Here is a 144,179-nt window from a genome sequence, read left to right on the forward strand (position 1 = left end):
ACTTGCCTTATTCTCCTTCCATCTCCCCAAGAGACCCTGCTCTCTCCCCAGTTCTCCTGACTTGGACTTCCCTCTGTCGACCAACCTCTGACTTTCCACCTGCCCACATTGGATCTTCCCTTGGCACTTCCACATAGTCCCCCTCCTTCCCCTCAAGAGCCTTCAACATCCCTTTCCCTTGCAGCCGTTGCCTCCACATCCCAATCCTTCTCCCACCCACACTCATTCTGGTCACCCTTATCAACAGATGCTCATTGTACCCAATTCCCTCTTTGTGAGGTGATTGGAGCAGAGGGCATTGTTCAGGTCCACATTCCCTTCTCCATGCCAGATCTTTCTCACATAGAATCTAAGCTTGGCTCTTTCCCAACTGATCTCTTTAGGTTCACTAAAGAATTTGAAGATGTCACTCTTTCCTATGATTTATCATGGAACACCTATATCTTATTCTCTTCACCTGTACCACCCCAGAAGAAAAGACCAGAATTCTGTCCAAGGCTATTGAATATGCTGATGATTAGAACTACAAATAGTCTACACAATATTCCCCTGGCAATGAGGCAGTTTCCTTAGCTGAACCCACTTGAAATTACCAAAACTTCTCTGGAGACAAGGTCAAATATGACCACATGGTCACCTGTCTTATAAAACGCAGCTTCTAAACAGGCCAGTTATGAAAGGTTAAAGGAAATCACCTAGAGATCGGATTAAAACCCTGCCCTTTTCCTCACTCACATCTCTGAGGCTCTTCAAAAATTCACGAACCTTGATCCTCACTCTTACGAAGCAAAATTGATCCTGGCTATGCATTTCAGCTCCTAGTCAGCCCCTGACTAGAAAGAAAGTTCAAAACCTGGATAAAGTTTCTCAAACCCCTCAGTCTGAGCTATTGGACCTGGCCTTCAAGGCCTTTAACAACAGAGAAGAGGAAATCAAAGAGGAAAGGAGACTAAGAGATCAAAAATGATCTCAGGCTTATCAGCTCTTGGCTATTGCCCTTACTGGAGTTGTTCTAGAGAAGTCTTACCCTGCTGGCTCGACCCATACATTCTACAAACCCCCTCCAGGAGCTTGTTACCCTTTCAGTAAGCCTGACCAATGGTCTAAACAATGTCCCAATAAAAATCTGCCACCCAAAACCCCATGTAAGGAGGCTGGCCCCTAGAAAAATGACTGCTCCACCCTCAAAGTAGAGGGGGCCCTCAACTCCCAAAACCTGCCTTTGGAGCCCAAACAGGGGGTATCAGACATATCGCCAATGGAAGATCTCTTGGGACATCTTCAGGACACAGACTGACACACCCCAGGATTGGCAAAGGCTCCTGTCCATGTCATCTCTATGGCTGAACCCGGGGTAACTCTCTCCATTGAAGGTAAAAATATATCATTTCTTATAGACACAGGAGCTACCTACAATGTTCTCCTCAAATTTTTAGGACCCTCTTTTCCCTCCCCCATCTCTGTTTTCAGGGTTGATGGTGTTGTTTCTCACCCTTCTGCTACCCTGCTCTTGTGATGTGTTTTGGGAGATAAAATGTTTAGCCATTCCTTTCTTGTTCTGCCACACTGTCCTGTCCCTCTCCTAGGATGAGACATTATGACCAAACTAGGGATTCACCTCCCTCTGGACCCCATACTTCCCTTAATCCAAGTTCTTGGGAATCTTTACTTAACCTACATACCCTGCTTCCACTTCACTCTTTCCAGTAATGACTTGGGTTTCCTCATCTGTATAGGACATCTCCAAACCAGTTAAGGCTACTCACTTCACCCCCATTACCAGATGCCTCAAGGATCCTACATTTTTCCTTTCCAAACCCCAATATCCTCTCAAACCTGAGGAGTTGCAAGACTTACAAACCTTAATTTTGAAATTCCTTTCCTCAAGTATATTAAAACCTACTAACTCTCCTTACAATACTCCAATTTTTTCTAGTCAGAAAGCCAGATGGTTCTTATAGACTAGTTCAAGATCTCAGAATTATCAATGCCCCAATTTACCAAAGAAACTTTCCCCCAGCTCTTCCTCAGGGCTTTAAGTGGTTATTTCATGTCTTAATCATAATCTTTTGCTCCAGGCATCTGTGGATTATTAGCCTTCAGTATTTTTGAGCAATGCCCATAACTTCTCCAGGCTGAGTGAATTCTGGGTTTGGTGACACTGAGATGAATACCTTGTGTACATCCTTCAAGTAGTTCGTAGGTAAGTTAGAACAGATATGTAATAATTTGCTAATAAGATCTGCTCTACTTTTCCAGAACCAGAGACCAAGTCCTACATACACTGGGAATGTGGGTGCCATGTCTTCTCTCCACGATTCTACCCCACTCACACACACACACACACACAATGTATTTTCCTTTCTTAGATCTTAAGGATGTGTTTTTCACTCTTCCCATCTTCCTCAAATCCCAAGAGCTTTTCACCTTCACCTGAACTGACCCCAACACCAGACACCCCTAACAGTTTTCTTGGACAGTTCTCCCACAGGGTTTTAGGGATAGCTCCAACCTCTTTGGATGAGACATCATATCTCTCTAATCTATTCTTTACAAATAGTGCCCTTCTGCAACATGTAGATGACCTTCTCCTCCATAGCCCTTCTTTGTCCACTTCTATTTCTGATACCATCACTCTCCTCACTTGCCTAAATAACAAAGGTTATAGACTCTCCCCCTCTGAAGCCCAACTTAATCAGCAATCTGTCACATACCTAGGAGTTTTTCTTATCTCAGAAAAACTGATCACCCTGCATATAACCCAACTGTCACACCTATTTTCTCTGCGGAATACTGGCCTTTCTCTGCTTATCCTCCACCTAGAAATGATACTGCACCCTCATATACCTAATTACTGACCTACACTTTCCCAACTCACTAGTCCTCATACCCCTAATGCAGACTGTAACAGGCACTCAAGGAAAACTCAGTCTTTTTTTTATCCCACCCCCAGAGAACTCATCTTCCTCAGCATCCTTACAGAAATTGGGTTAAGCACAGGAAGAACAGCTTATTCCATCCATACATGGGAACTCTGTTTCCTTGAGTCAACAAGTAGTTGACTTGCTTTCCACACTCCAAACAGTATAGAGAGAGATTGATTCCCTGGAGGGAGTAGTTCTTCAAAATCATCAGGCTTTAGACCTGTTGACTGCTAATGGGGTGGGGGAAGACTTATGCTTTACTAAAGGAAGAATGTTGCTTCTACGTAAATGAGTCTGGCCAGGTCATAAGCTTGATAAAATCATCAAAACAGAAACAATCTGGAACAATGTAAAAACTAGGGAGCTGATTGGTTTTCCTGGAAACTAGATATCTGGTCTTGGTTGTCATGGCTCACTCCTTTCCTAGAACCTTTGACAATTATTGGACTAGCCCTTATTTTGGGGCCCAGTATCTTAAAATATTTAAATCTCTTTCATCTAGGACCAAATCTCAGCTCTTGGTAGTTCTCTAAGGTCTCAGCAAGGTCATAACTCAAGCCTTTCCTTTCAGGGCAGTTCCTTACCAGCATCTCCCTCCACTCTCATCTTTCTTGCAGCTGGATAGGGCAGCTCTACATCCCTACTCATCAGGAAGTAGTTACAGAAAAATGACCTTCGCCTATTTTCCCAATTAAGAATAATTTCAAATAAAGAGACAAGGGAATGAAAGGGTTCTATCAAAGCCCTCTCCCAGGCAAGCTAAAGACAACACTGCAGGTGTCTTTACTTGGCCTTAACTCTTTGTTTTTCTAGGTCATGCTGTCCCTTGTTCTCAGAAAATATATCCCAACTACAAAACATATTCTTCTCTAGCCAGACTACAAACCACATCCCAGACAAGCTCTTGACAGAGCCCCTTGAGAAAGCTGCCACCTCCTGCTCTACCTGGCCAAGAGTCAACCCTGTACCATGGGCACAGCTGCGACCTTCTCACACTCTTAAGAGGGAAAAAACCCAGAAAAACCCCACAGAAACTCAGGGTGCACATTTCTCGTGATGTCTGGTCTTTCTCCTTCCTGGGAGAGTGAATCAACTCTGTCTTGCTTTTTGCTCTACTCTTGGTGCAATTCTTTGCTGTCTGCATCACCAGCCACCCTAACACTACCTAAATGTGAACTTTGATCTTGGGGCATTGGTCAGTATCCATCTTGAACTTCTAAAACACTCTCTTCTGACAATATTTAGAATTTTATTCCATGTCCAATTACACTCTTCTAATTTTGCCAGTTATTTTACCTCTGTCATACTTGAAATGTAGTTGGAAGAATTAGGCAAGAAATAAAATGCACATTTGTGTGTCTGAGAGACAGAATAGAGATGGGGAAAAGAGGGAGAATTGGGGAGAAAGGAAACTAAGTGGCAGCATAAGCTGAGCTGGCCAGTATTAGCTATTCCTTTTATACTCAAGGTGTGCATATTTGTATTTTGGTCAATATTTTTGCACTTATGCATTATGTAATTCAACAATTATTTATTAAGAGCATGTTATATGTTAGGAATTGTATTAGGCACCCCCTACAATGAACATATGTAGTAATAGGGACCAACTTCATCCATGTGAAAAAGAAGTTTCTGACGAGCTATCAAGCCATGAAAAAACATGAAAGAAACTGAAATGCATATTACTAAGTGAAAGACATCAATCTGAAAAGTCTTAACACCTCATGATTCCAACTATATGACATTTTGATAAAGTCAAAACTGTGGAAACAATGAAAAGACCAGTGGTTGCCTGGAGCTGAGGGAGAGGGATGAGTAGGCAGAACACAGAGGATCTTTAGGGCAGTGAAGCTACCTTGTATGATATTATAAGGATGGACACATGCCATTATACAATTGTCTAAACCCATCGATTGTACAACACTGAAAGTGAACAGTAATGTAAACTATGGATTTTAGGTAATTACTATATGTATGTAGGTTCATAAAGTGTAACAAAGGTACCATTATGGTGGAGGATGATGGTAGTGGGGGAGGGCATGGATATGTGGGGATCAGGGGATATACGGGGAATCTCTTACATTTTAATTACTTTTGCTGTGAACCTAAAAATTCTGTAAAAATAAAATTCTTCATAATAATAACAAAAATTTCTTCAGGAATTTTTTAAAACCTTTATATTTATATATCACACAATTTACCATTTTAACCATTTTCAGTGTAAAATTCAAAAGCCCTAACTACATTCACAATATATGTATCTATCACCAATATATATTTCCAAATTTTTCATCACCTCAGACAAAAGTGTCATATACATTAAGCAATTTCCTTTTTTTCCTTTTTTTTAAAGATTTTATTTTTAAGTTAACCCCACACCCAATGTGGGCTTTGAACCCACAATACTCAAGAGTTACATGCTCCACCAACCAAGCCAGCAAGAAACCCCCACATTAACTAATTTATATTTTTTTTAATAATAATATATTTTCTTCACCTGACTTCCCATAACTCTTTGTCCATGTTTTCCATTAGCTCTTTCAATATATTTAAGATAGCTGATTAACTTGTGTCCCTATGAATCAGCACTCCTGTACAATTTGGATAAATCCCTAGTAGTGCTATTGCTGGGTTGTAGGGTAATTCTATTTTTAAGTTTTTGAGGAAACTCCACACTATTTTCCAGAGTGGCCACACCAGTTTACATTCCCACCACCAGTGCAAGAGCATTCCTGTTTCTCCACATCCTCACCAACAATGTTTATAGCAGCACTTTCAACAATAGTCAAATTATGGAAAGAGTCCAAATGTCCACCAACTGATGAATGGATAAAAAAGATGTGATTTATATATACAATGGAATACTACTTGGCAATGAGAAAGAATGAAATCCTGCCATTTGCAACAATGTGGATGGAACTGGAGCGTATTATGCTAAGTGAACTAAGTCAGTCAGAGAAAGACAGATTTCATGTTTTCACTCATATATGGAACTTGAGAAATTTAACAGAAAACCACAGGGAGAAGGAAGGGGAAAAATAGTTTCAAATAGAGAGGGAGGCAAACCATAAGAGACTCTTAAATACAGAGAACAATCTGAAGGTTGATGGGGTTGGTAGGGGAGAGGGGAAAATGGGTGATGGGCATTGAAGACGGCATTTGTTGGGATGAGCAGTGGGTGTTGTATGTAAGCGATGAATCACAGGAATCTATCCCTGAAGTCAAGAGCATACTGTATATACTGTATGTTAGCTAGCTTGACAATAAATTATATTTAAAAAGTATAGCTGGTTAAAAAAACTTCTCTAAGTCTGATATCTGGGCTTCCTCAGAGGCAGTTTATGTCAATTTACTGAAACACTACATTGGCACAATTTGATTTGTCCCTTTGAATGGTTCATACTTTCTTGTTTCTTTGTCTTCCTTGTGATCTTTTTATTAAAAATTGGACTTTGGAACATTATAACGTGCTAACTCTGTAAATCAGAATTCCTCCTTCCTTTGGTATTGCTGTATTTTTTATTCTTGACAACTGTAGTGGCCCCTTTGTTTAGTGACTTTTCCAAACTGTTTTTGCAAAGACTGTGTTCCTTGTCATGTGTGCTATCTGAAGTCTCTGTTTTTTAGCTTGTGTTCAGCTAGTGATTTGACAAAGACTTCCTTAAACACCAGGAGGTTGAGGCAGAGGGAGGGAGTGAAGGAGAGAAATAGAGAGAGAGAGAGAGAGAGAGAGAGAGAGAACAAACTACTAAAAAAGTGCCTACACAAGAAAATAATAATAATAATAATAATAATAAAACAAATATCTCCCAATCTTTTCAGAGTCTGTTCTGGAATGTTTCTTCAATTACTTAGTAGTTTTGCAGCTCGGTTGTGCTCTCATGAATTGTGAGACTGAGCCTTGCATCAGGCTCTGTGCAGACAATATGGACCCTGCTTGGGTTTCTCTCTCTCTCTCTCTCTCTCTCTCTCTCTTTCTCTCTGCTCCTCCTCCCTACCCTTCTCTTTCTCAAAAAGAAAAAAGAAAAGAAAAAAATTACACTAAACTGTCTTATCATTTTAAGTTGTCATTTTCATGGTTGTTGCAAACCACTGACTAGTTTCTAGAGTTCTGAAAAAAGTTGGTTCTGAAAATTTCTTTCCATTTCTTCCTTCCTTCCTTCTTTTTCTTTCTTCTTTCTTCTTTCTTCTTTCTTCTTTCTTTCTTTCTTTCTTTCTTTCTTTTCTTCTTTTTCTTTCTTCTTTCTTTCTTCTTTCTTTCTCTTTCTTTCTTTCTTTCTTTCTTTCTTTCTTTCTTTCTTCTGAATATACAATTTAGTTAGACACATTGGTAACACACTCCATAATATTTTATTTAACTGTTATGACATTTTAAGAGATAAGTATTATTGCTTACATGGCGCAAATGAAGAAACAAAAATACTTGCAAAAAATTGACAATATATTTAATGAAAGTGCTTTATATAATAATTTATTTTTTAAATTTACATCCAAGTTAGTTAGCATATAGTGCAACAATGATTTCAGAAATAGATTCCTTAATGCCCATTACACATTTAGCCCATCTGCCCTCCCACAACCCCTCCAGCAACCCTCTGTTTGCTCTCTATATTTAACGGTCTCTTACATTTTGTCCCTCTCCTTGTTTTTATATCATTTTTGCTTCCCTTCCCTTATGTTCATCTGTAAATTATCTTAAATTTCTCATATGAGTGAAGTCATATGGTATTTGTCTTTCTCTGACAGACTAATTTCGCTTAGCACAATACCATCTAGTTCCATCCACACAATTGCAAATTGCAAGATTTCATTCTTTTGGATTGCTGACTGATACTCCATTGTGTGTGTGTGTGTGTGTGTGTGTGTGTGTGTATATATACATATATATCTGTTCATCAACATTTGGGTTCTTTACATACTTTGCCTATTGTCAATAACACTTCTATAAATATTGGGATGCATGTGCCCCTTCGAAACAGCACACCTATATCCCTTGGATAAATACCTAGTAGTGCAATTGCTGGGTCGTAGGGTAGTTCTATTTTGAATTTTTTGAGGAAACTTCCTACTGTTTTCCAGAGTGGCTGAACCAGTTTGCATTCCCACCAGCAGTGCAAAAGAGATCTTCTTTCTGTGCATCCTCACCAACATCTGATGTTGTCTGAGTTGTTAATGTTAGCTATGCTGACAGGTGTGAGATATGGTATCTCATTGTGGTTTTGATTTGTATTTCCCTGATGATGAGTGATGTTGATCATTTTTTCATGTGTCACTTGGGCATCTGGATGTCTTCTTTGGAGAAGTGTTTATTCATGTCTTTTGCCCATTTCTTCACTGGATTGTTTGCTTTTTGGGCGTTGAGTTTGATAAGTTCTTTATAGATTTTGGATACTAACCCTTTATCTGATATGTCGTTTGCAGATATCTTTTCCCATTCTCTTGGTTACCTTTCAGTTTTGCTGATTGTTTCCTTCGCTGTGCAGAAGGTTTTTATTTTGATGAGGTCCCAATAGTTCATTTTGGCTTTGTTTCCCTTGCCTCCAGAGACTTGTTGAGTAAGATGTTGCTGTGGCCAACATCAAAGAAGTTTTTGCCTGCTTTCTCCTCAAGGATTTTGATGGCTTCCTGTCTTACGTTTAGGTCTTTCACCTACTTTGAGTTTATTTTTGTGTATGGTGTTAAGAAAGTTATGTATGGTGTTAAGAAAGTGTTCCATTTTTCTGCATGTTGCTGTCCAGTTTTCCCAGTACCACTTGCTGAAGAGACTGTCTTTATTCCATTGGATATTCTTTCCTGCTTTGTCAAAGATTAGTTGGCCATACATTTGTGGGTCCATTTCTGGGTACTCTACTCTGTTACATTGATCTGATTGTCTGTTTTTGTGCCAGTACCATACGGTCTTAATGATTGCAGCTTTGTAATACAGCTTGAAGTCCAGGACTGTGATGCCTCCAGCTTTGGTTTTCTTTTTCAACATTGCTTTGGCTATTCAGGATCTTTTCTGGTTCCACAAAAATTTTAGGTTTGTTGTAGCTCTGTGAACAATGCTGCTGTTATTTTAATAGGGATTGCATTGAATATGTAGATTGCTTTGGGTGGTATCTACATTTTAACAATATTTGTTCTTCCTATCCAGGAGCATGGAATACTTTTCCATTTTTGTGTCTTCTTCAATTTCTTTCATAAGCTTTCTATAATTTTCAGTGTATACATTTTTCACCTCTTTGGTTAGATTTACTGTTAAGTATTTTATGGTTTTTGGTGCAATTGTAATTGGGATTGATTCCTTGATTTCTCTTTCTGTTGCTTCATTTTTGTGTATAGGATTGCAACAGATTTCTGTGCATTGATTTATATCCTGCCATTTTGCTGAATTAATGGATCAGTTCTAGCAGTTTTTGGTGGAATCTTTTGGGTTTTCCATATAGAGTATCATGTCATCTATGAAGGGTTAAAGTTTGACCTCCTCCTGGCCGACTTGGATACCTTTTATTTCTTTATGTTGTCTGATTGCTGAGGCCAAAACTTCCAACGTTATGTTGAATAACAGTGGCGAGACTAGACAGCCCTGTGTTGTTCCTGACCTTAGGGGGAAAGGTCTCAGTTTTTCCCCATTGGGGATGATATTAGCTGTGGGTCTTTAATATATGGCTTTTATGATCTTGAGGTATGATCCTTCTATCCTTACTTTCTTGAGGGTTTTTATCCAGAAAGGATGCTGTATTTTGTCAAATGCTTTTTCTGCATCTTTTGAGAGGATCATGTGGTTCTTGTCCTTTCTGTTATTGATGTGATGTACCACATCGATTATTTTGTGGATTTTGAACCAGTCCTGCATCCCAGGTATAACTCCCACTTGGTTGTGGTGAATAATTTTTTTATGTACTGTTGGATCCAGTTGGCTAGTGTCTTGTTGAGGATTTTGCCATCCATGTTCATCAGGGATATTGGTCTATAGTTCTCCTTTTTATAGGTGTCTCTGTCGGGTTTTGGAATCAAGGTAATGCTGGCTTCATAGAAAGAGTTTGGAAGTTTGCCTTCCATTTCTATTTTTTGGAACAGTTTCAAGAGAATAAGGGTTAACTCTTTTTTAAATGTTTGGTAGAATTACCCTGAAAAGCCATTCGGCCCTGGACTCTTGTTTTTTGGAACATTTTTTATTACTAATTAAATTTCTTTACTGGTTATGGGTGTGTTCAAATTTTCTATTTCTTCCTGTTTCAATTTTGGTAGTGTATATGTTTCTAGTAATTTGTTTATCTCTTCCCAATTGCCCATTTTATGGGTGTATAATTGCTTGTAATATTCTCTTATTATTATTTGCATTTCTGTTTTGTTGGTTGTGATCTATCCTCTTTCATCTTGATTTTATTTATTTGCATCATTTCCTTTTTTTCTTTTTGATCAAACTGCCTAGGGGTTTTATCAATTTTTTTTTTAGTTCTTTCAAAGAACCAGCTTCTGGTTTCATTGATCTGTTCTACTGGTTTTTTGTTTTTTGGGTTTTTTTGGTTTCGATAACATTGACTTCTTCTCTAATTTTTATTATTTCCTGTCTTCTGCTGGTTTTGGGTCTTATTTGCTGTTCTTTTTCCAGCTCTTTAAGGTGTAAGGTTATGTTGTATATCTGATATCTGTCTTCCTTCTTTAGGAAGGCATGGATTGCTATATACTTCCCTCCTATGACTGCCTTTGCTGTCTGTCAGAGGTTTTGGGCTGTGGTGTTATAATTTTCATTGGTGTCCATGTACTTTTTAATTTCCTCTTTAACTTCATGGTTAGACCATTCATTCTTTAGTAGGATGGTCTTTAGTGTCCTAGTACTTGTTATCTTTCCACATTTTTTCTTGTGGTTAATTTTGAGTTTCATAGCATTGTGGTCTGAAAATATACACGTTGTGTTCTCGATATTTTTTGTACTTGTTGAGGGCTGATTTGTGTCCCACTGTGTAATCTATTCTGGAGAACGTGCCATGTGCATTGGAGAAGAATGTCTATTCTGCTGTTTTAAGGTGAAATGTCCTGAATATATCTGTTAAGTCCATCTGGTCCAGTGTGTCATTCAAAGTCATTGTTTCCCTGTTGATTTTCCGTTTAGATGATCTGTCCATTATTATAAGTGGGGTGTTGAAGCCCCCTACTATTATGGTGTTATTATCAATGAGTTTCTTTATGTTTGTGGTTAATTGACTTGTATATTTGGGTGCTCTCACGTTTGGAGCATAAATGTTTACATTTGTTAGGTCTTCTTGGTGGACAGACTCCTTAATTATGATATAATGCCATTCTTCATCTCTTGTTGCAGTCTTTATTTTAAAGTGTAGATTGTCTGATATAAGTATGGTTTCTCCAGCTTTCTTTTGGCAACCATTAGCATGATAGATGGTTCTCCATCCCCTTTTAATCTGAAGGTGTCTTTAGGTCTAAGGTGGGTCTCATAAATAGCTTACAGATGAACCTTGTTTTCTTATCAATTCTGTTACCCTATGGCTTTTGACTGGAGCTTTTAGTCTAGTGATGTTTAGCATGAGTACTAAAAGATATGAATTTATTGCCATTATGTTGCCTGCAGAGTTGGAGTTTCTGGTGGAATTCTCTGGTCCTATTTAGTAGATTTGTTGCTTTTTTCCCCCTTGTCTTTACTCCCCTTAGAGTCCCCCTTAAAATTTCTTGCAGGGCTGGTTTCGTGGTCATGAACTCCTTTAATTTTTGTTTGGGAAACTTTTTATTTCTCCCTTTATTTTGAATGATAGCCTTGCTGGATATAGAATATTGAATCATATCTTGCCACTCCTTTCTGGTTTGCCAAGTTTCTATGGATAGGTCTGCTGTGAACCTGATTTGTCTTCCCTTGTAGGTTAAGCACTGTTTTTCTCTTGTTGCTTTCATGATTCTTTCCTTGCCTGAATATTTTGTGAATTTGACCATGATATGCCTTGTTGATGGTTGGTTTTTGTTGAATCTTATGGGATTTCTCCTCTGTGCTTCCTAGATTTTTATGTCTGTGTCTTACTCCAGGTAAGGAAAGTTTTCCACTATGATTTGCTCACATAGACCTTCTACCCCTTTTTCTCTCTCTTCATCTCTAGGACCCTTATGATTCTGATGTTGTTCCTTTTTAATAAGTTACCGAGTTCTCTAAGTCTTAAATCGTGGTCTTTTGCCTTAGTTTTCCTCTTTTTTTTTTCTGCTTCATTGTTCTTCATAAATTTGTCCTCTTTATTGCTGATACGCTGTTCTATTTCATCCATTCTTGCCACTGTGGCATCCATTCGAGATTGCAGCTCAGTTATAGCATTTTTTATTTCATCCTCACTAGCTTGTACTTCTTTGATCTCTGTAGAAAGGGAGTCTAATCTATTTTCAACTCCAGCTAGTATTCTTATTATCGTGATTCTAAATTCTGGTTCAGACATCTTAATCATATCCGTGTTGATTAAGTTCCTGGCTGTTACTTCTTTCTGTTCTCTCTTTTGGGGTGAATTCGTTTTGTTATTTTGAAGGAAGAAAAGGGATTAATAAGGTAAAAAAAATAAAATTTAAAAATTAAAGACAAGACATAAAAAATCAAATAAAGGATGCTGGATATTAGGTGTGTTTTGGTCTTTAGGTGTGTTTAGGTTTGTTGAAAAAAGCTTGATAGATTAGAGAATAAAGGGAAAGGTAATAAAAGAAAAAAAAGATAAAAGAAAAAAAGGAACATGTTTGAGAATTTGAAAAAATGAACACAATAAAATAGAATAAAATTAAATTATTTAAGTAAAAAGAATTTAAAGACTTTACCAAAAAATATAGCAGAAAATAAATAAAGAAAAATATTTTTAGTAAAAATGGAAAATAAAAAAAAATATTTCTCTTCCTGTATTCAAGAATAAGAATTCAAGAATAAGAAAAGGAAAAAAAAAGATGGAGCAGTGATCAGACTGAAATATGATTGAAATTACATCAGTTTCTCCTAGAAATCAAACTATGAAGCACTTTATAGTCCATAGTCTAAGCAGGTGGACAGACTTGTATTCCTGAAAAGCAAGGTTGGCCCAGTTGGGCAGGGCTTAGTGTAACGACTCTATTCTCCACTAGATGGCACTGCTTAGTTTACTTTGGTGGATTGCTGTGGCATGTCTAGGCATGTATGCCCAGGCATGGGAGGGATGAAAATGGCATCACCCAGCTACCCAGTCTCTAGTTTTAGAACTCTGCTCTCCTGGACAGGCAGTCGAGCACTCCTCCCTTGTCTCTGGCTTCTCTCCACTCCCCACTTTTACACTGTCTGTGACCAAGCCATCAGGCTTCCAGGTGGCACCTCCCTCCTGAGTTTTATCTTGGTTTGGCTGTGTTTCCCAACCCCTCACTTGTGAGGAACTGTGGTTTTGACCTGTCCTGACTCTCTTGGGGAGAGTCTCATTGAACAATGTCCAGTGGCTGGCCTGACCCCAGGAATGTTTGCAAGACCATGCTGCTGCCAATCGATGCCCAGAAGCTTCAGGTGGGTGCCAGCCCACCCCAAAGTTCATGCAATTGTGTAGCAGCAGTATTTCAGGGATTATGGTAAATCACAACACACATCTGGCATCAGGCTTCTCTCTTAACATCCTTGTTCCAGCACCAGCAAGTGTGGTTGTTCTCCAGTGTCCACTGGGATCTTTGCCTGTGGGCTGGTTGCACAGAGTCTACAAATGTCATCCCAGCAGGGGAACTGCCTCTCCCTTTGTAGCCGTCAAACCACTTGGACCTTGCTCTCTGCTCCTGGGGATTCACCCTTCCCACCAGAGGTCCACCAGATATCGAGCTGTGGAAGTTCAGACTCTGCACTCCCCCTGTTTATAGACTCTTAATGGAATTTATACTCTCTCCTTTCTTCTTTCTCCCTTTTTTATTCATTTCCTTGCATACTCTTTCCTTTCTCTCCAGCTGTTTTGGGTTGGGGGTATGTTTTCCCATACTCTCCTCCCATCTCTGTTCTCTCTCCAGGAGCAAAAACAGCTTCTTGCCCTCTGTGGCTTCTCTCTTCCCCCGTTCACTCTCCATGCCATGTACCTGCTTAGTACTGTGGTTCAGGTTGTGCAGAGTGTTGTGTCAATCCTCAAATTAGTTTTCTAGGTGTGCAAGATGTTTAGTGTTGATCTGGATGCATTCCAGGGATGAGAGATGCAAAAACACCTTTCATGTTGTTCCGCCATCTTGGCCCCTCCTTTTTCTTTCTTTATTTCTTTCTTTTTCTTTTCTTTTCTTTTCTTTTCTTTTTTTCTTTCTTTCTCTCATGTTTTGTGGAGGCAGGAGCTTGGAGCTACCTACTTGGTCAATTTGCTGACATCACCTCTCCATATTTTGGATTACATGCAGTCTCCATATTAATGGAATCCATTGATGTTTGCAGGATAAGTTTGCCATGGAAAGATGGTTTATTAAGAATATGTTTTATGATTATAAAAAGAATGTATTTTTGATTATAAAATCTTCAGAGGAATTTTTATATGTGAGATGTCAAGTAAATAAAAATAAACTGTAATGGGATGAAACCCAAGAGAGCAGCCCTGTGTTATTCTGTTTATCCTGGTTATGTAGTAGAGAAAGCAGCAGAAAAAACTGGAATACCTCCTAGAACTGCAATGTCTCATGAAGGAATGCAGGTAACTATATGGCAAACACAAAAAAATCCTGTATCACTCATTATAGCCACCATCATCATATTCTTAAAATGTGCCATCACCTCTCCTGTAGAGCCCTGTGTTAGGCACTGGTAAATACAGAGCTTAAGAAGACAAATTCTTACTCTTGAGTCACTTCAGTGTATGTTGGAAAACACTATTTCAGGAGTTCCCAATATTCATTATACATTAGATTAATTGGGCTTGTATTTTTAAACAATACTAAAATACAGACACCATCCCTAGAAAATTATATTATGTTGATTTGATTGTTAAGGTGGGCAAAAGTGTTGTGACAAACTTTGGGGCAAAAGCCCCCCAAGTTTTCTGGTTTAATTAAAGCAAGTATTTGTAATTCATGAAAGAGACCAAAATTCTATCTCATTTGCCAGGTCTCTCTATATGGAGATTCATGTTGTTTTGTTTTTTTTCTAAAGAACCGTGACTAATATAGATTTTGTTAATAATTATTCTAAAAGTAAAGAATCTTAAAGATGAGTTCTCTGAATTGGTTCCAGTGTTTCTGGAACTGGTTCCTTAATCTGATTACATTCGCTGATATTAATGATTTTATTTTCAGTAGTAAAGAGAATACTGATAGTCCATGGAATGATGTGGCAGTAGAGATATACAAGCTATCACCATGGGGTACTCTTAATCAGATATTTACAAGAAACAAGGTTCTGAGTGACCAAGAATTTGATACCCTAGATGATTTTTATCAAGCTAACAAGCATAATGAGATTGACTAGTTACTCCTGATTTAACTGAAGAAAATGGGAAACTAAAGGGATGAGCTCAGGGATTTAAATACCCAGCCCCAAAGTATAAATGATTTGAAAGTTTCTATGTCTCCTGGAAAGGAATCTCTATATCCTGTCACCACAGAGCTGAAATCAGACATAGAATTTTATCCTACAAGTGACTGACTTGCAACAAAATGAATTCCACAACTTGTCAGGGTATCTACTACTAAAGTGAGAGCATTGTTTGGGATGAAATAGAATCATGATAATGGGAATGAGGATACATGGGAAGATCCTGATGACACTGAGGAATCTGTTAAATTCTGCTGAATCATTTTTGCCAGTAGAAATAGTCCTCCATTCCTGTTTGAGTAGGTTAAGGCTGCTTTGCATGAGGAATATGCAATGGTCTCGCTTGAGGTAGTTTCCTTGTAAGACACTGCTGATTCTCCTCAGGACCCACCTCTACCATCCTTCTTTGCTTCTAGACCTATAACTGGGCTGAAGTCCCAAAAGGCTCTGAAAGGTGAGGTATAAAGTGTGACCCATGAAGAGATGCACCACACTCCCTAAAGAACTATCTTATTTTTCCCATTTATATAGACAGATAGCCAAAGAACAGGAGTGAGAATGGATAGTAAGATTGTGGTCTAATGGTGGAAGAAACACAAAGTTAGATAAGGACTACTAAGCAAAGATTCTAGATTTAATATTGCAGCTTAGAGGGCTAGAAAGGGCTCTAAGGTTCGTTTGTTTAGTTGGCCAAAATATGGACCAAAAGGTATTCTATACTAAATTAAGTTGAAATAAAAAACCTGCCTTAATATGTTATAGCAGAATATAGCCAAAGTCTTAGGGAGGCTGAATTTTTAAAGAGAATTTACCATGTGAAAATCATTCACTTGCCCTGAGAGAATCCAGAAGACACACCTTTCACTAAAACCATGAAAAATACATTGTGAAGTGGACTCTGCATCCTTACAGAGCTCTGTGACTCTTCTCTGATTCCACTGGTTCTGTTTTTCTGGAGATTCTTGACTAATACAACATGTGATTAAATTTGGTTTAGTTGCAAGAAATCAGAAACAGAAAATTAGAAGACAAAGATTGGATTTGGATCCCAGCTTTGCCATTTATTGCGTGACCCTCTGTCAGTATTCCTCACTAAGCCTCAGTGTTCTCATCTGCTTATTGGGGATGAAAATACCTGACTAGTGACATTGTGTGGATATGATGTTAAGGTTAAGTTATGTAACCTGAGAAATGCTCTTAATGAGTGCAGTTATATGCAAAAAATTATCTGTTTTACTTTACTCGAGTACTGATATCTAATTCTCATATTGTGATGTTTATTTGGGGCCATTCCAATAAGTTTTTGAGGCACTTCATGAATTCATAATTTAACAAGACCAAGAATTGTAAGTTGTGAATTATTTAAATGAAGAGAGCATGGTCCATGCCAAGTGTCCAACAGAAATATAATGTGACCCATATTAGAAGCAAAGCAGGTAAAATTAATTTAATAATATATTTTATTTGACCCAATATATCTAAAATATAATTTCAAAAGTAATAATAAAAACAAATTAATGAGATATTTTTTATTTTGTTTTCCATACAATATCTGCAAAATCCAGTGTGAATTTTATATTTACAGCAGATCCCAACTTGGACTGGTCACATTTCAGGTGTCCCACAGTCACATGTAGCTAATAGCTATTGCATTAGCACAAGTCTAGGCTATTCCATAAAGCAAATCTCATTGTTCTTTACTCTGCACAAAGCACTATACCCATCTAAATTTATGCAGAACAGACATAACTTGTTCCAAATTCCATGTAAAATCACTAGTTGTCTTACCATGAGAGGCAACAGGGGACTAGGGGAATCATACTCAAATAGTACTGTTGCTTTTGTCACTTCTGAGTTCGAAGGGAAGAGAGAGACATTTTTCTCCCTCTCTTTCTTCCCCTACATTACATATTGGATTTATCAATCCTCCATATCACTTTTTTCTCTAAATTTTCATGTCATTCCTTTTTAAAAATGCTGTAATTACTATAAAATAGTCAATTAAACTCTAATTTGATTTTGGGTTTTAACATGAAGCATAGAATATAATTCTTGTGTAATGGCCCCTTTTCTGGTCATATGCTTTCATTTATAAAGAACAGCTATGCAATATCTGTGTCATCACACATAAGTGACTATAATCAACATTGATAGGTGTGCTGAAGTTAATCGAATTGAAAAGCAATTTTTGCATGTCCCAATTTAGCAAGGAACTGTTTCTTGGTAATGATGCAATATTAAAACAATGCAGAAAATCTCAATAAAGTGAAGTTCCCCAAATCTTAATAAGTGAAGGTACGTAGCTCTAAATGTCCTCACTCTTGTTTTTGAGCTTTCTTAAAAAGCTCAAGACCATATTCAAAGAAATTCTAAGTATAGCATTACTTAACCTTATTGATATTACTTGGGACCAAGGTAGCCAAAGTAGTAAACACAATCCTAAGATTTAGCTAGAAAGAGGCAAAAGGGGAAACCAGTCATTTTTTAATTCACTGGTTTAGTTAATAAGTGTTTCAATAAACATTTCCTACATGTAAGCCAACATTCTACAGTCAGTGGAAGTTAGAAGAATATTATATAATTTTCCACAGAACTTGAGATCACATAAGAGAAGAAAAGAAATCAACACAAATAACTGTAGTGCAAAGCAGTATGAGAAATGTGTCAATAAGAACTAGGTTGTTCAGAAGGAGGAGAACACATTCTTTGCTTAATCAGGGGAGATTTCAAGAAAGAGAGCATGAGAAGTGGGTTATTTCAGATGGGTGAGAATTGGAAAATATAATTTCACTTCGTTGGATTATAGGGTTTAACTAGAAAGGTAGGTTTATAACAAACTAAAAGGACAGGATGGGATGGTTGCATACTAGACAAGGAAAGTTGAGCCTTATTTGGCAGACTAAGGGAAACTAAGGCTAAAAGCAGTTAGGTTGCTCTGGAAGGTTTGTTTTGTGCCATGACTGACATGGTGATTTAGGAGCATTTTTTTTTTCTAGTAGTGGCATCCACAATGAAGAAGGCGGTAAACTCTTTGACATTGGTCTGAGCAATATATTTTTTCTTTGGATCTGTCTCCTCAGGCAAGGTAAAGAAAAGCAAAAATAAATAAGTGAGACAACATTAAACCAAAAGCTTTTGCACAGCAAGGGAAAACATCAACAAAATGAAAAGGGAATCTACAGAATGACAGAAAATTTTTGCAAATCATATATTTTATGGGGCACCTGGTTTGCTTGGTCAGTTAAGCATCTGACTCTTGATCTTGGCTCAGGTCATATTCTCATGGGTTGTGAAATCAAGCCCCACATCAGGCTCTGTTCTGACAGTGCAGAGCCTGCTTGGGATTCTCTCTCTCTCTCTGCTCCTCTACCCCCAAATAAATAAATAAACTTTAAAAAAAGAATGAAAAAAATCATATATCTGATATAGGGTTAATATCCAAAATATAGAAAGAACTCATACAACTCAATGACAAAAAAAAAAAACAACAACAAATAACCTAATTTTAAAATGGGCAAAGCATATCAATAGGCATTTCTCTAAAGAACACAGAAGGTCAATAGGCAAATGAAAGGTTTCTCAACATTACCAATCACCAAGGAAGTGCAAATCAGAACTACAATGAGGTATCACCTGTCAGAATAGCTAATACTAAAAAGAAAAAAAAAAAGTAAGTGTTGGTGAGGATATTGAGAAAAGTAAACCCATGCATAGCGTTGGTGGGATGTAGATTGTTGCAGCAAGTATGGAAAACAGTATGGAGTTTCCTCAAAAAATTAGGAATAAAACTACCATAAAATCCAACAATTCCATTTCTGGGTGTTTATCCAAAGAAAACATAAGCACTAATTTGAAAGATACATGCACCCCCATGTTCACTGCAGCATTATTTACAGTAGTGACAATTTGGAAGCAACCTAAGTGTCCATTGATAGAGAAATGGATAAAGATGTGGCATATAGGGGCACCTGGGTGGCTCAGTCGGTTGGGTGTCCGACTTCAGCTCAGGTCACGATCTTGCGGGTCCGTGAGTTTGAGCCCCACGTTGGGCTCTGGGCTGATGGCTCAGAGCCTGGAGCCTGCTTCCGATTCTGTGTCTCCCTCTCTCTCTGTCCCTCCCCCATTCATGCTCTGTCTCTCTCTGTCTCAAAAATAAATAAATGTTAAAAAAAATTTTAAAAAAAAGATGTGGCATATATATATATATTTCATTCTTTTTTCATGGCTCTGTAATATTGTAATATTACAGAATATTGGAATAGTGGAATATTACAGAGCCATGAAAAAGAATGAAATTTTTTGTCATATGTAACATGGATGGATCTAGAAGATATTAAGCTAAGTAAAATGAGTCAGGTCTAGAAAGACAAATACTGTATGATTTACTTATATGTGGAATCTAGAAAAATAAAAAAACAAAGCAAAATAGGAATAAATACAGAGGACAAACTGATGGTTGTCTGAAGGAAGGGTGGAACAGGGATGGGTGAAATAAATGTGGGGGATTAAGACACACAGACTTCAATTTATAAAAACAAATATGTTATAAGAAAGTAAAATACTGCTTACAGAATATAGTCAATATTATTGAAATAATATTGCATGGTGGCAGATGGTAACTAAACTTATGATGATGAACAGAATAATACATATGAAACTGATATAATATTATACATCAACTATATTTCATTTTTAAAAAAAGAAAAGATATCCACATACTAATTCCTAGAACCTATAAATATTACCTGGTATGGTAAAAAATAAAAAAAAAGTTATTTATGGATGTTTGTTAAGTTAAAAATACTGAGATGGGGAGGATGATCGAGATGGGCTTTTATGTGTCCTTATAAGACAGAGGCAGGAGAAGGAGCACACACAGGAAAGAAGGTAGTGAGACCAGCTTAACAGAGAGATTTAAACATGTTTTCTGTGGACCATGAAGATGGAAGAAGGGGCCATGAGCTCAAATCTGGGTCCCTAGATACAAGACATGCAGCTCTAGATGCTGGGAAAGACAAGATGGTGGATTTTTCCATACCAGACTTCTGGCCTCCAAAACTGTAACAAAATAAATTTGCATTTTTAAGCCACTTAGTTTATGGTGCCTTAGAAGACACTCTCAGAATGTTGGAAAGGCAGTCCTGGATCACAGAGGAAAGACTAGGGTCTAGGAAACAAGCAAAGGTCTGGGGAGTTAATGGTATGTGTGCAGGAATGAAAGAGAGGAGAAGGGGAAAGAAGCAAGCTTTAGGAGGTGTCCACATGAGGGCTCAGTGGGAGGAGAAGGGGGCTAGCAAGGGACACTAGAAGTAGATGTTGAAGACTGATGAAGAAAGCCAATGTGGGTGAGAGTTTCATGAAGGATCAGATTACCAAGGTTTAAAAACAAGAAAAACCAAAACAAAGAGGAAAGATCTTTAAAAATTTTTGGAAGATGTAGCTGCGTGGAAAGCTGATGGGCATTCCTAGAGAGAATTCACACAATATCCATTCAAAGTAGCTGAAGCTAAGGAGAACATCTGCTGTTGGAACATAAGAACTAGGACAGAATTGCTGCGGCCTCTGGTATTTCAGAGGGATCTTCCAAGTGATAGCACATAGTTGGTTCTTTTTATCCATAAAAAAAGCAGGATATTTGATACAGCAAAACAAGAGGCATTTTTAAAATTCAAATGGAATCTTTAAGTAAAATCCATGCTTTTCAGGAATAATATTTTAGTGGATTTGAGCCCACTTTGAGGTTTTGAAAATCAGGTTTGGCAAGTAAAACAGGTTAAAGAAGGCTAAACGTTTTCCCTCATTTCTTTTCTATTTCAGATTATTTCTATTTCACCCTATTTATTTTAGAACGTGTGATAGCCAACATTACATCCAGCTGGAGGTGATACCAAAACAAAAACATCATTTATATGCCATTTGGCTTGAGCTAAGAATTCATCTTTTTCTACAGAAATCTTACTATGAATAATTGTTGGGGTACCCAGGCCAGCACCCTCAAATCTTAGCACACATATAGTAAGATGAAAGTGAGAATATGTAGTATAGCCCAGAGCTGGGGGTCCCTGGGAGCTCTGAACACCCTTGAGCTCCTCTTGATCCTTGATGGAAATTCCACAGTCTGAGCACGAAGCTCTGTCCACCTAAATACTAGAAGACAAAGGAGTTGATTCAGGGCCATACAGAACTCCCACTGCAACAAAGTAGAGTTCTAAGATGAAATCTTATAAAAAAGCAGATATATCCTATACCAGGGGGGCTTATCAGGACTCTGGCTGCAGTAATTCTATCACTTAACCAGGAGCCAGCAGCTGCTGGGAGCAAGGGGGTGGTCACCATCAGAGATGTTGTTCATAGTCCAGAGTGCATATCCAGTGCCCTCTGTATTTTCCTTCAGAAGAATTCCTGTGCTGTTCATTTTCAAGATCAGTTGGAGCTCTGGGCCCAGGTATAGTCTAGGAAGAGCAATAAAAGAGAAAACAGTAACAACAAGGGATTCTACTACACAGAATAACATTGGTCATTACTGAAGAAACCATTTCTGGCCAAGTAGAAATATTACTGTGAGAAGGGAAACGTTTGTGTGAAAAATTCTGTTTGTTTGCACCTCCACTCATTCCTTACTCCACTGTCCCTGCTCTGTGCCCTGGGAGGCTGACCTCTGCCCGCTGTGTTACCCAGGCTGTCTTGCCAGTTGGCTACTGAGAAGCATGGGCAGAGCAGTGAGCAGCGGAAGAAGTTGAGGCTCTTTCCTCCACACTGTTGTGTGTATGGATTCTGGGTGCCTACCAGTGGCTAGGTCTTTTCTTGATTATAGCTCCTGCTGGGCAGTCCCCACTCCAACCACCCCTGCTCTCCAGTCAAACTATTTCCTCCCATTGTGCTACTGCATAAGGAATGGTAACTGCTGGTCACTGGATGTCTCATCCATTATTTTTTCCTTGAACCTACTCACAATTCCGTATCTAGTGTCTAGTCATTTCATTAGCATCTCTTCATTTGAACCATTTAGGTTAACATATGTTTCCTGCTGGGGCCACTCATAATCTAATGGTTAAAGGGCCAGTGTTCACAGACTTCATCCTCCATCCTCTACCAACCCATCAAAGAGAACCCTGAAATGTTCCTTCTTCCCCACCTCCTAAATTGAAGATATCCTTTCATGCCTAAGAAAGGTTACTCTGAGCCAGGTAGCTAAAGAAAAGAGAGGGAGAGAGGAGAAATGTTTTCCTGGATTTTAATTTGTAGGACAAAATAGTAATGTGGTAGGAGGGGGTGGGAAAGGAAAGGACATTTTGGGGGACTTGTTATAGACTCTGAAGCTAGATACCCTCCACAGATTCTTAGAATACCATACTAAATCTCTACGTATCTTGGTTGTTGATCTGTTTCTTTGTCTAAAACTCTGATCCCTGAGTAAATCAAACAGATTTGGAGGTGTTTATGGAATTGCATCTTTCTCTCTCTCTCAAAAGTGAAGCTTTTTCCTCAACAAAGTTAGGTTTCTTAAATCCCTCCCCCCATTCCATTCTTTATCTCCCTGATCCCAAGAAAAGAGCATACTTTGATTGCTATTACAGAAACTTACACTTCCTCATAGTAACCCTTTCTGAATTAATGGGGTGGTGCCACAGCAGGCCTGTTTTCCAGAGCAGTCCATGGGCTCCAAATGCCATGCTTGCACTACCTATTTAGCAATGATGCCCTGACATTTAGCTGACACAAACTGAAGAAATTCACATCATTATTCATCTCCTCCAGCATCACCTTTGGTTTAATTTCACGCTCGTCCGTCACTCAGTGCTTTTTTTCATTGCTTGATTTTTGACGTCCATCAGGAAGGATCTTATTCATTCACTCCCTCAGGCAGTTATTTCCTAAGCTCTCACCATTACTGCCTTCTTATTCTAGGACTCCAGATGGCATCCTATCATTATCAACATTTGGTGACAAAGTAATTTTTGCTATCCTTTAATGCCTTTTTGGCGCCCTTTTATTTTTGCAGGCATGCATTTCTCTTATTGTCATTCAATTTGTTTTTCTTTTTATGTTACAAGTACAACTGTAGAGTTGAAAACATCATTAAAGCTCATCAACTGACCCATCCATTTACTCCCCTGAATTAATATCAGAAAAACTGAGTCTCACATTAGTTGAATGATTTTCCCAATGTAAGACAGTTAATCATTGAAAAATACAAAACTGGAACCTACTCTAGAGAAGGTTTTCTCCAAGAGAAAAACACCTTTCGAATGTAGGATTTTTTCATTTCTTTCAGAGTTTGATTTATTGTACCTGCATATATTCCTTTAACAATACAAACAACAACAACACAAAATCTGGGTATTAAATCTCTGGGAATTTGTTTTGTATTCAGAACATTTACTCTGATCTTTTCATTTCCTATGAACTGTATTTAGAGTAAAAATAAAAAGGTTTCTACACTTTGTCTCACCCATCTCAAATAGAAGTCAGAGATCAAGTAAGTGATGGATTTGGGAACCAGAATAGGCAGGATACGTTAAATGTGTACTGAGAGTTTCAGTAAACGAGTCAATCTGTAGAAATTTATTGTGCGGCTATGAGACAGTAGCTCAGTGCAGAAAGTACAGAACTGCTAGATATGATGCATTTTCTATGGTTTTGTCTTCCATGAGCTTAAAGTCCAAAAATAGCCCAAGTGTTAATTACATCAATTTGATATCCAAAAGGACAAAAAAGCACATGCATATACAGGCTTAAAAATGTAATGGATGTGACTAAATATGTGTGAGGTGTGATAACTTATTTCTTAACGAAACCAAGCTCTTCCATTTAAATTACATAAGGAAATATTAAAGAAACACAATGACAAAATATTTAATATATCTAAGGTATACATATTATAGATGTGTAAGTAAACATTTACATATAGACCTGTCATCACTGACATCCTTTTGACCCTGTTTTGACCTAGACCTGGGCCCTAATCACTCTGCATTTCACCCTGTCTTGTCAGGGGGCACCTGGGTGGCTCAGTCGGTTAAGCGTCTGACTTCGGCTCAGGTCGTGATCTTGCAGTTTGTGAGTTCAAGCCCTGCATTGGGCTCTGTGCTGGAAGCTTGGAGCTCAGAGCCTGGAGCCTGCTTCGGATTCTGTGTCTCCCTCTCTTTTTGCCACTCCCCCGCTCACATTGTGTCTGTCTGTCTGTCTCTCTCTAAAAAATAAATAAACATTAAAAATTTTTTAAAAAATAAAAGAACATAATCAGTCATGTTCTGACCCCTGCGTTTTGTTCTTGGCTGGAGACAGCACCAAGCTAACTTCCAAATGCCTATCTGGATTTTTTCGATAGGGTCTTACTAAATAATAGAGCAATTGAACAAGTGTTTGTCGATACAGAGATTTATTATTACACTATTATCTGAGAATAACTCTACCCCAAACACAGGTAATGGCAGGAACTCCAAAGGACTGAGACCAGATATTAATCTCACACATCTTTTTCACTTCTTGCTCAATCAAAAACTGTCCATTTGTAAGGTTGCCTGTAGGTTCTACTAGTGAAATCACATTTTTTAGCCTCTCCATATCCACCCTCCAGACTTCTAGCCCTCCATTTTTCTCTGGAAGCCTCACTGGATGGATACATCACTGGGATCCCTTGTCTTCCAGTTTCTGGTCTACTCAAACAATGGACAGTCAGCCGATCAGAGAAAAAAAGAGAGTGAGGCTAGGATACATATTCCCCTAGGCTCATTCCTGTAGGGTTGCTTTGGGTTGTTGAATCCTTTGGTGAACATCACTGCCCAATTCTGCTCCCACTATTGTAAATAGTGCCTCGAATTATCCTAATCTGAGTACATCATGTTTCTCACTATGGACACGGCTAACACACCTCTCTTAAACTATTGTAGCCCACACCCAAAAAGTCATTGTTTCTCTTATCTTTCAGTTTTCATGAATTCCCGGAACGTTTTGAGAAAATCTTTATGCTGGATGGCTTTAGGTAAGAACTTGTGATTTTTTTTTCTGTTCTCTAGTTCTCTTGGTGGAGAAATAACTCCATAGAAATAACTCCACTATGGAGACACCACTATAGCCCACTGATACTCTAGACATTTGAGGGTAAGACAGTGGTGATTCAATATTTAGAAACTACTAAATCGTGTGCTGGAAAAGGTGAGGTGAGTAGATACAGGTAAATGAACATTAAGAATATGATTCAATTTTCCTCAAGTCTTTGGCTACTTCATAAATCTAAAGACAAGTTTTTAGAAATTACTCCATTAATAGCCAATAGGAGTATCTGGTTGGCAAATATGGAGTGACATCTTGAATAATTAGAAACCTATAAAAGCCAACTGGCCCATCTCTTCTGTCAATGTGATGAAGGGAGTTCTGAGAGGTCTGCATGATCTTTTCATTTTGGTTGTTTTCTTGAAAACATTGGGGCAGAATGGTGATGAGACTTAGTCACAGGTTCCTTAGAATGAGCTACAGTAGATAAAGGTCCACTGTACGGAATAATGAAGCCTAGTGAGTCTTTTATTTTAATTAACTCCTACAAAACTATGACTTTGCCACAGAACTTCAAGATGGACTTGGTAACTCTTTGAGGAGATGTCTATTCAAGTGGGAGGTGAGGAGCCAGGCATCATCAATTGAGGGATGAATAGCCTACCCCACCTGAGTGCCTGGGCAAGGTGACATGAGAGATAGAGGAAAAATACACTTAAACAGTACTTAAATGGTACTTAAACAGTAACCCTTGGCAGTGTTTTTCCTAGACTGAACAAGACTTGAGACATATTGAAAATTAGCTTGTGTGACACCCTCATCCTGATCCCTCCCCACTTCCTTCTGAAAGTAGAAAGTAGAGATCTTGCAATGGAATCATAAATATTCTGGAATGTCCATTTAGACTACCCTAATTAACTTCAATAGATTTTGTGTGGTTTGGTAGAAATCAGAATAAATTCTGACTAATTATATGTACAACTTCATATAGGCTTCACTTTTGTATTTTTAAAAGATGCATCTCATTTAATAAACATGTTTGTGTTTATCGAAAAGGAAAAAGAAAAAAAATTCCCCTTAAAGAATGCTGAAAAAATCAATATGGAATCTTAGTTAAGTTTTCTTAATTATTTATCATGAAAGAAATGACAACAGATTATACCAGTTAACTGGGTATATAGTACAATTTTGGATATGATTTTCAATTCTAGAATTAATTTTCAATTGAAAAAATTAGTTTTTATTATTTAGAGAATTCATGGAAATAATTCTAGGATGGACCAATATACAAAATACAAAATTTGCATGATAAACACTTTCTGAAATAACAATATTTTGAAAATGAAATAAGACATTGTCTGTGGATGGATACTGTTGACTTCTGAATGGTTTGAATGTCAGGCACCTCTTCCACAAACAATGCAAAATATGCAAGTGTGAAAATATATATATGAAAATTCACACAACTTAATTTGATTATCTGAAGAAGCGAATCAAGAGGTTGTTCTAAATTAAAATGTCCAGTGTAGAATTAGCAGAGGCAAATAGCACCATGAATAAGCATTTTGTATTTCTTCTCTAGATTCACAGGGAGGTTTTGATTTTGCCACTGAACACAAGAGTCCAGCTGTATCCATAGGTCAATAGAATTAAAGTTATAGACTTATTCAAATAAAGGAAATCTTCAAATCATGTGAGGACCAAGGATGATTACATCAAGAAAATAGATGTGATTGTGAAAACATTCAGCTCTTTTATTAAAAGAAGATAATTTGTAGGGTGCGAGTTTTTGGAGCCATACATATCTGTGTTCGAAAGGTTTTCCTTACATACTAGCTGTGTGACTTGAAAAATTTGCTTTGCATTCCTGATTTTCTGACATCCCAACTATACATAAAGATAATTAGAGTTTCAGTGTTAGGTAGAATAACATCAGTGGACTTGTCAGAATAAAAGAAATACCATGAATTTACCACGTAAGTATTGGATCCAAAAGTGAAATTTAGAAACTTTAGTGCTGATGGGTAGAAAATGTAATATGCTATAAACTGGTGCAAATGTGATCAAAAGAGGTCTCTGAGGACAGTGGGATCTGGATTCAAGTAACTATAAGATGGAGGGCAGGTTACCTTATAGTCTGCTCCCTTCATCTCTTCCTGTCTCTGCTTCTTTCCTTCTTTTTTATCCTCTCCTCATCCAGTATTCAGAATATCCATTGGAGGATAGGAGAATTTCATCCCCTTTATGGAAGTCAAACCAACCCCTCCCTTCCCCCCATATCTCTGTTTTATTTATTTTCTTTAATGTTGCAATTGTCTCCAGAAACTCTATCTAGATCATTCTCCTTCTCCTCCCTTCTACTTCATCCTCCTCTTTTTCCTCTTCCTATCCTTCTTCTTCTTCTCCTCTTCTGCCTCCTCCTTCTTCTTTTTTAAAGTAGACCCCCCCCCCTCATTATTTTCTATCTGGAAACAAATGTCATAATTTGCACCATCAGAGAAAGGGAGAAAAATCCTGTCTCAGTACTATTACACAAAGGATTTGGACCTTGAGGACACCCCGAAATAGTTTTTGGGATCCTTCAAGAAGACCATGGACCACTCTTTGAGAACTACTGGCCTAAGACCATTACTCCTATCTCCTTAGTAAAGTTCCTTTTCTTTGGAACTGTATTGGCATTTCTCCAACATTTTATGGAACCATTACTTTCAAAACAAATTTTGCCTGTATTCATTTTTTTCTACACCTCTTGCATTCACTTTCTTTATACTTACTCAAAATTACTGTCATCTCCTTATTTTGCATTAATATACATAAAACTTCTTTCATTGTTCTTGACATTAAATCACTTCAACCGGATATTTAAGTGACTGGAAATTTTCTGCTATTACATATTTAAATAATTTTTTTGTTTTATGTGTTGGCTTCCCTTCAGGAAAATTACCACATACAAGTTGGGTCATCTTTACTGTCTGTTTGTATTATCTTCTCTCTAATTGCAGTAATTGTTGTCTTTTTCCCACTGCATCTACCATGATTATCTCAAGACTTTCACCTATATCAGAAATTCAATTTTTCAGATGTCTTTTCTGTTTCTTGTTATTTCTCATGTATGTGTTAGCTCAATATTTATGTCACTTGCATCCTCAGTTTGAACCCTTATCTCTGAAATCTTTCTTTTTGGGGGGATGGTTTTATCATTTTTGTCTTTGAGATCACATTTTACTGAATTATATTCTAAGTTATTTTCTGTGGTAATTTACTCATGGTAAATTTTATGTGTATTCTTCATCACATTTTCTCTTCCAGAGGTTCTTTACCTGTGTCTTTTGTGTCTTCTGTTCTGTTCTTTCTTCTTTTTTCCTTTCTTCTCCCCTCCCTTCCTTCCTCCCTCCCTCTGTTCCCACCCTCTCTCCTTCCTTCCTTCCTCTCTCCCTTCCTTCCTTCCTCTATAGTGCTTTTGCATAGTTGGTATGTGTTTCCTTTGGTTCTTTAGCTCATACTTTTAGACAATAATGTTCTTTCAGACAATATTTACTTTGATACATACAGGATTGGCGACTTCTCTTCACACTCTGTCCAAGCTTGTTTTCCTTCCACTCCACATTGTAACTTGGAGATTGTTTCCTTGGGCTCTATTTGCTCCTCTATAACGTGATAGGGTAGGAGCCCAGGAGAGCTCAACTGGGCTGTATGCACCTTTCTTCTTGGATGTTCTTGCTCTTCTTTCCCTGAGACGGGATAATGTTTTTCTGACAGGATTGAGATTACAGAGATGTCTATTTTCAAGGGTTTCACTGATAATTTACCTGTAATTCTACTTACCAGTTTAGTCCATTTTTTTTCCTGGATTGAGGGATATTAATGCAGTTTCCCAGTGTGTTTTTGTCATATCAGTTTCTTTCCTTATTCTGCTTCTGGGAGGTTTTGGGAGGGAAGGGGAGAATCTCCAGTCTTCCCAGAGTCATTCTGGAATCTTCTTTCTTTGATTACAACTTTTTATTTAATACTTTTTTAATCATGTTTCTTTATTTTTGAGTGGCAGAGAGAGAGAGAGAGAGAGAGAGAGAATGAGTGGGGGAGGGGCAGAGAGAGAGGGAGACACAGAATCCGAAGCAGGCTCCAGGCTCTGAGCTGTCAGCCCAGAGCCTGACACAGGGCTTGAACCCAGGAACTGTGAGATCATGACCTGAGCTGAAGTCGGACACTCAACCAACTGAGCCACCCAGGCACCCCCTTTGGTTACAACTTTTAAAAATGATAGTATGGGGTTATATCTAACTTCCTTTCTTGTTGCTGCTAATGAGTTTTTTGCTTTTGTTAATACTTTTACTGTTTTGCTTTCTTCTTGTTTTTTACTGATCACCCCATTGGATATTAAGGACAGATAATTTGTCAATCTATGTTTACTCCATCATATTATGTGCCTATTAGTCTTTAGTAGGATTGACACACTTAACTAAATCTTTAAGGCATATGCAACAGTTCTAGGGCAGTGTACTTGATGGGATGTTGAGGAATATTTACCTTGTTTTAAGTTATAGCAGTTGGTTACTTTTTAGGCTTTGAGTGACACATTTCAACACCGATTTACATATAACATTGCACTGTCTTCCTTTTAAAAAGTGTCTCTCATTTGGAAAATACCTTGCAAATGTCTTCATAACTTCTTTATGTTGGATTGACCAACTGAGATAAATATTTAGGGCTATGATTATGAGTACTATAAACCATCTCTTCTCCTGTCAGGCTTTAGAGTCCCTGTATGCTGTAAAAGTTAAGGCTTCCATATGAAAGTCTTATGTGCAAAATCGATCTCATGGAGGGTCGTGAATGGTCTGATAATCCTGAAAACTGCAGACTCAAGCTTTACATAAGGTCTCAGCAGAGATGGATCAAGGTTTTGCAAGGCCTGAATAAGTCCCTTATTTAGGGACTTTTTATGAAAAAAATTATACATTAAACAATATGTATAGGGCCTTGGAAGTAGCTCATGCAATTGAAGCTTAAATTTTATTGACTTCTTTATAAACTCACCTCTAGAGCTCATGGAAAGATTCTCCCAAGCAAACTCAGTCCCAAGTTGATTTCCTGATATTACTTGCAAAGGGTGACAGTGTTTGAGAAAAGTTGGACCAATGTGTATGTGGGCTCTGAACCTGATTGTTTTACCTTCTTGTTGCATTCTGATGTGTCTATGCAGCAAGCTTCAGTCTTCTGATGGCCCTATTCTTTTGCTGTTACTTGACTTCTCTTCTGGTTTTCTGATTAAACTCTTATCTATCTCTAGATTTGGAACCTTTTTTGACTCAATTGGCTAAGATCTAGACATTGTACTTGGCTTTTGCCTCTACAGTTCTTGTATAAACTGGATTCTTTTTCCTGTCATTTTATATGGGAGACACTAGCCTGACATGACACTGACATTGAACATGACCACTTTATAGAAGCTCTTCCTAAAGTCTCCTGCTGTTGTATACCAGATCTTAATCCTCTGGGTATGGGTGCTGGTTCTGTTTAAGAGTTTAGGTTCTCTTTGCCTTCTTTGTACAGTGTCATAGGAACTTCTGGCTTGAAGCAAGTCCTACTGTTAAAATTGTATTTCTAGGTAACAGTCTATCTTATCCATACTGTTTATTCTTGTCTACTAGTCCAATATGGTGGCAATTGCCTTGAGATAAAGCACATAGATCAATAACTAGAAGATCCATCTTCACATCACAGCCATTAGTGAATTTCTATATAAATAATATTTTGGCATACCTTATCCTGGGACTTTTGAATATGATAACAAGTCCTGGGATTCCCTGCCATGTATAGTCAAGAATACCTAATGCCAGATGATAAGAAAAGCCATGACATTTATGAATCATTTTGTGTTGAATTTAAGATTGGCATATTTTTCTCAAGTTATCCTTTATTTTATAGACTTTGAAGAGCAGAGAATTGGTGACCCTCCAAAGCAGAGTAAGGATTGACTTGCTTAAATTAATCTGTAAATATAGATAAGGCACACATTTCTAGGCTGGCAAAAACTCTTTATCTATCTATTATAGAAGGTAGTTGTATTAAAATCCATTTCTTTCATTTTTATAAAGTATAATGATGCAAGTGCAAAGTTTTACATTAGAAATGATGATTCCAAGGACAGAGGCAACATGTTGAACTTCTCAGTTAGGCAAACTTTACATCTCCATGGTGAAGCATTAAAGAAATAGGTGACAATGTACCCATTTTACTTTTAGGAATAATGTATCCTATGCATACGCCATAATGGACCATTTAAAAAGTCAAGAAGTACCCAACAAAACTCAAAGGGAATACACACAAGTGTTGGAGCCTATTCTTTAGGAGGGCTCTCTAGCTAAGTAAAGGAATTTGGCTTTGCAAATATTCAAGGATATTTTGGTGATGCAATGAAAATTACCTCATGAATCTTTGTCTTCCCATCTGTAAATTAACATATACACACCACGATATTATTTGAATAATGTCTACCAATAATTTGCTGTATGGCAGCTCTGTTTCACATTCCTTTAAAGGAGGCTGGCAAAAATACAAATCAGTAATGAGAAAGTATAAAAACAAAAGTAACTCATCCAGAACTAACAGTAAATCACTTAAGGGAACATTAAATCCTAATTGTAGAAATAACACATATTAATCACTTCTCTGGTGCCATCAGGGGATGGGTTTGTCAGTGGGCATTCTATGGCCTGGCACAAGGAAAAATGTGTACACATGCAACCCAAACATCTGAGTTTCTAATGTGAAGTTGTGCATTTGGAGCCTGGGTGGGCATATGGTTACGTCATTTTTAAATGTATAGTGGAGAGAAAATCCCAGCAACACAATATTAGAGTTGCAAATGTAGGTGCACATAGAGGAGAAAATTCACCTTGAAAAGCTTTCTTCTGGCATCAGTTCAAAGGCATTAAACATATGGCAAAGTTCAACTGGGAATTGTTAAATGTTTACAATTACCTTCAGGTTAGGAGGCAAGAAGCTTCAAGTCGTTGCAATCACCAACTTTTCAGTAGAGTAGAATTGGCCAGTTATGACCACTGGATCTTATTGTAAAAGACACTTCAACTTTCAAAACAAAACAAAACAAAACAAAACTGAAAAACGTGAGCAATGAGAACTCATGAAATGTCCAATATCAGAGGTGTCCTTGATTAGTTTTCCAGAAAAAGCTGAGCCCAACATGACAATTTCCATGCTGGTGCTTTGTTTCCATGCTTGAACTTGATCCAGAAAGCACAAGAATGGGGTACTGGGATGTGAAACAGGAGAAGAGAGAAAGTTGCTGCAAGTACACATTGTGGAACTGATCACTGTGGTCTGTCAGCAATGGGGGTTTTATTTCTCTGGGGTCTTTCTGGAGAGCTATGAATACTGCATCTGTCAGAAAACAACAGGGATAGAAGAGGGGAGCACTCATGTACTAGCTTCCATCTTCCTTCGGTGAAGGGTAAGTGCATGGGTTGTTAGCACCCTGGGCCTTCCAGTTTGAACTTTGTCATTACAACCGAGGGGGTTCTTGGAGGAAATGCACATAAAGGCAGAAAAGTCTGTGGGCAAAAAGCAGGAGAGGCACAGTACCCCAAGGGGAGATGCTGTAGGGTTACACCTGTGTGGTTCAATGACAAGAAGATAGACAGACAGACAGAGATGTTGTTCGTGGGGCAAGAAAGGAATCTGAGATACACTGTGGGAGGATCCTCAGGACATGTTATTTTATACATTTTGTTATTTTAAAAACATGTCTTAGTAGTAGGATGGAAAGGAGAGATTTCTCACACTACCTATCATGGACTGGACCAGATAGAAGCATTTCATCATGTTTTTTTTTTCATGTTTTCTCTGTAAGATAGAGGCTCACCCTGTATATTTGTATATTCTTTCAGCAAAGAAGGTGTGAGGGATCTAGTTTTTCCTCATTTGGTGACCTGTGGAGCATCTCAGTGATTGGTGTTATCTTGCCTCTATGTACGTGGATAAAGACAGAAGGAGAATGGAGATGGATATTGAACCAGATGGGTTGATGCCATATTCTAGTGAAAAGACACCTGGAGTCTGCAGACTTCTCTCCACAGAGGTAAGATTGTTGACATTTACTGACTTCAAAGGTTCAATAAAGACTTGGAGAATTTGGGTGGCTCAGATTGTTAAGAGTCTGACTCTTGATTTTGGCTCAGGTCATGATCTCCCCATTCGTGAGATTGAACCCTGCATCAGGTACTGTGCTGACAGCAGCGAACCTTCTTAGGATTCTCTCTCTCCATCTCTCTCTGCCCCTCCTCTGCTCATGCTCTCTCTCTCTGTGTCTCAAAATAAATAAATATTAAAAAAAGACTGTACATATATACAGATGCACACACATGCACACATATGCACATTCTCTCTGTGTCCTTCCATCAGATATCAAAGTTCTTTTAACTCTTTGTACGGACTTTTATGGTGGAATTTGGAGACACTAAATGATAAATCTGTGCTTATCTTTGAGATGTTTACCTTAATGTAAAAGAAAAATCTGAAAGTCTTCTTAGGTGGAGGATGAAGTGTCAGGATGCTACATTTTGTTTTCTTCCTTCCAAAAAGAGAGGGCACTATTTTGCTCTCGCAACCACCTGTGCTAAAACCTGGTTATGAGATCAGTTGTTAGATGATTTGCATTACTTCTCCCCAAATTGTTTGCACATGTCTGTCATTGTAGAAAGAAGGGCTTTCTTCCTTGTTATAATGAATCAGTTCTGCAAAGATAAGGAGGGATAAGATAAGGTTTGTACCCCTGAAATTCTACTTTGTAGGAAATAACCAATTTTGATATGCCACAGGACATATTTAAAAATCGCTTGTTAACTTGGTATGCTGAAATTACCTAACGTGAAGGTGATTACATATTAATTTTGGGAAGCTCAACATAGGTTGGAACAGATTTAATCCTGTATTTGCTGTATTCATTAGTTATCTTGTCTTAGTTGTACAATAAGTTTATTTCTACTTCCTCTAAAACAGGCTATATTATGTGTGGAGTGGGCATGACAGGTTTAGAGTCAGACAGACCTGTGTTTCCATACTGTTTCTGCTGCATACTAGGTAGGCAGCTTATGTATTCATTAGCCTCCATGTCCTCATCTGTAAAATGGAAACATTAATATCCACTAGGCAGGGTTGTTATAAGGATTTCTGGAAATGTATATAGGTATTCTAATATAATATATGGCACTAGAAAAAAATCAGTGACAGTGATGGGTTAGCCTGTTAAGGATAATCTACTGTTGGTCTATGGGGGAAGAGAGGCTGGGGCCTGAAGGCAAATATTTTCCAATCAAATCTAATTCATTGGTATTCTCCTAAGCATTTTTGTAGGGCCCATCTATCCCTTGACAATTTTCTTATGTACGAGTTCTCAGAAGCAAGGAGATAAATGCAAAGTGAAATGTGGACCTCCAAGTGAATTAAAGCATCTGTCAGTGTGATCAGCTCCAAATCGAAAAGTAAACTTAATTAAAAAGAAAAGAAAACTCTTGTTGCTGCCATAATGAAATTCAGGGTTTCAAGGCTGACAAAGAGAAAGCTGTACTTAAAGGCTCATAATTAAATGATAGTATAAAATTATCACAGGATGTTTACTCTGCATCTTTGCTCATATTTATTTATTTTTTTGCCTTCTAAAAATAGAAGCTGTAAAATTGAGTACACAATTAAATTATACCTGTTGTGCCCCCAATTAACCAAATCCTGGCACATTTCAATTTGTGTGTTCCAGCTGTGTGCATCAAAAAGGAGCTAGGAAATGTCTCCTATAAGCTTGTTTTCTGGCACAAGATTTAAAGACCTGGCTGGTTAATAGCTCTCTGAACTCCTTCTGGCCTGTCTTGCTGGCTTTGAAGGTCAAGCAAGAGGCTGCAATGTGAATTTGCAAATGAAATATGAAATATGCACCTTGAAGTTTGGTGAAGACAGGGATGGTGGCTGGGGCTGAGAGGAAATCATGAGATTGCAAAGGGTTAGCAATGATTAAAATTCAGATAGCAGCATTGGTTTCTAATGAGCAAATGTTTTAAACATGATGGCAATAATAGATACTCAGTTACCCACCACTCATTGAACGTATGCTAACATTATGGCATTTTTTGTTTAGTATTTTTAAAGAAATGCAATTAAAAAATTCTAGCTTAAGCTTCCACCTTATATCTGTCCTTTATCACTTTCTTTCTACTCAAAGTGCTATTAAGAAATAAATATATGAGATTAGCATGCATGTTTGAAATATATATGTATGCAATCATACACATTATGTAGTGTACATATGTAGTTCTTGTGTGTACATTCACTTATATAAATGAAATGCTCCTATGTGGGTGCACAGAGACATAGAGAAGATGTTCATCACAGCCTTGCTGTAATAGCTACAAATTGAAAATAACCAGTATACTCACCTATAAAGCATTGGTAACTTAAACTGTAGTGTATTCATACCATGAAATGTTTTCTAATAGTTTACATGAATGAACCAGATGTGTGTACTAATAGAAATATATTTCAAAAATATAATTTTGAGTGAAAAAAGTTGAATTTTAGTTTTTAAGTAAATAACATCAGGAAAGGAAGACTGGATGGGAAACCCCTTGCATCTGTGTGTGAGAGAGAGACAGGTAGAAGCTCACCAACCAGGGCATTTAGATGGCCCTTTCAGTTTTTCTTACAGGTAGGTATATCCATGAGTTCTGCTCAGTGTTATACTGGAGAGGTCTCCTTTACCATTTTCTAACTTGATTCATTCAAACCTCTTTTGGGACCCTCCACACATTCTCTTCCACTCCTAGACAGATGCAGAGGATCCAGTAGAAGATTCTGCAGCCCTAGGATATGTGGTGGAGGGGAGCCCACCTGTAACATGCACCTGTAACATGCACACTGTTGTGTGAGATGGGCAAGAAGCAAACCTTTATTGTGTGAAGCCACTGATATTTTATGATTATTGATTCTTCTGGCATGTTCGGTGTGTTTATTATAAAACTGTTTCTAAGTCACTTCTCAAGGAGCCACCATGAATGTTCAGGGCATTGATGAACAATTTGGAGAAAGGGTGGGCACAAAGGAGGACAGATAAGCCCTGATTCTTCTCTCTGGGAAGAATGTTCCACATAGTTTTTGGCTCTGCCTTTGATTTTGTTTTCTATCACCTTCTTTGGCTACATCTGAAGTGGGTCTATGGTTTCCTTGGGTCTTGCATAGCATTATCGGCCCCTCTGTTAGTTCACATAGATTTCTGTAACCTGTAATAATAGGCTTTTTTTAGTTCAGACTTATGCTTTCTCTGGCAACACATTTCCCTAAAAAATGTAGAAGGTGTACAGTGTAATTGCATCCTGTCAGTTCTTTTAAAAATTTTTTTTTACATTTATTTATTTTTGAGAAGCAGAGAGAAACACAGCGTGAGTGGGGGAGGGGCAGAAGAGAGAGAGAGAAGGAGACACAGAATGCAAAGCAAGCTCCAGGCTCTAAGCAAGCTGTCAGCACAGAATCCGACATGGGGCTCAAACCCATGAACCATGAGATCATGACCTGAGCCAAAGTCAGACGCTTAACCGACTGAGCCACCCAGGAGCCCCTACATCCTGTCAGTTCTATATGTCAACAATCACATCTTTATATTTATATTTATAATATAATTTCTATTCATTTTATATTATATATTTAAATATATAATTACTTGTGTGTTTCCCCCTACCTTACTTTAAATTATAAATTAAATTATTTAAATTATTTATTAAATCCTTTAAGAATAGGGCTTGAATGGGAAGGCCACAAACTTAATCTAATACTTGCCCTGGGTTATTTTATCTAGCTGGGATTGTTTAATGTGCCATTTTCATTTAAATTATTTGTTTTTATTTTTATTTTTTAAATTTATTTTAATGTTTATTTAGTTTGAGAGACAGAGACAGAGAATGAGGAGTGGAGGGGCAGAGAAAGAGGGAGACGCAGAATTCAAAGCAAGCTCCAGGCTCTGAGCTGTCAGCACAGAGCCTATCGTGGGACTCGGGGTCACAAACATGCTCTCACAAGCGAGATCATGACCTAAGCCAAAGTTGGATGCTTAACTGGCTGAGCCACTCAGCTGCCCCTCAAATTATTTGTTTTTAATGTACTCCTTTAAAATAATAATTTTAGACTTGCAGAAATAGTGGAGAATTTCCATATAATTTTCCTCCAGCTTCCCCTAATGTCTTGGATAACCATAGCACAAATATGGAAACTAGGAAGGAATTAACACTGATACTACTAAGTAATCTACAGAACCTCATAAGTTACTAGTTGTTCCAGTAGTGTCCTTTTTTCTGGGCTAGAACCCAATTGAGGATGATTTCACATTGTATATAATTGCCACAATTCCTTGATATCCAAAAATCTGTGTTTGTTTTCATGTTTTTCTTTTATGATAATCTACTTTTGTAGTGTACTGATAAGCTATTTTGTAGAATGTCACTCAATTTGACTATGTCTGATGTTTTCTCATGATTAGGTTCAAGTTATACATTTTTAGCAAGAATATATCAGAAAAGATGTTCTCTTCTCAGCGCATCATCAAGGGGGCAGGATGTAGATATGTGCCTTTACTGATGATATTAATTTTCATCACTTGGTTAAGGTAATATTTTCAGGGTTTCTCCACTATAAAGTTACCATCTTTCCCTTTTCAATGAATCAATACTCTGGAGGTAACACTCTGAGGCTAGTCAAATACTCTTTTTCTCATATATTTACCTACTTATGTTAGTATTCATTGATGACTTTTGCCTACAGTAGTTATTACTGTGTACTGGTGTAATGGTAGTTTTCCTGTTTTTTTTTTAATCCTTTTACATTTATGTATTATCATTCTACTGTTAGGCAGAGCTCTCCTTCTTCCTTAAGTATGTATTTGAATGTTGACTTATATCAGTAATACAGTCAAGGATATTTATTCTATCTATAGATATAACACAATACAATCACTATTTATTTTGTGGCTCAGATTATTCCAGATTTTGCCGATGAGAATTTCTTCAAGTTGTTTCTGTATCCTTTCAATATGCTCTGATCTTTGTTGAGCATTTCCTTACTTTAAAGTACACATAATGTTTGGGCTCATTTTGTATTTTACTTTTCCCAGTTCCAGACCCAGTCATTTCTACAAGGAGCTCTGGTTTCTTTGATCAGAGAATCATAGTTAGAAACTAAGACTTGAGTGATAGATATATTTTTTTGCTGTATTAGAATATCATTGCATCTAGGCCTTCCCAGTAGAAATAACTAGGAAATGTATGTAGTTTTTCTAACACAAACACATATACATACATCTCTATTTCTGTTTGGATATATATGCATATATATTAAAACCATAAATTCATATTGCTAACTCTGATTCTATTCCAACACCACAGTTTCATTACAGCTTTCCTCCTTTCAGTATTTGAAACTTTTTTACAATTCAGTATTTCAGTATTGTGACGTCTTTCTGCAACAGTGAGATACCTGTTTTTTATTACCCATAATGTATTTGCACATTTTTTTCAATACTTAGAATAAATGTAAAACTAACGCTTTGAGAAAGATTAATTAGATTAAAATATTTGTGTACAGTTCTTTTTGTCATAAGCTTTAGAGTACACGATTGAACTACTTTTTTTTTCATAGTTATTTAAGGTAAGTTCTTTTCCTTCCCACCCCCTTTCATTGTGATTATGTAATTATGTAATTTATTTGTAAAACAGATTCATTTGTTACATCTGGTATTCAATTTGGGTTCCATCCACATCCTGGTTAAATTCACCTTATCATTTTGATTGTATGTAAAACATTACCATCATTCTAAAAGCCAAAGCTATTAGAAAAAGATGTACGGAGAGAAATGTCACTAACCCCCTATTCTGTTCCCTCTCTGCAGGTAACCAATCTCATTAATTTCTGATCCATACTTCCAGCAGTTCTTTTACACAAAATGAAGAGACATATGTAAGTTTTCATATATCCCCTCCTTTCTTACATGAAAAGGAACTACAATACCGGTACTCTTTCAGAGTTCTCTGTTTTCATTTACTAGTACATCAAAGAAATCATAGAGGTCTTCCACATCTTTTTGTTTTTGTTTTTGTTTTTTACAGTTGCAGAGTACTCCATTTTGTAGCTGCATCATTATCGATTGAACTGTTCTTCAATGTATGAATATTAATTGAGTATTCAATACATTCATACATTCATACAATATTCATACATTTGCGGGTAAAATCACTGCCACAATGAATAGCTTTGTAAATGTATATTTTCACACTTTTGAAGGTGTATCTTTAGTGTAAATTGCCTGAAGTCATATCAAAACTTAAATGTAATGGATCAAAACATAAATGCACTTATAGTTTTGTTACGTATTGGCAAATTCTTCTCCACAATGGTTCTTCTTGCTTACATTTCTATCAGCAATATACAGAAGGTCCTAATTCTTAACAGCCACATAAATAGGCTATATTGTCATCCTTTTTCATTTCCCCCAATCATCATTTCAAGGTGTCAGTGTTGTTTTATTTTGCATTTATCTATCTGTAACTTTGAATATTTTTGGAATGCTAAGAGCCATTTTTATATCTCTGTATACATGCATGTGTGTGAATTATCTGTTCACGTGTTTTCTCACTTGTTTTTCTGTCAAGACTTTGATAATTTATCCCTCAATTTTTTTTTCCTCAAATTTTTTATGCAAACAAAAATGATGGTATAATGTAGAGGTTCATTTGACAAATTCTTTCTAGCAGCTACATTCCCAGCAGTGTACTGGTATTATAGCATAAAGGAAGACAGAGTCTGTTATGCCCAGAATTCGTGATCCCCAAATACCGCCAGGGAGTCGAGTCCGATGTAAAAGCAAAAGAGCCTTTATTCGAGCTAGCTCGAGCTTAATCCCCTACCTGCACCGACGCAGCGGTGACATACAGGGGAAAGAGAGCAAGTTTCAAAAGGACAAATGTTTTATTGGGGCCTAGGGGCAGTTGGTGAGATAATGGCTGTGGCCTTAGCCGATTGGCTGGGGAAGGGTCCGAGTCCTGTTAGGCAGGTGAGGGGGGTGGTTACTCAAGGGAAGGAGGCGTGGTCAAGGAGAAGGACACAGAACAAGATGGAGTTGGCCGGCGTAGGCCTGCCCTTTCAAGTCCTTCATAGAACATTGGTTTGGTGGAAGAGACAAAGGTTGAGCACTTTATTTTTTTAACTAAATTTGTATTTTGAGATAACTGTAGATTCACATGCAGTAATAAGATATAGAGAGATCCTGGGTAACCTTTACCCAGTTTTCCACGATGGCATATCCTTCAAAACTGTAGTAAAATACCAGAGTATTGACATTAAGAGTCAAGACACAGAACATCACTGCCAGATTTTATCTTGTGCTTTTATAGCCACATCCATTTTCATTTTGTCTTCATTTTTTTAAGTTAATTTATTTACTGTTGAAGGGGGAGGGGCAGAGGGAGAGAGTCCCAAGCAGGCTATTAGCACAGCATGCAACATGGAGCTAGATCTCACCAACTGTGGGGTCATGATCTGAGCTGAAATCAAGAGTCTGACACTTAGCCAGTTGAGCCACTCAGGCACCCCGTCTTCACTTCTGTCTTCATCCCTAAATTAAGCATGACTCTATTCTCCATTTTATCATGTTGCCATTTCAATAACATTATACAAATGGGATTATGTAGTCAGCACCATTTTGGGGTTGGATTTTCCATTTAGAATAATGCTCCAGAAGCTAATTCAGGTACTTGCATGTATCAATACTTTATATCTTTTGATCTACAGTTAAATGCTCTACAACTGACCATATCCTTTGCTCTAATACTTCACTTCTTTTGATTGCTAAGTAGGATTGTATGATAAGTACATTTAGCCATTAACACTTTATCTAGCCATTCATCCAGTGAAAGACAACAGAATTGTTCCTAGTTTTGGGCTACTATGAATAAAGCTGCTATGAATATTCACGGTCCAGTTTTTGTGTGAACTTGTCTTCATTTCTCTGAGGTAAATGCCCAGGAATGAAATTCTGAGTCATATGGTAGTTGCATAATTATTTTTTGAAGACATTCCCAAGCTGCCTTCCAAGGTGATTCTTCCATTTTATACTCCCACCAGCAGTATACGAGTGACAGTTTCTCCATATTTTTGCCAGCATTTGGTGTCCTATTGCTTATTTTCACCATTCTGTAATAGAACATCTCATTGTATTTATCTAATGGCTAGTGATGTTAAACATCTTATGTACTTATTTGCCATTTGTAGATTCTTTTCAGTGGAATGTCACTTTATGGCTAGTGTCCCTGTTCTAAGGGAATTGTTTGTTTACTAAGTGTTCAGTTTTGAGATATCCATATCTCTACATGTCTATGTCTAATCTATATCATCGGTCTATAGCTATAGATAGAAATATTATAGGGGAGCCAGGGTAACTTAGGTAAGCATCGAAATCTTGACTTTTGCTGAGGTCATGATATCATGGTTTGTGGGATCTAGCCACTGACAACAAGGAGCCTGCCTGGGATTTTTTCTTTCCCTCTCTCTCTGCCCCTCCCCCACTTGAGTGATCTCTCTGTCTCTCTCTCTCTCTCTCAAAATAAATAAATAAACATTTAAAAAAGAAATATTATAGATATTAGTCCTTTGATATGTAGCTTGCAAAATTTTCTCCTACTCTATATTTTGTTTCTTCATTCTCTTAATGGTATCTTTCACAGAGCAAAATTTTGCATTTTGATAAGGCCCATTTTATCACTTTGTCTTTTGATTGATGATACTTTTGGTGTCAAATCTAAGAATTCATCTGCTCTTAGATTCCAAAGAGTTTCTTCTATGTTGTTCTCCAAAGGTTTTATAGTTTATGTTTCACATGTAACTCCATGATTCATTTATCCATTTGGGGTTAGTTATTTTATAAAGTGTGAATCATAGGTCCAGGTTCTTCTTGGGTTTGTTTTTGTTGTGTTTTGTTTTGTCCATGGATTTCCAGTTGCTCCAGCATTTGTTTAATAGTATATTTTTCCACTGAATGGCTTTTGCACCTCGTTGAAAATCATTTCAACTGTTTATGTGGACTTATTTCAGGATTCTCTGTTCTATTTCATTGATCTCTGTGTCCTTACCTCTGCCAATTCCACAGTGATTACTATAGCCATGTAATAAGTCTTAAAACCAATTAGACTAATTACTTTCATTTTGTTATTTTTTAAAAATTTGTTGCTATAGTTACTTTGCCTTTCCACATAAATTTTAGAATATTCTTGTCTATACCTAGAAAAATATCTTTCCAGGATTTTGATAGAAATTGTGTTAAACTTGTGTATCAATTTGGGGAGAATTGACTTCTTTACCATACTGAATTTTCCAACTTTTGAACTTGACATGTCCTTTAATTTATTTATTTATTTATTTATTTATTTATTTATTTATTTATTATTTTTTAAACATGAAATTTATTGTCAAATCGGTTTCTATACAACACCCAGTGCTCATCCCAACAGGTGTCTTCCTCAATACCCATCACCCACCCTCTCCCCCCACCCCCCATCAACCTTCAGTTTGTTCTCAGTTTTTAAGAGTCTCTTATGTTTAAGAGTCTCTTATGCTCCCTCCCTCTCTAACCTTTTTTTTTCCTTCCCCCCCACCATGGTCTTCTGTTAAGTTTCTCAGGATCCATGTAAGAGTGAAAACATATGGTATCTGTCTTTCTCTGTATAACTTATTTCACTTAGCATAACACTCTCCAGTTCCATCCATGTTGCTACAAAAGGCCATATTTCATTATTTCTCATTGCCATGTAGGTGGTGTCTGGGTGGCTCAGTTGGTTAAGCATCTGACTTTAGCTCAGGTCATGATCTCACGGTCCTTCAATTTATTTACTTCTTCTTTGATTTCTTTGATCAATGTTTATAGTTTTCAGCATATAAGTTCTGTGTATGTTTGTTAGATTATAATTGGTTAGGTTATATATATATATATAATTGATTAGGTTATATTTATAGGTTGTAAATATTTCATTTATTTTGAGTGGTTATAAATAGCATTTTTAAAACTTCAGTGCCCACATGCTTATTGCATATATATGTGTGTATTTAAATTTATATACACACAAAATTGATTTTTTAAATGTTTATCTTGTGCCCTGTGGACATGCTAAACTCACTTATTGGTTATGAAAGGGTTTTTGTTTTTGGAATTTTGGAAAATTCTTTGGAATTTACTATGTAGACAGTCATGTCATCACCAAATAGACAGTTTTATTTTTACTTTTCTGATCTGTATGCCTTTTATTTCCTCATCTTATCTTATTGCACTGGCTACAACCTCCAGCACAATGATCAATCAAAGTGGTCTTCTATTTTCTGGAAGGCATTATATAGATTTCCTGTTAATTTTTTATACCTTATGTAGACTTCTGTAGTGAAACCATCTAGGCTTGAAAGTTTTTTGGAAGGGAGAATATTTAAATTATAAATTCAATTTTCTTAATATTTATAGGGCTATTCAAATTATGTATTTTATATTCAATGAATTGTGGTTTTTAGTTTCCTGGCTTAAAGGGGCCCAGTAACCTTTCCTTCAAGAGGCAGTAAAGGATTGCTAGAGCATGACTTCTTGAAGGGGAGGTAACTGGAGTGAGGACCACCTTGAGCCAGGAACATCTAAAGGAGGAAAGGAAACCAGAGAAAATCATGGAAGAAAATAGTCTCCCAAGTGAACACTTTTTATCTTTTCAGAATGAACACAACTTTCTGTAGTAATACCTCCCCTAACATACTACTTGCTTTGAACTCTCCATATTGCTTCTGTTCTAATTCCGGCTCTGCTAGTTGTGAGTGGTGGGACTTTTGGCAGTTATTTAACCCCTCTGTGCCTCAGTTTCTTCTCTCTAAAAATGGAAATAGTAGTAGTATTTTCTTCATGTGATTGTGTGAGAATTCAAATGAGTTCATAAATATGAAGTGTTTTAAAAGGTGCTAATGAGCATCTTGCTTTTCCAACATCATTAATTGAAAATGATTTATTTTTTCTCCTTGAATTGCTTTGGCACCTTTTTTTTTTCTTCGTAGAATAACCTGTGACATATGTGTGGGTTTATTTCTAGACTCTTCTCACTTCTGCTGATCTATTTGTATATACTTTTGCAAATAGCACATGATCTTTATTACTCTTGCTTTAGAATAAGCTTGAAATCACAGAGTGTAAGTCCTCTAATATTATTTATCTTCTTCATTATTGTCTTGCTATTTGAGGTCATTTCCATTTTCATATAATTTTTGAAAAATGGCTTTCCAATTTCTATTGTTAAAATTGAATTTTGAATTGAATTTATGTATCAATTTGGAAGATAATTGACATTTTAACTAAATATAGAGTTTTTCAATCACAAACATGGTTCAAATCTCTAATGTGTTCTAGATGTCTTACATATCTTTTGTTAAATGTATCCTAGGGTTTTTTTCTAACGTTACTAATAAGTAAGATGTTTTAAACATCATTTTTTAGTTGTTTATTTGTAGTGGAAACAGAATCAGTATTTTGTACTTTAATCTTTTAACCTGTGATCTTGCTAAATTAATCTATTGGTTCGTGTGTTTGTAACCTATAAAATCATGAAGAAAGCTTTACTTTTTAGTTCCCAATTTTTATACCTACTTAAGTCTTTTTCTCTTTCCTCCTTATTTATTGTCTCCCTCCTTATCTCTTTTTCTCTTCCTTTCTCCCTCCCCCCACCTTATTGCTTTGTAGGGCCTATGAATGCATTTTGAATAGAAGTGCTATGAGTAGACATTCTTGTGCTATCCCTAACTTTAAAGGATGAGGTTCAATATTTAACCTTTAAGAATATTGTTAAAAATATGAAGAATAATGAGAATAATCATGTTAACTGCAGGTTTTCAAAGACACCTTTTACCTTTGTATGTTTTCAAACTATATCCTTAAACTTGCTTTATTCTCTTGATATTTTATTTGTGAGGTTCATTCATGGTAGGTAGGTAGGTATAAATCTGTGCCTTTTTTCTCACTGCTATATAGGTCACTCTACAAAATTGTCACAAATTATTTATTCCCCTCTTAATTGATATTTATGAGATATCTACTGTTTTAAAAATACATGCAATGATCCTTTTATAATTCCTCTGAATCCTCTGTACACTTATTTTTGGCATAGTCCAAGAGTTGGAATTGCTAAGTAAAAGGTGTGTTCACTGTTGACTTTAATATTTTTAGACAAAATTCTTCTGCAAAATGATTGTCCAGTGTATACTACACAAACTGTAAGAGTTCCATTGCTTCATAGCCTTACCAAACCTTGGTATTCTCAGACAATTTAAGTTAATTTTTACCCATCTGATGAGTATGACATTGTATCTCTTTGGACTTTAGATTCACATCCCTGGTTACTTTAGGGATCAAAAAAATTTTTTAAGTTTTAAAATGATTTAAATTTTAATTGATTTTCTGTTAATTCTGGCCAGTTGCCCACAGGGTTATTTGTATTTCTCTTAATGTTCATAGATTTTAAAAATATACACAAGATATAGATTCTTTCCCAACTATGTGTGATACCCCAATTATTGCAATCTATATTTTCTCTGAGTCCCTTCTCTGTCTCTCTCTTTTACACACACACACACACACACACACACACACACACACACAATTTCATGCTGCATTTTGATAAACAGAAGGTTTTATTCTTAAACGACCAAATTTGTCAATCTTCTTTCATGGATTTGTATTTGTTTTAAAAAATCCACTCTTGAGATTACAATGATGTTCCTTTATTTTGTTTTTAAATTTGTCAGGTTTGATTCTTCACATGAAATTCATGTTAGTTTATTTTGCAAATGAAGGATCCCGTTTCTTGTTTGGCCGTATTTATAAACAGTCTCCCCATCTCCTTGTATTGAATCTTCCATCTCTCCATGGTAGGTAGCCAGCTCTGCCACATGACAAGGGTTATAAAAGTCTTGTGTGTTTCTAGTCAGTCAGCCCTTGTGTTCTGTCTGTCCATTTGGCTGCAGTCCTTTTCTGTCTTGCTTACTATTTTTATTATCTTCCCTTCTACATAAATTTTAGAATTCATATGTTGATTTCGGAAAGTTTGAGAAAAATAGTGTTGGAATTTTAATTGGGTTTACACTGAATTTTTTACATTAATTTGAGGAAAGTTGACAACTTTAGGACATCTTTCCATCTCTAGACATGGCATTTTGTTCTATTTATTTAGGCCTACTTTAATTTATTTCAGTAAAACCCTGACATTTTATCCATCAAGTTTATATGCTTCTTTTGATAATTCATTCTTTATTATGTATAAAACATATCTTACATATATGATATATATAGTTATTTTAAATGGTATCTTCTAAAATTACATTTCTTTTTGTTGATGGGGTATAGAAATGCCATTGATTTTTAACATATACATCATATCTAGCAAATTTGCTGAATCCCCTAATTATTTCTATGTTTTCCTTGTTAATTATCTTAGCTATTTTCTGAGAAAACAGAATGTTTGAATAATGGCAGTCTTTTCTTTTTCTTCCAATCCTTATACATTTAGGATTTTGTTTCCTATTAAAAAAAAACTTTCTTTGATGGTTATGACATATAGAGCAATGAATTTGGGTAAGATGATCTGTGATTTTTTGATAAGTGTGGGACTTGCATTATGGTGAGTGCATAGCCATCTTGTATACTGTTCCTCCTATGTGCTTGATTAAAGTGGGTTCTCACTCATTACTTGTGTGTCTTTATTAGACTGCCAGTACTAATTGCTCTTTTCAGAATTTCTGTATCCTCACAAACTTTTTTTTTATTTTGCTTGAAAGATACATTCCATTAGGTAGTGAATTTATCAGTTTCCTCTAAATTTCTGTAATTTTGTATTGTACACATTTTATTTTGTTTATATAGAAACTATGCTACAAGGAATCTATTCATCTTCTTGAGATCTTATACCTCTGTATAGTCAACAGGGGCTGCCAGGACAAAACACCATAGACTGGTGGATTAAATAGCAGAAATTCATTTTTCACAGTTCTAGAGGACAACATGGTTGGGTTCTGATGAAGACCCTCTTTCTGCCTTGTGGATGGCCACTCTTTCCATGTCCTCACATGGCAGAGTGAGCAAGCATTCTGGGGTCTCTTTTTACAAAGGCACTAACTCTGTTATGAGGGCCCCACCCTCATGACATCACCTGAACCTCATCATTTCCCAAAGGCCCTAACTCCTAACTCTTAACACTATCACCTTAGAGGCTAGGGTTCCAACATATGATTTGGGGAACACACAGTTCAGTCCATGGCAACCTCTTATCCGTAATGATCCTCTTTCTTTCTTCCTAATAATTTTTTCCTTTCTAAAATACATGCTTCATCTGAAGGTCCCTGTGGTATTTATGTCTTGGTGGTAGTATAGTATAATAATATAGTACATAGCTAAAAATTTTAAAAATAAAATTGACCTTCTTTTAAGTTTATTTTGAGAGACACAGGGAGAGAGAGACAGGGAACCCCAAGCAGGCTCCATACCATTAGCATGGAGCACAATGCAGGGCCCGAACCCACAAACCACGAAATCATGACCTGAGCTACAATCAAGTTGGTTGTTCAACTGACTGAGCCACAGAGATGCCCTAATAAGATTGAGTTTTTAATGAGAGTTTATTCATTTACATTTATTGTAATTACTCATATATTTGAAATGATTTTAATTTTTTTTTCTTTTCATTTGATTATTTTGCTCTTAATTAAATTTTCTCCTTTTTGGTGGGGGTGGTACTTCATTGAGGTTTCATTGTTGTGCTGTATTTTCCACTCCTGGTTGGGAATGTATACAAGCTATTTCTGTTATTTCAATCATCAATCTTTTAGTTTTAAGTTGTAGAACCAGTGGAGTATGCAGTTGACTAAAAGCTTTCCCATCATCATGAATCATGCAAATACCTTCAACTAGTCAGTGTCTTTCTGACTTGCATGCTATTGTTAATCAGTATTTTGAGTATTTTGCCAATTTGGCAATACTATTTTGTATGAGATAGTATTTATAAAGATCTACCCACATGCTAAAAATTTCTTGCTCACTGTTCCTTTGTGCATTTCAGCTACTTTTTTTCCTGGATTTCTTTCTTCCTTCTGCTATCTTTTTTACTTTGTTTAATAAGGGACAGTTGTTAGTAAACTTCAGATTTTTGTTTGAAAATAGAATTAACTGTCATTTTTTAATAACTGCCTTACTGTTTATGTACTTTGGGCTGATAATTATTTTCTTTTCACATAGTGAATGTTGTATTCCACCATCTGCTGACTTCCTTTGATCTATTAAGAAGTCAGTCTCAATCCAGATAAAAAAGATTTTAAAAAATATCTTTTTTATTTTATTTTTAAAAATAATCTCTATACTCAACATGGGCTCAAACTCATGACCCCGAGATCAAGATTCGCATGCTCTTCCAACTGAGGCAGCCAGGTGTTCCCACTATTTATCTTTAACAGTTAATAAGTCTTAAGTCATGGGCAACTTGAGCTCCTCTCTTATACTTTGTTGTTGTGCAGTTTTGTTCTCCTATATGTAATATTTTCCTTTTACTTGTTCTCCTAAGACTGTAGTTCTTATTAAATCTAAGATTGCTTGACTTGCTTCAAATGTGGAAATGTCTCGCCAGTACATCCTTAGATATTTTATCTTCCGCATTCGATTTCTTCTCCTTATTCTGAAACTTACATTCAGTCTTCTCTGTCTATCCAACCTGTCTCTCCACCTCTCTGTCCTATTTTTCACTTCTCTCTCTGATACATTCTTTGTATCTTTAAAGACACCCACTGCTTCTACTTTCAGCAGCACCTAGTCCTTTAACCTATCCACAGAGTTTTTAATTTTATTTATTAGATGTTTTTCATCTCTAGAGTTTATGTATAGATAGTCTTCAAACCTGCCTGTCCTTCGTGGATAACATCTTACTTTTGGGTCATATTATCAATTCTCTGGTTTATTCCTTTAAGAAGCTTATTCGCGTTTATTTTTAATTTGTATGCAAGAATCCTAATATATCATGTCTCCAGGGGGCTATCTTTGCTCCTTATTCCTTTGGTCATTTATTGTTCTTGTTTCATAATTTCAGATCTGGAGCTTATACTTGTCTAAACTCCATAATTTGTGTTTTCGTTTGCTGATCAGGGTATCTTGGTATATCTGCTGGCCACTTACTGTAATTTTGCAACTTTGTGTTTCCCAGACTGAATAGAAAGTATAAATTCAAACATCAAGTTCACCAGTGCAGGGCTGTGGTCTTGGATCCAGAGATAGACAAGGATCTTTTTCATACAGTTAGTTGAATTTTTGTTTTATAAACAAAATCTCATGTAGGCTTTAGCTCTTCAAGGGTCCCAATTACATGTAGGTATTTCAGTCCTCAATCTTCCATTCTCTTGGGCCCAAGCCCCTGTCTCTTATCCTTCTTGCAATTGGTAAAAATCCAATACTTAAATTTACTAAAATTGACAAATAGCTTTGGGAGCACTTGTAGCTTTAGTGCACTCTTAAACAAATTCTGATTGCCTACCTTTTCTTTGTTTTAGACTCCTGGAGATTTATCTTAAATCCTTGTTTCAGCTCAGGGTTTAAATGTTTGCTTTGTATTTGCTTTTACATTTTTCAGCACTTCCATGCGTTCTGTAAACATAATTTTTCGAGATATCACATTTTCCATATTGCCAGAAGTGAAATTTACTATGATATATGTTTATTCAACAACTGTGGTATATAAGACCATGTTACAGTGTCTATAGTGAGGTAAGATGCAGGGAAATGCTCCAGTACTGGAAGTGAAATAGGTATTGTTAGGATCATTTATCAGAATTTCAACAAACCTCACCCTATTGATGGGCTACTGAGACTTTTAGCTAGTGGACCAATTACTGGTAACCCAATCTGTGGTAATTTCCCTAGCCATTTGTTCCCCCATGTGAAGGATAGAGATATAGAGATTAGATAGATAGACAGATAGATAGAGACTGAGGGCTAACTGCCCAGATTTGAATCATGGCTCTTTCCATTACTATTTATATGGTCCCAGGAAAGCTACTTAAACCTTCTGTGTTTCAGTTTCTTCACTTGTAAAATTGAGACAATAATTCTGCCTGTTTCATGGGGCTATTATACAGAATAGGTAAATCAGTACATGTAACTTGTTTAGAATGGTGTCTGGCACAAAATTTTTAGCATATCTTAGCTATTCTTATTTTAACTATTATCTAAGGCTCAGTACTATGCAAAATACTGTAGCTACAAAAATGAATGAGAGTCCCTGCTCTCCGAGGGTTCAGTCAGCTCACCTTTTTGGGAGAGGCTAATATGTAATCCGTACTGTGTATTGTTTACATGTAAAAGGTGGTAATTAAGGCATCAGTGCAATAAACAAGGTGCAGAAGTAGTTCAGAGGATGGGTTGATTAATTCTTTCTCTTAGAGTGAAATGAAGTAGAAAAGAGGAGGATCACATGTAGGAAGAAAACAATAAATTTCCTTTGTTGTCATGATCTATTTAATAGCCTTTTGGAGATGACCATCAGGCAGTTAGGAAGGAAGGTCTTAAGTTATTAAAGACAGCTTGAGTTCTTTGTGAACTCCAGGTTTCTGATTCAAATGCTTTCAGTTTTGAATTTTTTGACACTTCTCTTATTATGCAGAATTAATCACAAGGTGTTTGAGAAGACTGATTAATGCTAGACTGAACATAATGCTTGCTTCAAGATCCCCACAGATTGCCTTGAAAGGGCAGTCCTCACTTCTCTTACTTTCCCTCTATTTTCTGCACACCCCCAACCCCAATTAGGATGAAAAATGACTAATGTGTTATTGTCCTTCTGTTGGATACAAAGGACATGAGAATCCCTGTGAACATTAACTTTCTACTTCATAGAGCTGAGCTTTGTGCTCACGATGCGCTCAGGCTTGTCCTTTTAATGAAACACTTGGTCCAAACACTTTTATCATTAAAAAAGTAATAATGAATCCATTATGAGGCCACTGAAGGAGGGTGGAAGGTTAATACATGTTAGAGAACAAAAAACAATTCAGCCACCACAGCCAATGAATACAAATTTCCTTTATTCTCCTTGAAGTCATCCACTACATTTTTTTAACGCCTTTCTCTTCTCTTCTTGACAACCATATCTGAGGCCTAAGTGAGAGGAGTAAAAACTGACCCTTCAACTGGAAATCTCTATTAATTGCACAGCTATGGCAATGATGATGAATGCTTCTAGCACTGGCCTGAAAGTTCTGAGGTCTTGCTGAATCATCAAAGATTAAATTCCACTGAAAAGCATGTCTTTTAACCAGTTCTCTTTTGAAATCTAAAAATCCATGTATAGTTGCAAGTATAAAGAAAAAAGGCAAATTCTACCAACCATGCATATAAACCCATTTCATCACTGTATGGTCACGTCTCACCTATTATTGCTCTCCATTAATTAGAATAGTTGATCGATTAAAATAATTCCATTATTTTATATAGGAGTATTATGATTTGGGTGTCCTCATTAGAACCCTCAATTACTTAATCTAAATAGAACCATGAAACCAGAAGTGTGTCCAGCTTGTCATGTAAGAGGTAGAGAGGTGCCACCCTGTCAGTGTTTGGGGACAGGAGACTCTGGAAAATATTGGGAAGTTGTGGGATTCTTCTAAGAGACAGGTGCTGTAGAGCTACTCCTGGAAGACATCTGATTTATTTCACCTACAGACACTTTAGTGCATTAGTAATTCATAGAATGCAGTTATTTTCCAGATCCCTCACCCATCCATATGCTCACAATACTTAGCATAAAATTTCATGGAAATTATTTGAACTCCTGAAGTTCATATAAAGACCTCACATTGTCATGAGATGTTCTCACCTTAGTGCATTCTACATGCTAGAATCGATGAGGATACAAAATTACATAGCAAATGGTTTTAGCCTTCAAGGAGCTTATAGTCAACTGGAAGAGACCATAAACAGACAATTATAACACAGAAGGAATTGGGAGACAATAAAATATTGTCTCCTGGCAATAGGAATTCACCAGGATACTTGGAATTTTCTTGAGATGGGGTTGAGATAGACGTCTCAAAGGAAGAATACCTCACAACAGGTACTTAAAGAATGAGAAGAAATTAGCCAAGAAAAACTGGTGAAGAATGTGTTCTCACTAGATGGAAAAAAAAGTACAGTGGACTATTTGAGGCAAGATAACACAGAGCAGTGTTCAGGGAAATAAAGCCATCTAATACAAGTAAAATGTGCTCTCAGTAGATGGAAAAAAAAGTGCAGTGGACTATTTGAGGCAAGATAACACAGAGAGGTGTTCAGAGAAATAAAGACGTCTAATACAAGTAAAATATGCTGTAGGTAGTCAAGGGAATAGGTTAGAAGCCTGAGCTAGAATCATAACTTTTGTGTCATACTAAGGAATTTGGAATTTTACCCTGATAGCAAGAGAAAATGATTATAATAGTCTAGCCTTAGTGTGAAAAAAAATATAACAAGGGCAAAGAAAGGTATTTAAGAAGATGGAGTCTGATGCCATGTTGGCTGGACTTAAGTCCTGGCTTCACTAATTATGAAAAATTATTTAACTCCTCTGTGCTTCAGTTTCCTCATCTGGAAAATGGAGAAAACTTCACATTTATCTAGCAGAGTCATTGTCAAGATAGAATGAATTGGTAGGTGGAAATCATGTGGGATGTTCCTTGGCACGTGTGTTGTGGACATTTTGCTTAATATCTACACCATCATCATGATCGGTAGCACTCTTCAAGGTGAAGGTGTCACATTTGGTAAAGTGTGTGGCAAAGGAAATGGAGGGAAGTGCATGACTGGGCAGATGCAATAAGTAATATATGGTGATTGACTACATGTGAGGGGAAGGAAGCAGATCTGGGTGATTTCCCAGATTTCTGTGTCAAACAGTTAGATGAGGACTGAGAAGTAGCAAGATGAATTCTTTCTGTGCTTGCAGGTTTTGACATCTATTGTGTGAATAAAAACAAAATACAGTTGGCTATAATTACAATCCAGGGTCAGAGGCATTGACACCTACCCATGGATTCCTAACTGAGGCTGTCAACTCTACACGCTTTTCATTCTAAAGAGGTCTTAGATCCTCTAAGTGTACTCATTTGATCTTTGATTCCGTAGGTTAGATGAATCAGGTGGCATTATGTCTATTCTGTAGTGAGAAACTCAAAGGATAAGGGCATGATTTTCTCCCGTGAGCATCTAGCTAATTGGTGACAGAATTGGCAGGAAAAATAGCCCATTTCTATTTACTCAGACTTGTATTCAAACACCGCTTCCCTCATATACCTAAGGCATAACTAAGCATCAAGGAAGGTACTCCATGCTCTTATTTTTTTTAAGTTTATTTATATTTTGGGAGAGAGAGTGAGCACACGTGCATGCAAGAAGGAGAGGAGCAGAGAGAATTCCCAGCAGGCTCAGAGCTACTAGCACAGAGTTGGATGCTGGACTTGATCTCACCAACCACAAGATCATGGCCTGAGCTGAAATCAAGAATGCTACCCAGTTACGCAGATGCCCTCCATGCTTTTAGATTCAGTGAAATTGGCTCAACTCCCATACTACGTGTAACAGGAAGCTTCAGTCATTCTAAAGATTTTAGGGTGAGTGATACAGTTTATGGATTTCCTGAATACTATGATGTTTTTCTTCTGAGTCAATTTCCCTTTAAAAATGCTGTGTTTCTGGACCGATATTCCTAACATGCTGGCATTCTCTCCTTCCCTCTTTTGTGATTATATCCTCCCTGAAAGTCTAGTTATTTTCTGATTTGGAGTAGTTTTACTCTATTTTTATCCTTGTTTCCTGTTAACCATACTCTCAGGTGTCAAATTACTGAGTAGCTTACTAAGGCATTCCGGCAGCTGTTAAGATTTGTTATTTTTCTACAAATTATGCACTCTATTGATAGTGAAATCTTTCTGAAACTAATACTTTTCTTTAGCTTTTTGAATAAGTTACAAGCTGGACACTAAGCTCCTAGTATTCTCTAGATATCATCACACTGTAAGAAAAGACACTCATTATTTCCTCCCACCCACCAGGTCCTCCTGACAACATCAAGCATGACCAAGACATTTGTTATTAAAAAGACAAATATTTTCTTTTCTGTTAACATGTGTTTTATGCTATGTTTCCTCTTTTCTTTCATTATCATCTTTCTCATTCTTTTGACTGACTAACTGGCATTCCAAAGAAGAGAAAAATATTTGGTGCAGATCCAATTAGACCCCAAATGAAAGACCAAAAAGGTGTGAGGACAAGTAATTCCAAACAAACAATAACAAAGAAGAATATAAATTTGTGTCTGTGTGCCTCATAAATTATGTATATGATTTCCTTCTTTTTATGTGTTTCATCCTATCTTTTGAAGATAAAAGTAGAACACATGAAATATCCCAAAGTATCAGGGTGTATCAGGGAAGCTTAATTATTACCTCGGACAAATATTCACCATAGAGAATAAGAAAACAGATTTCATAAAATGTGATCTTATATTTGTAAAGATTCAAAATCTACACATATATCTGTATTACTGTAAGGAAAAGAAATCCTGGAAGATAGACCTGCATATCAAAATATTAACAATAGCTGTGTATTTAGAGAAGCATAACAAAGGATAATTATTTTTAATTTATTTATCCTCATTTTCAAGTTTTATAATAAAGATTGTATCTGTAGATGAAGGAGTTTTCCAGTACATAATTTTTATTCCATTCAATATTTAGACATTATATTATTTCATCTTATAATAATATATTTATAACAATATATGTATTGTTATCTACCAGACATCCCCTTAACCAAGTGATCAAATTAACACTGCAAGCAATAGTAAAAACTGATATCAGATGCCTTTGTTGTGTTACATTGAGAAAAATACTACATTACTTTTGAAGTATTTCTGCCCCAAATCCATAACTTTAATCAAATCTTGAAGACAAAATCAGACAAACTTAAATTTTCTGAAATTTATAACTTCAATGTGATTATAGAAGAAAACATTCTTGCTTTGGGAGATGCAAGCTAAGGTTTGGGGAGCAAAGGATCAGGTTCTCTGAAGGTCACTCTTAAATGACTAAGGAGACAGAAAGAAGGAAGGGAACACAGGTGGGAGGGAGGGAGGGAAGGAAGAATGGAAGCAGGAAGATTGAGCTCTTTGAGATTACTGAGATCAAAAATTAATTTTAATCTAAATTTGTAACATACTGTCTTACAATAATTGAAGTTTATCCCCCAAAATGGTAGAATCAGTGAATAGGTATTTTAAAAGCAGACCTATGTAATCTTGTAACCCTTGAGAAAGTGAAAGAGAAGTTTGTCCATGAATGACATTTATAATATACAGAGTGGTTCTATTCATAGTAGCCCCAAACTGAAAACAATCCAAATGTCCATCAGCAGTAACATAGATACATTGTGGTATACTCATGTAATAGAAAACTACACTGGAATAGAAAAGAAAAAAAACCACTATTAAGCATCACAGCATAAATACATTTCATAGATTATACAATGTCAAGTAGAAGAAGCCAGCCACAAAAGAGTATGGATAATTCCATGTATAAGAAGCTCAAGAACAAGCAAAATATATTTATGGTGATAGAAATAAAAGTAAAGGTTCACCTGGGGGAGGATATGGATGCTGACTGGGAAGGGTCATGAGGATGCTTTCTAGAGTGCTGAAAGTGGATATGTTGATTTCAGTGATAATTACACAGGAATAAACATGTAAAAATTCACCATTTCATATCTTTTTTTAATGTTTATTTATTTGAGGGGGAGAGAGTGCACACATGCATGGGTGGGGGTAGAGTGGAGAGAGGGAGAGAGAGAATATCAAGCAGGCTCCATGCTATCAGTGCAGAGCCTAACATGGGGCTTGATCTCACAAATGATGAGATCATGACCTGAGCTGAAATCAAGAGTAGGACAATTAACTGAGCCACCCAGATGCCCTTCATCTTGCTGTATTCTTAATATTAGTACATGTTTTCCAAATAAATATTATATCAGGCTTAAACCCATTCTGTGCTCACCACTAATGAATCTCATCTTTACACGTTTGGCCTAGAGACTTGCATATGGTAAATATTCAAAATATATTTTTGGACTGAATAAAAATTGTACCTACCTGTGCCTTATTTTTTTGGGGCTCTGCTGAGTATAATAGCAGATGCTGATACATATTTTATTTCTTTGTTATATCTTTTAGAATATATCCGAGAATATTGCATTAATCCAAGGAACAGCCCTGATGACCAAAAATTTGAGACAAACTCAGTAGTCTGACAAGAAATGGGGAGAGTGGGGTCAATATTTAAAAAGAATTTGTCTTCAAAAAATCCCATATATTGTGTCATTTCAGTATGATAACTTACATGAACCCAGGTGTGCAACAGATTGAGTGGTTCCTTATGGGAGGTATGAAGAAGTCAATGCAATACAGCACAGACCCTATTCAGAGACTAGAGCTAACAGGAGACTTTTCTGGATTGGGTGGATATCAGTGTCTAACAGGGTGGGGGAAGAGCTTGGTGGTTCAAGTTTCCAGGCAGTCATGTTTTATGTGGGAACAGGCAGTGAGGAGAAATCAGATGCATTGTAGGATTATGAGATTCAGGAATTCCAGAAGCAAGGACCAACCTTCAGGACGAAGATGCTGGCAGAGACCAAGCAAGGAATTCTGGGGTTCAGTTGGCTAGACGTCTGTTTCAAGCAGAATTACAGCCCCAAGTCAGGCCCTGGGACAAAGGCCAGGGACCAGGAACCCAGACCTTTGAGGAGAGCTTTGGGACTGTCTGGCCAGCAAGGTACACTGTAGCTCCATGCACCTCCAGTATCCTGGGCTTTCTTTGACCCCTCTCCACTCTTCCAGGGATGGAGGGAGTTCCAAACACCAATGTCTGGTTTTATTCATCAAGGCCTTGATGAAGTTAAAACCCTAAGTGTGTCTGTGTTGTTTAAGGGTGAGTTATAAAAGGCAGGGACAGAAAATAGATAACTGTGGTTCTCACCTGCACATTAAGTCAAATCTGTTAATGGGCATCCCATAATACACCACACCTTTTTAGTTAGCTCCAGAATATTAACTTTCTGGAGACATCTGAGTTATAGTTGAGAGTAAATGGTTCTTTTAAATTGTGAGCGTGTATACTATAATGCTTATTCTAGAAAAGTAATAAGCTGGCCAATTTTTTTTGTAGCCTATGCCTTTAAAGGGATCTTTGGCATAATTTTTCTAATATTTAAAAACACTAAGATATTTGCTTAATTAATTCCCATCTTGATGAATTTCTTTTTAAAAAAATAATTACCAGAGATAATTGTCCCTTTTCTTATAATAATGAAGGTATTAGGGCAGAGTAAATATTGAGACAAATCAAATATTCTAGCTAGGAAAACTGGAAAGGAGAAAATGAATACTTTTTCAGAGTTTGGAATACTTACAATGTGAGTAAATTTCCAATATGTAATGGGACCAGGGAATTTAAATGCAAAATACTTTTTAGTTACTTAGAAATACATTTTTTTTTTAGTTTTAATTTAATTTAATTTTTTTTTAATTAATTTTATTTTTTTTTAAATTTATGAAATTTATTGACAAATTGGTTTCCATACAACACCCAGTGCTCATCCCAAAAGGTGCCCTCCTCAATACCCATCACCCACCCTCTCCTCCCTCCCACCCCCCATCAACCCTCAGTTTGTTCTCAGTTTTTAACAGTCTCTTATGCTTGGGCTCTCTCCCATTTTAACCTCTTTTTTTTTTTCTTTTCCTTCCCCTCCCCCATGGGTTCCTGTTAAGTTTCTCAGGATCCACATAAGAGTGAAACCATATGGTATCTGTCTTTCTCTGTATGGCTTATTTCACTTAACATCACACTCTCCAGTTCCATCCACGTTGCTACAAAAGGCCATATTTCATTTTTTATCATTGCCACGTAATATTCCATTGTGTATATAAACCACAATTTCTTTATCCATTCATCAGTTGATGGACATTTAGGCTCTTTCCATAATTTGGCTATTGTTGAGAGTGCTGCTATGAACATTGGGGTACAAGTGGCCCTATGCATCAGTACTCCTGTATCCCTTGGATAAATTCCTAGCAGTGCTATTGCTGGGTCATAGGGTAGGTCTATTTTTAATTTTCTGAGGAACCTCCACACTGCTTTCCAGAGCGGCTGCACCAATTTGCATTCCCACCAACAGTGCAAGAGGGTTCCCGTTTCTCCACATCCTCTCCAGCATCTATAGTCTCCTGATTTGTTCATTTTGGCCACTCTGACTGGCGTGAGGTGATACCTGAGTGTGGTTTTGATTTGTATTTCCCTGATAAGGAGCGACGCTGAACATCTTTTCATGTGCCTGTTGGCCATCTGGATGTCTTCTTTAGAGAAGTGTCTATTCATGTTTTCTGCCCATTTCTTCACTGGGTTATTTGTTTTTCGGGTGTGGAGTTTGGTGAGCTCTTTATAGATTTTGGATACTAGCCCTTTGTCCGATATGTCATTTGCAAATATCTTTTCCCATTCCGTTGGTTGCCTTTTAGTTTTGTTGGTTGTTTCCTTTGCTGTGCAGAAGCTTTTTATCTTCATAAGATCCCAGTAATTCACTTTTGCTTTTAATTCCCTCGCCTTTGGGGATGTGTGGAGTAAGAGATTGCTACGGCTGAGGTCAGAGAGGTCTTTTCCTGCTTTCTCCTCTAAGGTTTTGATGGTTTCCTGTCTCACATTCAGGTCCTTTATCCATTTTGAGTTTATTTTTGTGAATGGTGTGAGAAAGTGGTCTAGTTTCAACCTTCTGCATGTTGCTGTCCAGTTCTCCCAGCACCATTTGTTAAAGAGGCTGTCTTTTTTCCATTGGATGTTCTTTCCTGCTTTGTCAAAGATGAGTTGGCCATACGTTTGTGGGTCTAGTTCTGGGGTTTCTATTCTATTCCACTGGTCTATGTGTCTGTTTTTGTGCCAATACCATGCTGTCTTGATGATGACAGCTTTGTAGTAGAGGCTAAAGTCTGGGATTGAGATGCCTCCTGCTTTGGTCTTCTTCTTCAAAATTCCTTTGGCTATTCGGGGCCTTTTTTGGTTCCATATGAATTTTAGGATTGCTTGTTCTAGTTTCAAGAAGAATGCTGGTGCAATTTTGATTGGGATTGCATTGAATGTGTAGATAGCTTTGGGTAGTATTGACATTTTGACAATATTTATTTTTCCAATCCATGAGCAGGGAATGTCTTTCCATTTCTTTAAATCTTCTTCAATTTCCTTCATAAGCTTTCTATAGTTTTCAGCATACAGATCCTTTACATCTTTGGTTAGATTTATTCCTAGGTATTTTATGCTTCTTGGTGCAATTGTGAATGGGATCAGTTTCTTTATTTGTCTTTCTGTTGCTTCATTGTTAGTGTATAAGAATGCAACTGATTTCTGTACATTGATTTTGTATCCTGCAACTTTGCTGAATTCATGTATCAGTTCTAGCAGACTTTTGGTGGAGTCTATCGGATTTTCCATGTATAATAGCATGTCATCTGCAAAAAGCGAAAGCTTGACTTCATCTTTGCCAATTTTGATGCCTTTGATTTCCTTTTGTTGTCTGATTGCTGATGCTAGAACTTTCAGCACTATGTTAAACAGCAGTGGTGAGAGTGGGCATCCTTGTCGTGTTCCTGATCTCAGAGAAAAAGCTCTCAGTTTTTCCCCGTTGAGGATGATGTTAGCTGTGGGCTTTTCATAAATGGCTTTTATGATGTTTAAGTATGTTCCTTCTATCCCGACTTTCTCAAGGGTTTTTATTAAGAAAGGGTGCTGGATTTTGTCGAAGGCCTTTTCTGCATCGATTGACAGGATCATATGGTTCTTCTCTCTTTTTTTGTTAATGTGATGTATCACCTTGATTGATTTGCGAATGTTGAACCAGCCCTGCATCCCAGGAATGAATCCCACTTGATCATGGTGAATAATTCTTTTTATATGCCGTTGAATTCGATTTGCTAGTATCTTATTGAGAATTTTTGCATCCATATTCATCAGGGATATTGGCCTGTAGTTCTCTTTTTTTACTGGGTCTCTGTCTGGTTTAGGAATCAAAGTAATACTGGCTTCATAGAATGAGTCTGGAAGTTTTCCTTCCCTTTCTATTTCTTGGAATAGCTTGAGAAGGATAGGTATTATCTCTGCTTTAAACGTCTGGTAGAACTCCCCTGGGAAGCCATCTGGTCCTGGACTCTTATTTGTTGGGAGATTTTTGATAACCGATTCAATTTCTTCGCTGGTTATGGGTCTGTTCAAGCTTTCTATTTCCTCCTGATTGAGTTTTGGAAGAGTGTGGGTGTTCAGGAATTTGTCCATTTCTTCCAGGTTGTCCAATTTGTTGGCATATAATTTTTCATAGTATTCCCTGAGAATTGTTTGTATCTCTGAGGGATTGGTTGTAATAATTCCATTTTCATTCATGATTTTATCTATTTGGGTCATCTCCCTTTTCTTTTTGAGAAGCCTGGCTAGAGGTTTGTCAATTTTGTTTATTTTTTCAAAAAACCAACTCTTGGTTTCGTTGATCTGGTCTACAGTTTTTTTAGATTCTATATTGTTTATTTCTGCTCTGATCTTTATTATTTCTCTTCTTCTGCTGGGTTTAGGCTGCCTTTGCTGTTCTGCTTCTAGTTCCTTTAGGTGTGCTGTTAGATTTTGTATTTGGGATTTTTCTTGTTTCTTGAGATAGGCCTGGATGGCAATGTATTTTCCTCTCAGGACTGCCTTTGCTGCGTCCCAAAGCGTTTGGATTGTTGTATTTTCATTTTCGTTTGTTTCCATATATTTTTTAATTTCTTCTCTAATTGCCTGGTTGACCCACTCATTCGTTAGTAGGGTGTTCTTTAACCTCCATGCTTTTGGAGGTTTTCCAGACTTTTTCCTGTGGTTGATTTCAAGCTTCATAGCATTGTGGTCTGAAAGTAAGCATGGTATAATTTCAATTCTTGTAAACTTATGAAGGGCTGTTTTGTGACCCAGTATATGATCTATCTTGGAGAATGTTCCATGTGCACTCGAGAAGAAAGTATATTCTGTTGCTTTGGGATGCAGAGTTCTAAATATATCTGTCAGGTCCATCTGATCCAATGTCTCATTCAGGGCCCTTGTTTCTTTATTGACCGTGTGTCTAGATGATCTATCCATTTCTGTAAGTGGGGTGTTAAAGTCCCCTGCAATTACCACACTCTTCTCAATAAGGTTGCTTATGTTTATGAGTAATTGTTTTATATATTTGGGGGCTCCGGTAGTCGGCGCATAGACATTTATAATTGTTAGCTCTTCCTGATGGATAGACCCTGTAACTATTATATAATGTCCTTCTTCATCTCTTGTTACAGCCTTTAATTTAAAGTCTAGTTTGTCTGATATAAGTATGGCTACTCCAGCTTTCTTTGGCTTCCAGTCGCATGATAAATAGTTCTCCATCCCCTCACTCTCAATCTATAGGTGTCCTCAGGTCTAAAATGAGTCTCTTGTAGACAGCAAATAGATGGGTCTTGTTTTTTTATCCATTCTGATACCCTATGTCTTTTGGTTGGCGCATTTAATCCATTTACATTCAGTGTTATTATAGAAAGATACGGGTTTAGAGTCATTGTGATGTCTGTATGTTTTATGCTTGTAGTGATGTCTCTGGGACTTTGTCTCACAGGGACCCCCTTAGGATCTCTTGTAGGGCTGGTTTAGTGGTGACAAATTCCTTCAGTTTTTGTTTGTTTGGGAAGACCTTTATCTCTCCTTCTATTCTAAATGACAGACTTGCTGGATAAAGGATTCTTGGCTGCATATTTTTTCTGTCTAGCACCCTGAAAATCTCGTGCCAATTCTTTCTGGCCTGCCAAGTTTCAAAAGAGACATCAGTCACGAGTCTTATAGGTCTCCCTTTATATGTGAGGGCACGTTTACCCCTTGCTGCTTTCAGAATTTTCTCTTTATCCTTGTATTTTGCCAGTTTCACTATGATATGTCGTGCAGAAGATCGATTCAAGTTACATCTGAAGGGAGTTCTCTGTGCCTCTTGGATTTCAATGCCTTTTTCCTTCCCCAGTTCAGGGAAGTTCTCAGCTATTATTTCTTCCAGTACCCCTTCAGCACCTTTCCCTCTCTCTTCCTCCTCTGGGATACCAATTATGCGTATATTATTTCTTTTTAGTGTATCACTTAGTTCTCTAATTTTCCCCTCATACTCCTGGATTTTTTTATCTCTCTTTTTCTCAGCTTCCTCTTTTTCCATCACTTTATCTTCTAGTTCACCTATTCTCTCCTCTGCCTCTTCAAGCCGAGCTGTGGTGGTTTCCATTTTGTTATGCATTTCGTTTAAAGCGTTTTTCAGCTCCTCGTGACTGTTCCTTAGTCCCTTGATCTCTGTAGCAAGAGATTCTCTGCTGTCCTGTATACTGTTTTCAAGCCCAGCGATTAATTTTATGACTATTATTCTAAATTCACTTTCTGTTATATTATTTAAATCCTTTTTGATCAGCTCATTAGCTGTTGTTATATCCTGGAGATTCTTCTGAGGGGAATTCTTCCGCTTGGTCATTTTGGATAGTCCCTGGCGTGGTGAGGACCTGCAGGGCACTTCCCCTGTGCTGTGGTGTATAACTGGAGTTGGTGGGCGGGGCCGCAGTCCGACCTGATGTCTGCCCCCAGCCCACCGCTGGGGCCACAGTCAGACTGGTGTGTGCCTTCTCTTCCCCTCTCCTAGGGGTGGGATTCACTGTGGGGTGGTGTGGCTCATCTGGGCTACTTGCACCCTGCCAGGCTTGTGATGCTGGGGATCTGGCGTATTAGCTGGGGTGGGTAGGCAAGGTGCACGGGGGGCAGGAGGGGCAGGCTTAGATCGCTTCTCCTTAGGTGATCCACTTCAGGAGGGGCCCTGTGGCAGCGGGAGGGAGTCAGATCAGCTGCCGGAGGTTTGGCTCCGCTGAAGCGCAGAGTTGGGTGTTTGCGCCGAGCGAGCAAGTTCCCTGGCAGGAACCGGTTCTCTTTGGGATTTTGGCTGGGGGATGGGCGGGGGAGATGGCGCTGGCGAGCGCCTTTGTTCCCCACCAAACTGAGCTCTGTTGTCAGGGGGCTCAGCAGCTCTCCCTCCCTTTGTCCTCCAGCCTTCCCGCTTTCTGAGCAGAGCTGTTAACTTATGACCTCCCAGACGCTAAGTCGCGCTTGTTGTGGGAACACAGTCCGTCAGGCCCCTCCGCTTTTGCCAGCCAGACTCGGGGGCTCTGCTTGGCCGGCGAGCAGCCCGTCCGCCCCGGCTCCCTCCCGCCAGTCCGTGGAGCGCGCACCGCCTGGCCGCCCTTCCTACCCTCTTCCGTGGGCCTCTCATCTGCGTTTGGCTCCGGCGACTCCGTTCTGCTAATCCTCTGGCAGTTTTCTGGGTTATTTAGGCAGGTGTAGATGGAATCTAAGTGATCAGCAGGACGTGCGGTGAGCCCAGTGTCCTCCTAAGCCGCCATCTTGCCGGGACTAGAAATACATTTTTAAGTTCATTCCTTATAATCAATTATAAAGATGACTTTGTCAAAATTAACCAAACTCATATCAGATGTTTCATTAATATAAGTATATTTACAGAGAAATCTATAAATTATAAAAATTTGAATTGTGTGGTTTTCAGAGTACCTTTAAATTTGCCACTTGAGGGGCATTGCTAATAGGGTCACCTCACTTTGTTTTGAAAGCAGGCATCTTTTGTGAAAATATCCTCTTGTGAAAATAAACAAATTGTTAGGCATTTTGCCTTTGTGTGTTTATATAAACGTAAGAAGAAAAGCATATAAATTGAAGGTATTATTGTTTTGTGATTGACTATGACCCTGGCAGGGTATGTCAGCCGGGCCCTGTTGCCTCAGTGTTTCGGTATGCCCCTCCTCTCCTCTACGTATGCTACAAAATGTTATGGTATCCCACTGTCACTTTATTCAATGCCCATTGCTAGGCTTTTATCACTCAGTTTAAAAATACTTATATTTCCTTATTTGAAGATTTTTAATTTTTCTTTCATTTGACATTTTCTTCTATTTCCTATTGTTATCTTTTTTTGAATTAAAAAAATTGGGCTTTTCATATTCCTCTTTTTACCCTGGGAGAAAGCCCGACCTTTGTGCTAGTGCAACTAATGTCAGAATTGCGTACTGTTGGTAGCTGCATCATTTGCCATTAAACTACTATCTCTGTTAGTGATTCTTTGCATGGAGTTATTATGTTATTATAGTCAGGAAGCCTCATTATTTAGTAGGGAGGAAAGGGCCTGCTCAGTCAGTTCTACAGGAAGACTACCCTCCCCTGAAGCAAAGTAATGAGGTTTCTGGCTGTTCCTGACCTATTCACATTAAGGTCAACAACTGGCCAGAACTAAGATACTAGACATCAAAGGAGGGTAAAGACCAACAGAAATAAGCTCCTAAAAATTTCCCTTTAGTCTTTTACTGTGATTGAAGGAAGAATGATGTCCATCATAAGCTAACTCTTGAGTTTACTCTGAAGTGAATAACACAGTATCATGCACACATGCACATGTGTGTGCACCTTCATACACCACAACCACGCACATAAACCTTCATATACACACGTACATGCACAAGCACTCACGTGTGCATGCACCTTTATACACACACACACACACACACACACACACACACACAGCTTCTGGCCCAAGAAAAGGCATGTAATTTTACTGGACCTCAGAAATGCAATGAAAATATTTTCCAACTGGATGTCTAAATTCTATGCTATAATTACATTACTTGGAAAAAAACATCTATCACAAGACAATATTTTAAAGATGAGTTGCAAACATGTACTCCATATAAAATATTATATATATATATGTATATATATATATACATATATATATATATATATCACTTTAAAAATACCTCTATGAAACATACTTTCCAAAGGAAGCCATTGGATTACTTATTTCACATCCTTTTTGGTAATAATGGTACTAAGGGTATGTTCAGAGGCTATACTAATATGTCAATTCCATTATCCAACATGTTCTCTCTAAATGGGAAACTGGGAGTTCTTTCCCTGTGTTCAAATCTAATTTGTTACATTCTGCCATTTAGGAGAGTTTTAAATTTTTCTTTCATTTTTTTTGATGTATTCTGTTTATGCCTGGGTATTGTAATCTTGATATATATTTCTGAGTACTTAATATTTTCTATTATGGCATCTTCTTATCTATGTTTATGTATCTTATTATATCTTATTACATCTTCTTATCTATCACAGTACAGTTTTAATTATTTTTGTAAGGATTTCTTAATGTATTTTCATTTTAGTTAGAGGTCAGTTACTGCACAATGATGAAAACTAAAATGCATTTAGACTTGCTTCATGGTATAGTATAATCAATATTCATAAATATTCCATTTTTAAATCTGAATGGATATTAATTTTCCCATTATTGGATGTAGAACTTTATGTATTTCTTTCAGATGCTAAGACATGGTTGCTAATGGTGTAGTCCAAATCTCCTTTTCCACACTAAATTTTTGTCTAATAAAACCTTCAGGTACTTATACTAATGCATAAACATCTTCTATTCAAATGGTGGTTATCTTGTAGCTCTGTCCACACTTATGTATATATCATTATTTCATCCTAGCCATTTGAAAATTTTATCAGCATATATATTCTTATAGTCTATTTTATCTGATATTAATATAGACACAACCGCTTTCATTTGATTAATTTTTATATGATTTGGATATTTTTATCTGTTTATTATGCTGGAATTTAAAAATTCGTGTCCAACCATCTTTATATTATAATGGAAGCATTTTGTCAAAGAATATTTAATGTGATTTCTAAAATACATAAATTGTATTTCTATAGTTCACGTTTTTTCCCCCTCTTCTTATATGATTTTCATGAGTTCTCATCTTTTAAGATTGCTTCTCTTCATTCACATTTCTTTTTCCTTTGTTACTTTGGAAGCTGTATTCTCTGTTTCTGTTCTTTGGGGAGTTACTTTATAAATTTTAATAATTTTAGCAGTGCTTTTGCCTTGCTGAAAAATATCTCAGGACCTCAGGATCATTAACTACTGCTTTCTGCCCAAACTAGATGCTATCATTATCTGGTATTCTATTTAAGCTTTGTTTTTAACTTTATTCTTTGAAAACAGTTATTGTTTTATAGTTGATACATGTCAGATTTACCCATATGCTTAATAGTTAACATTTCTTTGCTCTTATTCCTTTCTGCATCCCAGACCTTCTATCTAGCATAATTTTCAATCTTCCTGAGGCATATCCTTTAGAAGTTTCTTTAATAAGCATCTTTTATAATTAAAGGGTTTTTTTGTTGTTGTTGTTAATTTGTATGTTTTTGATTCACATGAATTCAAGAACAAGAGCTTTTCTGTATATATGACTTACGCCTGACAGGTAATTTTTCTCATCACTTCAGATATGTTATTTCCTTGACTGCTGACATCCACTGCATTGAGAAGTCGCTTGCCATATTCATTGTTCCTCTTGTTATATGCTGTATTTAGGAATGGGGTTTTGTTTGTTTGTATGGATGACTTTCTACAACTATGAATTGGAGTCTCTGATCAGTTGTGCAAGATTCTTTCTCTCTACCTTTATTTATTTTTCCCTGTTCTCTCCATCCTCACTTTATGGAGTCCTGTTAGATGTATGTTAGATCCCTCTACTCAACCCCTATACCTGTTTTTCACTATTTCCATATTTCATTAGTCTTTCTGCACTGTGCTCTGCAATATTCCTTTGGATTACCTTACAGCTCATTTCATGTTCTTTTCTGCCATTTGCGGACTGTTGGAATTTTTTACATTGTGCTTTAAATTTTACTTACTAGAATGCTTATTTCTAGAAGCTCTGGTTAATTCCTCTTCAAGTCTTCCTGACCATGTCCTGTTATACTTTTGTTAAATATGATTAGACACATTAAATATTTATATTCTTTGTTTGTTAATTCTAATATCTGCAAAATTTTTATTCTAATTCTGCAGTGAGTTGTTTTCTCAACATTTGCTTATTATGTCTTCCTTCCTCAAGTGTTTTGTAATTTTCCCATAAGTAAGTTTTCTTATGTTATGATAGTGTAAATGATTTTGGAGCCAGTTTAAATTATTTGGACACTGTTAGAAATGGTTCACTTCTACAAGCTTTTGAGAGCAAACCTAAAATTTAATTAACTTAAATTTTTGGCTAGTACTATTTAGAGCCAATAGGTGGTATTTATCCTGTCCTTATATTCATATGAGGCCGAACTTGTTGTCAGAAATTGTCAGAGAAGACATTTTTCTTTCTCTTTTTCTCTCCTCTATCCAGAGTAAAGATCACGAAGGAACTTCTTATAATCTTGTTTTGGGAGTAGGATATTTTTTCTCAGTTTACCTACAAAACAAATTGCCTTTTGAGAGTATCAGCGGTAAGTTGGAGTCTAATACAAGGAGTTAAAATTCCTTGTGATAACCCTAGCTTTGTCCTCAGCCCTTCTCCTTAGAAACTAGCCACCAGACCACTAGAGATATTATTTCTCTGTTCCAAACATTGGGGAAGGAAGTAGATAAACTAAAGGCTATCCAATATAATATGTACATTTTAGTGAAATGACACTGCGAGTCTAATTCTCTCCTGATTATATATGTACTGGTTTTTGGCGTGGGTCTTCTGTGACCACCTGGTTATCTCTGTATTTAAAAAAAACAAAAAAAAGAAAACAAAAAAAGTTTATTTATTTATTTATTTATTTATTTATGAGAGCATGAGTGGGGGAGCATAGACAGAGGGGAAGAGAGAGAATTTCAAGCAAGCTCTGTGATGTCAGGGCAGAATCCAACACAGGGCTTGATCCCGTGAACTGTGAGATCATGACCTTAGCTAAAATCAAGAGCCAGACACTTAACCAACTGAGCTACTCAGGTGCCCCTGCCTATCTCCTTGACAGGATGTATTGCTTTTCATATTTACCAGGTATTGCTATCAAAGCATGACTATTATTAATGTGTTTTTTTCTGTTTATTGGATAACTCAGATAGCTTAATGTCAAAGCTCTAGTGAGCAGTGTCAGCTTCATGAAAAACTATGCAGAGATGACAGCAGGAGCAGAACAATATTATGAGAGATAATGCACCCCCTTGTATATGGTTACCTCTGGCATCTTCCATTAGCAGACAAATGAAAGTAGAGTGTGAATTTTATATTTTAAGCCTGTTAGTATTAAGAACAATGTAATAAAGGAACATTAAAATAGATTTTTTCATCATGGTATTATTACTAATCTAGTATTATTATTAATCATTAAAAGTAGAAAGTATTATTCACAGGTTAAAGGTTTTATTATTCTTCATTTCTTTATAAGTTAGGTTTTTAAAAAATCAAACCTGGAAATTAAAATGAATCAAATCACCATATGGATTATGTATGAGATGGCTAGGGCTTCCATAATAAAATCCATCGATTGGGTGGCTCAAACAATGCAAATTCATTTACTCACAGTCCTGGAGTCTGAAGTCCAGAATCCAGGTGTCAGCAGGGATAGTTTCTCCTGAGCTTCCCTCCTCAGCTTGCAGATGGCCACCTTTTTGCTCTGTCCTCACTTAGCCTTTTTCCGTGTCCTCTCTTTATGAGGATAACAGTTGTATGGAATTAGGGCCCCACCATTATGATCTCATTTAACCTGAACTACCATTTTATAAGCCTGATCTCCAAAGGCTAGGCTTTCAGTATATAAACTTGGGAAGACACAGTTCAGTCTATAACTGACTATATATAATCTAAATTAATTTTAAAAGTATTTTGGTCTAAATTTGAAGAGGATGTGAAAACATTACAAAATTGTTATCAGATATCTGAGGCTTTGCTACCTGAAACTTTCTCTCTGATTTGCAATCTCTTCTCTGTTATAGGAGACATTGCATTTACAGTATACAATCAGAAATATTCAATCATATGAGTAATACCTGCTGTATTTTGTTTTCCATCAGAAATCAAAATCATTCATTGCTCAGCACTAAGTCAAAGAAAACAAATTTCCAAAAAGACAAGGAATGACCTGCAAGTACCCTAACACTGTACTTTAGATCCTGACAAGGGATGAGATCTTGTTCTGAGTTTGTTTGGATTGGGGACAGTGAATTGTCTTTCACAGATTATAATCCATAACTATGTTTGCACATCAAAAGAGTTCTGGACAGAGGCAAGTTTCTCTTATTTGTTGCTTTTTCAAAAAATACAAAAAATAGCAAAACAATTTCATAGTGGATAAGGATATGAAATAAAGGTTTAAATACTGATTCAGATGGTTTGTCTTAAGCCTGATGCCAGTGGTTTTGTTCATTAAAAAAGTCAACTAAGGTATAAGCACTTTTTGAAATCCACCTGTGCTATCCACAATAATGAATGCAATTATCATTTTGAAATGCTCTGGGGAAATGATGAAAACCAGCACATGCTGAAGGATTGCAAAAGCTGAGCTGCTGTGAGCACTCAAGCTAACCAATATCTGTCCAATGCAGTCAAATCTGTCCAATGTATCTGGAGACTGCAGAATCCAACCAGACATGCGTGTTGCAAAAAAACAAGTCCTGAAATATAACCTCAACCCTCCTGTGGATATATACTCTTTGGTCTCATTCTGGTCCTCATTTGTGATCATCACAAAACCATCCTGCAGTTCAGCATAATTCATTGCAGTGGGTGGTCTTCAGTTGGGAAAGGACAGGAACAGGAATAGCAAGAGTTATGGGATATAGCAACATTTTTAGTATATATAATGTTGAGTTGGAGTCCACTCAAAAAAAATGGAAGTCGTCACACTTGGGTGGCTTAGTTGGTTAAGCATCTGACCCTTGATTTCGGCTCAGGTCATGAGTCCGTGGTTTGTGGGATCAAGCCCCATGTCTGGCTCTGTACTGATGGCATGAAGCCTGCTTTGGATTCTCTTTCTTAAGCATCCTGAAATGGAAATGGTATAAGAAAGAGTGGCACTTTAAAGGGAGAAGGAATCACAATCATAGAGGCAAATCCTTGAAGGTTCTTTATGTCAAATCCATTTGAACCACATATTCTCATTGTATCATAGTTTAGAAAAGCTAGGTACCTTGTCTTTATGACCTGGAAGTAGCAGAAGATACAGAGCCATCTGACAGTAGGAAGGAATGTAGTCAGCATCAATTGATTGCATGATTACTAGATGGTTCTGGAATGGGAATGTTGAGGAAGAACTGAATTTTCTAAAAGTCTTACTCTTTTTAGTGCTATGTACTGGTTTAGATCATTTCTATGACCCAGATGAACACAGAATCCTAGAATTTCTGTTACAATTGCTTATTTTTTACAGTTTTGTAGACACTAAAATCTTTTATAGCAAATTACCTCTCAGTGAAATAACTGGAGCCTATTTGTTCTAAAAGCTTTAAATTCTAAAATAGCAAGAATTTTTTCCCTCATATTTATGTACAATATTGTATTCCTTATCACAATAACATTAACATTTATTACTCTTAGGAGGTCTTGTCTGGTCTAGGACCACACCAGAATATCTTAATGGTGAATACAATGAAGGACCCATGAGAAATACATGGCAAGGACCCAGAGAAGTACATATGAATTTTGTTTTAAGAAAAGCTGATCTGGAAATTCATTTAACTTCTATTAGGTTGGGCAGAAATTCTGAGCAGCTGATCTTTTTTTAACTATTTTTTTATGTTTATTTATTTTGAGAGAGAGAAACAGAGCATGTGCACATGCACAAGAGCATGGGAGGGGCAGTGAGAGGGACAGAGAATCCTAAGCAGGCTCCACACTGTCAGCCAGAGCCCTATGTGGAGCTTGATCTCAAGAACTATGAGATCAGAACCTGACCTGACACCAAGCGTTGGGCACTTAGCTGATTGAGCAACTCAGGCGCCCTGAACATCAGATCTTCTAAGAGCTTCTCTTGAATTGTGTTTGAACACAATTGAGATATTCTTCCCAGGAATCAGAAACTCCAAAATGTCTTAGGATATATACATATTCAACAAAAAGTTCTTCCCAGATAGTTCTCCATCATTCTGTGTAAGTCATGTGTATGTCCTGTCAAACATGAAGAGTTCAGTATATGCCACCCCAAAAGTATGCCACTTTGGCATGATGATTATTATTTTTTTAATGTTTTCATTTTATTTATTTTTAGAGGATGAATGGAGCAGGTGCAGAGGGAGGGTGAGAGAGAGAGAGAGAGAGAGAGAGAGAATACCAAACAGGCTCTGTGCTGTCAGAGCAGAGCCAGACGCAGGACTTTATTCCACCAACCTTCAGATCATGACCTGAGCCGAAATAAAAGGTCAGAGACTAAGCAGACTGAGCCACAGGCATGGGGATTATTTTGACCTCAAAGCAGTTGAGAATCAACAGACACAAGAAGCGTTCCTTCTCCCCTCAACCCACCCCCCCTTCTTAGCTGCCTAAAGTAGGGCACAAATTTCCCTTTTTCAAGGTGCTGCCCACACATGAGCAGGAAAAGAAGAGTGACTCTTATCACTAGAGAGGGAGAGTCTACACTGAGTTTTCATACACAGATTTTGTAAAATAACCCTGATCTCCCACAAGGTTCCTCATGTATTTCCTCATCACTTCTCCATGATTTATTGACCCTTTCTTTCCTTTATTAGAATAGTGTGTAATTCAAGGTTCTAACCATTTCTATGAGTTTTACTCCTTTTCATCGAACTCTCATGCACATAAATATTAGTAATAATGGTAGGCCTCTTCATCTGTTAATTTCTTTTGCTCATTTGACTTGCATACCCTCAGGCAAAAATCCACCAAGGCAGAGGAAAAGTTTTTCCTCCTCAACAAACACTAGCCAATAGAGAAGCTAACAAAAAGACATCAGTCCTAGTTTGAAATTTTCAATGACATTGTCACAGTGTTTCATTGTACAAGAAGACAGAGAAACAACACACATTTTTTGAGTGCCCAGTTGCCAATCACTGTGTTTCTAAGTGCACTAAAGCCTCCAAAGTCAGTCTTAGTTTACAAAGTACAGTACATCTTATTTTCCACATTTACAAGTGAGAAAGTCGAAGATTAAAGAGTTTAAATAACTTGCCCCAGGACAGACGTCTTTTGTATTTAGATCATGCTCTTCCTACTGCACCTTCCTGCCTTCCTGTCGCAAGCAGCTTAAATGAGATCCCCTCTGTTGTGTATGCACAGTGTAGGCTGATATCAGATTCTGGGTGTGTGTGGACATTGATGCATGCACTTTCCCTATGTCCCCTTTTGATCCAGTTCATGTGCCTTGAAGCGTGACTGCTGAGTTACCATTTAATGTTGAGCTTTTCCACACTGTGATATACAAATGTTGGCTTAAATTATACTATTAAAGCTAAAGTATTCCTGAAGTGGTTTCCTTTAGAGTCTTCCCTTGATTTGTATTTTGGCACCATGGGTTTTTAATGCAACCTAAAGATCTTTGATCTGCTTTCATTGAAGAAGCTGAGTATCTTGTACTATGAATATATATATATATATGTATATATATGTATATATATATATGTGTATCTATTCACTCTGTGATTCCATAACTTTCTAGTGAATATTACATTAAGCTTGTCCAGTCTCCTTACTCACTGCATATGAAACTACTGATATTGCCTTCATGTTTATTTTCCCTCTGATTTTGAGACATATCCTATCCTCATCCCTCCCCTTCAAGATAAATTTCTGGCTTGTAAAAAAAATACTCAAAAATTTACAATACCATCACATGGCCTTGTCATGGCCACCAAGCACCACCTGTTTGCCTGTATACTATTCTGTCACAGGATAATAGTTCCATATATCCTGTTCTTTCTTGAATTATTTTTCCCTATGAAAAATGCTCCTTTACAATGGTTGAAGACATCAATACATATGAATCTTAGGTATACTTTTGTGCATTGATTTCTATGCTGATCAGTCTTAATTCTGACATTTCACCATTTGGCATATGCCTTCTATCTCAGAAATGTCTTTAATTGCAATAACATCTCAAAGAAAACATGACATGCAAAACCTTAGTTATTTCAATTCTGTGCACATAGCAAAAATATCTTTGTCTAAACAATCATTTCTTTTAGAGCACCTTTGAAAGGCAGAGATATTTGTTAATTTAGGTGTATCTTTGTAGGTCATTAAAATTAACAAAATTAGGGAGAGAGAAGGAGAAAGAACTTACTTCAAGCAAGAGATTAGCATTAAATATTTCATAATTTTTTATTGGGTCAAGGTTGAGTATCCAAAGCTTGGCTGACTAAGGAAAATGAGCCTGGGATGGATTGAGGCCCAAGGAAGGGCCAAGTTCTCCTAAGGGGACACGTGCAGAGACCTAGGCCTGGCTAATTACACAGGCTCAGTGGACAGCAAAGCCTGGGTTCTGGCTTATGGGAACTCAGTTATGGCTCAGGCCCAGGATTCTCCAAAGTCAGCTATTGGAGTATCCTGACAAATGAGCAGAACTGAAGGATAAGATGTCAGAATAAATATAATATAAATATAACAAAAGGCTGTATTTAGAGCCTATGAGTGTAGATGAAGGAGCATGCAGTGTGTGTGCATATGTGTGTGTGAGATACACAGTGTGTGTGGTATGCATGTGTATATACGGGGGTGGTGTGCATATATGTATGTGAAGGATGTGATATGAGTGTGTCAGTGAGGCAGTCATATGTGTGTTGTGCATATGTGTGTGGGGTGGTGGTGGTGTGTGTATGTAGTGTATGATGTGGGTATGGTATGCATTTGTATGTAGGTGGGTGGTGTGCATGAGTGTGTGTGTAGTATGTTGTGTGTGACATGCATATGTGTGTGACTGGTGTGTGTATCTAAGTGTCTTATCACTGCAGTTATTATAACATGGTACTGCAGAACTGAACTCTGGGCCTCTAGAAATAAAGAATTCCAGTGGTTAGTACATTCTAAGTAGGATCAGCAAAAGAAAGCCCATCAAGAACTTTACCCAGCAGTTCAATAGGTAACCCAAGAAGAATGGTTTGATTCAAACTTTATCTAATAAGAGACATGAACTTATTGAAGCTCATCTTTTCTGGAGCCCAGGTGGGTGTGCAGATTGGAATGGGTTAGTCCTGCAAGGAGAGTGAATCCAGCTGCGGCAGCATCCCTGTAAAACAGAAGAGGAGAAGAGGTGATAGACTAACATTTGGAAGCACAGCCAAATGAAGTTCTGATAGTCTGGAGATAACTACATCTCATTTTCCTCAATGGTAAAATATGGGAATATGATTACCTCTAAAAATCCTCATGTTCTAATGTTCTAACATTTGGCTCTACGATTCTGAGGTAAACATCTGTAATATTGTGTGAGGCATTAGGAAAAGTCTATTCATTACACAAATAATGTTTAGAGCCTCCTCAGGTAGAAAAGTGAATTAGACATACCTTATTAAAACATGCTAAAGCACTATTGCCATGAAATCTGTCAACTTCCAGAAATAAACAACTATTAACTGAGGTATCAAGAATAATACAGGACTTGAAGAGCTGTTACCCACATAAGGACACTGCCCCACCTCTTTTTATTTATCTTTTTATCTTTTTTCTTTGTTGGTTTAACAGATTTAAATTTTATAATGCAGTGTTACCAACTATCATCACTATGCTTTGCATTAGATTCTCAGAAGTTATTTATTGTATAACTTGGAAATTTGTACCCCTTTTAATCAAACTGTTCCTATCCCCCACCCATCCCAGACCCTGGTAACCACTTCTCTACTTTTTGTTTGTATAAATTTAACTTTTTTTTTTTTTTTTTAATTTCACATGTAAGTGATACCACACAGTGTTTGTCTTTCTGTCTGGCTTTTTCACTTAGTGTCACGCCCTTGAAGTTGAGCCATTTTGCCCCAAAGGCAGGATTTCCTTCTTTCTAATGGCTAAATAATGTTCCATTGTATATATACACACCACATCTTCTTCATCCATGCATCCATTGATGGAGACTTGGGTTGTTTTTTTTCATATCTTGGCTATTGTGAATAATGCTGCAATAAACACAGGGTATAGATATTTCTTTCATATCCTGTTTTCATTTCCTTTGGATATATACCCAAATGCAATTGGTACCATTTCATATGTAGTTCTATTTTTAATTTTTCTGAGTAACCTTCGCATTGTTTTCCATAGTGGCTGGACCAGTTTGCATTCCCATCAGCAATGCATAAAGAATCCCTTTTCTCCATATCCTCACTATCTCATTACTTCTTGTCTTTTCGTTTTTAGCCATTCTGACAGGTGTGAGGTGATATCTCATTGTGGTTTTGTTTTGCATTTCCCTAATGATGAGTGATGTTGAGCATCTTTTCATGTTCCTCTTGGCCATTTGTATGTCTTCTTGGGAAAAATGTCTAATCAGATCCTTTGCCCATTTTTTAATTGAGTTATTTATTATTTTGCCACTGAGTTGTATGTGTTCTTTATGTATTTTGGATGTATGATGTATGATTTGCAAAAATTTGTACCATTTTATAGGTTGCTTTTTCATTTTGTTGATGGTTTCCTTTGCTGTGCAGAAGCTTTTAATTTTGCTGTAGTTCCACTTTTTTATTTTTTATTTTACTGACTTTGCTTTTGGTGTCAAATCTAAAAATATCATCATAAGACTAATCTCAAAGAGCTTCCCGCTTATATTTTCTTTAAAAGTTTAATGGTTTCAGGTCTTACATTCAAATCTTTAATACATTGCATGTGGTATCAGAGAGTGGTCTGGTTTCATTCTTTTGCATGTTGCTGTCCGGTTTTCCTGAAACCATTTGTTGAAGACACTGTTGTTTCCTCATTGTATATTATTGTCTTTTTTATCATAAATTAATTGACCATTTAAGCTTAAGTTTCTTTCTGGGCTCTTTATTCTGTTCTGTTGATCTATGTGTCTCTATTTATGCCAATACTATACTGTTTTGATTACTACAGTTTTGTAATATAGTTTGATTCAGGGAGTGTGATGCCTCCAGCTTTGTTCTTCTTTCTCAAGTTTGCTTTGGTTCTTCAGGGTCTTTTGTGTTTCCATACGAATTTTAGGACTATTTTCACTTTCCTGTGAAAATGTCATTGGGATTTTGATAGGGATTGCACTGAATCTGCAGATTGCTTTGGGAAGTATGGACATTTCTACAATATTAATTCTTCCAATCCATGAGCACAGAATATCTTTCCATTTATTAGTTTCTTTCATCAGTATTTTGTACTTTTCAGCATACACATCTTTCACTTCCTGATTAATTGTATATATATATGTATATGTACGTATATGTATGTATATGTATATGTATGTATATATATACACGCATATATATACTATATGTAATATATAAATAATATAATATATATTATTTTACATTATAATATATTAATTATATTATATTATATTAATATATAATATATAAATATTATATAATATATGTTATATATTATATATGTATATATTATGCTATATATAATATATAAATATATACATATAAACAAAAATATATATATAATATTTCTCACGTCTTCTTTTTCCATTCATCTACTGACAAGCACTTGGGTTGCTTCCATATCTAGGCTATTGTAAATAATGCTTCAGTAAACATAGGGTGCATAGATCTTTTCAAATTAGTGTTTTTGTTTTCTTTGGGTAAATAACCAGTCATTGAATTATTGGATAATATGGATTTCTATTTTTAATTTTTAAGGAACCTCCGTACTGTTTTCCACACTGGCTATATCAGTTTGCATTCCCACCAACAGTGCACCAGGGTTTCTTTTTCTTCACATCCTTATAAACACATGTTATTTCTTTCCTTTTTGAATCTAGCCATTCTGACAGGTGTAAGGTAATATCTTGTTGTGGTTTTTATTTGCATATCCCTCAGGATTAAACGATGTTGAGCATCTTTTCATGTGTTTGTTTGTTAGTCATCCGTATGCTTTTTTTTTGGAAAAATGTCTATTCAGGTCTTCTGCCCACTTTTTATCAGATATTTTTTGAGTTGGGTTATATAAGTTCTTTATATATTTTGTATGTATCACCTGCAGATATCTTCTCCCAATCAGTAGGTTGCCTTTTCTTTTTGTTGATGTTTTCCTTCGCTGTACAAATGTACTTTTTTTTGGTGTAGTACCAACAGTTTATCTTTGCTTTTGTTTCCCTTGCCTAAGGAATCTAGAAAAAATTGTCATGGCCAATGTCAAAGAAGTTACTGTATGTTTTCTTCTGGAAGTTTTATGGTTTCAGATATCATATTTAGGTCTTTAATCTACTTAATTTTTGTGTATGGTGCAAGAAAGTCCAGTTTAATTCTTTTGCATGTGGCTGTCCAGTTTTCCCAACACCATTTATTGAAGAGACTGTCTTTTCCTCATTGCATATTCTTTGCTTCTTTGTAATAGATTAATTGACCATGTAGGTGTGGGTTTATTTCTGGACTCTCTATTTTGTTCTAGCAATCTGTGTGTCTATCTTGATGCCAGTACCATACAAATTTGATTACTACAGCTTTGTAGTATATCTTGAAATCTGGAATTGTGATACTTCCAGTTTTGTTCTTCTCTCTCAAGATTGTGTTAACTATTCAGGGTCTTTTGTGGTTCCATACTGGGATTGTTTTCTTAATTTCAGTTTCTAATAGTTTATTGTTAGTATACAGGAATGCAACTGATTTTTGTATATTGATTTTGTATCTTGAAACTTTATTAATTCATTTATTAGTTCTAACAGTTTTTTGGTGGAGACTCTTTTCTTAAAGCTAACTAGATCTCAGTTATAGTTAACTAATCTAACAAAACAGGAGAAATTCATATTCCTTTTTATTCTTTTGCCTATTCCAGTGGGTCCACAACCTAAAAAATAAGGCAAAATATTCTTAGGTGAAGAAATTTATTGCAAACAAGTTAATGATTTCATTCATTCAAGTTCAAGAATTGTTAAGATATTTTAAATATTTTAGTGTTAGTTGTGTTGTGGATTATCATGTTTATTTTCAGACCTGTCACCTATCTCACTTGGGTAATTTTATTAAAGTAACTTATGTTTTCAATCTATATATTAACATAGGCCTAGAGGCTATTTAACAAGCATGCCTTTTATCTCAAAAGCGATAAAAAATAAATGAAGCATTTCATGATTTAGATAGATCTATTGGTTTGATTTTTTCATATACGTCTATCCACCTATTTTGAGCAGAGTACAGACAAATGTTATCCTTGTATCAGTCCATTCAACCCGAGTGGTTTCTTTTTTTCTTCTTTAAATTTCAACTGCTGCTCATAGCAGGATTCTCCATTAGATTCATTACGTCTTATTAAAGCAAATACAGGTTATTATGAGCAATAGGCTACCCCGGTCATATCTTGGGTGGAGAATGTCAAAGTTCTTTCCAGATCACTTCTCTGACACTGTCTTGTCTTTGCCATTCTGATTTTGCCTCTTTTTTTTTTTTAAGCAGTTCAGTGCCTATGATGCTGAGTTACTGTTTGCTGGTATCTCCAGCAAAGAAAAAAAAATCAGGAAATGGAACTGCAACATCAACTGACCTTTTCCCCTTGAGGTTCTGAAACTTGTAAAGGGACATCACTCTTCTAAAAAAGAACAATTTTAAATCACTTTTCAAAACATTTTTGGTCCTTGTCTTTGTTTATTTATATGTTTAAGCATATGCTTTTAAACTAATTGAGACAAAGGAAGGATATATACAGTTCTAGGATGCTATTAAATTAGATGCTATGCTAATGTAAAATTTATGCAAGCAATCATTGTCTACAACAGCACTCACCAAAGAATGTTACAGAAACTGCAAACTGCCCTTAGAAGTCAGTCACTTTCAGTGGTCAAATTGGCTTGGGAAACGTTTGCAGGGAGAGCCATCTTTTGGAAACACACTACCTACCCTTGAGAACATGTGAGGTTGTATAAGGCCCTATGTGAAAGAAATCTGCTTCATGCCAGTGTTTTTCACTCCTCTGACCCACTCTTCATATAACTCCTGTTTGTGGTAGTATTTCTTCTTTATTTAATACCTATTAATATTCTGAAGAGTTATTTTGTCATGGAATACCCTTAAAATACTGTTTTGTTAAATGGCTGGTATATATCAAAACCTCAACATTTTATGATATTTCCTTGAATTGTGAGAAAAAGAGTATAAAAAGAGTACCAATTTTGATGTTCATGTATTTACACATTTCCTTTTTTTTTTCTACTTTTTTTTTGTTTTAAGTTATATGAATAATGATAGAAAGTAAGGAAATGTGAAAAGTGCTATCCAAAGTTTCAGCCATAATTAGCTGCAACATGGTAAGTACCAAAACAGTGTGAAAATGCTCCTTGGGGAGACAGTGACCTTCTAAAGGGAGAGAAAAAGCAGGTTGGCTGCAGGGAGGTTCCCACTGTGCCATGCCACATGGGGCAGAGAATGCAGGACTGAAGGGAGAAAATAGCAGGAGAAGGTGGGGTGGATCTTGCCCATCTATGTGTGTGATAGGGGTGGGGGGAGACCACTTGTTGTCCTGTTGTTTCATCTGCTTCTGGGAGAGTCAGCACATTTTGGGAAAGGAGAGTAAGCACAATGGGAAGCAGAAAGTCCTCATTGTGCAGTAACCTGCTCCTCAAATAGAAATGTCAATGTGATATCAGAACCCAGGAGATCAATAAAAACAATCTACACAAGAAAATATTGCCTTTTTATTACTAGCTTTGAAAACTGAATTCAGCATGCTAATCATATCTTACAAACCTTGTTCCATTCAGTGACCAGAGCTGCTACTGAAGGTCCCTTAGTCAAAATCTCCAAATCAAATGCATAACTCATTCTGAAATGTGTTCCCATTTTACTGCATGATTCCCTACCTCCTTCTGAACCTGTAAGGATATTTCCCAATCACAACAAAAAAGTCCGCTTCTGAGCCCAAAGCCATTTCTCCCACATCTAAAAGTATACAACTCTAATGTCAACAGTAAAATTCAAACTGAAAAGGGATCATTTCTAAGTGATCCGAGATGTGTTTGTAAACAATAAAAGCAAGACAAATACAGTAAAACACTTTTCCATATTGGAAACATATATGTTTAAAAAGGCATATTTTAAAGATAGCATTCAATCATTAATTTTCACATTCAATAAATTTTTATTGAACATTTACTATAAGTCAGGCACTATTATGCATTAGGATTACATCAGAGAGAAAAACAGGTGAAACTCTTGCCCAAAATTACTATGATATGGTTGGATACAAAATAAATAATTAAGTTAATAAATGTATACTATTTCAGGAGTTGATAGTAAATTTGGGGGGATATTGAGTATATGTGGTGTGTGTGTGTGTGTGTGTGAAAGAGAGTGTACAAGAAAGAGACAGAAAGAGAGTGAGAGAACTGCCTTGAGAACTGGGCAAGTGGAGTTCCTGACTTGGACTGGGCATCTTGGGCATTTTGAGTGCCTTTCTTAAAGTTCTGTAAGTCTCCTGTGGTGTCTGGGACAAGCTGGGGCTGGCGGTGCCATCTAGTAAGGATGTTTCGAATTTGAAAAGAGATTTTGACTCCATCTGACCCATCTGAGGTACTCTCTGAGTATCTATCTCTTACATAGGATGGGCCAAATGCCCTGAGAAGTCCAGGACTTATATTTTTAAGGACACCTTAGGACCTTATTGGGCCAGATTCTGATTCTAGGAGGGTAGCCTGGTAAACACATAATTGCCACTGGTCACAGCAGTGTATCTTTCATAAGATTGCATGGGATTGGGCTGTTAAAATGGCTTAACTGCCAGAGCACCTGGGTGGCTCTGTTTGTTGAGTGTCTGACTCTTGATTTTGTCTCAGGTCATGATCTCAAAGTTTATAGGTTTGAGCCCCACATTGGTCTCTGTGTTGATAGCATGGAGTCTATTTGGGATTCTCTGTCTCTCTCTCTGCCCCTGACCCACTCATGCTCTCTTTCTCTCTCAAAAATAAATAAATAAACAATATTTTTTAAAAATACCTGACCTGCCAATTTTGAGTGAGTCAAATTTTTTATGTGGACAGGGAAGGATCCTAACAAATACAGTTGCCCAGGGCCCCACACACTTTAGGGAAAGCCTTTTAATATCCAAATACTAACACTTAGTGGTATATGAGATTTTCAAAGGTTGAAAATGAAGGTCTATATGCTAATAGGTATTTGAATGAAATCAGAGGAAGTGATGGGATAGATTATTCCAATAACTGAAGCAGAATGTTCTAGGTAAAAGAAGAAAAACAGTGCCAAGGCCCTGGGACTGAAGATTTCTTTGTATATTTGAGTAAAAGCAAATAAATCAGCATAGCTGAGCAGAATGAATTGACCTATTACTCAGTAGGGATATGGTGGTAGATGAAGACAGAGAAGTAGAAGAGGGAGCCAGATCAGGTAGTGCCTTGAATGTTACATAAGAATTTTGTCTTTTACTCTGAGTGAGCTGGAAAGAAATTTGGGTGTTTTAAGCAAAGACTAACATAATTTGACAAAATTTAAAGAATGCTTTGAGGCTTATGGTTGATTGTAAGAGCTTTAAGGTAGAAAAAAAGACCAGTGAAGAATCTATTGCACTAATTCATGTAAAAAATGGTAATGGCTTGAAGTCAGGTGTTAGTAGTAAAGATGATGAGAAATTGTAAGATTCTGGGCATTTGTGAAAGTAAAGCCAAGATAATTTGGTTTTAGATGGACTGGATATAGATATGACAGAGATGTATCAAGGATTTTGATCTGAACAACTGGCAGAGTCAACCTGACATTTATGGAGACAGGAAAGACTGTAAGAGGAGGAATTGTGTGGAATAGTTATCAAGAGTTTTTCAGAGAACATGCTAGATCTGAGATGCCAATTAGACATTTACCTGGAGATGTGGATTGACAGCTGCATACATGAACATTTGGGAGGTATCAGTATAGAGGTTACCTGAGGAGTGGGTGTGGATACAGAAGAGAAGAGGTCCAAAGGCTGAGACATGGTTGGATGAGCCCATCTGGATAGAAGGCATGGGGGGAGAAGAGAAGAGGTCCAAGGACTGAGGCATGAGCCATTTCAAAACAGGAGGTAAGAAAAGAGAGCAGGAACAGGAAAGGAAACAGAAAAGAATGGGTCAGTGAGGTCAGAGGAGAATGTTACGAATGGCTGGAACCCAGTAGAGATTATCTTTCAAGTGCCGTATGCTGTTGCCTGGTTCTCCCACCTCTTGTCTTCTACAGGTAAAGGATGGGGTATTATTTTAAGTTGGCATGCATAAGATCCTATTTATATAATAACAGGAATGATTCATTAGAAGAAGAACAATTTCTCTTCCCTCCTGAGGACCTACAATTTTAAAACTCTGAAGGTAGGAAGAGAACAGCTGACTGTGAGTAACAGTGGGCCAATGGTCAGTGATGGGACAAAATCAAAGGGAAGCATCAAGAAGGAAGGGAAAACATCTTGTTTACTTCAAAACTGCTATTCTCCTAGGTAAGGTACTAAGATCTGGGGTGGGATCTAGTGGCCAATGGCAGTGCTAAGGGCTTCAGGAGTTGGAGGAATGGGTCCTTCCCATCAGAACCCTGCCTTTTAGATATTAGGCCTGGCAGCTCCCAGATTTGTGCCTCTCCACTCCAAATTTCAAACACAAAGAACAGACTGAGCCAGCTTCAGTCCAGCGTCCTCCTCTGGACCAATCCATTCTGACCAGTTGGGTAGGACCACATAGGGTGGAGGTGTGTATCTGGGGATGCTTTCAGTGAAGAGAAATTTGGGAGGGAGTGAGGCAGCTACCCCAGAAGGCATCTTTCCACTACAAACCCTCTGCCTAATCTCAATTACCCTCTCAAATTGTAAGTAACATGAAACATTCATTCTCTTGGAGAAAGTGCATAGATATTTTAATTTTAGTAACTGCCAGCTATATTTACCTAAGTTCAGGAATTGGAGACAAGTTGATATTTTTCCCTTTCCTGGATAACCCTTCATTATCAAGTTCCTCACAGTGAAGAAATGAGGCAAAATGCCCCAGGTGAGAACACTGGCTGTTAGCAAATATAATTTTGACAGAAATAATAACTTTAAGCTGTACGGTGATTTATAGTTTACAAAGTGCACTTTCATTCCCATTACCTCAAGCCTCACAAAAGATTTGCGGGTTAGGTTTCCGTAGCAGGCACTTGGTTTCCTGACAAGCACTAATTCCTTCCTTCCTCCTTACTGTCAGAGCCCGGATTTCATTCAGGTATGTGGCAGTGTGGCCTGAGCCCCAGGGAATGAATTCTGCTCATCAGAATCAGGCATTCTGGACTCCCTCCCTTTTATTATGGGTAGACCTAGGGGTATCAGGTGTGGGGACCTAGTTCCAGCCAATTCAAACAAAGAAGTAAATGATGACCATCTTCTCCCCAGCTTTTTTTTGTTTTGTTTTGTTTTGTTTTGTTTTGCTCTGGGACATTGTCATGTGAGGTTTAGTTTTTTGGAGCTGGTGAGGCCATCTTGTGAGTACTATGGAGACCCTTTTCTGACACCCTGAGAATGGCAGAGCTGCAAGGTGAGAGGGCCATGTTTTCTCACATCATCAACAAGCTACTGAGTTCAACTCTGGAATGACCTACCTCCTCACTTCTGGTTAAATGAGACTCTGGTTATTATTGACTGTGGAAGGCATTCTCCCTCATACCTTTTGCAGATAAAAATACTGAGACTCAGAAAGGTTAAGTGACATGCCCAGTGTTGCCCAGCTGCTAGATGGCTGTTTCCTAACTCAAACCCAGGTGTTTGGATGCTATATCTCTTTTCAGAGCCCGTGGCCTTTTTATGAAGTCACAACAGCTTTCCTGCTTAGTTAATATTTGATCCCAGATAACCTCCTTATTAATTTTTAAATGTCACCCTTACCCGACCACAAAACAGGTGCTTGGCAAGCAGGTACTTATTTAAATTTCATGTGTGGCACTTGAACCTCAACTCCCTTCAACACGACCACCAACACACTCATACCTTCACATGGTACTCATCACCCCCCAACACTAGGCTTCCTTTCTGAACCCTGGCACAGTTCTAGAATGCGTCAGAGTTCAGGCGATCACTACCAACCCATCTTTCTGAATCAGCACACAAATATTTGAAACACTTCATGTCACAGCCCAGCTCAGACATGAGCTGACTCTAAAGGAAATGTGAAGTCAAGTATGAGAGGCATCCTTGGGGGAATGAGAGGGACAGCATGGGGAAGAAGTCAGGATTACAGAGATCAAAGCTCAGGTCCTGAGTTTGCTACTCAAGTAGTGTATTTATTAGGCAAGTGACTGCATTCCTCATTAGTCAGTGCAGACTGGATTAAGATTTTTCACAGCTGGCTTAGTGGTTCTGTAAATTTAGCCTTGATATTTATTAAGCATTCATATAATAAGCAATAATTAGGTGCCTATTGTGTGACAAGTACTGTCTGTATGCTGGGCTTTAGAGTTAAATAAGGCAGGAAAATTCCCAGGAAAAGAGCAATTTGATGGAAGAGACAAGAATATAAGACAATACAAGACCAAGGTCAAAATGGTTACAATAAAGCCAGAGCCAGCCAGTAGAGAAGAAGAGGTGCAGAGTTAAGGGCCCTTTATGGCGGCACACCAATAGCATCTGGACAGCTTCTCTGTTTCCTACCCTCTGGCCTCTGCATAAGTAGTCACAAGAGGCATTATTGCTCTCGAAGCAAAGTATCAACAATTTGAGGCCCTGAATTTAAGTATTATGACTTAATAACACTTGAAAAACCCAAACAGTCACTATTTAAAAACAAAGACAAACTGAGATGCTCAGTTTTATTTTATAATAAGTAGGACACCCGCTTTGGAAACTGCCAAATAGAAGTCACCAAAACTTGTCAATTCTATCCTATCTAGGAAAAGCCTATCTAACCTTAAATTTAGGGCTAATGTTTGAGATTGAGAAAATATCTATTTATATACTTAGACTAATTCCTCACTGAGAATGTTTCAAGAGGGTAAAATTAAGACCATATAAACAGTTGTCATTGTGACAGTTCATTAACCTTGAGGGCTTTGTTACCACTGGGTGGCTCCAAGCTATTTAATTAAATAAGGAATAGTTAGAGAAATTTATACACTCAAGTTCCACTTGACACAGGTGCCATCTTTATCGATGCCTCTCATTTTATAGTTTATTTCAATGAGAATCAACACTTCACATAAAGATAAAATATGATACTAGGAAGAACTGGGGCTCAAGAGGCCTCTGAGTGTCCCCTTGTGACACTAATAGATGTGTCCTCAAGCTCTCCCAGGGCTGCCACCAGAAGAACCTCTTGCCTTCCATCTTAGGATCTGCATCCTGCTACTTAAATAATCACAGATGCTTTTACTGACCAGCATGGGAGGAGGCTTTTGAAGGGAACCTTGTAGCAGAAAAAGGGAAAGAAATGACTCCATAATGGATTAAATACCGGTGTGGAGAGTAAGTGTGTGCTATTTTTACCAAGGCTGTATTCACTTTTCATTGCCTCCATCTTTACCATAGTCAATATTGCTTTTCATGTTTCTTAATGAGGGGTTTGCTTTAAAGCTAAAGTGCTTTAAACTGGCTCTGCTTCCATTCAGCTCAGCTGGAGGCCCCCTGCCTTGCCCCTACCTTCCCCAGTTAATCACTGAAGCTCAGAACACAGAGCATTAGGGCAAATTAGGGCAGTCTGGTGAAAGCCCAAACCTCCAATGAGGAGTATGTTTTGTTCACTGAATATATCATGCTGTGTTATTCAACTAGTGTAATTGCACATGTATATGCCCTCACTCTTTCCTGTGAGGAGATGCACTGGACATCTATACAGAAGAGTCCTAGAATCAATACGCATGAAACAAAAAGAACAAGCAAGATGAATTTGCCCAAAATCTATAACAGAATAGAAATGCTCTGTGAAGGTGTTTCCTTTTGCATCAGCCTTTAATTTGTTTAGCAGCAAGTAAACTCCTGACATTTTTATGCTGTGGTAAGTTAAGCCTTTTGTGAACTTTGGGGCTCCCTGATAGAGTCAGAGAAGAAAGGATGTGAGAGTAATAAAAACAAAGGAACAAGAAAAATGAAACAATGATAGCAAGAACAGCAGGGAACAAAAGGACTCTTTTATCAAGATGGGGAGAGTTATTTCAAAGTACCAGATGTGTTTTCTTCTTTGGGCACTATCCTAACTAGAGAGCCCCTATTTCTTATTGTGTGCCTGCACACAAACCTGTGCAACATGCACACACACAGACACACACACACACACACACACACACACAGCAAAAGCATTCCAAATTACCCGATTTCATGGAGTGTAGCATTCCTAGGTTTTAAATGAGAACACTTGCTTAATCTAGAAACTGAGTAATGTTGATTAGCATAATCAAGCTCTCCTTATGCACATATAGCCTAAAAAAAAAGAGAACACAAACAGGACCTATTTCTTAATCGGAGAAGATGTTGTGAGGGCAAAAAATAAACATTCTTTGCCTGTAACAGGATTTGTGGGACAGGAGGAAGGTAATGTTAACTGAAGAGTTTCTCCAGACCTTGGCTGTCATTAATGGAGAGTTCAACCATGTATTAGCTCCTTGAATGTAGAAGCCCTATATTTTACATGTCTGTATTCACAGGACATTTCCCAGGACAGAGATGTGAGCATATTAGATGCTTGAGTATTGTTTGTGTAATAAGTCCCTGCCCAAGCTGTGCTCAAGGGGAGCTCTATTTCCTCAAGGCAAGGCAGTGACTGCAGTAGACACCAAAGCTTTATCCCCAGCTTGCTGGATTTCTCAGCAGTGTATGTCATGATATGATAACCCAGTTGCTAAGAGCATGAGCTCTGAAGAGAGACTATAGACTTAAATCCCAGGTCCTGCACTTATAAACTATGTGACCTTGGGTCATTTACATAATTTATAAAAAATCCCTATTTTCTCCATTTTGAAATTATGCATAATCGTGTCAGTTTCAAAGGGGGAAAGAAGAGTTAATACATGTACAAAAGAACATTCCTTGAAACATACCAAGAACTCAAAAATGTTGGCTACTTTATCATTGCTGATCAACCTTCAAATTTTCCTCCCTTAACCTTTATGACACCTTTCTCAGATATATCTGGATTCCATCTCAGGTTTTCTTTCCTTGTCTTCCCAGACTCTTTTTGGACAAGCTTGAAAACTTCATGGCTTCAATTCTATCTATATGCTAATGATTCTCAAATCAAGACTGCTCTCTCTCTCTCTCTCTCTGTCTCCATGGAAAAATAAAGAACTGACAAACTGGTTTCTTCTACCATAGAACATTTAACTAGTTGCCTAAGGTTGTATCTATATATTGAAGTGTAATGCATTTTCATTTTGTATCCAAATAACACATATATCATTGGAATAGAAACAAATGGAGTTTATAATAAAAGAACAGCTATCTCTTTCTACCTCTTCCAGAGCCTGCCATTAATGCCGTTCCTCAATTCACCAGTTTTTGTCATTATATATTGATTTCCTTGCCCTGATGAATGAAGATTTAGCTGGATAAATCACACCGTTTCTTCTCATCCTGCCTTTTATCAGAGTTTTGTAATTATCATTAATTAAATTATCAACATTTACATCATTTTGACTGTATAGATATTGTTTACAGATACATAAAGTAGTGCTTTCTGACAACATTCCTCACAATTTTTTTGTTTGCTTTCACAGCAGTTAGGTTATTTTCTTGGATTTCTAACTACCTTTCTTTTTTTCCCAGATGTATTGAGATATATTTGTTGAGAGATATTGACATATAGCATCATGTAAGTTTAAGGTGTACAATGTCATGATTTGGTATACTTATATATTGCATCTATCTGTGGTTATATATAACCACAATAAGGTTAATTAACACATCTATCAACTCACCTGGTTAATTGCCTTCCATTTCCTGATCTTGGAGCCTGTTTGAGTTGTTCAGATTCTCAAGAATAGTACAAATTTTTTTTTCTTTTTAAAGTTTATTTGAGACTGACAGAGACAGTGCAAGTGGGAAGAGGCAGAGATAGGGAGAGAGAGAGAATCCCAAGGAAGCGCCATGCTGTCAGCACAGAGCCCGATGCAAGACTCAAACATACAAAAGTGTGAGATTATGACCTTCCCCAAATTCAAGGGTCGGGAGCTTGAGCCACCCAGGCACCCCAGTACAAAAGTTCTTAAGTCACATTTTTCCTGTATGGGACTCTGCTAGAGCCGCTTCTCCTCCGGCATCGTCCTGGAGCCTCTTCTTCTGAATCGTCCTGGACCAATTGTTCTATTAGGTGTATGGTACTGCAGAGCTGCCATTTTGCCATTTGCCAGAGAAGCACAGTGTCAGCCTAGAAATTCCTTCCCTCTGGTCCGCCACCTTCCTGCCCCTGATCAGAATATATGGTCCTTTTTTACAGTGTGTTCTTTCATTCTGTTGGAACAAAAACATCCAGTAACTTCCTAATAAAGGCAAATGTAATATGCATTTTCCACATTACCATATTTCTTAAAATGCTTTGTTCTAAGGTTTTGCTATTTTCCTAAGAATCCGGTGTTGACATTGAGACATCTAATACCAATCTAATGCTATTTTCCATTGTTAAGAACCCAGTTATTTCCCTCTCTGGAAGATTTTAATATATTCTATTTGTCCTTGGTGTTCTGAAATATCACAATGATGCACAATGATTCTGGGTATATGTATATATTTTCGTACTTCAAGATTTACTTAACTGTCTCATGAGCTGTGATTTCCATTCATATATTAAATGAGGTAATAACACCTCAATGCCAAGATCTTGGTTTCTAATACCATTCTCCAATAAAAAGTACCAGGACTTCTTGGAGACATACCCTATCCATGCTGGTTCAGAGAATATACAATGTAAGCATCTTCTAGTGCAGAAAGTGAGGAGATGCTCAAAGAATAATCACAACAATGTGTGTATGCCAAAGGGACATAGAAGCCAACTGAAAGAATTCTCAGTGGCTGAGGTTGGAACATTTTGAGCAACAAAACAACTCAGTAGTGGATTATAACCCAAAGTACAAAATAAATTACCATAAGTCTATACTGATATAAAATCAATGATTGAATGGAAAGATCAATAGACTAATCTCTCATGTATAAGAATTCAAAATAATTCACATACCTCCTCTGCTCACAAGGAATGGGAGCTCAACTCCCTACATTTAAGTGTGGGTTGCGTACAGGAACTTCTTCCAAACAGACAGGAAGAAGGAAAAAAGAATAAGTTTCGACTGGTGAGATCTGAGAAAGACCTGGGCCAGATGATCAACGTTAATATCAACACTAGTAAGTCATATCAATAGTGCGTACTCTTTTTTTAAAATTTTTTTTAATGTTTATTTATTTTTCAAGAGAGAGATTGACAGAGTGTGAGCAGGTGAAGGGCAGAGAGAGAGAGGAAGACACAGAATCTGAAAGAGACTCCAGGCTCTGAGCTGTCAGTGTAGAGCCTGACACAGGGCTCAAACCCACGAGCTGTGAGATCATGACCTGAGCCGAAGTTGGACGCTTAACCGAATGAGCCACCCAGGCACCCCAGTGTGTACTCTTGATACATGGTGGTAAGAATGACACTTGGTTTCTGTGTTTTTTCTTTAAAAAACACCACAACTTCAATCTAATCATAAGAACAACATCTGAAAATTCCCACTGAGGGGCATTGTACAAAAATAACCTGACAAAATAACCAGTACAAAGTCGTCAAAAACAAGGAAAAGTCTGAGAAACTATTCCAGCCAGAGGAACCTAGGAAGACATGACAACAAAATGTAAGGTGGTAGTCGGATAGTATTCTGAAACAAAAAGAGGACATTTGGTAAAACTAAGGTATGTGAATAAAGGATGGACTTTAGTTCACTAAGAATATATAATAGATGTGTAGATGTTAGTTCATTAGTTTTAACACATGCACCAACTAATGTAAGATATTAATGACAGGGAAAACTGAGTGTGAAATATAAGGGATTTACCTAGAATATGCTACTTTTTTCCTAAAGTAAAACATATTGTAAAATAAAAACTGGGTTTTTAGGGGCAATACAAAGCAGTATTGAAAATATGTATCCATGAACATAGCATGTGGTGGGGGGGGGGTCTTTACTTCAGGATAGTGAGCAGTGAAGTCTTTTTTGAAAGACTCTTTAAAACCTTTGAAAATACCTCTTTGACTTTTTGTTTGCAGGCAGGTATCCACTTTCTTGAGTGAGGGTAAGGGGAAATGGTGGAAGGGTAGATTTTCTTTATATAGATTTTCAAATATCATTCCTATTTCATACCAAATTTTCACAGTTATCTTTGGCATTTTGAAGTTCAGAGCATCTCTGAGCTTCTTTTATTTAATGTTTATTTATTAAAATTTTTTTTAATGTTTATATATTTTTGAGACAGAGAGAGACAGAGCATGAACGGGGGAGGGTCAGAGAGAGAGACACACACAGAATCCAAAGCAGGCTCCAGGCTCTACGCTGTCAGCACAGAGTCCCACGCGGGGCTCAAATTCATAGAGTGCGACATCATGACCTGAGCAGGGGTCGGACTCTCAACCGACTGAGCCACCCAGGCTCCCCCTAAGCTTTCGTGGGGAAGATCAAGTCACACTTTTGCAGTTTTCCTGATAATGCTTACACAGGCTGTGAACTCCTCCAGCTTCTGTATTGCTTCTCTATCAGTTTTCTGTTTTCTAGAGGTTTTATTGTTGTTGTTTGTTTGTTTTACATATTTTGTCTCCTGGTAACCTTCATCCTTTGTTATGTGTCTGTGTGTTTCTCCTTCAGCATAATTTATTAGTGTGTTTTATCGGGGGCATGGGGAGGTGTTCATTATGGCATCTTGACTCTACCTGACTTAGAAATCTGAAGTTATTTTTTCAAGTAGAATATCTCTTTTCTTCAATAAATCTTATTTTTACTGTCTGTGCAATTTTAGAACTACATTATAAAGTCTTCACAGAAAAAGGAGGAACTTTATACCAGGAATACTTTCTGATTTTCTCTGTTGTGGGAGGTGGTCAAGTTGATTGTTAAGGTTGAGAATCTAGGTACTTGCTCAATCTCACCTTAAAGACAAAGGGTGGTCAGTTACGAGTTCTATGTGCAATACATATGTCTACCTTTAAATCAATGGGCCCAGCCCCTTACCTAAGTCCACCTACCTCCTTCTTCAGGAGATAAATATACCAAAAATTTGCTTATCAGGGGCATTTTAAAAATTTTCCCAACTCAGGAAATAGGAAGAGAGGTTGACACATTTTCCAGTTAAATAGCTAAGGCTTCTGTTCTACCAGCATCAATCAGCAAAGTTACTCTTTTGAAATTTACATAATGAGTGAGGTTTTTTTTCTGCCCTTCATTTTAGAACATTGGTGATATGAGTTTAAGCATAGATAGTGATTCACAATAGGAAGTAAGCAATTCTTCACTCCTACATTCAAGAGGTTTCAAAATCATCTGAATGGCATCTACTAAACTACACATCCCTTTTACTGAAATGTTTATATATTTCCTTGAGGGTACATCTCACTTTTCCTACTCCAGGAAATAATCACTGTCTTTTTGTGAACCATGCTTATTGGTGGTGAATAGTACCCTTCAGATGATGTATCCATGAGCAACTGATAAACACAAGTAGCTCCAGAGTGATAATCACTGTAATCACTTACAAAAAAATTAGTACTATAAATATTATATAAAAACAGTTTTTTCTTCATTAGTAAAATAGAAATAATAATGTGTAACATAGGATTATCATGTTAAATGATACACTGAATATAGAGTGTCTGGCACGTAAATGATTAATACACATTAGCTAGTATTACTAATTTTTTTTTAGGAAAAAAGATGGAAACCCACAAACATAAACAGATATAAACATTGGAATATATCATATATTTCAGTTCAACAAATATTTACCAAGTAACATCGATGTACTAAGGATATAAGGTAAATAAGATATTGCTTTCTCAAGATAATTGCAATCCATGTAAGAGAACCTTTCATAGAAGGATGGTCATAATTTAGTATTATATGGTACATGGGTTGCTAGATGTATGCATAGGGTGCTTTAGCAGAAAATTGAAGAGGAGAATAATTTAGCTGGGGTGGAAGCATGAATTTAGGAAAGATATTTAGGTGGAGATAAGTCTACACTTGGTGTTGCATACAGGTTAGGGCCTGAGTACTAGGAGGCAGAGTAGGAACATAGCATTGAAATAAGATGAAACAGGCATGCATACACTAGTATTGCATTTGTTTTGTTTTGTTTTTATTTGTTTTATTGTTTTAATTGTTTTATTGTTTTGATTCAGCAGTCAGTATTTGTGAAAGACATGGAAGATCATATAAAGAGCTATTTTAACTGGAGGAGCAGAAATCTGACTTTCAAGAACAAAGTGTAGAGGCTTTTTTACTCTGTTTTTATATTTAGTATCTTAAAAACATTGAATTTTCTCTGACATTGAGTCATCATTCTCAGTAATTTGGGGGAAACTCCTTTGAGAAACCTTAAATTTCATCACCTTTTGAATCTTTTAAAACTACTTATTCAAGCCATTGAATTATTTAAATATGCAAATAAGTGAATTTCCACAATATTCTTCTCTGGCTTCGTCTTTCATTTTCTTATTTTGTAGATCTGCCTTCATCTTACCCTTCTCAATTCCATCCTAGTGTGCAGCCCAATAGCCCCTATTCAAATTTCATTTGCTTCTCTTCCTCCTCTGGAATGCAGTGAGCCCTGTACTCATTGACAATGTACAGACCTCTACTTTCTGTAACTCTGTTAATTCTCTCACTGCTTCTCCACAACTTCCTACTGTTTATTCCCTGCTGGTCATCAATCCTGTTTAATATCCACTGTCTGCTTTCTTTGATGCTAGAAATCAAGGCACTGATGGTGAAAAGCATTAGACTATCCATTAAGTTTGCCTCATGTGTAATACCCACTGCTTTCTTTGATGCTAGAAGTCAAAGCACTGATAGTCAAAAGCATTAGACTATCCATTAGGTTTGCCACAAATGCATTGCATGTTGCATTATATTGTGGATATTTAATGTTAAGCATGACAAATTTTGACTTTTCTACTAAACTTATTTTACTGAAGATCACTGTTTTTTATTACTCATTGAAAACCCAGCAAAATCTTTCATAGTAAAAGCTAACAAAATCATTGTACATATGGTCACTTTCAACTTTAAGCCTATGTTCAATATACATGCTTCTAATTTGCTAAGACCCTCCATCTATTCTATTGAATTCTTTCCTATTTACTGACCCTTGTCCTTGGCTACTTACCACATACATATATAAGTATGTTCAAATTCAATAAAGAGTTTTTTATCCAGAAAGTCAAGACTTTCCCAGAAAAACAAAAACTAAAAGAGTTCATGACCACTAAACCAGCCCTGTAAGAAATTTAAGGGGGACTCTGAGTGGAGAAAAAAAAATACCAAAAGCAACAAAGACTAGAAAGGACTGGAGAACATCACCAGAAACACTAACTCTACAGGCAACTCATGGCACTAAATTCATATCTTTCAAAATTATTTTAAATGTAGGTGGACTAAATGTTCTAATCAAAAGACACAGTGTAACAGAATGGATTAAAAACAAGACCTATCTATATGCTGCCTACAAGAGACTCATTTTAGACCTAAAGACACTTGCAGATTGAAAGTAAGGGGATGGAGAACTATCTATAATGCTAATGGACATCAAAAGAAAGCTGGAGTAGCGTTACCTATATCAGACAAACTAATTTTAAAACAAAAAATGTAACAAGAGATAATGAAGGGCATTATATCATACTTAAGGGGTCTATCCACCAGGAATATTATAAATATTTATGCCTCCAACTTGAAAGCACCTAAATATATAAATCAATTAATCATGAATATAAACAAACCCATTGACAATAATACCATAATAGTAGGAAATTTTAACACACACTTACAACAATGGACAGATCAAGTAAGCCAAAAATCAACAAGAAAACAATGGCTTTGAATGGCACACTGGACTGGATGGACTTAACAGATATAACATTTCATCCTAAAGCAGCAGAATACTCATTCTTCTCAAGCACACATAGAATATTCTCCAGAATAGGTCACATACTGGGGTCACAAATCAGCCCTTAAATATATTGATATCATACCATGAATATTTTTAAACCACAACTCTATGAAACTTGAAGTCAACCACAAAAAAAATGTAGAAAGACCATGAATATTTGGAAATGAAAGAACATCCTACTAAGCAATGAACGGGTTAACCAAGAAATTAAAGAGAAAATTAAAAAGTACATGGAATCTAATGAAAATGAAAACACAAGAGTCCAAACCTCTTGGATGCAGCAAAGGCAGTTATAAGAGGGAAGTATATCATAAATATCTTTCATTTTAAACACAAAATTCCCCATATTCCCCTGATCATATTCAAGCATTCCCAAATTATTTTGAATCTTTGAGTTTTTGCTCATGCTTCTCCCATTTTGGAAACGCAATGTTCCTCCTCATCTGGATGTTATTACATTTATCTTTAAGATGCAACTTTGAGATACTATCTCCTACATGAAGACTATTTTCCCCCCTTGTTATAGTCAAAGACATATTCTTCCTTTGCAGTCTATCATAATCCTTTGCTATTACCTCCATGACGGCACGTATAATTTTTCTAAGCATCCACATTGCCTTGTGTGTATCCTTCATAGTCTCTAAGCGGCTCCTCAGCAAACCACAGTGATTGCTATCCATCACTGCATTACAAGCATATAAAACAGCCTGAGCCATAGCATGTACTCAGTATAGTGAAGGAGTGATTAAATGCATAAATTAATGAACCAGAAAGCTGTTTCAATGTGCCCTTTTCCCCAATATAAAGACCTGTATTCTCTGTTGAAAAACCACAGATGGTAGCACCAAGAGGAGTAGTCCTTTGGCACAGGCTCTGGAAAAAATGTTTCTCCAACAGAGGCTGTATCATTTAGGATGTTGTGGTTAGTGTCTCATAGCTGTCTTATTCTCAGCTGTGATCCATGACATATTAGCTATAGTTGATGTGGAAAATTGAGAGATGCTGAATTGGGAAAGACTTTCCGGATGCTTAATTACTACCGATGATATAAAAAAAAGATTGCCTTCTTACCAGTAATCTGTAGTTTTAGTAATAACAAAAATGCATTTTATATGTTTGAGTGATCTAAATCCATGGTTGTGGTACAGCAAGGTGGCTTTAGCTCTACCCTATAACCATTTGGTGAGAGGATTAAAAGCTTTAATAATTAATTTTTAGATAATACCACACCTGGGAAGCACTCCCCTTCTTTGAGACCTCAGTGCCAAAGTGGAGTTTGATGAGATTTTATATTTCCGGTTTCCAGTTAACCTAGAAAAATGTATCTTAGAATACCTTAATCAAAGTACCCATTAGAGATACTCACTAGAAGAGAGAATCTTGAGAAGCAGTTATGTTGCTTACAAAATAGAAAACCCTGAGTGACAGCATAATATAAATTGTAAAGTAGGTTTATAATTTTTAGGGCAATAAAAAACTAATGTAATTTCAGTTTTCACATGCCCTTTGTTTTACAAATCAGTGAGGTAATATCATCTTACCACAAAGGATTGGTAAGACCATGGTAAAAAAATGCATTGGAGAACACTAGAAATACAGGGATCTATAACATGATATGAAACATGAATACAAATTAAAAAAATGCATTGGCTAGTTAAATACCCAAGGCATATGTAATTATTTTTAGTATTTAATGGCAGAGAAATCTATATAAAGGTCAATGGAGAATTTTAACCATAAAAAATTAATTATATATATTTTTTATTTGACATAAGCCTTCAGGCTTTCTTAACATTGGGGTTTAGTAATCTGACTAAGCAATGATACATTTCTAACTACTCTTATAATATTTTTTATTTTTTAAAAGTTTATTTTGAGAGAGAGTCAGAGAGAGCAAGTGGGGGAGGGGCAGAGAGAAGGAGAGAGAATCCCAAGCAGGTCTGGGCTTTCAGCAGAGCCCGACATGTGGCTCTATTTCAGGAACTGTGAAATCATGACCTTAGCTGAAACCAAGAGTCACACACTCAACTGACTGAGACACCCAGGAGCCCCTACTCTTTTATAATATTTATTTTTTTTTGGTGTTGAATAAACATGCAGGAAAAAAAGAAAGTGAGAAATAGATTATTTATTTTGGATATGACATAAGCTTGGAACCCATTGTGCCGATCTTCACAGCAAGAAAAGAGAGAAACTGATAATCAACTCTTTTTAATCCATCATAAAACTGAGGACACAAAGTAGACTACTGCACCACAAATGGGAGAAACAGATGATTAAGAAGAATCATGGCCTATTGGACCAGAAGCCCACTGCTGGAACCAGTACTAGGAATGAAAACTTCAAGTATAGTTTTTAAATTTTTTTTACATTTATTTATTTTTGAGAAACAGAGTGAGACAAAGCATGAATGGGGGAGGGGCAGAGAGAGAGGGAGACACAGAATCTGAAGCAGGCTCCAGGCTCTGAGCAATCGGTCAGCACAGAGCCTGATGTGGGGCTCGAACCCACAAACTGTGGGATCATGACCTAAGCTGTAGTCGGACGCTCAACCGACTGAGCCACCCAGGTGCCCCTATAATTTTTGAGTAGCTGGGGGCTCAATGTGAACAAACCTGAGACTTAAAACTCCAGGGGGGGCAGTCTTATGGGAACCCTCATACTTTCATGAGATTTATCTCTTTCAGTGAGGATTGGAGAAAAATTCCCTTATTCTTCCAGTCAAGGAAGGGTGGCCATTTTGAAATATCCTAAGAGCATTCTGTTCTTCTCAGCAAGGCCTGACATTGAAAGAAACTATTTCAGCAAAGCCTCACTGAGTGGGGTTCTACAGAGCCTAACCAAACCGGGGAAAAAGAAATATCCAACTCCAGTCCCCTCTAGGCCTTTGACATAAGGATGAGAAATACCAGATACTCAGGGTGAGAACCAGAGAAAAATCCCCTTATTCTTTTTACAATGTGGGAGGCATGGGAGTAAAGGTGAGGGGGAGGTGTAGAAAATAACCATTTAAAAACAAACCCCAATTTTTTCTCTCTAACTTTTTTCTCCCTAACTTTTAAATGGGGTGCAGGTGCACTGGAGACAATGGGTTAGGATGGAGAGAGGGAGGCAAGGAAGGCCCCGGAGGCCCAGAAGAAGAAAAAAGGCTTCCTTGACCAGAAATGGAACCCAGGCCAGACGGTGATAGCACTGAATCCTAGGACCTCAGTGGTGAGAGTGCTGAATCCTAACCACTAGACCACCAAGGAGTGACAAAAAAAAAAAAAAAAAAAAAAAAAAAAAGTGAGAGAAGGAGGGAGCCAAACCATAAGAGACTCTTAAAAACTAAGAATAGGGGCCCCTGGGTGGCTCAGTGGGTTGGGCGTCCAACTTCGGCTCAGGTCATGACCTCACGGTCCATGAGTTCGAGCCCCCAGTCGGGCTCTGTGCTGACAGCTCAGAGCCTGGAGCCTGTTTCAGATTCTGTGTCTCCCTCTCTCTCTGACCTTCCCCCATTCATGCTCTGTCTCTCTCTGTCTCAAAAATGAATAAACGTTAAAAAATAAAAATAAAAACTGAGAATAAATTGAGGGTTGATGCGGGGTGGGAGGGAGGGGAAAGTGGGTGATGGGCATTGAGGAGGGCACCTGTTGGGATGAGCACTGGGTGTTGTATGGAAACCAATTTGACAATAAATTTCATATTAAAAAATAAATAAAATAACATTCTATTAACATGAAAAAAAGAAGTAAACATTAAAAAAATATTTAAAAAAGAAAAAAAAAGAAATTGCCTTAATAGGTATGTTAGCAAAATGCTGAATTTCTTTTTTAGATATGTGCATATTTTTAATATGGAAGATGGCAAGAATTGTGTATCCACATGACTGTCATTCGAAAAATGCTATTTACCTCTACACAGCTTGCTTTTAAAATAGATATTAATGAGGGCACCTGGGTGGTGGCTCAGTCCGTTGAGCATCCATCTGATTTTGGCTCAGGTCATGATCTCCTTGTTCTTGAGCCCCATATTGGGCTCCATGCTGACAGCTCAGAGTCTGGAGCCTGCTTCATATTCTGAGTCTCCCTCTCTCTCTGCCCCTCCCCTGCTCATGCTGTCTCTCTCTTTCTCTCTCTGTCTCAAAAATAACATTAAAAATTCAAATTAATTAATTAATTAATTAATTAAAATATTGGGAATAAAAATATTCCCCCAAAATAAAAAACTCCACATATTCTGTTCTCCATTAAAAAGAAAAAAAGTCTGCCTTCAAGGGAAACTATTTTCCCAGAGCCTAACAACCTTGGGCTTTACCAGAGCCTAATTGAAAAGGGAAATGACCAAGATCAGTCTTTTTTGTCTCACCTAAGGTGGGGACGGTGGTACTGAGGAACACCTGTGAGGGTCACAGCCCAGGAGAACCAGCTCACTAGAAGACTCAGACAAAATCACGTATCTATAGAATGCTTAGCTTCCCTCCACAAACTTACCATCACCTCAACAGGGCCCTTGTGTAGCAGCAGCATATTGCAGTCCAAAAACTAGCATGGCTCAGCTTTACCTAAGATGATGTCTCTAAGGAAAATCAAAGATAACAGAAAAAACAAGGACACAAGAAGAAATTTTAGCCTCTGACACCTACAGTTACAACATATTATAAGTACAGATTAACTCTGGCCAGATAAACATAAAGTCTCATTCTAAATGCCTATGTAGCTCAGTTTATTTTACCCAGTATAATATGTCTGGCTTTAAAGAAAAAATTAAAAGTCATGATCTTATGATCTGAATGCCTGTGTTCTTCTCAAATTCATATGTTGAATTCTGAATACTCAATGTGATGGAATTAGGTGTGGCCTTTGGGAAGTGATGTGGTCCTGAGGGATAGAGTCCTCATGAATGGGATTATTGCCCTTATAAAAGAAACCCACACAGCTCCCCTGCCTTTTCTACCTTGTGATGATACAGTGAGAAATTGAGAGTCTGATATCCAGAAGAAGGTGTTTATCAGTATGCAACCATGCTAACACCCTAATCTTAGGCTTCCAGTCTCCAGATCTATGAGAAATAAGAGCTTATTGTTAATAAGATATCAGTATGTGATATTTTGTTATAGCATCCTGATAGACTGAGACACTTATAAAAGGCACAGTGTGCTTTACACAGTCTGAAGATAGAGAAAACATCAGAACTAGACTCAAATACAACAGAGATACTGAAATTATCAGACCAAGAATTTAAAATAACTATAATTAATATGCTAAGTGTTCCAACAACAAAAGTAGATAACATGCAAAAACATCATTAATGTGAATGGAGAGATGAAAATTCTAAGAAAGAAACAAAGGAAATGGTATAAATAATAATAAATAGTAAATAAATAAATAACATTTAAAAGAATAACATAAAAGCAGAATGCTTTTGATGGGCTGATAAATAGACTAGACTCGGCCAAGGAAAGAATCAGTGAGCTTGAAGATAGGTAAATAAAACTTCCCAAAATGAATGCAACAAGAAAAAAAGAATGAACAAGGAAACAAACAGAGTATCCAAGAAAATGGCTGGGCAATTACAAAAGGTATAAGATTTTCATAATGTAAATACCAAGAGGAAAAGAAAGAGAAAAGAATTGAAGATATTTTAGAGGTACTAATGACAGACTTGTTCAAAATTAATGACAGATACAAACCCCACAGATCCAAGAAGCTCAGAGAAAATTAAATAAATATAAAAAAACTAACCAGGGCATATCATGTTCAAACTGTAGAATATAGACAATGAGAAAATCTTGAAAGAAGCCAGGGGTGATCAGGGAATGCCTTACCTACAGAGAAGCAAGAATAAAGATTACATTGGACTTCTTTTCAACAAGAGAGTAGAATGAAATAAACAAAAATGATACTTTGGAATAAACCCAACCAGAGAGGTAAAAGATCTATATACTGAAAACTATAGAAAGCTTTTAAAAGGAATTGAAAACACACAAAAAATGGGAAACTATTCCATGCTCATGGATTGGAAGAACAAATATTGTTAAAATGTTGATACTACGCAAAGCAATCTACATATTCAATGCAATCTTTATCAAAATAACACCAGCATTCTTCACAGAGATACAACAAACAATTCTAAAATTTGTATGGAACCAGAAAAGATCCTGAATAGACAAAGTAATGTTGAAAAAGACAAATAAAGCTGGAGGCATTACAATTCCAGACTTCAAGCTGTATTACAAATTTGTAATCATCAAGATGGTATGGTACTGGCAGAAAAAGCAGTACCAAAAAATAGAGAACCCAGAAATAGACCCACAGATGTATGACCAACTAATTTGTGACAAAGCAGTAAAGAATATCCAATGGAAAAAAGACAAGTCTGGTGTTGGGAACGCTGGACAGCGAAATGCAGAAGAATGAACCTGGACCACTATCTCACACTATACACAAAATTAAACTCAAAATGGATGAAAGACCTAAATGTAAGACAGGAAACCATCTAAAACCTAGAGTAAAAAACAAGAAACAGCCTCTTTGACCTTGGCCACAGCAATTTCTTACTTGACATATATCCAGAAGCAAGGGAAACAAAAGCAAAAATAAACTATTGAGACCTCATCAAGATAAAAAGCTTCTGCATGACAAAAGAAACAACCAGCAAAACTAAAAGGCAACCAACAGAATGGGAGAAGATATTTGCAAATGCCATATCAGATAAAAGGATTAGTATCCAAAATCTATAAAAAAACCTTATCAAACCCAACACCCAAAAAACAAATGATCCAGTGAAGAAATGGACAGAAGTCATGAACGGACATTTTTCCAAAGAAGACATCCAGATGGCCAACTGACACATGAAAAGATGCTCAACATTACTCATCATCAAATCAAATCAAAACCACAATGAGAAAGCACTTCACACCTGTCAGAATGGCTAAAATTGACAACTCAGGCAACAAGAAGTTTTGGTGAAGATGCAGAGAAAGGGGAACCTTTTTTGCACTTCTAGTGTGAATGCAAACTGGTGCAACCACTCTGGAAAACAGTATGGAGGCTCCTCAAGAAATTAAAAATAGAACTATCCTATGACCCAGCACTTGTACTACTACATATTTATCCAAAGAATACCAAAATGCTGATTCAAAGGGGCACATGCATCCCAATGTTTATAGCAACACTATTGACAATAGCCAAAGTATGGAAAGAGCCCAAATGTCCATTGACTAATGAATGGATAAAGCAGATGTGGTACACACGCACACACACACACACACACACACACAATGGAATATTACTCACTAACCAAAAGAATGAAATCTTATCATTTGTAACAATGTGGATGGAACTAGAGTGTATTATTCTAAGCGAAATAAGTCAGTCAGAGAAAGACAAATATCATACGATTTCACTCATATGTGGAATTTAAGAAACAAAACAGATGAATGTAGGGGAGGGGAATCAAACATAAGATAAAAACAGAGGGAGACAAACCATAAGAGACTCTTAAATACAGAAAACAAACTGAAGGTTGCTGGAGGGATATTGGGTGGGGGGATGGGCTAAATGGGTGATGGGCATTAAAGGAGGGCACTTGTTGGGAAGAGCACTAGATGTTGTATGTAAGTGATGGATCACTAAATTCTACTCCTAAAATCATTATTACACTATATGTTAACTAAGTTGGATTTAGATAAAATTTTTTTTAATTTTTTTTCAACGTTTATTTATTTTTGAGACAGAGAGAGACAGAGCATGAACGGGGGAGGGTCAGAGACAGGGAGACACAGAATCCGAAACAGACTCCAGGCTCTGAGCTGTCAGCAGAGAGCCCGACACGGGGCTGGAACTCACGGACCGCGAGGTCATGACCTGAGCCGAAGTCGGCTGCCCAACCGACTAAGCCACCCAGGCGCCCCTAGATAAAAATTTTTAAAGAGTGATACTTTGTTGTTGACTTATACATTTTAAGAATTGTTATGTTTGGGGGCACCTGGGTGGCTTAGTCGGTTAAGTTTCTGACTTCAGCTCAGATCATTATCTCAGTTTGTGAGTTTGAGCCCTGCATCGGGCTCTCTACTGTCAGCAGAAAGCCTGCTTCAAATCTTCTGATCCCCCTCTCTCTCTGCCCCTTCCTAGCTCATGCCCTCTCTCTCTCAAATATAAACATTTTAAAAATTAAAAAAAAAAGAATTGTTATGTTTTATTGGTAAACTTTATTATGTGATGTTCCTTTTTAGCCCTGATAATCTTTTTTCTGAATTCACCTTAAAGTGAATACTGAAATTTATGCTGAAATAACATTTCACTGTTCTTTTTATTAGTGCTAGCATGGTAGATCTTTCTCCATTTCTTTACTTTAACCTGCCTTTATATTTAAAGTGAGTTTTGGGGGGGACACATATAGTTAGATATCATTTTCATCCATTCTGACAATTTCTGTCTTTTGACTGGTACATTTAGACCACTGATGTTTAAAGTGATTATTGATGAAGTTGAACTAGAATCTACCATATTTAAAAGCTTTCTATTTGGTGCATTTTTCTTTGTTTTCCTTTATCCCCTCCATTCTTTGTTTTTTCTGATTTTGATTAAACATTAATCTTACTTCATTTTATGTCCTCTTTCAACATACCTGTTATAGTTCTTTAAGAATACTTCTTCAATCAATTGTTGTCTGAGCTTCAAATATACATTTTAAAGTAACCTATGTCCACCTTCAAATAACACTATACCATTTTACTTTTAATACTGTTATCTTATATGAGTATTTCCAATTTTCCCTCCCATGTAATATGAGGTTGTTGTCATCTATTTCACTTATTCATATTCTCTAATTATCAAACACATTGTTACTATTCTTACTTTTAAAAATTATCTTTAAAATCAGTTAACTGACCTGCATTATTTTCCTTCATCTGAAAAACTTCTTTTAACATTTCTTGCCCTGCTATTGATAAGTTTCCTTGGATTTTGCTTGTCCAAAAAAGTCTTTAATTCTCCTTCAATTTTGAAGAATAATTGTATTTTCATAGAAATCTAGGTCAGAGAGATTTTTAACATTAAAATATTTAAGTTGAATGTTTTACTGCATGTTCATCTTGCTTGCATGGTTTCTGATCGGAGGTCTGATCCTTGTCCACTGTAAGATATTTTCTCCTACCTCTTCAAGATTTTCTGTCTTTGGTTTTCTACAGGTTGAATAGGATATGCTTAGGTATAGACTTTTTGTTACTTATCCTGCTGCTTTTTAGAGCTTTCTGGATCTGTGGTTTAGAGTCTGACACTAAGTTAGGAAAAAAAAATTTTTTAAGTGAAGTAGAATTGACATACAATGTTACATTAGTTTCAATTTTAAGTCTAGGATAATTCTTATCCATTATTACTTTTGACATTTCTTGTTTTCCATTCTCTCTTCTCCTCTGGCATTCCAATTATGTGTATGTTATACACCCACATTTCTTGGATGCTTTGTTCTGTTTTTAATCATTTTTTTTCCCCTCGGCCTCTCAGTTTGGTATATTTTTGTCGTCCCATATTCAAGTTCACTGCTGATTTCATCAGCTCTGTTCAGTCTAACGACAAAAGACAGTATAATTTCTGCTGCAACACCTTTTATTCTAGCATTTCCTTTTGATTCTTTTTTTGGGGGTTTCCTCCTCTCTGCTTACATCCCCCATCAGTCTACATTTTCTATTATATATCTATATATCTATATATTATATATCTATATATCTATAATATCCTCACAGGTTTTTTTCATATCTGAGTCTGGTTCTAAAGTCTGTCTCTTCAGACTGTGCTTTCCCCTGACTTTTAGCATGACTTGTAATTTTTTGTTGTTCTTGAAAGCTGGGCACAATATACCAGGTAATAGCTTCTTTGGTAAATAGGTCTCTGTTATGAGGTTTGATGTAAATCTGGCTAAGAGTTGTAGTAGCTGTAGGTGCCAGAGGTTTCAGATTCTTCCAGTGACCTTGTTTGTGTCTCTGTATTATCCTAGGTCTTTTCTAGGAAATCATTCTTAGTTAAGGCTTGCATCTTGCAGTTCTTTTGGTTGCCATCTGCCTTTAGTATACTGGAGTCTTCTTGCATGGAGACAATATGTGGGAAATGAGAAACATTTATATAGCATCGTGGCTAAATCTCAGTTTTAGTGGTTCTGTGACTTTTGCAAGTGTTTCTTAGGCTTTTTATCCCTAGATGAGACTGGAAGTCTAAAAGGGGCTGGGATCAGGGAAAGTCCCTTTTCCAGGTTTAATGAGAAAATGGTAAGTTCTTTTCTCCTACAGAGTAATTTTTTTTATTGAGAATTTTCTAATTTTATTTTGCAGTGTTGTTCTTCCTCTATTTGGGGAGAGATAAGAAGGGATTTTTCTTAAGTATTCATTGTGAGAACTTGGGCTTGCTGGGAGTAAAACCCAAAAAGTATGGAAAGCCTCCCTAAGGTGGTGGCCCCAACACTTTCTTATTTGTCCACATTCAGTCTCCTGTAGTACAACAAAATTACCATGTTTGACTTCCTAGAAACTTGTAACTTCTGCTGCTTCTGTTCAGAGAAAGTAGATCTCAGCGGTAACTCTGCATTTTTCAGTCTTTGCAGATTTGGGGGTAGTGGTGTGCCCTTTAAGCTCAATTCCCTGATGGGTCCAAGAAAAGTTGTTGATTTTCATTTTGTTCAGAATTTTTCTTATTTTATGGGCAAAGTTAACCTCTTCCAAGCTCTTTACATACAGGATATTTTTTAATTGAAGTATAATTGACATATTATGTACTTTTAAGCATAAAAGTAATGATTTGATATTTGGATACATCATAAAATGATTACTACAATAAATCTAGTTACAATCCATCACTATACATACTTACAAAAATTATTTTTTCTTGTGATGAGAATTTTTTAGATCAACTCTCTTAGCAACTTTTAAATATGAACTACAATATTATTAACTATAGTAACCATGCTGTATATTACATCCTCCTTACTTATTTATTTTATAAGTGGAAGTCTGTACCTCTTGACCCCCCTCATCCATTTTGCACAATCCCCAAACACCCTTCCCCTTGGCAATGATTTTGTTATTTGTATTATGAGTTTTGTTTTGTTTGTTCATGTGTTTTGTTTTTTGGATTCCACATATAAGTGAGATCATATGATATTTTTCTGACTTATATCACTTCACACAACATAACCTAGGTCCATCCTTGTTGTCCCAAATGGCATGATTTCATTCTTTTTTATGGTTGAGTAATATTCCATTATATATATATATATATTTCATTAATTCATTGATGGATATTTATTTCCATGTCTAAGCTATTGTACATAATGCTGCAATGAACCTAAGGATGTATATATCTTTTTGAATTAGTGTTGTCATATTCTTTTAATGAATATTCAGAAGTGTAATTACTGGATCATATAATTCTGTTTTTAACTTTTTGTGAAAAACTTCCATACTGTTTTCCACAGTGGCTGCACCTATTTATATTCTTCCCAATGGTGCACAAGGGTTCTTTTTTCTCCACGTGCTTGCCAACCTTTATTTCTTGTCTTTTATATAATAGCCATTCTGAGAGGTATGAAGTGATATTTCATCATGGTTTTGATTTGCATTTCCCTGATGACTAGTGATGTTGAGCATCTTTTCATCTGTCTGTTGGCCATCTGGATGTCTTCTTCTGAAAAATGTCTGTTCAGATCCTCTGCTCATTTTTTTTTCATATTATTCTTTTCTTTTCTGCTATTGAGCTGTATGAATTCTTTATGTATTTTGGATATTAACACCTTATCAGATCTATGACTTGCAAATATTTTATCCCACTCACTAAATTGCCTTCTCATTTTGTTGATGGTTTCCTTTGCTATGCAGAAGATTTTCAGTTTCATATAGTTCTATTTGTTTATTTGTGCTTTTGTTGCCTTTGCTTTTGGTGTCAGATCCAAAAAATTATTGCCAAGGCTAATCTCAAGGAGCTTACTGCCTATGTTTTCTTCTGGAAGTCTAATGGTTTCAGGTTTTACCTTCAAGTCTTTGAGTTAATCCATTTTGAGTTAATTTTTGCACATGGTATAAGATAGTAGTCTAGTTTTATTTTGTGTGTGTGTGTGAGTGTCTAAGTTTCAAACATCATTTATTAAAGAGTCTGTCCCTTCTTCATTATATATTCTTGTATCCTTTGTTGTAAGTTAATTGACCATGTATATATGCGGTTATTTCTGAGCTTTCCATTGTGTTCCACTGATATGTGTGTCTGTTTTCTGCCAGTACAATACTGTTTTGATTATGATAACTTTGTAACATAATTTGAAGTGAAAAAAAAAACAACAATATAAAATGCTTACAAGGTTGTGGTACTACAGGAACTCTCATTAACTTTTGCAGGGAATGTAAAATGGTACAGTGACTTTGGAAAATATTGGTGATTTCTTACAAAAATAAACATACTCTTCTTACCATAAAACCCTGCAGTGGTACTTCTTAGTAATTAGTCAAATGAGTCAAAAACTTCTGTCCACACACATCCATCCTGAACTTGAATGTTTATTGCAGCTTTATTCATAATTGCCCCAAACTGGAAGATTTTATACTACATACCGACTATATGACATCTGGAAAAGATAAAACTATGGAAAAAATACAAAGTTTGGTGGTTGTCAGAGTTTGGGAAAGGAGGGCAGGAGAGATATATAAATATAGTGCAGGGTAATTTTAGGACAGCTAAATTATTCTGTATGATGTTGGAATGACAGATTTATGATTATTATGTGTTTGTCAAAACCCACAGAATATAACATCACAAAGAGCAAACTCCAATGTATATTAAGGACTTCAGTTAATAATTTATCAATACTTATCTGTAAATTGTAATAAAGTGCCCCACCAGAGGAAAAATATTAAAATAGAAAAATTGTATGCAGGCACATGAGTATAATTGAAAATATTTTTTTATTTTGTAAATAAATGAAATGCTACAGTAGGCTTGCTCTAGTTTGAATGATTGTGAAAACATCACATAACCTGCAAATCTTTGCTTACTAAGAAAACTAGACTGGGTTTCTGTGAAAATTTTAAATTATTGAAAATGTTAAAGAGTGATATCATTTTCACCTAAAAAGGGATCTTATAAAAATATTCTCTGGAGAACCTGAACTGAGACAACTGGTTTTGTCTAGGATATCAAAGAACATTCACTGTGGGTGGGACTTAGGAGGAGGCAGGAGACCCTCCTCCTCCATGTTCTTTTTTCTAGCTGAATGCAGAGGACCAGAAGTACAACCATTATCTGGGCATAACCTGAATGCCTGGAGGAGAACCCACTGCCAACCAGTCACCACCCTGTCAGTGTATGATACATGAGACATACAATTCTATTGAATTTGAGCCATTTGCATTTTGGGTCTATTTATCAGAACTGTATTGTTGATATTAATATAAGTGGCATGGAGGGGTTCAGATTCCACTCTCATCCAGGGAGGATGAGAGTGTGTCAGTGGGGGAAGAGTGACATTTTGTGTCTGTTGAATTGAGAACAGATGTTAAATGTATATTTTCCAGGACTTCTGGCCCTGTCACAATTGAAAAAGTTCCTATCTGTAAAAGTTTGTGTTTAGACTTTAAAATAAACAACAGTTATTAACCAGTCCACTGCAACGGATGGTGTTCTGAGATGTAATTGTTCCCAAACATTGGCTTAGTCTTCTTCAATTATCTCTTCCACACAGGAGCTTACCTTCTCTTCCTCTGCCCAAACTTCCCATCAAAGAGCACTTGCCTTCTTTCAATACTTCTAATTAATGTTATCTCAGAGTCTCTGGTGGGTAGTTTATTGCTCAAAAATTCTTTTCTTGTTACTGAAATACAGTTAACCTAAGATTAAAGGCCAATGCCTGTGGTCACACAGCCATGTGATTGAGCACCTGGTTCCTAGCTTGAGAAACTAATACAAGATTGGATTGGAGTGAAACTTAGATAAAAGACCACCTGTTTATGTGGTTTCTGTAAACATTTTGCTTTCATAGGCATGTTGTCTGAGATTTTCTTATGTTCTTTCCTTTGTCCTGCTCTAGGAGAATTTAATGCTTGTCCTCAGGGGGGTTATTTGCCATCTCTCATAGGCATACTTAGAATAACAAGTAAAAGTTGTATACATAGCTTTTTGATTTTAAAAAAATCTAATTAAGTAAATAATATTTTTATTCAAGTATTTGAAATGTTGCAGTTTATACACAGTAGAAAATGTGGCGCTTTAACTTTTGATAGAAATGAGTTCATGCAGAACTATTAAGATGTGTTTCCAAAATAACGAATGTGTGCACTGACTTCATGAATACATAGTCTCCTATAGAATAAGACTAGTCTTCTTTTTCTGTCATGATTTTCATTTAGGTAATGAGAGTAATTATTCTATCATTAGGTATGATTATCACATTTATTCTAATATTTTTGTTACTTGATTTAGTTGTTGAGAATATATCTTAAATAATTCAGAGAAGGGTAATATCTCTCTCTGTCTCTCTGTTCTCTCTGTCTCTCTCTGTCTTTCTCTCTCTCTCTCTCTCTCTCTCTATATATATATATATATATATATATAAAACTACCTATCAGTCACCAAATATTTAATGAGAAGGCCTATTATGAGAGGAACAGGATGAGGATGTTTGAAGACCTCTGGGATGGATAAAATAGCTATGAAGGCATAAAGAGATTTAATACATAAGTTAGATACTTGAAAAATAGTTGAAATGGTGAAAGCATAGGGTTCCAGACTTAGTATCCAAAATTTACTACTAGAAGAACATCCCAAAACTGTCTTGCCACATGAGCCTCTATCTCCACCACAAGCAGGGATCTGAGGATCATGAAACTGCTGTGGCAACTACTGCCACCAAGATTATACCCAAATCCAGGTATAGTTCCAGGGCCAGTTGTACTGCTAGTAAAGCACACCATGGGTGTCTCATATCCTAGAATTTGTCATTTCTATCTATGTCTACATCTATATCTATACCTATACGTATACTTATACCTATATCTGTCTATCTACATCTGTCTATCTTCTATCTATCTATCTATCTATCTATCATTTATCTATAGGCAAGAGAGTGCATGGTAGTGTCATTAACTGAAATAGGAAGTAACAAAACATGGCACTTCATTGGGCATAATGACTTTTTTTTTTAATTTTTTTTTCAACGTTTATTTATTTTTGGGACAGAGAGAGACAGAGCATGAACGGGGGAGGGGCAGAGAGAGAGGGAGACACAGAATCGGAAACAGGCTCCAGGCTCTGAGCCATCAGCCCAGAGCCTGACGCGGGGCTCGAACTCACGGACCGCGAGATCGTGACCTGGCTGAAGTCGGACGCTTAACCGACTGCACCACTCAGGCGCCCCTGGGCATAATGACTTTATAATGTTTATTGGACATCCAGGTAGATAGACAAGGAGAAGTGGAATTGAAACTTAAAAGAACATTTTGGAATAGACATAAAAATTCAGGACCAAGTGGCATATAGATGGCAGCTGTAGCAAAAAGAATGGATGGAATTGTGTAGGAGAGAGTGCAGAATAAGAAGAGCCTGTGATAAAACCCAGACAATTTGAGATATTAAAATATTTGGCCAAAATAGAAATTCCTTTTAAAAATGAGATGCAGAAGATAGCAGAACACCATGGAAGTTTTTTTGCATCTTGCATCCATGAAATACAGCCAGATCAGCACTAAACCATCCTGCACACCTGGAAAACTGATTTGAGGATTAACACAACAATCTGCACAACCTGAACCACAGAACTCAGCAGGTTCATGGCATAGACAGGTGAGCTGGAGGAGCGAGAAGCCACGGAGGCAAGGAGCTGTTTTTCTTGTGAACAGAGGACAGAGATAGGGGGAGGCTATGGGAAAAGCACCCCCCCCCCAAAAAAAAAGCAGCTGGAGAGAAAGTGGAAAAGTGGAAATAGTCACAGGGACTGAACTAAAAAGGGAGAAAGGAGAAAGGAGAGTGTTTAATTCCACTGAGACTCTATAAACAGGGGAGCTCAGAGTTTGAAACTCTGCAGCTTGATTCCAGGTGGTGCTCTGGTGGGAAGGGTGAATCCCCAGGAGCAGAGTGAAGTCCAGGGGTCCTGGGGTCACAAGGATGAGGCAGTTCTCCTGGTGGGAGGATATTTGGTAGAGGCTGTGCAGCACCCCTACAGGCAAAGGTGCCTGCAGACCCCAGAGAACAACCACACTCTCTGGTGTTGGAACAGGGTCTCTGTTTATATAAACAATGGGATACTACTTGGCAATGAGAAAGAACGAAATCTGGCCATTTGTAGCAACATGGATGGAACTGGGGGGGGGGGGGTATTATGCTAAGTGAAATAAGTCAGTCAGAGAAAGACAAATACATTATGTTTTCACTCATATGTGGATCCTGAGAAACTTAATAGAGAACCATGGGTGAGGGGACAGGGGGAAAAAGTTACAGAGAGGAAGAAAGGCAAACAATAAGAGACAGTTAAATACTCAGAACAAACTGAGGGTTAAAGGGGGGTGGGGAAGAGGGGAAAGTGGGTGATTGGCATTGAGGAGGGAACCTATTGGGATGAGCACTGGGTGTTGTATGGAAACCAATTTGATAATAAATTATATTTAATATAAAAAATAAAATAAAAAGAATGGATTATAGCTGAAAGCTGTAAGATGCAGACTCTAGCTAAGGAGGAGTTTCTAGGGAAGCCAAAAGCAACACAGGAGATTTTAAAAAAAAGATGAAAAAAAAGTAATTTGGACACTCTGGCATCTGCAACTACAAGAAACATGAAATACAGCCCAATCCTAGCCATATTAACATAAAACCTCATAATAAAGGGCTTTTTATCTCAATTTCTATTATCTGACTTTTTAATAAAAAGTTAGAAGGCATGCTAAAGAGGCAAGAAAAAGCCACCTAGAAAGACAAAACAAGCATCTGAACCAGACTTAGATATGAAACAAATTTTGAAATGATCATTCAGGGAATTTAAACTAAGTATGATTAATATATTAAGGACTCTAATGGAAAAATTAGACAGCATGTAAGAACAGACAGGTAACATAGGCACAGAGATAGAAATCCTAAGAAGGTATCAAATGAAAATGATAGAAATTAATGAAGAAAGTCTTGAAGAGAGGTCAATAGAAATACCCTGAAATGAGAAGAAAGAGAAAAAAGAATGTTATATCTTTCAAAAGGTAGAAAAAAAACCAAATACATGATTGTAATATCAGAAGGAGATGAAAGCAAGTATAAAAGAGAAGAAATATTTGAAGTAATAATGGCCAAGAATTTCACAAAATCCATAACAGACTCCAAAACAGAGGTCCAAGAATCATAGATAACACCAAGCAGGATAAATACCAAAAAGAAGTGATGGAGAGTAAATATAATGGGGTCTCTGGATATGGCAGTGAACCAGATTACAAGGGAAGTCCTAGACATGAGCATAAGGGTTGGAGGACAGGACAGGTATGAATCCAGGAGCTTTGGTTGGTGTTGAACAGTCCAGATAGGATCAATCTTGTTTCCTCCATATCCTCCCCTCCCCACTCCTCACTCCCTTACTCCTCCTTCGCCTCCCACTCCCCTCTTCCCCCCTTTCTCCCCCTCCTTTTCTGCTTCCTTCTCCCCCCCTTTCTCCTCCCTCTCTTCCTCCCTCCTCCTCACCCCTTCTTCTCCTTCCTCTTCTTTCCAGCTTTTCTCCACCTTCTCTTCCTTTCCTTCTTCCTCCTTCTTCTTTGATAATGAAGAAATAATACCTGATCATGTTGTCAGGTTTAAGAAAAAGGTTTTGTTTTGGGTGGCCAACATGGCAGAGAAGTAGGGGGATCCAAAGATCCCTCATCTCTTAAACAAAGCAGTGTTGAAGCAAAAGGACTTTGAACCCCAAGAGTCTGGGAGGAAAAGAGACTAAGTCACTTCCAGGGACCCACCTGATGGACCATAGGTTCATGATTGTGAACTGGGAGGTAAAAAACAAATGGAGGGGAAGGAATCCCCTTCTACAGAGAGACAAAGGGAAGAGAAAGAGAGGCTGGGGAAGCATAGGATGGTATCTGGACAAGACAAAAACCAGGGACCAAGACAGAGAAAGATCCAATATCTAACTGAGGGGCTTTCTCTGGATGGTGGGTGGTTGCCCTGATCATGCACCAGGGGAGGAGGGGAGCTAGCCCTAGGCTCGATGGTTAGGTCAGGGGTGCAGTCTACAGTAGGAGAAAGCAATATCCTCCCTGGGGTGCTGTGAGAACAGGGTTTGTGTCCACTCAGAAGACAAAACTGCCGGGGTCTGCCAGCTGGGGACCATATACCGGCTGTGTGGAGAGGCACTCCCCCAGTACTGGGGCACATGAAGAGGGAGTTTGAATCCCAGCCAAATGCCAGGGCATGGGAGTCAGCAGAGTGAGACAAACCACCTTGTTTGTGCCCTTGACACAGTGAGGACAGTTTGAACAGAGTGGTTTGGGACACTTGATCCATGGAGGAGAGACTGGGGTGTCACCACTTTTCTCCCCATCACCAACAAAGTGGGGCTTCAGGGAACAGACAGCAGGCCCACAAACAGAGGCCGGACCTGCCTACACCAAACCATACCCCTCCGCACCTAGTAACTGGGTATCTACTGGAGCAGGATTGACCCTGAGGAACCAGACAGCCTCTCCTCCAGACCAACGTTGTTGTATTGCCTGATTTAATTATCAGACAATTCTTTTTGTGTAGATACATTCTTCCTTCCTTTTCTCCTTCTTATCTCTTCTCTCCTCTAGTCAGGTTACTCTGGTTGTTGGTTTGTTTAAGCAGACATATTTAATCCATTCCCTTGATATATGTTCTATAACTCCTTTTTTATTTTCCTTTCTCTCTCTCTGGATTAAGCCATACCATTTCTCTGTCTGGTCAATTTTATTTTCTCTTATTTTTCCCTGTCTCCTTCTTTATTTTCCTTACTCTCACTCTGGATTAAACCATATAGTTTCTTTGTTTGGTCAATTTTATCTTCTTTTCTTTTTCCCCACCTCCTTCTTTATTTTCCATTCTCTCTCTCTGGAATAAGCCATATAGTTTCTCTGTCTGACACCTTTATCTTCTTTTCTTTTTCTCTGCATTCTTCTTTATTTTCCTTTCTTTCTCTCTGGATTAACCCATATAATTTCTCGGCCTGGTCAATTTTTATTTTTTTATTTCCCCCCACCCCCTGTCATTTCCCTCTTTCTATGTGATAAGGCCTCTTCCATCAGTACTGCCTCCACCCTGTTGTTTACTTGTAGCTGGTGTTTCTGTTTTTGTTTTTGTTTTAGTTTGTGTGTTTATGTGGTTTTGTTTTATTGTTTTTTTGTTTGTCTGTTTCTTTTCCTATGCTTGAAAAAAGCATAGAAGACAGCAGAGAATCTATTGGTACAGAGATCAAGGACCAAAAATAGTCATGATGATTTAAGAAATGGTGTAAATGAGGTGAAAAATAAACTAGAGGTGGTGACAGTGAGGATTGAAGAGGCAGAGGGGAGAATAGGTGAAATAGAAGATAAAATTATGGAAAAAGATGAGGCTAAGAAAAAAAGATATAAAAAAATTCTGGATCACAAGGGGAGAATTAGAGAACAAAGGGATTCAATGAAAAAGAACAATATCCATATCATAGGAGTTCCAGAAGAAGTGAGAGAAAGGAGCTAAAGGTGTACTTAGAAAATCATAGCTGAGAACTTCTCCAGTCTGGGGAAGGAAATAGACATTGAAATCCAGGAGGCACAGAGAATTCCCTTCAGACATAACTTGAATTGATCTTCTGCATGACATATCACAATGAAACAGGCAAAATACAAAGATAGAGATTTCTGAAAGCAACTAGGGATAAATAGGGCTCAACGTACAAAGGTAGACACATAAGAGCAGTAGCAGACCTATGTACTGAAATTTGGCAGATGAGAAAGGAGTGACAGAATATTTTCAACGTGATGAACAGGAAAAGTATGCAGCCAAGAATCCTATAACCAGCAAGCCTTTCATTCAGAATAGAAGGAGAGATAAAGATTTTCCCAGACAAAAACTGAAAGAGCTCATCACCGCCAAACCAGCCCTATAAGAAATCCTAAGGGGAACTCCGTGAGTGGAATGTTGCAAGGACCAGAAAGTACCAGAGACATCACTATAAGCATGAAACCTACACATAACACAATGACTCTAAACCCATATCTTTCAATAATAACACTGAATATAAATTGACTAAATGCTCCAATCAAAAGATATTGGGTATCATAGCGTATCAGAATGGATAAAAAAATAAGACCCATCTATTTGCTGTCTAGAGACCCATTTTAGACCTGAGGACACCTTCAGATTAAAAGTGAACTGATGGAGAACCATCTATCATGCTACTGGAAGTCAAAAGAAAGCTCGAGTAGCCAAACTTATATCAGACAAACTAGATTTTAAACTAAAGACTGTAACAAGAGATGAAGAAGGATGTTATATCATAATATGAGGTCTATTCATCAAGTAGAGCTAACAATTATACATGTCTATGCACCAAATTTGGATGCACCCAAATACATAAAATGATTAATCACAAACATAAGCAATATAATTGGTAAGAATGTGGTAATTGCAGGGGACTTTAATACTCCACTTACAACAATGGACAGATCATCTAGACAGAAAATCAATTTAAAAAAACCAACAATGGCCTTGAATGATACACTGGACCAGATGGACTTGACAGATATATTCAGAACTTTACACCCTAAAGCAGGAGAATACACATTCTTCTCAAGTGCACATGGAACATTCTTCAAGATAGATCACATACTGGGTAACTAAACAGCCCTCAATAAATATAAAAGAAATCATACCATTTTCAGATCACAATGCTATGAAACTTGAAATCAACCACAGGAAAAAATTTGGAAAACCTCCAATTGCATGGAGGTTAAAGTACATCCTACAAAAGAACACAGGGGTCAGCCAGGCAATTAAAGAAGACATTTTTAAAAATATGGAAACAAAAGAAAATAAAAATACCACAGTCCAAACCAGCAGCAGCAAAGGCAGTCCTAAGAAGAAAGTCATTACAATTATGGTTTGCCACCCTCCCAGTTTGAACCTATTTTTCCCCCTACCCTTCCCCCATGGTCTTCTGTTATGTTTCTCAAGATCCACATATGAGTGAAAACATATAATATCTGTCTTTCACTAACTAACTTATCTCACTTAGCATAATACCCTTCGGTTCCATCCATGTTGTTGCAAATGGCAAGATTTCATTCTGTCTCATTGCCAAGTAGTGTTCTATTATATATATATATATATATATATATATATATATATATATACATACATACAATCTTCTTCTTTATCCATCAGTTGATGGACATTTGGGCTCTTTAAATAATTTGGCTATTGGCTGAGGTCAAACAGGTTGTTGCCTGCTTTCTCCTCTAGGGTTTTGATGGCTTCCTGTCTTACATTTAGGTATTTCATCCATTTTGAGTTTATTTTTGTGTATGGTGTAAGAAAGTAGTCAAGTTTCATTCTTCTGCATGTTGCTGTTACGTTTTCCTAGCAGCAACTGCTAAAGAGACTGTCTTTTTTCCATTGGATACTTTTTCCTGCTTTGTCAAAGAATTAATTGGCCATACATTTGTAGGTCCAATTCTGGGTTTTCTCTATTCTATTCTATGCCATTGGTCTGTGTGTCTGTTTTTGTGTCAATACCATACTCTCTTGATGATTACAGCTTTGTAATAGAGGCTAAAATCTGGGATTATGATGTCTCCCGCTTTTGTCTTCTTCTTCAGTATTACTTTGACTATTCGGGGTCTTTTGTGATTCCATACAAACTTTAGTATTGTTTGTTCTAGCTCTGAGAAGAATGCTGGTGCAATTTCATCTCATGTTACAGCCTTTAGTTTAAAATCTAGTTTGTCTGATATAAGTTTGGCTACTCGAGCTTTCTTTTGACTTCCAGTAGCATGATAGATGGTTCTCAATAAGCTCACTTTTAATCTGGTCTAAGATGGGTCTCTTGTAGACAGTAAATAGATAGGTCTTGTTCTTTTATCCATTCTAATACCCTATATCTTTTGATTGGAGCATTTAGTCAATTTATATTCAGTGTTATTATTGAAAGACATGGGTTTAGAGTCATTGTATTACCTGTCGGTTTCATGCTTGCAGTGATGTCTCTGGTACTTTGTAGTCTTTGCAGAATTCCACTCACAGAGTCTCCCTTAGGATTTCTTGCAGGGCTGGTTTAGTGGTCATGAACTGCTTGTCTGGGAAAGCTTTTATCTCTCCTTCTATTCTGAATGACAGACTTGCTGGATAAAGGATTCTTGGCTTCATATTTTTTCCCATTCATCACATTAAATATTTCCTGCCACTCCCTTCTGGCCTGCCAAGTTTCAGTGAACCAGTCCACCACTACCATTATGTGTCTACCTTTGTAGGTTAAGTCCCATTTGTCCCTAGGTGCTTTCAGAATTCTCTCTTTATCTTTGTATTTTGCCAGTTTCACTATAATATGTCATGGAGAAGACCTATTCCTGTTATGTCTGAAGAGAGTTCTCTGTGCCTCCTGGATTTGCATATCTGCTTAACTTCCCAGATTGGGGACATTCTCAGCTGTATTTTGTTCAGTAAACCTTCTGCCTCTTTCTCTGTCTTCTTCTGGAAATCCTATGATACAGATATTAATACGTTTAATTGAATCACTTAGTTCTCTAATTCTCCACTTGCGGTCTACTACTTGCTTATCTCTCTTTTTCTCAGTTTCATCATTTTCCATAATTTTATTTTGTATTTCAGTTAATCTTCCCTCTGTCTCTTCCATACTCACTGTCACCACATCTAGTTTATTTTTCAACTCATTTTTGCAACTCATTTACCACATTTCTTAAATCATCATGACTATTTTTTAGTTCCTGGATGTCTGCAGCAATAGAGTCTCTGCTGTATTAAATGCTTTTTTTCAATGCCAGCTCTTAATCTTATAATTATTTTTCTAAATTCTTGGTCAGATATATTGTTTATATCCATTTTGGGCAATTCTATAGCTGTTATTTCTTCCTGGAATTTCTTTTGAGGAGAATTCTTCTGTTTTATCATTTTGGCTAGTTTTCTGTCCTTTATGTGTTTTAATAGCTTGTTATGTGTTACGCACCTGTGAGCACTAGTATATTACAGAGAGGTCATACACTGTCCAGGGCCTGGCCCTTCAGGAAGTATTTTTAGAGTGTGTTGCATGCTCTCTGTTGTGACTCTGGTTGCTTTATCTCCTTACTCATAGTGGTGGTTTGGATCTTTCACCAGGTGTGCTTTGAAATTATTCATTGAAGTAACCCTGGAAAAAATTTTAAAAGGGTGGTGGTGGTGGAAGATGCTTTATCCCATACAAAGAAAGAAATGACAGGGGCAGGGAAAAAGAAAAGAAGACCAGGCAGAGAATTGACCAGGCAGAGAATCAGAGAAATTATATGGCTTAATCCAGATAGAGGGAGGGAAAAAAAAGAGAAGGGAGTACAGAAGAGGTGTAAAAAGAGTAGATTAAAAATATCTACTTAAACAAACCAACAATCAGAATAGAGAAGGGAAGAAATAAGAGGAATAAAATAAAGAAATATATATATATACACACATACATAATAAGAATTGACCAAGAATCAAATCAGAAAAATACAAAACCACTGGACTGGTATCTAATGGTTACTTAAAACCTGTGGCACCAGTCTGGAGGAGGGGCCATCTGGTTCAGTCACTGTCAATCTCACTCCAGTAGATACTCAGTTTCCAGGCACAGAAGGTTATGGTTTGTTGTAGGCAGGTTCCGCCTCCACTGTGGGCCCCTTGTCCATTCCCTGAAGCCCCACCTTGTTGGTGATGGGGAGAAAAATGGGGCATCCTAGTCTCTCCTTCCTAGACCAGACTACTCTGGTGTACCAGACCAGACTGTTCAGGCTGTCTTCACAGTGCTGAGCATGTGTAAGTGGGCTGGTTTATCCTGATCCACAGTCTCCTGAACCTCCCAGTGCTCAGCTGGGATTCAAAAGTCTATGTCATAAAGGATCTTGTTCTGTGCACCCTATGAGGGGACTGTTCTCTCCAATTGCACCTCTGAGCTTGCTACAGAGACTGAGACTGGGGCTGGCTCTCCTCCTCCCCAGATGCGCAAACAGGGTGATCGCCTCCAGTCCAGAGAACATGTTGCATCTTTGGGTCGTGTTAGAGACTGGTTCTTTCTCCGTTTTTTTTTTTTTTTTTCCATTCTGTGGTCTGTGTTTTTTCCCTTGTACAAATACAATCCTGCACTTCCACAGCCTCTATTTCTCTTCCTTTTGTCTCTCCACAGAAAGGAATCCCTCCCCTCTGTGTCTATGTCACCCATTTTATCTCTCCCAGTTCACAATCACCCACGTATGGTCCACCAAGTTGTCCCCATTAGCCTCTGGAGACATTTCTGTCACTCTGCAGCCCAGATTCCTGGAATTACATGGCTTCTGGCCTCAGAACTCCTGTGTTTGAGGGAAAAGGGAATTTTCAGGTCCCCCTACTTCTCCGCCATGTTAACTCCTCCCTCCTAAGTATTTCTTTCAACATGCATATTATTATTGATTACAGTCTAAAATTTGTTTTTAGGGTTTTTTTGATGTCAAATATGCATAAAATGAAATGCCAACCTATATGGTATACAATTTCTGAGTTTTGAAAATGTATACACCTGATTAACTCAAACTCATATCATGATAGATCAGGAGTAGGCATCCTTTTCTTGCAAAGCCCAGAAAGTATATATACTTTATATATATATATGTGTGTGTGTGTATATATATGTATATGTATATACACACACACACACACACACACACACACATATATATATATATATATCATGTTTATTTATTTTTGAGAGAGAGAGAGAAAGAGAGAGCAGGGGAAGGGCAGAGAGAGAGGGAGACACAGAATCCAAAGCAGGCTCCAGGTTCTGAGCTGTCAGCACAGAGCCCAATGCAGGGCTCATATTCATGAACTGTGAGATCATGACCTGAGCCGAAGTCTTATGCTTAACCAAAGGAGCCCCCCAGGAGCCCCATAAAGTATATATTTTAAGTATTATAGGCCACATACAGACTGTCACATATTCTTCTTTGTTTACAAACTTTTAAAGACGTAAAAAAAACATTCTTAGCTTGTGGGTATACAGAATAGTTTCTCTGGGGCTCAGTTTCTCATCAGGTCTATATCTGATCATCTATAATGTTCCTTCTACATCTGCATTAGCTATAACTTATTTTTTTGTCAGTCTGTCATATTTGGTTATCATATTTTGTTGAAAATGTTTTCTTCATACTTTTATTCTTTCTTTCTGGATTGTTTCACATTGATCAATTTTAATTTGAAAAATAATCTACTTCAGTTCCCAGAAGATAAGTAATTAGTGAAATGTAAATGTAACTAGATACAATGGGTTATTTGCCAAGGAATGATAATGCTCTTAACTCTGTATTTTTGCATAAATATATTGACTTTCTAAATACAAACTATAGTAAAAATAAATAGAAGCAAATAACTTTTTTTGTTGCTATAGTTTCCATTTGTATTAGTTATCTATTGCTGTAACATATCACTGTAAACTTAATGGCTTAAAAACAACATACCCCTAGAGGGCCTGCCTGCCTCAGTTGGTAGAGCACATGACTCTTGATCTCAGGGTCATGAGTTCAAGCCCCATGTTGGGCATGGAGCCTACTTAATAAAATAAAAAACTTAAAAAAAGAAAGGAAGCAAAACATCTCCCACTGTCTCAGCACTTCTGCGAGTCAGAAACCGCGGTGTAGCTAGGTTCAATTCTCTGCTTGAGGCTGCAGACTGCTACCAAAGTGACGGTCAGGGCTGAGATCTTTTATGAAAACTCAACTGGACAAAGATCCATTTCCAAGCTCACTTAAATGATTGCTGGCAACATTCAGTTGCTTTTATGCTGTTCGACCTAGATCTCAATTCCTTCCCAGATGTTGGTCAGAAACCCCCCTCGGTTACTAGTTACTTGGGCCTCCCACACATGGTGACTTTCTTCATCAAAACCAACAAGGGAGAGGCTCTGCTAGCAAGATGGAGGTCAGACTCTTGTAATCTGATCATGGAAGAAATGTCTCCTCAACACTCAAACAGTATGAGAAAAAAGCAAAGTACTAAAGAAAAGGGGATTATAAAAGGCATTCCTATCAGGAGGATGGTTCATTGGTACCATCTGAGAAGCTGAACACCACACCACCTGATTCTGTATTTCAGATGGATCAAGTGTAGGTTTGTAAATCATTGTGTAGTAGAATATAAGCTGATGATTAATTAATTGTGTTTCTACACTGTAAATAGCATAAACATATCCTATGAAAAGACTCCCTTTTATGTATAAGCAGGTAAATGTCATTCTCAGGAATTACAGACAAATATTGAGTGCCTTATTTTACTCTTTCTCCTGCTGACTTACCACAGAACTGAGAAGCAGTTTGGAGCTTATTGTACTTAGGTCAGAATATTTCAAGAAAATGGCTAAAGGACACAGCAAAAATCTTGCTTTCCTTTTCCTAAATAGGCAACTCTTCCCCAGGAAAGTATTTCAGAATTTCATAGCTCTTAGGTTTCCTTATAAGTCTTCATTTAACTGAGCTGATTTTTTTCTCTTCCATCTTTATGCAGCCTGTTTCTAAATCAGCACACCGTGTGATAATTAATGGCTACATAAAAGCACAACCTGAGTGAGAATTTGTCTGAAAGTATTGTTTTGAAGTGACTGTAGCCCAGATAAGAATTAGCTTTTAAAACCACTGAAAACAGCAAAGAGGAAGAATGGATTAGGAAGGAGTCAGGAATGTTATCCTTGCCTAGCAGGTAAAAAGCACCCTGTATTTCAGGAAACATGATTCTCTTATTAATTCTCTAGTTTTGGATGAACTCCTACTCTCCTGATTCTCTTTCTTCTGCTTACTCTTTCACCTTTTGCTTTTCCAAGAACATGCTTACATCTATCTTCCAGTCCTTGGCATTTAACAGGTACATAATGCACTCCCAAAGATGTTCATGTCCTAATCCCCAGAACCTGTGAATACATGACTTCGGATGGCAAAGATATATTACAGATGTGATTAAATGAGTGATTTTGAGGTGGGGAGATTATTCTGGGTTATAAGCCCAATATGATCACAAGGGTCCTTTGTAAGAGGCAGGCAGAAGGTTAGAGTCAAATAAAGAGATGTGATGACAGAAGCAGAGGTCAAAGTGATGCAGGACCAGGAACCCGGTCGTGTAGGCAACCTCCAGAAGCTGGAAAGGCAGGGAAATGTCCTCTGCTAGTGCCTCCAAAGGGATTCAGCACTGACATCTTGATTTTAGCCCAGTGAGACCTACAGACTTAGGATCTCCTGAACCGGGAGATAGTACATTTGTGTGTGTGTGTGTGTGTGTGTGTGTGTGTGTGTGTGTGTTTAAGCCACTAAGTATGTGATAATTTGTTACATCAGGAATAAGAAATAAATATACTACCAAACTGTTTCTAAAGAGATAATACCCTTTTGCATTCTCATCAGCAAGGCATGAGAGTTCCAATTGCTTGACATCCTAGACTATTATCAGGCTTCCGATTGTAATCACTACACAGAGGGTGCAGTGGTATCTCATTGTGGTTTTAAATGGCATTTTCTTTATGACTAAACTACATTGAACATCTTTTCATGTGGTTTTTGGGTACCCATATAGCTGTTGTCAAATGTTTGTTAAAGTTTTGTCTATTTTTGTAGAGTAATTTGTCTTCTTTTTATTTATGTAGATTCAATTATTATCTGGCCTTTGGCCTGAAATATCTTCCTGTATCATGATTCATAACCCAGATCTGCTGACAATGAACTTCCTTAGTTTTTTTATGAAAATATATCTCTTTTGTACTTATTTTTAAGGATAATTTATTGGATAAAGACACAGAATTTTTGGTTATAACACTACAGGGTTAAATTTTAAATTTTTTTCTAGCACCTCAAATGTGTCATTTGCATGCCTCTTGGACCCAATATTTCTCTGATGAGAACTCAGTCACTAATTATATAATTGTTATCACATTGTAATATATAATTTTTCATCAGTGCTTTTAGAATTATCTCTTTATTTTTCACTTTTGGCACTTGAACTGTGATGGCCTAGGAGTGGGTTACTCTATCCTACTTGGGGTTTGTTAAGTTTTTTAATTTATAAGTAATTTTTAAACAAATTTGGTGGATTTCTGGCCACCAAGTCTTCAGATTTTATTTCTGGCCTTTCTATTGCTCTACCACCTTCTTTTGGGTCTCCAGTTACACTTGTGTTAGACTTCTTGATACTATCTTACAAGTTTTCACTTTTTTCTCCAATCTTTTCTCTCTGGCCTTTGGATTGGGTTATTTCTGTTTATTTCTTTTCTTTCAAGTTTCCCAATTGTTTCTTCTGCCATGTTCAATCTGTTATTGAGCATTGTAAGTTAATTTTATGTGGTTATTATAATTTTCACATTTAGAATTTTTATTTAATCCATTTCCATTTTTTTTTTCTGTTGAGATTTCCTAGATGTTTACTTATTGAAACCATTTTTATTTTGATTATTTGAAATCAGTGTTTTGAAAACTTTGGCTGATAAATTTCTCTACATTTGCCCTTACTCAGGCACAGTTTTATTGACTGTTATTTGTTCCTGAGCATAGGTTGTATTTGCCTGTTTGTATACATGTCTAGTATACATGTCTACATACATGTATAGTATGTCATTTGGTTGAAAATGGGACTCTGAATTCTTTTTTTTTTATTCTGAGGATTGTTGCATTGTTTAAGTAACCAATTAATTTGCCTGGACTTAAATGTCAAGCTCTGCCCCCTGCAATACACAGTCAGTATACTAAGTTTACAGTTTCTAGCTTCTGCCTCTTTTAAGTCTGGTCCTCTTTATATTTATGTTGTGCGTGGATTTGTGAACTCAATGAATAAAACAGAAAAATCACAAATCTCCATATGTCTCTATGGTCTCTATGTACTTTTTCACGGAATCCCCTGGGGTCTTCCTATGCATGTGTATTTTAGCAGTTAGATAGGGGGTTTGGGTAAAGTTTCTACTCACATTATGGATCTTGCCACTTCTTATTTATTTAAAAATATTTTTAATGTTTATTTACTTTTGACAGACAGAGACAGAGAATGAGCAGGGTAGAGGCAGTGAGAGAGAGAGAGAGAGAGAGAGAATCCAAAGCAGGCTCCAGGCTTTGAGGTGTCAGCACAGAGCCTGATATGGGGCTCGAACTCACAAACCATGAGATCTGACCTGAGGCAAAGTCGGACGCTTAACCACCCAGGCTGAGCCACCCAGGCACCCCAAAGGTCTCACTACTTCTTCAGTTACATTGTTTCTGGGAATTTCCATAAAGTTTATTATTGTTTTTTTTTTCCAGCCCTTATTTTGTCCTCTGCCACCTCAAGCTGACAATGGTGTGGTTTTCTGCAAGCGTAGTCATGGGGATTGCAGAATGTCCTCAGGTAAAGATGACAGAAGCCACTATTCTTGTCTGTTGCAGTGCAATTTTTAAAAAGTAACCTCTCCTTCATATTCTATCTGACTTTTCACCTTTCTGGTCAATTGTTAATATTTCATCCAAACTTTCTAATAATTACTGCAGGAGGTCTTACATGCCCAGTCTGGTGTCATTACTAGAATATCTTCCTTCTACCCCCTAGGAATTGTTAATCTTCTTTTAGTAAGTTATGTGTATGGGGCAGTGGGGAGGTATTTGGGCAAATGTGGTTAAGGACATGTAATGGTAATTAGCTTAAAGTCTTTAAAAGGAATTGTACATGAAGAATACTTAGGCTTTGAGTCTTGTTATTTAAAAAAAAAAAATGAAGCCCAAAATCCCTCTTCTCTCTCAAATAATAAGCTTTCTATATTATGGCTCTACTAGAAAAATTTTTTTAATTATATTTAAAAGTTAACCGATGACATTGCTTTCCCTAGTTCCTATTGTATTATCCCCTCTGGCAAATGAACACCCACAGAGGAAAGGAAGCTATTGAATCCATGACAGAAGGAAGACCACTCTACCAAAAGAAATAAGAGGACTTAGTTAATATTTCCAAATTCTGTCCTGCAACAGATAATATTCATATTATAATTCATTTTTTAAGATTTATTTTATTTTTAGATAGAATGTGAGCGGGAGAGAGGGACAGAGGAAGAGAGAGAATATTAAGCAGTCTCCATGCTCAGCACAAAGCCCCACACAGAGCTCAATCCCACAACCCTGGGAATGTGACCTGAGCTGAAATCAAAAGTTGGGGACTTAGCCAATTGAGCCACCCATATGCCCCCATATTACAATTCTTATATAACTTACTTTCATTTGTTTCTCTGAAGCACCTGATGCCATTCTGACACATTGATCTGCTTTAAAATATTTTTCTTTTGGATATACTCAGGTATTTACCCCTCTTTCATACAGATGGTATCACCACAGTGGCTGCATCCTCTTGTAATCCGAGCTTCTCTCAGACAGCCCCTCCTTCTGTGGCATCAGTTTACTCAGACAACTAGGCTATCTGGGAACTGATAAGCCACCACTTTCTTTGACCCTTCAGCCAGAGTAGGGGGCAGCCCCTTCCTGCTAATAATCTCTAAGATTCCTTGTTACCCTCTCTTCTGGCTCATAGCTTTCTCATCACCAATTTCCTATTTATTTATTTATTTAAGAGAGAGAGAGAGAGAGAGAGAGAGAGACAGAGACAGAGACAGAGAGACAGAGAGAAAGAGAGAGAGAAGGGCAGAGGGAGAGAGAGAATCTTAACGTGGGGCTAAATCCCATGACCTTGGGATCATGACCTGAGCCAAAATCAAGAGTCAGATGCCCACCTGACTGAGCCATGAAGGTGCCCCATCAATTTCCTATTTAAATTCTCCCTAGAACCTATAAAGTTTCATGCTTTCTTGACTGGTCCCTGAAAGACATTCTTCATAAATAAGCCATTCTGTTGTATTGGAAATAAGTGTGCAGGCATAGATAATTACATTAAACAAAGGATTGCTGTGGGAGAACCTACCATATAAGTGATTCTCAGTAAGTCATGTCTTCTCTGACTCATAGCAAGCAGCACAAGAGTAGGAATTAAACCAACTAGGTCTTCTGTTCTGTCTGATTTGCCCACACTTTTGCAGACATGTTTCACAATGTCTATTGTGCTATCCTCACCAATAATGGGTGATGGTATGTGTGTTGAGACAGAGTGGTTGACCTTTATCATGTGAAAAGGGCATGATGGGGACTTGCTAATCGGCTTGTTACTGTGGCATTCCTGAGCTCTGAATGTGGAATTGTTTGGATAGATTCACCTACCATTTAATCTGTAATCTAACAATTTGTCTGACAAATTTTCATGTCTTAGTCTTCAACAGGTGTCCTCTTAGTTTCATGAAACTTGCTGATAGTTTGTCATTCAGATGAATAGTGGAGACTCTTGATGTCCTTCCAGAAACCCCGTGAGTCAGTGTACCTATCTCTGACTGCCATGAGCATTGGACGATTAACAACAAATAATTGCACTCTTCTCTGGGTAATTTCCTTAAATTATGAAAGTTTTCTTGGCCAGAAACACCCAAAATTATCCAAACAGGACTTTAAAGCCCCAGTGTCCTTCCTTCAAGGCAGGACAACTCTATTATACTTTTTTCAGTTCCAGGGTTCCATGCAAGATCTTCAGCTAATCCCACGTTTTTGCTTAGTTTCTTTCACTGCTCTATCTTGCTTTTCTCACTTATTTTACAAGCTCCTTGTGAGAACGTTCATTAAATCATTACACGAGAACCCCGCCTTTCAAGCTTATATTCTAAAGAAACTTATCTAAATTAGGGTGGAATATAATTATTCCTATAGCCAGTCAACACTGTTCAAAAATACATATTTTTTTCTCTGTGGGATGTTGAAATACTGTCCATTTAATTGATTATAACACTTTATAAAAACAGAGCTTCTCCTATGAGAAAGCTCCAAAAATATATAGAGTACCAAATATGATGCTTGTCATCAGGCAACTTCAGTTTCCTAATATGCAAGTTGGAAATCAAATCCCATCATAAATATTTATGAAGAGTGAAGGAGATACTCCAAATGTTCCCAAGTGGCAATCTGCTCCACACATAGTAGGTACTAAGTAGGTGTTTTGAATAGATATATTGTGATATTAGAGTGAGGTTTCTAGTTTCTGATAATATCATTGAATTTGGAAGGAAGCAGTGTAGACATAGCTGAGTCAAATTTTAAAAACTTCCCAACATAAAGAATGACTTAGTTAAAACATGTCTCTAACTTTCCAGGTAAAAATGAATCTGCAATTTTTTTTCTAGTGTGATGAAACCTCTAAGAATGCATTTAGAAAAATAATCACTTAGTATTTGAAAGTTCTGATGTGGAATACTAGACAAGGATTTCTAATTTAAGAGAATGAGTGTCAATCCAGGTCAGGTGGGCTGGAGTATCTGACCTTGGACCTAGGGACAAATGAAGATGGCCAACATTTTAGGATATAGATTTGAGTTCCTGGAAAACTCTTTCTTCTTTCTCAGTCTTTAGAAGACTAGACTTTACAGTCTTACCACATTTAGGAATCTTTTATTTGTGTTAATAGCTCTGTTTGTCACCATTCATGTAGTTCTTCTTGGCTGAAGTCACTGTCTTTCATGTTCAAGCTCCAAACAATCCCTAAGCCAGAAAATGAGTCCCTCAATAGCCTCAGCACAACCAAATGTTGGTGTCTGGGTTTGTTTTACTTGGTGGATTTGCTATCAACTCAGTCAAGAGTGATCCTGCATAATTGTGGGCCAGTCACCTAATTAGCAAAACTAATCACGCTGTGAAACCTAATGTTGAAACCTAGGATGAAATACTACGAAGGTTTTATTTTCTCATCCATGAGTAAATAACATTATTTTGTTAATAAGTAAGTAGAACTACTTAATAAACAGTATTTCACCTACAAAGAAGTTTGAAGCTCAATACAGAGACAAACATAGCTAGTTAATAAAGTTAATACTTTGCCAAAACAAATGTATTATTAAAAATAAGCTTAGGTGGGGCACCTGGGTGGCTCAGTCAGTTAAGCCTCCAACTTCAGCTCTGGTCATGGTCTTGTGGTCTGTGGGTTCAAGTCTGGAGCCTGCTTTGGATTCTGTGTCTCCCTTTTTCTGCCCTTACCCTGCTTGCACTCTGTTTCTCTCACTCTCTTAAAAATAAATAAACATTGAAACATTTTTTAAAAAGCTTAGAATGATCTTTACAATGATTTATGTTATTGTAATTAGAATGTTTTTTGTAACTTCTTTTTTTCAGTTGCTTGAGCCTCCCTACTGAGTAGTTCTAAATATGTTAAGTTTTGTTTTTACATAGAGTTCTTTAATTTGTTTTTAATTCGTTTTAATTTAGAAAAGGAACATTTTGGTATTCTGTCATGGAAACTCTCAAAATAATGTGAATAAAGTATATACCTCATATGTACACACATGGAAATCTATCATTACTCTCATTTAATTTGTAAGGTTTTTTCCCCCCTATTTTACTTTTTACTCATATTGGTGTGACAGGTCATTTGCAAATTTATTTTGTGTCTTGACTGCATTTGACTGATTTTATGCAATGGGTTTTTCTTTCAATTGTGTTAACTTATTTGGAGTAATAAAAACATGTCAGCAGCTCTATCATATTCTACTAATTAACTGGGAAGACCTTATGTCACATACATTATAAAAAGTAATAACCTAATGATATCTTTCCTTAGGAGTTATTGCTTAAATATGAGTACATCTTTGATTAAGGGGAACCTAAGCCAGGAGATGAAACTTCTTTCTTCTTCTCACCAGATCGACTATCCTGCAATGCAGAAATTTATAAGGTGTCTTGTAAGATTGTCCCACAAGATCTAGCAATCAGTTTGGATATGAAGTGGCAGTGAGCTCAGTAGTTTCTCTCTCTCCTCATTGCAACCTTCCCATGATTTCAACTCACAACATGTTAGTAGCTTACAGGCTTTTGTGCTTTCTGGGCAGACAAGCTAGAGGAGCCAGTATCGGGATTGGTCCTAGAAAGCAAAACCTCAGGATGAGTTGTTGAAGTTGTGTTACATGATGGTGAATTTTATGTGTTAACTTGACTTGGATAATGAGTGCCTAAAAAGTTGGTCTAACATTATTCTAAATGTGTCTGTGAGGGTGTTTTTTGCATGAGATTAACATTTTAACTGGTCAACTCTGTAAAGCAGTGCCCTCGGCAATATAGGTGGGCCTCATCCAATCCATTGAAGGCCAACTGTCCCCTGAGGGAATTCCTCCGTGCCTGCTGGTTGTGCTGAGACATCAGTTTTTCCTGCTTTCAGAATAGAAATGAAGCATTGTTTTTTCCTGGATCTCTAGCCTGCCAACATTTAGACTGAAAGCACACCACCAGCTCCCCTGAATCTCTAGCTTGCTAACTGCATACATACAGATATATACTATATATCTATTTGTGGAATCTGATGAGTTTGTTCATATATATATATATATATGACTAGAGCTTTAAGAATAAATTTTCTAAATTGGTTTAGGGATTTCTGGAAATTGGTTCTCTAATCTAATTTTAAAGACATTCATGACTCTATTTCCAGTAGTAAAGAGAGCACAGATAATCCATGGAATGATCTGGCAATAGAGATACACAAAACATCACCATTAGATACAGGAATATCAGTTAAAATTAAGTAAGGATTTCAGTGAACATGCATGTGATACTTTTGAACATTTTTACCAAATTAACAAACATAATGAGATTGGCTGGTTGTTCCTAATGTCCCTGGACATAGTGGGAAAAGAAAGGGATGAGGTCAGAGATTTGAATACCCAGTTCAAATGCCGCGTAATTGTCCTGAAAACTTCTAGGTCTACCCTGAAAGAAACCCTTATCTCCTGAAGCTGCTAGGCTGAGATTCTTGACAACCAAACTCAGAAGCTCATTCTGCAATTGGCTGAATTGCAAGGCAACTTGAACTCCCAGACTCTTTGAATATATACTGTTAGAGAGAGGGCACTGACTGGATGCAATGGGATCCTGAAAGTTGGGTTTTTGGGAAGACCCTGATGGGACTGAGGACACTGAGCCCCAGAATTCTTATGTTTTCTTTGCCAGTAGAAGCAGCCTTTCCACTAGCAGTAGAAGAAATCTCCACCTCCATCTGAAGGGATTAACCCTGCACTGCCTGAGGAAACGGTACTGGCACATGCCTTGCAAGACACTGCTGATTCTCCTCAGGACCCACCCCAACACCCCTCTTTGCCTCTCAATCTATAAATAGCTCAAGTCCAAGCAGACCCTTAAAGGTGACATACAAAGTTTGACCCATGAGAAGGTGAAATGCACTCCAAAATAACTGCATTCATTTTCTAATTTATGCAGCCAAAAATCTGGGGAACACATGTGGGAATGTTTATTAAGTGTATGATACAATTGTGAGAGACACATAAAATTGAATCAGGCTGACCTTACTGATATGGGCTGAGATTCTGATATTTGGGATGTTAGAAAAGAGCTCTAACAATTTGTTTAGTTGGCTGAACCATAGACCAAAAGATGTCTCCAATTCACAGTGGGTAAATCAGAAATGCTGGGAATGCTTTGGTTTAAGGTAAAGGAAGAGATTCAAAGGTTTAGAATGATTGGGATTTTAGACTAAATTTGTTACTTAAGACCTACTTACTCACCTACTTTAAGAGAATCCTAAAAACATGCCTTTCACCACAACTGTGGGACATGAATTTGTGAAGGGAGTCTCAACATGTTTGCAGAGCTCTGTCAATAACTATTCTCTATAGACCATTCCTTGTAGTGGGAACAGTGGTCACTGAGCTGGGAAACCTAAATCCAGGGTGGATAATCAGATCTTAGCATGGCAGAGGCCAAGTGGCAACACTAAACAACAAAATGGAAAGTGAGTGTGATACAGTTAAAGGACAGCAGAGACAGAGCAGCACTCAGAATAGCCTAACTCATGCAGGTCTATGGTGTTAGTTAGTTGATGATGGTATCCCTAGAGGTAAAATAGACAAGAAGCTTATCAAATTCGTACTTGATCTATACAAGCAGAAGAGTTCTAGGTCCAATAAACAAAAGTCTAACCTGAATCATAAAAACAGAGAGTCATTGTCCATCAATCAATTCCCTGACTTGAGCCAGTTTACAGACCCAGGACCATTTGAATGAAGAAGAAGTTGGATCCCACTGAGGAAAGACCCTACTACATTGCCAAGTATATTTTTAATTTTTCTTCCAGCCTTACCTAAAAAGAACTGCAGCTTTTTATCACAGTTACTGCACTGGAAAAGAGGAAACAGAATTTGTGGACTACTAAACACTGACTCTCAACTGGCACTGATTCCAGGAGACCCAAAGCACCACTGTGGTCTCCATCAGAGTAGGGGTTTATGGAGGTCAAGTGATCAATGGAGTTTTAGCTTAAGTCCATCTCACAGTGGGCCCAGCAGTTTCCTGAAATTATGTGGTTATTTTCACAGTTCTGGAATGCATAACTGGAATAAATACATTCAGCAACTGGCAGGATCCCCACATTTGTTCCCTGACCTGTGGAATGAGGGCTATTGTGGTAGGAAAGGCCAAGTGGAAGCCATTAGAACTCCCTCTATCAAGGAAAATAGTAAACCTGATGTAATACCACATGCCTGGAGGAATTGTAGAGACTAGTGCCACCAACAAGATTTAAAAGATCCAGGAGTAGTGATTCTTACCACATCCTCACTCAACTTGTCTATTTAGCCTGTGCAGAAGACAGCTGGATCTTGGAGAATGGCAGTGGATTATCAAAAGCAAAATGAGGTGATGACTCCAACTGCAGCTGCTGTATCAGCTGTGATTTCATTGCTTGAGCAAACTAATACATCCCCTGGTACCTGGTATGCAATTATTGTTCTGTCAAATGCTTTTTTTCTCAATATTTTTTTAAGTTAATTTATTTTTGGCAGAGAAAGAGAGAGAGTGTGTGCATGTGTGTGCATGAGCAGGGGAGGGGCAGAGACAGACAGAGAGAGAGAGAGAGAGAGAGGGAGAGAATCCCAAGCAGGCTCCATGCTGTCAGGACGGATCCTGACACAGGCTCAAATTCACGACCAGTGACATCATGAACTCAGCCAAAATCCAGAGTTGGATGCTTAACTGACTGAGCCACCCAGGCACCCATCTCAATATCTTTTAATAAGACCCACCAGAAACAGTTTGGTTTTAACTTGTTGGGCCAGAAACACACCTTCATTGTCTTATCTCAGAGGTACATCAATGTGGCAGTCCTAAGTCATAAGTTAGTTCACAGGGATCTTGATCACCTTTCTCTTCCACAGGATACCACATGGTTCACTACATTAATGACATTTTGGTGATTCAATATACTAAGCAAAAAGTAGCAACTTTCCTAGACTTCTTGGTAAGACATTTGCATGTCGGAGGGTGAGAAATTAATCTGACAAAAACTCAGCGTCCTTCTACTTCGGTGAAATTTCTAGGGGTTTAATGATTAGGGCAAGTCAAAGTACTTTTTCTAAGGTGAAGGATAATTTACTGTATCTGGCCCCTCCTACAACCTAAAAACAGACACAATGCTTAGTGTCCCTCTTTGGATTTTGAACATATTGCTTTGACCCATTTATCAAGTGACCTAAAAAAGTTATTAGTTTGACTGGGACCCAGAACAAGAGAAGGCTGTGCAATAGGTCCAGGCTGTCAGGACCTGGAAAGATACTCTGCCACTTGGGCCATCTGATGATCCAGCAGATCCAATGACACTTGAAGTGTCAGCAGCAGATAAGGATACTGTTTGGAGTCGTTGACATGCCCCCATTGGTGGATTAGATCATGGCATAAGCCTTTAGGATTTTGCAGCAAATTCTGCCATGGTCTGTGGATGATTACTTTTGTTTTGAGAAATAGCTCTTGGCCTGCTCCTGGGCCTTAATAGAGATTAAATGCTCAACCATGACTGCCAAGTTGTCAATTGACTTGAATTTCCCATCATGAACTGGGTGTTATCTGACTCATTAGACCATAACATTGGGCATACAGCCCATAACCAAATGAGAGTGATAAATATATGATCAGGCCTCAGCAGGTCTTAAAGGCGCAAATAAGTTATATGAGAAAGTGGTCCAAATGCACATAGTCTGACTCCTAATACACAGCTTTCTCTCTATAAGAAAGCACCTATGGCCTCACAAGGATTACCTATTATCAGTTGACAGAGAAAGAGAAGGCTTGGGCCTGCTTTACAGATGGTTCTCCAGAATATGTAAGCATGACCCCAAAGTGAATGGCTTCATTAATATAGCCTCCTTCTGGGATATTCCCGTAAGACAGTGCTGAAGGGAAATCTCAATCGGCAGAATTTTGAGCAATGAGCAATGCACCTGGTTGTTTACTTTCCTTGGACTGAGAAATGGCCAGACATGTGATTATATACCACTTCATGGGCTGTGGTTAAATGATTTGGCTTGATTATCAGGGACTTAGAAGAAAGAGGATTAGAAAATTGATGACAAAGATATTTAGGGAAGAAGAATGTGGATTGACATCTCTGAATAGGCAAAAAAACAAAACAAAACAAAACAAAAACAAAAACAAAAACATAGAGACATTATAATTTTGTATAAATTACACATTTTATACCAAATGCATAATTTGGTCACCAAAGCCTGACCTCAGCAGAAAAGGATTTTAATAATCAAGTGGATAGGATGACTTTTTCTGTGGATGCCAGCCAGTCAACTTGTCTTCCCAGTCACCCCTGTAATCATGCAATGGACTCATGAATAAAGTAGCTATGAGTGGAGGAATGGTGGTTATTCATGCCCTCGGCAATATGAGTGTGTATTCACCAAGATTTATCTGGCTAAGGCCACTGGTGAGTATTCAATCTGCCTGCAGCAGAGACCAATATTGAGTCCCCAGTATGGCACCATTCCTTGGGGGTGATCAGCCATCTATCTGGTGGCAGGTTAACTGCATTGAACTACTTTCATCATGGAAAGAGCAGTGTTTTGTTTTTACTGGAATAGACACAGTCTGGATATAAATATTTCTTCCTTGCAGGCAATGCTTCTGCCAAAACTACTATCTGTGAATTATAGATGTCTTATCCATTGTCATTGTATTTCAGACAGCATTTCGTCTGAATAAACTCACTTGATAGCAAATAAAGTGTGGCTATGGGCCCATAATGATGGGATTCATTCAGCTTCTAATGTTTCCCACCATCCTGAAGCAGCTTGCTTAATAGAGTGGTGGAAAGACTCAGCACCAGATAGGTGGCAATACTTTGCTGGGCTCTCCAGGAGGGTGTATATTCTCTGAATCAGCATCCCGTATAGCATACTATTTCTTCCATAGCCAGGATTCACAAGTGTAGGAATCAAAGGAAAGAAATGGGTGTGACATTACTCACTAGTATTACTAGTGACCCATTAGCAAAATTTTTGTTTCCTGCACCCACGAGTGTATACTCCATGGCCTAGATGTTTTAGCTCCAAAAGGAGGAATGCTTCCATCAGGAGATACAATAAAGATTCCATTGACCTAGGATGGCCAGCCAACCTATGTGATTTCTTTATGCCTGTGAGTCCACAGAAAAAGAAGGAAGTTATAGTGCTGGTTGGAAAAGAGTTATAGTCCTGACTATGGAAGGGAAGTGAAACTACTATGCTACAATGTAGGTAAGGAAGAGTATGTCTGAAATACAGGAATTCCCTTAGGGTGCCTCTTAGTATTACCATGCTCTGTGATTAAGGATGATGGAAAACTACAATAATCTAATTCAAGCAGAACTACTAATGACCCAAACCCTCAGGAATGAAAGTTTGGGTCACCTCACCAGGTAAAGAATCACAACCTGCTGAGGTGCTTCTCAGGTTGTCATGAGAATTTTTTCCTTATTTTGTTATGAAAATGTTTGTGCATACACACACACACACACATATATATACATATACATACATATATACACATATGTATACATATGTATACATATGTGTATATATGTATGTGTATGTATATGTATACATTTGTGTGTATACTTATATGTATACGTATATATATGTATATATATGTTTGTGTGTATATACATATATATATATATATAAAACAAATATCTTTTTCTTCTCTCTAATCCCCTTGTCATGTAATATAGGATGTATTAACTTTGTATCATAGTATTTAAGTGTTGTTAACTGTACCTCACAGTATTTAAGTTATGAGATACAAAGAGAAGAGTAAACATCACTCATGGACTTTACCTCCTTTTCTGGAAAAGGGGTTAATAAATTTTTATTGCATGAAAGATAGCTGTATGATGGCTAGCAGAATTATGACCTTAATATTGTATTTAATGGAGATCAAATATTATTTAATATTTAATTAAATATTTGTCAAGGGGTATTTGTGATGGTTAATTTTATGTGGCAACTTGACAGGACCACAGGGTGCCCAGACACTTGGTCAACCATTATTCTGGATGTCTTTGTGAATGTATTTTTAGATAAGATTGACATCTAGGTTGGTAGATTGAGTAAAGCAGATTGACCTCTATAATGTAGGTAGGCCTCATCCAATCAATTGAAGGCCTGAATAGTTCAAAAGCATGACCTTCATCTGAGGAAAAGAGAGTTCTTCCTGAAGGCCTTTGAACTGAAACATTGGCTTTTCTTATTTCTATAATAACTACATGGCCTTTGGACTTGAACTAGGACATTGGCTCTGTATATTTTTGACTTTCAAGTTTCCATAATTACATAAACAATTTCTTACTTCTTATAATATTGTGTGTGTATATCTATATCATCTATATCTATATTTACATCTCTGTCATATCCATATCCATATCCATATCCATATCCATATCCATATCCATATCTATATCATCTATCTATATATCTTGGTTTTGTTTCTCAGGAGTACCCTGAATAATACAATATTCAAACCATAGAAAACAAAAGGCAGAGAGAAAATCTTGAAAGAAGGCAGACGATGGGAAAACATATTACCTACATACCTATCTTTAACAAGAATAAGAATTACCCTGGAACACCTCATCAGAAACCAAGCAAACAACAAGGGACTGAAATAAAATAATAAAATTAGTGAAAGAAAGACTCCTTACCAAATTAGAATTCTATATCCAACAAAACATCCTGGAAGGAGAAATAAAAACTTTGTCAGACAAAAACTTGGTTAATTCACTGAGGGCTGATCTGCCCTGCAAGAAATGTTAAAACAAGTTTTTCACTGGAAAAAATTCCTCAGAGAAAAATAAAATGACATTAAATGGAATAATATAAAATGTCCAAATAAAACCAGAGTGAAGTCATCTGATATTTGTCTTTCTATAACTGACTAATTTTGCTTAGCAAAATGCACACTGGTTCCATCCACATTGTTGCAAATGGAAAGGTTTGGGAATTTAAAATACAAAACAGATGAACATAAGGGAAGGGAAACAAAAACAATATAAAAACAAGGAGGGGGACAAACCATAAGAGTCTCTTAAAGACAGAGAACAAAATGAGTGTTGCTGGAGGGATTTGGGGTGGGAGGATGAACTAATTGGGCAAGGGGCATTAAGGAGGACACTTGTTGAGATGAACACTGGGTGTTATATGTAGAATCACTGGATTCTACTCTTGAAAATATTACTGCACTATGTATTAACTAAATTGGATATAAATTAAAGAAATAGTAATAAATTAAAAAAATAAAGTCTGGGCAAAACCCACTTGCCTAAAGAAAAACAAAGCTAATTAATTAATTAATTAAAAAAATAAAGCCAGAGAAGATAGGAAAAAAGGAAAGAAAGAAAGAATACATGCAATGAATAGAAAATAGTTACAAACACAGTAGATAATACCGAATTATATCAATACTTAATAAGTGGATGTTGTCTAAAACACTAATTAAAAGACAAAGACTGACATATGGACTAAAAAATTAGAGCCAACTATCTGTTGTCTATAAGAAACTCACTTTAAAGTAAAGACCAAGGTAAATTAAAAGTAAAAGAATGTTAACGTTAATCAGAAGGAAGCTGAAAAGCTATATCAGTATCAGACAAAGTAGATTTTAGAGCAAGACACATTAACAGAGATAAAAAAGGGCATGACATAATGATAAAGGAGTCAATTCTCAAAAAGGATACAATAAACTTAGACATGTATGCACCTAACAACAAAGCATCAAAATACATGAGACAGAAACTGACAGAACTGAGGGGATAAATAGACAAATCCACTATTATAACTGGAGACTCCAATACTTGTAATTCAGTATGTGATAGATCAAGCAGGCAGAAAATAAATAAGTACAATAGTTGACCTGAGCAGCCCTGTTAATCTTTTTGACATTTATAAATGCTCCATCCAGCAACAGTCAAATACACATTCTTCTAAAGCTTGTATGAACCATTCACTAAATAGACCATTTTACAGGCCATAAAATACCTTTAAAAATTGAAAAATAAAAGTCTTAAAAAATATGTTCTCAGGGCACAGGGAAAATAAGCCATAAACCAATAATAGAAAGAGATGGAAACTCCCAATATTTGAAGACTAGCCACCACATTTCTAAATAACACATGGGTTAAAGAGGTGTCAAGATAAATTTTAAAATATATTGAACTAAAGGAAAATTAAAATACAACTTAACAAAACTTGTGGAATGCAGTGAAAGCAGTAGATGAGAAAAATTTATAGCATGAACTGCATACATTAGAAAGGTGGAAAGATCTAGAATCACTGCTCTACTTTTCTACCATAGGAAATTAGAGAAAGAGCAGGAAATTAAGTCTAAATTGTGCATAAGAAAATAATTATTACAGTAAAAATCAACAAAATTTAAAACAGGAAAGCAGTAGAAATAATTAACAAAATTTAAAGCTGTACCTTTCAAAGATCAATAAAATCAATAAACCTCTAGCCAAGCTAACCAAGGGCAAAGATATAAATTATTACTATCAGAAATGAATGAGGTTTCATTACCACTGATTCTATGGTTAAAAGAATAAAAAAAGAATACTATAAACAACTCTATGCCCAGAAATTTCATAACTTAGATGGAAGTGGATCACGTCCTTGAAAAACACAAAGTGCCAACATTTACACATGAAGGAATGGATAATCTAGATGACCTCTTTTGGATTGAACTGTGTTCCCCAAAAGATATGTTGAAGTCCTAAACCCTGGCATTTGTGAATGTGATCTTCTTTGGACATAGGATCTTTGCATAAATTATCAAGTTAAGTTGACGTCATTAGAATGGGCTAGTGCAAAAGGACTGATGTCCTTATGAAAAGGGAAATTCAGCCATACCCATAGAGAGATGAAAACCATGTGGAGAAACAGACAGAGAGGGAAGAAGACCATGTGAAGCTGGAAGCAGAGACTGGCCTTACACTGTCACAGTCAAGGAAAACCTGGGGATACCAGGAGCTGGAAGTTTAGCATTTGAAAATAAATTAATTATATGGAATATTACTTGGTGATCAAAAAGAATGAAATCTTGCCATTTGCAACAACATAGATGGAACTGGAGTGTATTATGCTAAGTGAAATAAGTCAACCAGAGAAACACAAATATCATATGATTTCACCAATATATGGAATTTAAGAAACAAAACAGATAAACAAGGGGAAGGGAAGGAAAAATAAGAAAAACAGAGAAGGAAGCAAACCATAAGAGACTCTTAAATATAGAGAACCAACTGAGGGTTGCTAGAGGGGAATTGGGTAGTGGAATGGGCTAGATGGGTGATGGGCATTAAAGAGGACACTTGGTGGGATGAGCACTGGGTGTCATATGTAAGTGATAAATCACTAAATTCTACTTCTGAAACCAATACTACACCAAATGTTAACTAACATGAATTTAAATAAAAAAAATCAATCATTGTAATCCATCACATCAACAAGCTAAAGAAAAAAAATTCATATATCAATTAGTGCAATAAAAGTTTTGGCAAAATCTAATATATATTAATTCCAAGAAAACTCTTTGCAAAGTAGGAATAAAGGGAGACTTGCTCAACTTGATAAAGATCATCTACAAAAACCCATAATTGACATGGTACTTAAAAGTGACAAACTGAGTACTTCCCCCCTATGATTAGGTACAGGGCAAAGATGTCCTCTGTATCACTCATATTCAATATATGACTATAAGTCCTGACTAGTGCAGTGAGACAAGAAAATAAAGTAAGAAATAATTCTAAAGGTCATAGAGAAATACAAAGGACTTAAAATAGCCAGCACAATACCAAAGATGAACATATTTGGAAAATTCACAGAACTTAATTTCAAGATTTCTATAGAGCTATAGTAAACAGGCCAGTATGGACTGAATGAAAGAGTAGAAGAAAAGATCACTAGAACAGAATAGAGATCCCGTAAATAGACCCATGCAAAGATAGTCAATTGCTGTTTGACAGAGGAGCAAAGACAATTCAATGAAAAAAAAAGGCAGTCTTTTTAGCAAATGGTTATGGACAAATTGGACATACATATACTAAAAAACAACAACAACAACAACAAACAGACAAACAAACAAAAGCCATTTGCAGACCTTACACCTCTCACAAGTGTCAACTCAAAATGAATACTAGACCTAAATGTGAAATGCAAAACTATAAAACTTCTAGAGGAAAGCATAGGGGAAAGTCTAGGTGGCTTTGGATATGCTAATAAATTTTTAGGAACAACACAAAAAGAACAATCCAATTAAAAATTATATGTTAAACTTTGTTAAAATAAAAATCTTCTGCACTGTGAAAATGTTATTTAAAAAATGAAGAAATGGATGAGCACTGGGTGTTGTAGGGAAACCAATTTGACAATAAATTTCATATATTAAAAAAATAAAAATAGGGGCGCCTGGGTGGCGCAGTCGGTTAAGCGTCCGACTTCAGCCAGGTCACGATCTCATGGTCCGTGAGTTCGAGCCCCGTGTCAGGCTCTGGGCTGATGGCTCGGAGCCTGGAGCCTGTTTCCGATTCTGTGTCTCCCTCTCTCTCTGCCCCTCCCCCGTTCATGCTCTGTCTCTCTCTGTCCCAAAAAAATAAATAAACGTTGAAAAAAAAAATTAAAAAAAAATAAATAAATAAAAATAAAATAAGTAAAAATAAATAAAAAATAAAAAATGAAGAAGTAAGCCATAGACTGAATAAAATATTTGGAAAACACATACATGACAGAGGATTTATACCCAAAACATGCAAAGAAACCTCTTAAAATCCAATAATAAGAAAACAAAGAACATGCTTAAAAAATAGGTAAATCTCTAAACAGACACCTCTCCAAAGAAGTACAGATGACACATAACTTATAAACAAGAATGTTCAATATTATTTGTCATTAGGCAATTGGAAATTAAAACAAAAATGTGATATCTTGCTATTAAAGTATTATGGTACTATCAAACTATCAAAATACCTAACAAACTGGCAATAGCAATTGGTAGAGAAGATAAAAAGCAACAGCAATTCTCATTCATTCTTGATGGGAACGCAAAATGATAGAGCCACTTTGGAAAACAGTTTTGTTGTATTTTACAAAGACAAATATAGTCATATTACCCTGCAATCATACTCCTAGATATTTCCAGAAGGGATTAAAAAAAATAATGTTTATTTATTTTCTGAAACAGAAAAGAGAGAGAATGTGAGAGAAAGAGAGAATGGGGCATGAGCGGGGGAGGGGCAGAGAGAGGGACACACAGAATCCAAAGCAAGCTTCAGGCTCTGAGCTGTCAACAAAGAACCCAACATGGAGCTTGAACTCACAGATTGTGAGATCATGACCTGAGCTGAAGTCGGAACCTTAACCCTCTAGGCCACTCAGGCACCCCAGAAAAAAAATGTATGTTCGCACAAAAACCTAAATGTGAAATTGTATAGCAGCTTTATTCTTAGTCTCCCAAAATTGAAAAAAAAAACAACAACCCACAATACTCTTTAATAGGTTATAGACAAAGTATGATACATCTATCCAATGGAATATTATACAGCGATTAAAAGAAATAGGCTATCTGAGTTTGGGTGGCTCAGTGGGTTAAGCATCTGATTGTTGGTTTTGGCTCAGGTCATGATCTCACCATTTGTGGGTTTGAGTCCCACTTGGGGCTCTGAGCTGTGAGCACAGAACCTGCTTTGAACCCTCTCTTTACCTCTTTCTGCCCTTCCGCCACTTGCGTGCACATTCTCTCTCTCTCTCTCAAAATAAATAAAGAAAGAAATAAAGATATTAGCTATCAATCCACAAAAAGACATGGACATATATTAAATGTATGTTGCTACAATTAAGATGTATGAAAATTCTACATACATAGGATTCCAATTATATGACATTCCAGTAAAGTCAACACCGTAGAGATGTTAGAAAGATCACTAGTTGCCATGGGTATGGGACGGGGATACAGTTAATAGGTAAAGCACAGGGATTTTATTTGGCATTGGGGCCAGTATGTATGGCACTGAATTGCTAGATTACACATTTTTCAAATGTGTACTTTATAGCACAAAATGAATGAACCTCAATAGATTCAAATTAAACATTATTTAGGAGATTTGGGACTCCCAGGAGTGAATGAATGTAGAATGTAGCAAAACAATCTAGCTGCATTTAAAATATAGGAAATAATCTCAGTCAAGGAGGTAGGGGAAGCACTTCTTACCTGAGAAACTTTGCAAATGAGTGGGCTTTATAAGACATACATAAGATAAACTGGATGTGGCACAGTGCCCTACTTGACAAAATTGTTTCCCATTGGGTTTGAGAGAACAGTTCTGATACCACTACACCTGTGTACTAGAATCAAACCAATAAGTGAATAAGTGGAAGATGATGGGTTCCAGGTTTTCTACTGTTGGAGTGTCAGGTCACAGAGAAACAGGTGAATAGCCTAGAATGACCCACATGGTAATGCATTACAGTTCAAGACAACAGTATGAACTCAAGTTTAGCTTGCCATGGATACACTTGGTTATACCCATAAATAACTGTAAATATTGTATGCTGGTGTTCTTTGCTCTGTCAGTTGAGAAGTTCTAGAAATAGCAACATCTCAATAGCAATGTGCACACCTACCACCCATATCTTGGTTTTTAATATCATTCTGTAACAGAACCAAAACATAATAAAACAAAGACGAAAAGAGTAGAGCTTCTTGGAGAGATAGCAGATTCTAGGACAAAGGCAAGAAACATATAAAATAAGCTTTGAGCAGTTTTTAGTCCCTAAAAAGTGAGGAAGTCCTTAAAATTAAAAAAAATAATAATAATAAAATAAATAAAACCCAAACCCGCAGTGATGGAGGTATATCAAAGAGATACAGGATCCAACTGAAAGAGCTCCCAGTTGTCAAGCTGGAAAATCTTTTACACAAATAATATATAAAAGCTTACTGTATTATAGCCCAAAGTATAAAATAAATGTCTATGAATCCATCCTAATATAATAATTGAACAAATAGATAAATGGTGGAGAGATAAATCTTCCATGCAGAAGAATTTCAAATAATGTATGAAATCTGCCTTCAAGCAAGTTTAGTGCCCACACTAAACTTACTCTTCACCCCTTGAGTGTGGGCTGTACATAGTGATGTTTTTTCAAACAACACAGTATGGAAAGGAGAGGGGGCAAAGAGTAAGTTTAGTGTGGTGCCTAATATCAGCATCAATAGTGATAAGTCATGTTGATAGTAGGTACATTTAATATGACAATATGAGAATGGCAGTTTACCTCTCTGGTCCTCCATATAACCCCAATGTAATCATAAGAACAATAGCTAACACATCCTGTTTGTGGGACTTTCCATAAAATACCTAACTAGTCTTCATCAAAACTGTCTCAATAACCTGTAAAGTCAAGCTGTCAAATTGAAAAGTTGCTTAAGGAGACATGAGGAGACACCATACAGTGTGGTGTCCTGGGTGAGATCCTAAGACAGAAAATAGACGTTAGGTAAAAATGAAAATATGAGCTTTAGTTAACAATAGTGCATCAACATTGGTTCATTACTGTAGCAATTGTATCACCCTCGTGCAATATGTAGGGAAACTGGGTATGGACTCTGTGGGGATTATCAGTCCTATTTTGCAGTTTTCTGTAATTTCATAAAATTCTTCCAAGATGAAAAGTGTATTTAAAAAAATAACAAAAAAAAAATTTAGGCTTGGTTAGAAGCCTTAGTTCCTGCAGCAGCAGATTTGGAAAGTGCATATCCGTGAAAGAACACGGTAAGAGTCCTATTGTTCTGGAAGCTGCAAATACTTTCTGGCTCTTCTGGGCTTTTCTTTCCATAAACCAATCAATTGTAAAAGAGTAACCAAACTGCATGGAGCGGGAGGAGTAGGTCTATAATAGGGGATCCAATGAGTCATCATTTAGGTTTATGCTTGTTAAAATTTCTTTTGAAATTGGCCTCTTTTATATTCTTCATTTCCTTAGTTCTTGCCTTTTTAAAGAACCATCACATATTTAATATAATTCCATTTTCTTCTATTAGCTTCTTGGAAATCCATTATTTTACTATTATTTTCCTGGTTGTCATATTGCCTCATACATCCTTGACTTTTTGCAGTATAATATAAATTTTTACTTTTACCTCTATTTCTGCATCGCCAGAACCTCAGAACCTTTAACTTCATTTACCCTGATGTTGTTACATCATCTTTGCTGGGCATTTTAGTTTATGCACATTTTTTAGTTACATAAGGTGTTACTACTATTACTCTGAAAAGTCAATATTGACTATATTTACATATATTTTGTCCAGTATTGTACATTTTTTTGAGGTGTGTTTTCATGTGGTATCATTTTCCTATAGTCTAAAGAATTTCCTTGATATTCTTGTAATGCAAGTCTCCTCATTTCTAATTCTTTCAGCTTTTGTTTACATGAAGCATTTTATTTCATTTTTATTTTTGAAGGCTATTTTTCTGGGCAGCTAATTTTAGGTTAGCAGTTCTTTTTCTTTTTTATGCCCTAGTTCTTCTTCTTCTTCTTCTTCTTCTTCTTCTTCTTCTTCTTTTTAATGCATAAATTATCTCCTGGCTTCTACCATTTCTTCTCAGAAGTCAGTCGTTCACTTTATTATTTCTTCATTGAAAATACTGTATCCTTTTAATATGATCGTTTTTACTTCAGTATTCGGCATTTTGACTTAGATGTGTTAAATGTGTGTATATGTGTGTGTGTGTGTGTGTGTGTGTGTGTGTAAGAGAGAGAAAGAGAGAGAGAGAGTGGTAATATTTATGTTTCTTGGTGTTTCCCAAGCTTAATGAATCTGTGGGCCAACATCTTTCATAAACATCTGAAATTCTTAGTTATCATCTTTTGAATAATAATTTTTATGCCTTCACTCTCCTGTTATCTTGAGATCTCTACATGTATGTATGTTAGAACTTCAGGGTTTATTAAACA

Source organism: Prionailurus viverrinus, chromosome A3 (assembly GCF_022837055.1).
Source record: "Prionailurus viverrinus isolate Anna chromosome A3, UM_Priviv_1.0, whole genome shotgun sequence".
Lineage (NCBI taxonomy): Eukaryota > Metazoa > Chordata > Mammalia > Carnivora > Felidae > Prionailurus > Prionailurus viverrinus.